Here is a 144,179-nt window from a genome sequence, read left to right as displayed (position 1 = left end):
TCTACAAATACCTGAAAAGGAGGTAGTTATAGAGAGTTGGTCTCTTATGCCATGTCTTAAGCAGAAGAATGAGAGTAAATGGCCTTAAATTGCATCAGGGCAGGTTTAGATTAGATATTTTAAAAAAAGTCAAAACCAAACAAAACCACCACCACCAACAACAAACCCCACTGAAAAAATGGTCAGGCATTGCAATAAATTGCCCTGGGAGGTTTGGAGTCACTGGAAGTGTTCCAAGCATGTCCAGATGTGGCACATGGGGATATGGTTTAGGGGTGATTATGGTGGTGCTGAATGGACGGTTGGACTTGTTGATCTTGAAGGTCTCTTGGAAACTTGATGATTTTGTGTTTCTGTGTCTGAATATTTCATCAATCATAACTTCAATGGAGAATCTTTTAAAGATACAAATCTACTTTAATAAAATACAGTAAATTCTTAAGTATTGATACATTTAAACAGGATTTTTTTTCTCACATAAACCTAAAGCACAAATCAAAACTAATCTATTTAAGTTCTTTGTTTAGCTTATAGCAGAATCTTCATCTAAATGGGATTCTCTATTCCTACAGCTATTTAACAAAGCTTTTGTCTAACTTTATGTTTCAAATATAGCTTAATTGGAGTGAGATTCACTAATTTGATCGAAGCAATCTTGCTATTATCAACAAAAGAAAAATCTTTTCTGAATGACCAGGTTAACGTTAATAAATCTGCTATAAATTTAATTTTAGGTACAGCATTTTGAAATATTGCAAACATGTAACTCAATAGGTTCATGATACCTAATGAAAACAGCTTTTCATGTAGATTATTTTGATGTCATAAATGCTTATTATTTTCTCTACTTTTTTGAATTTGAAAAAAAGTAATCTACTTTTAAAAACATTCTTTAAGAACTACTGCTTTACACTCATTCTTGATTTTAGCTGAATTGAACACACCTTAATGCATTCAAATAGCACAAAAGGATAGAAAGTCGTTGCACAATCTTAAAATATTACAGTTTTATTCACCTTTTTTTTTTTAAGTTAATATATCAGACAAATACCAGTTTTAATGCCCTGACATAAACCAGAAAGGTTTTTAAGGATTCTTTAATATTTATTTTTAAAATATAGATGAGACTTTTTTAAGCTAGAGAGAACATAAAATGCTTTACATTTCATCAGTGGTAAAGGAGGACAGTCAAAAAAGACATTCATATTTCCTGTTACTGCCTTAATCAATGGATTGTCTCTCTTTCATTTGTATGTCGAGAAATTAATTGATTACCAACTATAAAATAGAATCATGCATATCTATTATGCATAAGTATTCACAACATAATTAAAAATACTTGTGTCCTTATGTACTTTTATTTGTTCAAAAGTTATTTGGCTCAATTTTGTTCTTTGGCCTGGTGCGAAAACTAAATTAGAGCAGAATTACAACTGCATCTCTAAGACTGTAATTCTACATTAAAGAAAATCTGAATAGCTACTAATATGAATAGTTATTTTTTTCAGTTCTAAATTGAGGTATTAGAACAGCTAAGCATCAACGTTGTGATTTCTTTTTGGTGCATAGAGCCACCATTTGAAAAACAGTAAAATTGGATAAAATATGCTTTACAAATAAATTAATTGCTTTGCACTGGAAGAGGTCACTTACAATAACAGGAGCCAGCAGTCTTTGCACATTGGCACTAAGAAGTTAAATCATTCAGACATAATGATGGGATTGTACCCTTCAGAGGGAAAATGGAGGCATCACAATAGGCCATTGAAAAACCCTATTGAGCAAACAACATTGATTGAAAGCATGAACAGGATGCTGATACCATTAAAAAAGAGACAAATGTCATACTGTAATATAGAAAATGTTATATTTTCATTGTTAGTTCAATAATTCATCCATACATTAAATACTGCAAGTAACATTTTGAAGTGGTATTTCAGAACTAGGCAAAATTTAGATAATAAATCAAATTTTCATTGTTGGGGAGGATGAAGTAAAGGATTTTATTCAGTGAAATGATGGAATGGTTTAGATAACTTGATTTGAAGAAGGAAGGATGGAGATTAAATGTGATAGTATAACATTACAGTAAGGCTAATAGAACTGCACAATCAATTGTGTCAAATACCTTTATCTGATACTAACTTAATAATACCTTGTTACTTTTCAATAGTGGTTCATAGAACATTTATAGCACTGAGTGGTGGAAAAGAAAATCTGTGTTTCACATTGTGTAAAAAAAGAATGTATCAATGTACATGAGAAGGAATGAGAATTAACATATATCTTGACCGGATTCTTGTCAGCATAGAAAGTTACACAGAAAGAAGTGATGATCAACATAATTTCTATTTCTATTATTTTGTAAGAAATGCATACTAGTAAATTGATACAACCAAGAAGCCTCATGAAAAATTCCTCTTCTCATGTCAGCTAATGTAAAATCAGGTAAAGATTGAATAAAATCCCCTCCCTCTTAAATTAAAGATCAGCCAAACTGCTACCTTGGTTCTTCCCTTTCTTATTAATGAAACCTTTTCCACAAGAATAAGACCACTTGAAAGTGTTGTATTGCAAGAAATAAAAACAATTTATTGAACATTTTTCTTCTCCCGATATTTACTAAAGGAAGTCTCATGAAATATGGCTTCTACTAAATTTGCTTCTTTGATGATGAATCCAAGAGTAAACTCCAGATTATCCAATTTGAAGTACCTCAAGGTTGTGGGCTAATAGCAAATGTATTCAATCTTGATACATATTCCATATGTAATTTTTGCATGTGCTGAAACAACAGTAGTTTTTGTTTAATATACTTGCATCTATGAAAAATGTAATGAAATTGTCTTCATTTCTTAAACTAGGAGAGTTACATAATATAAATTTTATGTAGCTTGCCTGGTCTCCACTAGGTCTGAGGGAATAGATAAGCTACATAGTATCTACTCTACAGGCAAGCACCTGCATTCCGATATTCAGCTGCAATTTCATATGATGGATTTTGTACCTTGTTACTAATGTATGCCATAAGGGTGTGTAGAAGGACACTGGCTGGTCCTTTGAGTGTATCCAGTCAAAGACTTTCTAAGTGGGCAAGGGTGTTTTCAAAGGAAAAATGAATGGGGAAAACAATAAGCAAGACCATACAGAAGCACGAAACTAGTCAAGAGAGGGAAAGAGAGTGATCGGAACAAACCTGGTTAGATGCATTAACTGGTAGTGTGGAAATGTTTATTTTTTCAGTAATATTATCTTACTAAGAATCTCGTCAGTTTAGAAGGATGTGGTAAACAAGGGGAACAAACACGAAGAGACATAAAACTTGACCATGACAGTACTTGTGACATCACGAGTGTTTGTGCCTGAGAGCAGAGAGTGCATGCATGTGTGCACGTGTGCCTGCACTCGTGACCTGCTGTCTCTAACAGCCAAGGAAGAGATGGGAGATGGCTGGCTGCACTTGTGTCTGACGTGAGGCCTGTCCTGTGTCCACAGGGGTGGCTGAAGGTGGTGCTTTGTCTGGCAGTCTGAGTGACAAACCACGTCAGTGTCCTTGGTAAAGCTGTGTCTGGGTCTGTGCGTGTCGGTAATTGTGTCCCTGTTGCTGGGATACATGCTTAGCTTCGATACTGGTTGAAATTGCAAAGAAAGTGGCAGCCAAGTCTCCAGCCTGGGCAGAGATGCTGGGTCCCTGGCACCAGGCTGGGCCCCAGCAGCTGGGCAGATCCTGGGCTGCTGAAGAAGAAGACGTGACTTTGGAACTTCAGAAGATCATGAGCCACACCCTTCCATCTGCCTCAGCAGATACCATAGAGGCAAAGCTTCAGAAAATTAGTATTTCTGAACTTATATCAATTTGTTTTCTTTGTGCTTTTATATTTTAGACTTCTACTGTATTGCAATGAGATAAATGTTTCTTCTATAAGCATGAAAACACTGTGGTCTTCATTTGGATTTGGTCTCAACAGTGGGGAATTTAGTACCTGCAGAATACATGGTTGGTGACTTGTTTTGCAGTTCAGCACTTTTCCTATACACTTCACTACATTTTGTAGCTGTTTTCACCTATTTTCACCAGCTGATATACACAGTCAAAGGACTGACTCCACACTGGAAGTGACCATTAAATGCGTTTCACGTTTGCAGGGTGCCCTCTAAAGAAATTTGCAGACATCAATATACATGCTGTATCTAATTTAATAACATTTTTTAGTAGATTGAAGTTAGATTTGGTCTTTTTTGGTAGATTGCAATTTAGAAAGAGTATTGTTTTCTCTCCACTGAATAAGAAGTTACCAAAGCTTTACACTTCTTTTTGTTTATTTAATCATTTAGTTATTCCAATGCTTGTGTGAAGATTTAATTGCCAAGGGCTTTTTCCTTTGTAAGTGGTAAGGATGCCTGCATATTAATGCACCAAATAACTACCTAGCTTTATTTCAGATGAGACATTTCATTTTTTCCCCTCAGGTCTTATTTCCATTTCTGTATCAATAACATCTCATCATGACATTTTGAGGACCAAATTTATTAAACTGCTCCATCAAAGCTCACCTGATTGTGTCCTATGGAGGACAACACAGGATGTTGTAAAAAAAGGAAAAGTGAACTATAGGTTTCCTATGAAGGAAAAAAGCTACAGTTGCTTAGGTGGTTTGTCATGGACTAACTGTATATCAAGAACAGCTTTTTCCATCTAGATAAACATCTGGTTTTCTCCAATCAGACCAAGCATCTGGACATGACAGCCAACTGCAAATGAAAACAGTGTGCTAAAGTTTATCTCTTTGCTGTAAGACTGTTTTTACAAGCCTTTTGGGAGGCATTTTTCTACCTGGAATCCTAATTCTAATATGATTTCTTAGTCTGGAACATCAGCCTGGCTCATCTTTTTGCAGCATCCAACGAATTTGGTCACTAACCAAATTTCCTCTCAGGTCACATCCTTTCCTTTTAAGAGAAATAGGACTGTCATTCATCTCTTACCTGTTCTTTGTAGCAACATTCATTTATCCTGTTGGAATCATATTAGATTCTCTTGGCCACACTGCTATGCTCCAAAAAAAGGAGATGGACGGAACCACAAAGCTGTGAAGTGATAATCATTTGGCTCTTACACTCATAGCTTTCTCATGAAAGAGAAGAAGAATAGAAATAAAGGAGTAAATATTACTTGGCCATTCAGTTAATGTCATATTCCAGTCACTATATATATTTTTTTTAATTTTGTCTAAACACCTTTAGAAACCGTGTAATGTTTGTTTTCCTTTAACATATTCATAAACAATTCTTTTATAAACAAGAGCTAATTAGAGCCATTCTTTGAAAAGAAAACTCTCCATGAAAACAGCTCTAGGCATTGATTATCCCATTATACCCATTGAGTATGGGTAGGTCTTTAATTATTATTCCTAAAGTGCAAATATTCTTACTGGAAATTTCCAACTTACTGGCTACAGCAATAAATTAAAAATAAGCTCTTTTTTTAGAATGTGAGGAAAAAGAAAAAAAATGAGACCAATGTGAATGGCCAATATGAATGTGTCTCCAGTTGAAACCAGACTGAAATTACATTATCCAGGTTACATCCCAGGAGATCCTGCTTTGAATTGTTCCCTTTTTGCCTTTGTCATAATTTTTAAATTATCTAAGAAGAACCAGCTTTTGCAAATGTTTTATGTGAAATAAATCAATATAGGATGTCATATTTTCAGAAGGTGATTGGGTAATTAGAACTTTTGTTATCTTATGCTAAAGCATAAAATTTAAGAATTTATTTCACCAAGAGGATTTACTGTTCTGCACAGACAGATATATCTTTGAAGAAGATGAGGGCAAAGATTCCCTGAAGGAAATTTATGAGTCACTGAGTATCTTTCATAGAGACAGCTATACAATACAGGCTATATAATATAGGTAAACAACAAAAGATATAAATCCCAAGCTTATCTAAAACAAATTCTCTGGCTCTCCATGTTAGGATTTATTCTCAGGTTGGTCTTCAATTCAAGAGTATAGGAATTCCTACTAATACAGGAACCCAACTTATGTACTGTCAACCCTGTTGATGTCTTATATTAGCCCAAATTGAAAGGTTTAATACAATTTTTTTGTCTTCTTAACTGGTTCTGTGCACAAAAGTAAACTTCGTACATGGAAACAAATAAATTATTTTCTTTAGTCAATCCCTTGGAAGAAAAAAAAAAGGAAAAAAGTCAAACAGCTAATCAACCCATTCCAAAAGGGATAAAGTTGTCTATCCCTTGTGTTTGAGGTCACAACAACAGAAAAAAAGTAATCCAGCTATTTGGATCTTGGTTCAGTTTTTGTCTGTCAAGACTTTACCTTTCTATTAGAACTCACTCTATGAAATATTCAAAGCTTCTATAGGAGATAACCAATTATTTTTTATATGTAGACTGCATTTAACCTTACACGATCTAGACTGTGCTCTCCCTTATTTGGATTGCTCTGCTATGAGCTATTAATTTATGTTTAACAACACTGAGAAAACTTTCAGACCTGTGCAAAAATAGAAATATCAAGAGGTGATCTAAGCCACTGTGTAAAGACAACATAAAAATGTTGGGATTTTGTAAAGATGTTCAGAGCGTCATAAAGTCTGGTAATATAGGTGAAAATAATTTTCCTTTGTTTGAGTTCTGTGGCCCATGTAAGACATATTTTACAGTAAAGTAAAAGGCTAAACTTAATTTTCCTCAATCTCCTAATAATTTCTCAAGGTATTAAGTTAGCATAAAATATCAGCTGAAAAACTGTATGACACTGGACTCTAAATATGAGAATATGTGAAGGGATTGATTTTACTTTTGTGAAAGTGAAGTGAGTGTTAATAATTTTCTTCCTTCTTCTGAGTGGACCACCCATATTAAAGTAGTGCCAAGGCTTTTTTCCTATTCATAAACTCAGCTATATTCAGCTTCTCTTTATGGATACATTTGTAAAGATCGTTATTCAGCCACAGTCTTAACCATGCATTAAAGCATACAAATAATCCATTGAAGCATTCTTCTGTGACTCTCTGTTTTCATTCTGAAGTGTGTTTCCTCCACATACTTATCATATGCCCTCTCTAGAGGGCACAACCTCTCAATATGTCACACTGCTGCTAGATTTCATGAATTGACCCCACCAAATACTTCTGAACAATTTGGTAGGAAGCACTCTATTGCATTGAGAGCACTGCATTCCCTGGATCTGATCAGATTCCAGTTCAGCTTCTGTTCTTTCCTTGCACAAAACGGCTTTTCATGCCTCTCAAACAGAATCACTCCTTCCCACTAGAAGTGCTTTCAGTACTTGCCATTAACAAACTCTGTTCTTGCCACTGCAATGACTGTAGGAATGTAACGAGCTTCTGGCATTGTACGGTGCCACCAGGCACTCTGTTAAGGGAGTTACAGAGAGTTGCTCAAGAAGACAACATCATTATGTCAGAGATTTTGTTTGCCTGTTAAAAAAAAGTCTAACCAGGCTCATGAAGGAAACAAGTCTGCTTCGCAATGGAACGTCAGCTAAACGAATGTCTGAACAAAGAGATGTCCTTAATTACATGTCACAATCTTATAATCATAGAGTCATTCTTTAAACTGCTGGTGTGAGCCCTTCATGGGTGTTGGCACTTGCCAGCAGTAACATACTTGAATGAAGTGGAATAAGCAGGAAGACCTGCTGAAGGCTCATAAAGAAGGAAGGCCTGCTCATGGGTGTCCTTTATGCTGTTGGTGCGTCCCTGAAGTCAGTCAAATCACCATCCAGTGCAGCAGGACTGCTCAGTGAGGGCCCTAATGGGACACTGACAGACTGGTTGGGAACGGGGCCCTCGGCTCTCCTGGGACACCGACAGACAAATCGGCACTAAGGCTTGAGGAAATCTCCCACACTGAGAGTTAGGGAAATCCCCCCTTTTCACATGACAAAAAATCTTATTCAGTATTATTAAATAAATCCTTGACCAATCTGCTCTGAACAGAACGTCTTACATTCAAATAAAGCATATGTAGAAATTGTTAGTAATTCCCACATTTCTAATACTGAAAAACACCTAATGAATTAAAAATTACACAAATTCAGTATTAGTTTGTTGCCTGCTCTTAGCTCACCCAAAAAAAAAAAAAAAAAAAAAAAGGTCAATTTAATGGAAATCTTTGTTTGCTGTTGCAATGTTCTAGAAATTTTATTTTCTTCCTCTAGTGCAGATGAATTTTGCAAAGGAATATGCACATATTTAATATGTAAAAAAGTAAATTGAAAGTAATTCCTCACAAAAAATGGGGCCCAGACAGTTTTGATCAGTGAAGGTAAAACAATTAAACCACGAAAATATCAAGAAGCACTAGTAGTCAAAGTGTTTTTGAAAAAATATATGAAAATGTGATTTTTTTACAGCTGTAGAAATACATGAAGAAGAAGTAGAAAGAGCTTTGAAATATTTAATACTCCACTTTCTGTCATTCTATTATAAACTTGTCTTTTTCGCATTTTGCTACAGCTCTCTTTCAGATATCTGATATTTTCCTGACTCCTCACTATTCTACAGAAATCTTCCTCTGAGCCCTGAAATCCACTAAAGGTCAAGCATGTTGTCTTCTAATTCATACAGAGGGGGACAGAAATTTTGCTAAAACTCCATCTTTTGAAGATTTAGTCTGAAGTAAATAGATGTGAAATAAATATTCTTCCTCAACAGGAGAATGAAAAAATGTGTTTAAAATATTGGAAAGCTGATTCGATTCCTAACATCAGAGAATGAATCTTATTATAACCTGACATTATTTTGTGGAGTGTCTCATTAGGGAACACTTATGTCACATAAGAACATATACAAAGCAGCAAAATGTTAAACAGTCAAGATCAGAATCACTAATTAGGTAAGATATACATGTATTTCTCTAAAGTACAAAGGGATAGGAAACTGTAATTAAATTATCATCAGATAATCCCCTTTATATGAGACATTTCCCTCTGATTCCACACGTGGCAGATTGAGGCCATCCACCTGGTGTTCAGGAAAACATCCAAATGAAAAAAAAAAAGGATTTATGGTTGTCTCTCTTTGCTCTCTTTGTATTTCAGCAGCTAGGAACATTTCACCATTGCTAGAGTAAGATTTACATGAGGGCTAACTCTTTCCACTGAGATCTCAGGGATCACTCCAAAGAGCTCCTGGAGAAGCACAAAGGCATTCTCCTCTTGCTTATTAATTGAGAAGGAAGGAACCACTATCAAGGCAGTAGTATTTTATTTTAGGTATCATGTTCTACCTCTTTGTAGTTACTAAAACAATTAATATACTGAAATTACTATTATAATTACTAACACAATATACTGAAAAGAGAGGAAATAAGAATTCGATGCATGTTTTAAAAATTAGGCAACACTTCAAATTTTAATGTCTATGTTAAAAACTTTGTTTAATATCTTTAGACCAAATTATGAGAGAAAGGAGCAAAGACAGAAAATAACAGAGAAAATTAACCCTTACTACTCTGATCATAGTTGGATCTAAACTGAACTTGGAGGCTTTTATGCTTCGGTAGTGCTTAATTTTGGTATTATTACAACATTATCCTTAAAATTTTGCAATAAAATGAATAGTGCATGCTCATCTTTGATGAAAGCTTTTGCTAGAACTCTCAATACGATATACACTGTTTTGCATCAGCTATCACATATATCTCTGTTTATAGTTTCATAGTTACTTGGGAGAGAAAATATGTATTGTCTTATCCCTTTCATTTTTATCTTTTATTTACCGTTCAGTTTTCTTTTTATTTTTTCTAATCTAATTCAGTAATTATTTAAAAATAATTGACGGACTAGTGAGGGGAGACTAACTTTCTAGGGTTTCTCTTTGTGAAACCTAGTTACTATGCAGGCTGAAATAACATAGTCATAGAACAGCTATTTCACATCATACTGTACTAGTCAGTGTTCTCCATATAATCAAAAAGTAATTAGCTTGAAGCATGCAGCATGAGCACTGCTGATGCCACAGCTTTGTAATATGAATTTATTTTGTTTATTTTTGTAATTAAATTAAAGGTGATGGACACATCTATAAATACAAAACAGTAAATTAAAATTGTGCTGGACTACTGAATCAACTAAAAAGTATAATTTTTTCACTTAGTACAAAAATATTTACAAGACTTAAAATAACGACACTGATTAGTAATTTAAGACATTCAAAATGATCTTGCTTGATTTCTGAAGGTGTTTTTATGCTTATTTTTTTTTATTCCTTGATAATACTGCATCCAGAAACCTTTGGTTTCTCTTTTTTAAGTTCATTTGGAGCTTCCCCTGAGACCAAAGACATATTAAGAAATGAAAGGGCATACAGTGCTTCTCTTTCTATCTTTATCTGTGCAGGCCTGACTTCTTTAATGAATTTAGGCTGAGAAAATCTTTATTTCTTTCCAGGTGTGTTCCTCAGGTAAAGTTTTGTCCCTACCCATCATACTTACTTGCTCTTAGCCTTGGAATAATATCTTTGTTATCTGAGCTAACTCCTGCTGTTGCTTATGCTGTTAAATTTCATATCTTCACTGTATATGCACAGATGTGAAATGACTGCTTCCAAAGTATTAATTCTTCCCAAGGATCTTTCTCTGGGCATTTTGGTGACAAAACAAATGAGTAGTGAGATTCCAGCATTAAGAGTAGCACTCAGGCTGAATTTCCCAACCTGATTCTTATCAGGTCAGAATAAAGTTTAAGTTTTTCATCCCTTACTGAGTTATTTATTTTATTTTGAAATATCCAAATGCATATATTTCATTCATATTTTATTCAGAATCAGTTTTCTTTTCAAATGTTTGGAGTACTATTTCCCTCTCCCCTCCAAACGGTTTGGATTTTCTTTTGAATATCCTTTTATCTCTTACTTCATGTCTTACATGGAAAATCTTTTGATCTATTTTCAAGGGCATTCCAGGACAATAGCACTGCTCAGAGAGAGGCATGAGTTTTTAAGGAGCTCATTCAGTTTTGTGTAATGGAACCTATGAATATAATGTAAATATATTAAATGCATTTATATATAAAATATATACCCATGTGTAAAGTTAAAGGCATCTGGGTATATACCAGAATATAGATATGCATTTTCATGAATACAAAGTTATATGGTTTGTATTTTAGACATATTTAAAAACAAAGTGGAATTACTTTTAATAGTTTTTTGTATGCTCCTAGAGATAGAAGCAAGCATGGATATATGCATAAATAGAAAATAAATCCTGTTTGAAAACACTGCATATTATGCAAAATACAGTAATACATACCCATACATTTTCTTCTTCCACTTGAGATTTAAGTAGCTGTTTCTTAGAGTACAATTATTTTTCCTATGTTTCAAAGAAAAATACAGCTCATTAGTCTAATGCTATGTGGAAGCCCATTTCAACCCTCTATTTAAGCTGGCTGATAAAAGCTGAAGTAGAATCTGAACAGTTCACTACATAGTTCAGATAAGATATTTGGGTAACTTCACATTTATTGAAGAAATTATTAGAAGAAAATATGGTGACACAGGCTATAAATTCCTGAACCAAAAGAATATAGTTGATATTTGAGCTAAGATATGTACTGAAATCGATTCTAATAACAGAAGTCTTCATCCTTTACACATCAGTAAACAGGAAAAGGTCAAGTATGGCTTGGAGAAACACTTCAAACTTATTCAGTTATAAATTCTTCTTGTTTATCTTCTAAATCCAAATTCCTTTGTGAAATTACAAATAATAATTATTCTAGCTAAAATAATAATGATAATAACACCAGTCTATGCTGATGTTCAATATAAGAATATTTCTGCCACTTCCCTAAAAAGTTAAACTTCTCAGGGAAAAGTGAACATTTTTCTGTCTGTATTCTGTGCCGTCACCAAATATAAGAAGTATAATGGCTTAGCCATGGTTATTTGGAGAATACACTCATGAAGAAGCAGCCAGAAAAGTGTCTTTGAATGACCTGTGCCCACCCTTGAGGAGCTGGAAGTCCAAGATGACTGAATGCAACGTGCTGCACCAACATGCTGCACCCAGGTCAGGGAAATTGCCTGTCCTTATTTCAGCTGGGATAGAATTAATTTTCTGCTTAGTTGCTGGTACGCTGTTGTGTTTTTTGTATTTAGTATGAGAACAATATGAGAAACTGATATTTTGTCTGTTCCTAGAGAGTGCTTGTCCTAAATCAAGGACTTTTCAGTTTGCCTTGCTCTGCCCGTGAGGAATTGCACATAAAGGTGGGAGGGACCATGGTCAGTAGAGGAGACATGAACTGACCACAGAGATATTCAATACCACAGAATGTCATGTTCAGCAAATAAACTGGGGGAGTTGACTGGGAGGGGTGACTGCTGCTGGGGAATGATCTGGGAATTGGTTGGTTGGTGAGCAGTTGTATTATGCACCACTTGTTCCTCTTGGGTTCAGTTACTCTCTCTGCCTCTGCAACTGCAATTATTATTCTTATAAACACTATTATTAAAATATATATTATTATTATAAGTGTTTTGTTTCTCTTTTTTTGTTTTGCTTTGTTTTGTTTTCAAATAAATTCATAGGAAACTCAGGTCCTTGCTTTTTAATCACCTAAAGATGAATTTTACCCATATTTTCCACTTCCACGTAGAAGAGGTTTCACCAGTAAGATGTAAGCAAACTGAATACTTACTCTGCAGTCCTGGAAGATCTCTTACACTTAGGAGCCTTTGGAAATTCTTAGACCCCAAGCAAGTCTTTTAAAGCTAGAATTTGCCATCATAAAGAGTTCAAAAATCCCTGTAGCTGCCCTTCTTCCATTCAACAGTAATACTGAGTTAAAAAAATGCAAAATACATAGAATATTCTAAAAACAAAAGGGCAGTTATAAAAGAAAAAAACCCCTTATATGAAGGAATTGACAATTAGAAAATGAAGAAACATAATTAAATTTTTTCTTAATTTTATATCTGCATGTATCATGGTACATCAGAAATGTCAACAATAAAGAAAAAATTCCTTTCCTTGCAGCACTGCCATCAGAGTGGATTGGATTACGGTCTGTGTTTGGTAAAGTTATTAAGTGTACCATTTGATCTTTGTACTTTATAGGGTTAAGTAAAAAATCTTCAACAATGTAAAACCAAAAAGACTATTGCATAAGATATCCATTGGTCTCCCATAAAGAGAAGAGTTCCACAGTATTTTACCACAGATCCTTAACAGGTCTAATACAGAGATAAATACTGTTAGATTCCCATTATCTACTAGCTATATACCTATTAAATACAGTGAAGATAAAACACTTGTGTAGATCAGTGCTCTTCAAATATTGTTTAAAGATTTACCAGTTATAACATGCCTAGAGGCCTTCAGATGTTCACCATATAATCCATCATCTCCCATAGTACACACCTGAATTCAAAGTCAGAGTATGTTGCAATATTCTTTGTGACAACAGAGAAGAAGAGACAATGTCCACATTTTAGAAGGGTGTGTTCACTGATTCAACAACAAATACAGATCTACACACACACTGAATTTCACTTACTACTGATCTAATTATTATACCCCAGCTTTTGTTCGGTGTGGACAGCTGGCTGCCTCTTCTTCACCAAGACACTGCTGAGTATGTAACATATACTGGGTGGAACCTCTGTGGGAAACTGCCCTCAAACATAAAGGAGCAGAACAGAGCTGGCAGGTATTTTAAGTTCAATTTTTAAGGCCCTTGGAACTCTCTGATTACCCCATGTAAGAAATCAGGTAGGGAAGGCAGGAGACAAGCATGGTTGAACCCCTGGACAAAATAAAGTATAAGAAGAAAATGCACAGACAAGGAAAAATACTGGGACTAGGTGCAATTATGTAGATCAGCAAAGCTAAGAATAAGTTGGAGTGGAATTTGGCAAAAAATGTGAAGACTTATGCGTTTCTGTAAATATATTTCTCAGTAAAGGAAGATGTATTCTTCTCAAAAATTAAGACAGGAGAACTAGTGAAAACGAGCATGGGGAAGACTTTTTGCCTGTTTTCCCTGGCAATCTGTCTTCTCTTAAGTACTTTAACTTCAAGGCAGGGACTAGGGGAACTAAGACTTTTTCATTGAGGAAGATCAGGTTTGAGGCCACCTGAGGAACCTGGACATACAAAAGACCATGTGACACAATAAGATGCAATATTTAAAGCAGTCAGTTCTTCTAAACTGATGAACAAATTATTCAGCCACTTTATTGATTAATCTTTCTGCATTGTTTTGGTGGCAGAAGTTAGCTTCTGGCACTTTCAGAAGTCTCCATATAACAGCATATATTTTAATTCTCTGGCATTCAGTTTCCTAGCAATTTCAATGAATACCTCTTTAAAAGTTCACGGGTAATAATTCTGAATAAAATTAAAAGTTACGATTCACCACTGCCTGTGTTGTTTGTCCATTATTCTTCCTTGTAATAACAGGGATGAAACAAAGTCTTCTTTCAGCTCCCTCTAATGGAAAAAGTCCTTTAGAAGGAGATGTGCATGTAAGCTGACAATAATTTTGACAGAATAGGCCAAGAAATGATATATTACATATACTGAACCTAAAAGAATACAGGTGATGATATATTTTAAAGTTTATTACGTAAGTATAAACATACCTGTTAAAAAAAAAAAAAAAAACAAAAAAACAAAAAAACAAAAAAAAACACAACCCAACAGTATTGTTGACACTCTAAAATTCTCCTCCAGGACAGATTTTTCTCAGCTTCCATGGTATTAGCATATTTTTGATATTTTCAGAAGCTAACCTTATTCTATAGATCACATCACTGTTCTTTAAGAGTTTAAGAGTTCCTATTTGAGAATTTGCCATCACATCATCTGGTCACCCTGCCATGACTTGGGAGTCAGTGCTGGAAATCCTCTGCTGCAGTCAGGATCAGTGAAATAAGTGAGACAAAGCATATATGTATGGTCCTACCTGTCATTTGTTAGAGACACATCCTCTCTGTGACTTCAGTATCAGTGCTTGATGCAGTGATTTACCTAACTGCAAATTTTATTCTAGTCATACTAGGCCACTTGCTGACACCTCTGCATTAACTGAGTCTTTGATGTCTATTTTAAGTTATTAAGACTTGTTTGTAGAAAACAAGTCATGTTCTTGACAGTTGCTTCCCCTTTCCTTCCTTAATATAGCACCATCTGTATTTATGAATGTACTCTGGAGCAGTTACTCACTTCAAGTACAGAAAGCCACGGCATAATTATATTTGTAGATTAACTAGAGTAGATTCTGCTATGATTTCTTCTCTGTTCAGGTTGATATAATACAGAACAGGCAGAATATGCAGAATGTAGAATTAGACATTTTTCTGCAATAAAGTATTACTTGTTTTATTTTGTTTTTCAGTTCTTTTCAAGAGCATTTCCTTACTTGCTATTTTAAAGTTACCGGTTAATTATAATTACAAATGTATATTTATACACACACACACATATATATATATATTAGAAGAATTATCTCCTTTTGTTTCATTTATCATATAGATATCTATATAGATATACAGTTTTAATGCTACAAAATATTTTAAATTCAAGAAACATGTGTAGCAAATAAACTTTCAATGCACACAAAATGCACAATTGACAATGGACAAAATTTGACAAAGAGCACACCTTTTTAAAATGCCAACTGTGGTTTATAACATCATCATACTTACATCTGTTATTTTCAAATTACCATAGGATTTTAAAGACTTATTAATGAGAAGTAGGAAGTACTTTCACTGTTCATACTGCATGACCAGTGGGTGCCATAAGTCCTAATCAAAATGTGATTCTTTATTTGCAAAAATGGGGGGCCGGGGTGTTTGTGAGAATAAGATGGGAGATGTGTTTAAGACAAATACAGAAAGTGAAGTATAGAAACTTAATTTTAGAGAAAGTTTATCCACATTCAGCATTGCACCACTCTTCTCTAAATATTTGTTCACCTAAACCCCAAGTAATTCAGGCTAAAAATACTTGAGAGAATTCTTAATAGATGACACAAACAGAATAGAACTTCCCAGTTTTAAATACTTTTTGAAGAATGGAATAGAGAAAATGTTATGAAAAAGTATTCTGGGTAAATTATATGTATAAGTAGCAAAAGACATGCATTTATGTACTTCTTTTTTTCAGTAGGTTTCAAAAACAAATTCATCTCTGGACATAAGGTCCAATTAAAATGTCACAGAGTCATGGGGTGAAGCTTACCCTAAAGCACTTCCCTGACAAAGAAGACCTTGACTACATCTGACCAGCTCCAACTGACTAGATTAATGTAGATGATCTGGAAAACAAAGACACATCAGAAAAAATGTGCAATACATAACCTCACACTTTGGTAATAAATGTGAGAAGGAAAATGGCAGGATGACAAAAAGCCAGCTGACAACTGCTCTTTGGCTTTAGATACAGAGCAAGTAAAGAGATTGTCCTGAGGCTACATGACTAGAAAAGCCTTTTCAGGCTTAGGCCGTAAGTCTAATATAGAAAGTCAAAAAATATTTATAAAAAACAGTCCTTTGTGTGGGTGACAGAAATATGTCCCTGTATGTTGACAGTGCAGCTAGCAGAGTCTGTAGTGGACTCCCAGCAGGGCCAGGCACATCCAGTGATGGGAGTGAGGTCCCTGCTGCCCAGGGCCCATGTGGTGGGGAGGGAGAGAGGCCATCAGTGGTCTGTGTGGTGTAGAGGAGACATTCTGATCTGTGCAAATAGATATCTAAGAGAAATAATCCAGTGAGAAAGACAAGAACAGGGAATAACGACAGAAGGAGCAAGGAAATACTATGAGAAAATGGTTTCAAATTTTGAGATCCATCATTTTTGTGTGCAAGTACCTACAATTCAAAATTAATGTTTCTTACCTTCCTTGAATATCTTTTCGCTCCACTATGCCAGTTTATCTGAAACATTAACATCTTGATAATACTTACTGTGTTCCTAGTTTTAACCCAGAGAAATTGCATTGACTCCAGACAGTTTGATATATGTAAGGATGAGGAAGATGAAATTCTAGCTGTTTGATTTCCATTATAATAGAACAAAGAAAACTACGTTATAGCCTTTTGACATAGTCCATTCTGTTGCAGCTTCAGGAAATTAATGCTGTAAAAATATTCTCTCTTTTCCATTTTTTAATGTCTGGTTTAACATTTCCAGCTACATTAACCTTTGTATTGCTATACAGGGTTCAATTATTTATAAATTCCTTATTCCTAAAATAATTTGTGCCCTCCACAATTTGAATTTTCTTATTAATTTACTTTTTCAAATTCTTGACCCTAGTAGAAAAGGCTATTTTTATTAGTAGGACTATGCTTATGTGAAATGATTTTGACATGAAGAATGGCATTTTGTCTAATTGTTTGACAAAATTCAGTAAATGGATGACTAATTTGAAGCTCTTTATAGTAGTGATAGCTAAATCACATGATGGAAAAGAGCTTTGATTCAGTGCTCTGACTGGTGAGTTTCATTGTTTCTGCTGAGCAGTCAGCAAACCTTAGCTATTTCATGATCAGGGAGCAATGGCCCCCAAGGTAAGAGGAAAATATGTATGCTTCAAACACAGATAGCCAGATAGCTGTGGAGCCAGCTGGGATTGTTGGCAAGAACCCACTGGGGCAATGAACAGGATGTGGCTGGAGAAGGAGGCAGTGCAGAGGTAGGACAGCTCTTTCCTGTGACTCACGTCCTTTTCCCAGCTCCAGGGGCAAGCACAACAAGGTGCAATGCAACCACAGGAATGAGTCAAAAAGCCACCATGGACTGTCGGCCAAAGGAGCAAACAAATAGAGGGTAGGTCACAACCCCTGAAGCCTCCAACCCAAAAGGTCTACAAGAATTCACTGTGTGTGGTAGTTAATTTGCATAACGAGAATTTTACCTCCTGAGTACCCCTATGAAGTCTGGGCATACATTCCAGGACCCTGAAATCCACATCATCTGGATCAACATTTCTTGATCTTCCCTTTCTTCGTCTTCCCCTGTCCTTCTTGCTAATCTCTCTCCCTGACCTTTCACCCTCTTTCATCTTTCTTCAAAAACCATTGCTGTGTGTTTACACTATAAGAAAAGATAATCTTACCTCAATTTCCGTGTCAGATGTTTAATTTACTAATAAAACTCCGTAAGTTTTTGCAGACCCTGTGACCCTTTCTGTTCCTTCTAAACTACAAGTGTCTATGCACCTATGTATCCCTTTCCACTTTTACAGTGGGATGCCACAAGTAATAAATCAACAATTAAAGTAAAAACCTTTTTATAATAAGAGAAAAATAAAATAAAAATAAAACAAAAAACATAGAGAACAGCATGTGACTTTGACTATGGTATAAACCAAATGTAGTACTAAACATACTGCAGATTTGTGTGACTGACAAATGCTTTTTCATTATTTTTTCCTTATTAATTTCCCAGACTTACATGAAGTGGGACAGAGACAGGGGCAGTGGAGCCACTTGTTGTATGTACAGGGCACAATATACCACCCATAGTTTTATAGAAGAAGAGTGATGTCTTGTCCTATCACAGCACTATTGGAGGAAGAGAGGGTAGGACAACCTTTTTTCACGGTAACTTCTATTGTATTTATTATGGTAATTTCAGGTACTGTCAGTGAAGGACTATTGGTGTGGTTCTGACTGCAATCACTAATTTGATAGCCACTGTTACCTTGGGCAGGGTTATTAGGAGGAAGAAGAGATCATGGGATGGGAGGGTTCCACTTCTGCATTGTACTTATCGCTATTATTTTGCGCTGTATCCCATGAGTTGGGCAGATGAGAAAGTACTTGTAAGAGACTTTGAAATTTCAGGGCAGATGAAATGCAGCTGCTTTCCCCAACTATTCCTCTTACACAAAACCTGTTTTTCACTGGGATAATTTTATTCCTAGCAGCTAGCAAAGTGCTGTTTTAGTTGTATTATGAAAATAATGTTGACAACCCATTGATATTTTGGTTGTTGCTGAGAAATGCTTACCCTACATCAAGAACCCTACAAACTTTTCAGTTTCCCATGCTCTGCCATTGAGGAGCTGCACGAGGAGCCAGGAGAGACCACAGCTGAGACAGCCCTACCAAACTGGCTAAAGGGGAATTCCACACCACATAATGTCATGCCCAGTATATGAGACGTATGTATGTGTGTGATTGCTGCTCCAGGACAGACTGGGTGGTCTTCAGCAGGTGTTGAGCATAATTTGCCTTTCTTGGGTTTTAATCCTCCCTCCCTCACTGTCTCTCCTTGCTAGTCTCTTTCCATTGAAATTATTATTAATGGTAGTATAGTAGTACTAAGGATATATTTTATTTTGTTTCACTTATTAAACTGTTCTTATTTCAACCCACAAGTCTTATTCATTTCCCCATTCTCCTCCCCATGCCCCTAGGAGAGCCAGGGGGAAAAAGTGAGAGAGTAGCTGCATGGCACTCAGTTGATGAGTGGGACAGCTCTGGTTGTGAAAGCTTATAGTTTTATTGATCTGTGATTTCCTTAAGAAATGGCTTAAGATCAGCTTGTTGCTTTCTTTCCCCCATTCTGCTCTTTCACTCTCCAGCTCTTTCTAGCTATTGACATTTCATCTGTAGAAAAGATTGAAAAAAGTTTGTGAAATTGTTTGCACTGAAAGAAAGACATATAAGCTGGAGAATACGTATTGAAATATCTTTTTATCCAATACACAATAGTAAGAAATGCTTCAAAATAGGAAATTCAAAGTAGAAATAAATTCATTCATATAGCAGCATGATTAAACTCATTCCAACAAAAGTTTGACATGACTGAGAATTTATTCAGATTTTAAAGGTATTATATAAATATCAAGGAAATCTATGCAGAAATAAACTAAGACAATATTGTATATAAATACTATGAAAACCTCATGTCTCAAGGCTCTGAATCATCCTTCCTTTCAAGGTTATAGGGTAGACAAGGAGAAGACAGTTATGTAATAATTTCTACATCTTTCTTTAAAGCAAATATACACCTCAGTATTCAGAAACTAAAGTGGATCAGGTTGATGATACAGAGAAGCAGATCTGTTCTAATATTATCACACCATGAATACACAAAACTGAAATATGTCACCAGCCATATTGCAGGATTTTTTCGGGTTTTTTTTCAGAAGACAGCAAGTGTCTTCTGTGTCCCAACACCCAAGGGCAAGAGTCATTAGAACAGACATTGCAGGAATACAGAAACACTACCCTTAAAATTAATGCCATGCTTTTAGGAAGAAAGATTTCAAGGTTTTTAAACATTCTTGACAAAATTTTGAAGAGCAAAAAGCTATTCAATACGTTCTTTGAAGACTGAATATGCTAAATCTTTGGTTTAGTGTAAATTCCATGTCTAGTGTACATTCTTGATGTGATACAGTCATGATGTTTCTTCCCTAGAAATTAAAAACAAAACAAAACAAAACAAAACAAAACAAAAAAAACCCCACAAATAACCCCACAAACAAAACATTATCCTACACTAAGAACCTTTGTTATTTCATAGTTCCTTCTGAGTTTCTCCCATACAGATTAATTGGCATGGTGGTATTCAGTTACATTTCTTCATGTTGAAATTACGAACCAACAATGTATGTGAATGCTAAATGCCTATGATCTTCTAATTGTCAGTAGAAATTAAATAAGTACTACCAAACTTGTACCTAAACTCTGTTAGAGGAGCAATTAGAGCATCTCAGATGGTACCTCTCAGGTCCCATGCCACATCTGCCCATCCTGGGCCAATGCAGGTGACATTTTGTATCTGCAGAGCTGAATCCTATCCCTACTGACTGAAACATCTCATTGACCTCCATTGCCTTTCCTGGGGTGTCACTCCTTGCATGTCAGCACCTTTTCTTGAACATGAAAGTCCAGGCAGTGGCTTGTAGAGTACAATAGCAGGGCATTACAGCAGCAAATCTTCACTATGGGGAATGGATTTCTTGTGCTAAATGAAAAAAAAAAAAGAAAAAAAAAAGAAAAAAAAAAAAAAAGAAAAAAAGTAATATCCCATGTTGAGTCTGTTGAGTCTTAGGAATCATAAAGTTCTTGCAGATACAATAAACAAAAGTGAATTTTATCTGTTGTGCACCATATGAAAAATGCCTTATGTGATTATTTTTTTTACTACTCTTTTAGTCATATGAGATAAAATTTAGTCTTAGTTCACATCGCATATTTCAAAATACAGACATCTATAAACAAGTAATTCTACCTTCTTTCCATTTCTTATATAGTTTGCAGTTACTAGATATAGGTAAGAATAGATTCATCACTTTCAGACATACAAGGCACAAAAAATCATCCTGGGTTTAGGTTTGGGTGGGGTTTTTTTGTGGGTTTGGTTTTGGTTTTGTTTTTTGGTGTTTGTGTTTGTGTGTGTGCTGTGGTTTGGTTTGTTTATGAAACAGTTTGTTTTTTTTTAAAGAGGAGATTTTAAAATCTCCTTTATATCATTGATCTTCCCTTTATATGCAGAAAATTTACTAGTTAAAAGAGCAACTTCAACTACGAACACCTCTTGTGACAGTGCACTCAACATGTCAAAGTTAAAGATACATTTTCTGGCTATGAAAGAATAACCTTTTAATATAACAAAACAACTACTGAATTTTCTGCCCTATATGTCTTGAGACTTCATTTGAATCTTACAAATTACTCTGACTCTGACCTTTTCATGCAAGATAAGTCAAACGTGGTGACATTATCAAAATCTCTATTTTATTATTTTTATATTCATAATTTCTTAACACTGTAAAGAATATTTTGTCATATTTTTTTCTTCAATTGCAATAAAATTTCATTTTATGTGACTTTTCTAACATTTACTAAGACTCTATAAGGCATGTCTGTGAAGAAAATATGTTTTAAATATTTTTCAACTGTTTCATATTTCTCCTTCACTATACAAACACAGTTCCCAAGTAACAGAGGTTACTTTGGATTTTTTAATCTGAATTTTGCATATGGAATGATATAGAAACAGTGCAAATCTCACTAATTTAGTATCTTCCCACATAAACATTTTATTAGATGTGCTTTTAAAAAATGGAAGTTGATTTTTTGTAATTTTCTGACAGCTAACATTTTTAAGTGCTCTGATTTGTTAGAAAAAAGAATTTTTATTATAGAAAAATATGAAGCAATTCCTAGAGGGACAAGAGTGACTTGGGACTGAAAGCCTGAAAAAAATTAGAACAGAAATATTTCATTCAAGTACATATCACAGTGATTTTCAAGAGATTTCCAAGACTATATAAGAAATATATTAATTAAATTTGTTGGCTGTCATGGTATGATTATTTTTTTTTCTCTTCCTTGAACATGTGTATACTCTGTCCAATGTGAATGAAGGTCACAAACTAGTCGTTCATGTTTGTCAAAGAAGCAGAGTGAAAAAAAATACCCCTAACTGAATTATAAATTAACATCTTTTTATCAGTATTTTACTTTTTTGTCTGGTCTAGTCAGTTCTCCCCATTGTCTTGTATACAGAAACAAATAGCAAGAAGGAAATGAATGAATGGATTTTTTTGTTTAATATCAAGATTATTCAGTTTGTATGCCATAATCCAATTTTAGTTCAAATGCTAACCATGAATTTTTTTTATGAAAGAAAATGAATGAAAGGTCTTTGGAATACTTTACTGAAGTCAGAACAGAACATAAATACTACTTTGATCATTATAATGTTGATGTCCTTATTTTTACATTCTCTTACTCTGACTCTGTTTATTCAAATTCTAGTTTAACTCAAGTTTTGCAGAGTATTCTTCATGGATAAAAAAAATGTATGGGTTTTTTTTTCCTACATTCATGAGGCATTTTTCATCCCCACCTGCCTTGTTCCTGCCTAGGCCACCAGCTCTGCTTCTCCAATCCAACCCATCCCCGCGGTCCCTGCTGTGACCTGTCCAGGGTGTGCACTCCTGGCCCACTCACGCACCGTGTGTCTGCCTGCCCAGTGCCACCAGGGCTGTCCCTGTGCAGCCGAGCCTCCCCAGGGGCTGGGCAGGCTCCCCAGCATGCACACAGCCCCTCACAGCTGGGCATCCACAGCACTCCCCAACCTGCTGGGGGTAATGACTGCTTTTTCTCTCTGTCGCCCCTCTGTCTCCCCTCTCATTCTTTTTTTTTTCCCTTCCTCCTTTTCTGCCTTTCCTTTTCTTCTTTAGTTGGCAAAGCACTTTTCATTACCAATAAATGGTTCTCGGATATAATATTTGCCTTGTGTAGGCTTAATCCTGTCCCAGAGTATTCTTTTTTGCCACAGCTCCCCTCAGTGGAATATGACTTATCTTTTACACTTCTTGCCCTTTAAGAAATTTATTCTGGAGTGTGGTCCTTACTTTACTATACTACTATTACTATATTTGCTGTTGTCCTTACTATAGCTTAACTTGTGGAATATGTTGCGAAAATGCACACTTCAAGGTCTTTGATCATGCATTTTTTCTGATACCACATTTCTGACAATGTGTTTGACAACTCTTCTTCCATTCAGCAGGGTTATAGGCATTTTCCATTGTTGACAGTCCTTCACCTCAGGCTGATCTCCTACACTCAGCTTCTTCTCTCATATTGCAAGGTTACACTAAAGGCTAGTCACAGCACATGGAGAGACCCAGAGACACAAAAAGAACAGTAATGGGCAGAGGAAACTTTGTAATTTGGTGAGGGCCTGTGGCACCCAAATCAGCAACTCCTTAGTCTGTCAAGACTGAGCAGCTTCTTGCCTTGGTACAAAGCCCACTGAGGCGAGCAAACCTGATGTCTCCAGAAAGCCTTGCAATATGAAGAGTGCTACTGAAATAAGGGACACTGGGCATATTAATGATTACAGGGAAAAAACACTTGGTAATTGTGCAAATGTTACTATGGAACAGTCTAAGGTTATCGTGGTCATTTGTGTAATAATGTGGAGTACTTAGAGGAAAAGTCAAAAGGAAGGAAAAAGAGCCATTAAGATGGATCAGAGCAAGTCTGTATTCTTACCCTACAGATTCAGGTTATGTGTCAAAAGAAAATTTGATGCTACTGAGTGCTTCATAAATAATTTGTTGTTGTTGTTGTTGTTGTTGCTGTTGTTATCAATCAGGTTTTTTTAAAATTTTTTGTATATTTTCTGCATCTTAAAATTCTTTCACAGCTATCACTAGCAGAAAACTGTACTAAAAGAGAATGTCTCTTTAAAGTCACCAAGGCTCAAAGAGGATCATCAACTTGTCTATACATATATCTGCAAGTCTTGCTTTGAACTACTCTTCTTATGCCTGGTAAGTATGATAGAAGATAGAAACTATTTTCTAGATATTTATCTTAACTATTAGCCCCATGATGTGTAAAAAAACCACTATGAACCCTCATTTGAAGAACATATTCTTTGCTTCCCTGCCCTGAATTTACATGTTGCTGTGTATTTTTTTATGTTGTCTCCCTTCCTCTCCTTTCCTTGCCTAGCAATCCTGAGCTGTACCAGCACAAAATTTACTCGTACCATATTCTGTCATTCAGTAAAAAAAAAGTGTAAGAGATAACAATCATTGGAATTATTATCATATATTTATGTTTTATTGCATAAAAGGTACTGCTAGTACCTCAAACTTGTTACGGTTTACTGCTCTATCACAGAAAATATAGTTTACGCTCTCTGAAATACTTGGCAAAAGAAGAGATTAATGGACTCCAACACTTCTGACTATCTCCAGACTTCCAGATCCCCCTGGAAATCTTTGAGAAGCCAGAGGAAATCTCTGAAATGCTTCAGGATGTTTGTTCTCACCAGCAGTTTCTATTTCTACGCTGTTGCCTACTAAAAAGAAAACATGTAGTGTGCAGTGCTCTTCCATTAAATGTTCTCTACTGAAGCACAGAGGAAAAACATTCCCTTGCTGCTATTGTGTATAGGTGCATTCCTTGAACATAATTCTAGCAACAGTGTAATTGCTGACTCTCACAACTAAATACCTCCAGCTCATCCCCAAAGCAATAGAAAGCAGAATTGTTAATTTTCAATTGCAACTGTTCTTGTAATAGAAATAAAACCTGACAAAAATAAGGCCACATGATTTTAAAGAATGCTAAAGTATTGTTTTAGTGAGAAATTTTGACTAGTGCTAGGGAAAAAATATTAAGGTTGAGATATTATCAAGGTATTTCTTCACACTGGAAAGACAGATATTAGATTTCTTACCATATAAATTACTTGAGTAGCTTTATTTTTCTCCCTAGGTGTATGAAACACCCTGAACCCATGCCAAAACTAACATTAACAAAATACGAGCAGTGTGCTAAATTAGTGATAGAGTTGACTCCATCTGTAGTAGATCTAAAAGCTGAATGAACAGAATTTCTTATTTTGAGAGTGAAAGCTATAAATTAACTATGATGTTTCCTTCTAGGAATGAAAAGACACTCTATAATATTTTCCCAGGGGAGTTATCTTTTAGGTGATAAAACAAGCCTTTTTTTTTTTTTTTTTTTTTTTTTTAATAGTATAATAGTAGTAGTAATAGTGAAAATCAAATGCTTCATTATTATTTATATTTTGTAATAAAAAAGTAAAGAAATCTTTCCTTGAAATAAATGCTTTGGGTTTATTTTCTCAAAAAATATTTAGTCTGTTTAACTTAATCTTTGTTCATGTTTATTATGACCTCAATGATTGTACTTGTTATGAGGAAGATTAACAACTTAGACATTAGTCATATTTACTATCTATTGATCTAAGTAAATCTGGTGCAGCTTGTCAAAGTAGAACATATTTTTCCATGCATACAAAACTTGAATATGTTTGGAAGGTTCAGATAGGGAAGGAGAAAGGGTAAAATTTTTATTTTATTGTCTATTACCTATCAATTTAATTTTACTCAATAGAAAAAAAAAGGATTTCTAAAATGTTTTAAAAGATATGATTGATCTATTTAACAAGAAATTGTCAGCAACATGTTCATAAGGACAGATAAGATTAATGTCATCAACATATATTTAAAATACCTCTTATTTTGACTATCTTGTGTCATAAACTATTTTCTTTGTATGATGTTTTCTGTAGAAATCTCTTCAAATAAATATATTCCTTTTAAAATTTTAAACAGTTCCCATTATTAAATAAACTATAGCTAAAAATAAGTATTTATCACATCTACAAATGTCATAAAGTGATTTATACTTATCCTAAAGAAAAGGCTAATACTCAAGAACAAGTTCTTTGATCACTCAATCCATCAGCTTTTTTTTGTTTTTGTTTTTGTGGTGAACGGATAGCACTTTCTGGCCCTTGTGCACTGTCCTCTGTGGTAGGTATGTCCTCTTGGATCATCCACAGAGAACGATCCACTCCCTTGGAGAATGTGCAACCCCAACATTGCCTCAGTCAGCAATGACTCCCCTTTGGGAAGTCCCCTTGAGAGATCTCCTTCATTCAGGGTGAGCAAACATGCTTCAACCCATGAGCCTTTGCAGTTCTATGTTAATATTTCATACCCCACTGGTTATTCCCCTTGCTCCTGGTTTTTACCCCTTCTGATTGGTTCAGTTTTGGATCCTTTCCCTGACTGGTCCCCTTCCCAATTCCTTTCCCCACTGGCCAAGTCATGAAACCCCACCCTTGGCTACCCTATATAATCCCTCTCCCGGTGGCCTGCCTGCCTCTTTTCCCTTTGGACCTTGTAGAAGAAAGAAGATCTCCTGCAGGTTGGAAAGACCCCGTCCCACTGCTTTTACTCCTGCATTGCCCAGGGTGGCAAGCACGGCTCTGCCACTCAGGCAGCCTCACAAAAGAGCTGCTCACCCTGCACCTGAGAGTGCACAAAGAGCTGCTCACCCTGCACCTGAGAGTGCACAAAGAGCTGCTCACCCTGCACCTGAGAGTGCACAAAGAGCTGCTCACCCTGCACCTGAGAGTGCACAAAGAGCTGCTCACCCTGCACCTGAGAGTTCCTGTGCCTCCGTCGATCTGGGTGTCTTTTTAAAGACACTTCTGACAAGGAAGGTTGCAGCACTTTCACCACCAGATGAGACGACGACAGTCCTCAAACCAGGAGGTGCAACACAGAATCACAGGATGGCTGAAGCTGCAAGGGACCTATTAAGATAATTTAGTCCAGGACTCCACTCAAGCTAGAGTCAATGAGAGGAGGTTTCTCAGGATCATGCTCACTTGGATCTTGCATTCAAGAATGGAAACTCCACCACCTCTCTGGGTAACCTGTGCCAGTGCTCAATCACCCTCAGAGGATGAAAGAAGTGTTCCCTGATGTTCAAAGGAAATGTCCTGTGTTTCATTGTGTACCCATTGCCTCTGGTCCTTACACTAGGCACCACTGAAAAATTCTGGTTTCCTTTTCTTTACCTCCCTACTGGAAAATCACATACATCAATAAAGACATATCCTACCCACTGAAACTTTTTTCTCCAGACAAAAGTCTCAGTTGTCTCAGCCTCCCCTCATGTGAAAGATGCTCCGGTGCTTAGTCATCTTTGTGGCCCTAATTTCACTGACTTCCTATGGACTTGTTGCAAAATACTTCAATGGATTTTTTTACCCATTTCTTCTGTTCTTGTAGTGGGCCTTCAATTAAATTCCTCAGTGCTTAGTCCTTTCAGGTTTTTTTCAATGGTAGGTAATATATTTTGCTTTCTGATCTTACTTAGGTTACCCAGCTTGGAACAGAAAGGAATAATAATCTAACAAGATAAAGCAAAATATTTAGTTCATGCAGTTGAAATGTTTCACTGGACTGTCAATTGCAAAGTCATTTGGGGTGTTGCAGCCTTCCAGCTTCACTCTGGTAAGCAGGCAGCAGCTATACTTCAAATGCAACTGTGGAAAGACATACCAGTGATTTGTAACACGTAAGATTTTGTAATTTATGAATTTGTATCATGCTGAATTTTAGTCACTCATTGGTGTAGTTGGGAGAATTTAGTACTTAACCCAGTTACATATCTTAAGACAAGGCAGTAATTTTTATTTTTATCCCAGTATGTGCAAGTGACTGTTATGATAAGTAGTGCTGGGTTTGAAATCCTAATTGTATTTTTGCTTTCTTATAGGCATAACTGCATACAACCCGTTAAACTTTCCTTTGCATTTATTGCCTCAAAATCAAGCAGACAGCTTTTTAGCATTATGCATAATGGCACTTTCATACAGGACTATGATAAAACAGAAAATAGTAAAGCCTGCTGAACATAAGTTTCCTTTGATTTTTTTTTCCTCTCTTTTTCTAGTAGGAATATGGTCTCTGTTTTATTTCTATGCCTTCGACAATATTTCCGGCAATCCCATGTTGTCCTAAGGTCCTTATGAACGTCATGCAAATATCTACGTGGGCAGTTCTTGAAAGGCAAACTACTTAACAAAGTGAGCTTTTATCAAAGCATTAAGCTGTTAATAAATGAAGAATGTTTATCCTCAGAAGAGCTTCAAAGAGTGTTTTGATGAAGATGAGCTTTCTTTCTCTCTCGCAGCTGTCCTTGCTTGCGGATGGGAGCTGGCAGGCCAGATCAGGCCTGCTGCCAGTGAAGAATAAGTAGGAGGAGGTGGGCAAGGTTTCAGTGCAGGTGTTCCTTTAGAGCTTGCTGTTTGATTACATCCTAAACTGTGTCTGTGAAAGTGAGGCTGCTTTGTTCTTTTGTGTTTGCTCTGTGCTATTTTTAAACATGATAAAACCCCCCAAAAACATTTGCATTTTTTAAGTTACTAATTAGAAAAGAAAAATCCAAGTGAACATAGACACTGACCAGCAATAACATATCAAATGAATTTTCTATCTTTTCAGTTATGTTGCTAAAAAAATTCTTTAAGGTGAAAATAATAATACTGATTGAGGAGATTCATCTGCAAACATACCTAAATAAAGATGGACAGAAAGACATTAAGATAAAAAATATAGAAATGCAGCTTAATAATCTTAATAGTTCTATGTTGATAGTTTTTCAACACATGGGTGTTTACATCTCTAAAGAGAAACTGAATGGGTATTATTCTGCAGAGTCTGCTCTTTCAGATTTTGTTATGAATATAGCTCCTGAAATGAGATTCCCACTCTCTCTCTTTTTTTTTTTTTTTCTGTGGTGGTGGTATTATTTTGTTTGCTGGTGATTAATGTTTTTGCCCTTTGTCCCACCTACTTAACACATCTATTTCAATCTGGCTGAAATTCTAAGGCAAACCTTTGGAAAAACATTTTTCAAGCTTGAATAACAATCATTCTCCTTTGTTATTCATAGATTTGATAGGCAGACGAGAAAGATAGCATGGCCTGAATACACCACACATAATTGCTTAGATCTATAATAAATCCAGTTGCCAATAAAATCTTATTAACAACATAAACCATATTAAAAATCCACTTAAAATAATGTTTTATATTAGATATTTTAAATCTGAATTTTTGGAAATACTGAATAACATCACAAAATGTGCAAAAAAAAAAAAAAGCTGCATTTTGGTCTGCTATGATGAGATACCTGCATAGCATAAAAATAGCTACTGGAGTCTCTTTTTTCTTTTTTTTTTGTTTTGTTTTGTTTTGTTTTGTTTTGTTTTTTAGTGAGCAGGGATAGAAGAAACATACTTGTAATACAGATAAGGGGTAGTAGTTATTCTGCTTGATAGTAATGTGTTACTTAGTTTTTTGGCTGAGAATCATAAGAATCATAAGGCTGAGAAGAAAATTCATGTAAGATGACTTATAGCCCTTTCTTTTTATCTGGGAAATTTTTTTGTCCAATATGTTTCTTTCCATTCTTTCTGGCAATAAATATTAAATCTAAAATACTTGAAGTAAAACCAAAGGACATGAAAAATAAGATCCACAAAGTTGAAAGCAAAAGCTTTCAATTTTCAGGCAGTGGACAGACACAAGGGGAAAAAGTTCAGTACCTAATTCAGCATCATGAGACTCAATACTGCATTTCCCAGTGTCAGAATATATCCTAACTTTAGGCTATCTGGAACTAAATTAACTCTGTATAGACTCGCAAGTAGTCTGTAGGTAGAGACTTAAAGCCAGATGTCAGTATCCTGACAACTAAATCTCTAATTCTATACTCTGGAAGCTAGCAAAGGTACATACTAGAGTGCCTCACAAATTTCATTTTATGAATAGGTACTAGAGAACGAAAAAGAGCCTATTTGTTATACCTCATGTGACCTTTGCCTTACATTAAAGAACAGGCGTGGATCACTTAATCACTTAAGTACTACAAAATAAGTAAAGATGTCATGACAGAAGAGACTGAAAGAGGTCTTCCTTAAAATATTGTATCTTCTCCTAGAAAGTTCATAAGGTGAAACTTCATTTGTGGTATCTCTCCAATGAATCTTTATCTATAGGATAATGTCAATAGGGATGATTTCTTTAATTCACCTTCTTTCAGGAAGGCCTCTGACTGCTTATATATTTTGCCTTCACTGTAGACAGGCAGTCTTTCCAATGATGGGTTCATCTTCCCAAAACCACTTTCCATGCATATTTTTCACCATTTCTTTTTTAGGGAAGCTTTTTTTTTTTTTTTTTTTAATTATCACTAATTCTGTTATTAGATAATAGAAGTCAAATGATAGAATGAATATATTGTCACTGACACATGCATCTAAAACCAGTAAAGGCTAAAAGGACCTTCTCTTTGATGATATTTCTGCACCATTTTAGTTTGCATCTGTACAGACAACTCTGATCTCCATGTTATTATGTCAAAAAGATGACTCATCTTTAAGACATGCTTTTTAGCTTTGGTGTAAAAGGCTTTTTTAGCTCTTGGTGTAAAAGACAATAACAATAGTAAATAGAATGGCATTACAACAGTAATGATTTTCTGGCTTTTTCAGCAGAACAATTAAGAACAGAATGCTAAAAATGTTCTCTTCTGAGATGTGTTTGTTTGTCAGTATGGATATACTGCAAATCCTGTTTGTTATACTCTACATCACTTACATCTATGAGCTTTAGTGATAGAGCTAAACAAATTGATATTCTTTTTTGAGAACTGACAATAGTTGGAAGAGGTAGAAAGGTCAGGTAAAGACTGGGTTTTCTCAGTCAGAGCTATGCTGTTGAGTATTCTGAAATGGGTTTCTCATGGCCAAATCTCATTAATTAACAGATTGAAAAATTTCAGTGGAAATATAGTAAGGAAAATATTAGGCCAGCTTTTGTCCTGCCTTTACAGGGTTCAAGACTCTCTATCATGTTTTGTTCTCATAATGGAACAAAACATGAATCTGTCGAAAAAACATATAAACCCCATTGATTATTGTTTAAATTTACTGGAAGGAGAGGCTGAAGTGAGATGAAACAAGGAATGAAGTTGATAGCGCAAATAGTCTGACTACTCACCAGCTGGTTGGCAGACAGAACAGGGAAAAACAGGAAACAGAACAAAGATCTCTGTTCAGACTCCTTAAAATCCATGGGCTTGCCTATATTCTGTTAGCACCAAGAAGGAATAAATACATTAGAAAGTCCAGCCACCCAAGAATACATATGATTCCCAAGTTTCCTCTAACTCATAACACATAAAATGCCATTTATATTTTAATAACTGTTTGACGTGTAATGTATGTTTGTTCAAGCATCACAACAGCCTTTTAAGGGAAACAAATGAATAACAGCTTGGTTATACTTTCCAATCTTCCTGCTTTGACTGTCCACCTTAAACTGGGCCAATTAAAGAGCTCTGCAGGTAGCTTTTTAGAGAGGCTTCCAGCCTGCAAGCAATGTGTCTTAAGAAAAAGTTGTTTCATTCCTGGTGATACAGCACTTGGTGGGGGACCAACACATCCCCCGGGGTCCTGAGAGTCCCAAGCAGTGGGCACAGGATCACTGTGGGAAGGAGCAAAGTGGGCCTCATGTGCATTCCAAGATTTCTTTATTATCACGTCACATAACTCCAATATAGTGCAGAGGTGAAGACCAGGGAACAGAGGCATGACTTTGGGTCTTAAGGGACAGATTCAGGGTGGAATTTAGGGTCAAGGGGCCAATAGGGAGAAGACTGGGGAGGGACACAAGGTGGGGTTTACAGAACACAAACCAGTGGGGAGGCTAATGGGAGGAGATTAATATAAACAGACCAATGGAGCCTCCAAAAATAGGGGATTCCCCAAGGGGCAGTCCAGGCAGGGGCTGGTACAAGGAAGATTGACAGAAAACATTTGGGAATAAGGGGTATCTATCAGAGAAGATTGACAGCCCAATGGGCATATGCAACCCAGGCTAAACCACCACCCCAGTGGGGGGAAAGGAACAAACCAGAGGGTATTCAAACACAAAATTACACACCACCACAGGAAAAGTCAGCAGGAGGTGAGTAAGGTTCAGAAGCAACAGAGTGTCAGTAATAATGCAACCTTTAATAATAGGTCTTATCTAAATTTTTAAATTGGGTGTGTTATGTGTTGAAGAATTCATACTTTATGCCTATCTTTTTTGAAAGAATGCCTATCTAAGTTTTTTCTTCAAAAGTGTAGTAACTAAAGAAAGGAAGATTAGAAATACATAATTCCACTTCCAGGCTGTATAATCACAATAGACCACAGAGATATTTCTTCTCTCCTTATCTCATTTCTTTGGACACACAGATCTTTGAGATCCAAAAAAAATTATATAAAGATAAAAGGAATACCCATTAGTGCCTTGAGGAAGAAAATATAGCTAACTCTTCTTTAGCTCCTATAACCTGGCTGACAATTAACTCTGTTCATTTTGCTTTTGAGTACACCACAGTATAGTGGATGGTTTTTCGGTGTCTTCAGCAGTGCAGTGCAAAGATGGCAGTAAGACATCCATGTACTGAAATAAATCACCCTACTTTCAGGAAGTTTGCAAGTGTTCAAAGCCAAGTAATATCTTTTCTGTTTATCTGCTGAAAAACTGACATCAGTGATGAAAATGTTAATACTTTACAGAATGCATCTGAATTACAATTAACACGGCATTGAAAAAAGCCCCACAGGGTTCCAAACTGGAGTCATTAGCGTGTTCGGGCCTTGTGGACTGACATCCTGACTAATTTATCATTCCCTTGACCATTGCAAAATTTTCAAGACCCCTATAAAACATTGCAATACAACAGAAGACTGCATTGGATCTACATAAGATAAACACACTGTAGGAAACATATTGCTGCATTTTAAATTATTAGTTAAGACTATTTTATTTGTACAAACATCAGTTAAGAGAACAAATGCATAGAAGCAAACTGCACAGCTGGATGATCAGTGGCCAGCAGTAAAAGCCTCTAAATCTCAAAGTAATTAATTAGTAGGATACAATTCTAATCTTACAGAGTAAAATTGTCTTGCATTTCCCTCCCTCTGTGCAGAGGGACTGCGTAAGATCTGGAAATCAGTGTCATTTAAGCTCTAATTTAACAGTTTAAATAGCATCTCAGTGGGACTTAGACTTTATGTAAGTTTTATTGGGGAGGTAAGATGACATACTTAATACAGGTAAAGGAGATATAATAATACTATTTTTAAAAATATTTAGTGGGAAGAAGTAATGTTGCCCTGGTTTTTCTGAGTTTTTCTAAAGCCTTCTGCTTGTTCGTAAGATGGAGTCAGTCTTTTAGCTTCTGCACAATATTAGGAGTCAGTTTTTCAGTTTCTCACACCTTGGAACATAAACGAACCTTCTTGTTTCTGTTCACTGTCTTTTGTTTACGTATTTTCTAGACTGAAAATAATGTTGGTTGACAGCTGGTCTGGCCAGTGGGGCGAAGGGGCAGTAACCCCAGAAGCCAATCCACTACCAGACCCACAAATGTATAAAATGAAAGAAATAAACAGGCTCCCCCTCTTTTTGGGGAGCAGCTCTTGCACTGCAGACCTCCTGACTCCACGTCATTTCACGTGTTGGTTGACACAAGGTAACATCAATAAGAGAGAAAAATTCAAAAATGTCTCAGGAATTCTGATGTATTTTAATGAAGCTCTTCTTTCGCCATACACAATAAAGGAAAGCAAAAGCTTAAGTTCTATCAGAAGTCATTTGCTGTAGTATACTAATAAGTTTCTTCCTTTCATCTCTAAATCATGGGAAGAATTATTCACAATCTATTCTTAACAAAAAACCATGGGCAATAAGTTTCATTTGCTTCAGTTGCTAACTGCTCATGTACAGACTAAATTTTAATTAGCATGAACTAAAAATAGGAAACTTTATTTTGATAGTAATGTATGTTCCTGATTGCTTCCACACTTGATGCTCTTTCTGACTTCTGGTTAGAAGCCTGTATTCCAACTGAATTCGAGAGTTTGATTTTTTTCTAGAAGAAAATAAGAAATGGAGACAGAAATATGTGTTCCCTTCTCTTTGCCATTTGAATCCACCTCTCAGCAATGCAACCAGTTTAAGAAGTAAGAGAGAAACATTACGCGTCATTGGCAAAGTCAGGATGTTATCACTATTATAAACAGATATTATGAATATACTTCCCTGTAAAGAAGGCACAAAAACCTTCCACATCCTTTATTTATATGTTTTGGTACATATTTCTGAGTGTCTTAAATTTTGTAAAAAACATAAAAAATCATGCACATTTTATTTTTTATATTTCTTATTAAAACCAGGATTTAGTTTTTTCCAGTATTAAGGAAAAATCGTCTTCTATGCTTAGCTTCTGAATGTTCTGAATACATGTCCTGGCTTGGTCTGTGCAAATGTAATTTTAATTAGTTCCCGTAAATTTTTCACACCTGACACTCTTAAAACAAAAATGCATTGAAATATATATTTTGATTCTTCTATCTAGGTCAGCTGTGTTAGTGTCTAGGGTGATATCCCTCACTCCTGACTTGAAAACTAATGTAATGGGACAGAATTGATGGTTTCTTTTCTGACATTTCAGTGGTGCTCATACATAGCCTACTTTTACAGGGGGACATAGACAAGGAAGGAGATTTTTGTGGAAAAACAAAGCTGAGGCGCCTCACCTGGTTTCACCTCGATTCTGTAAGTCTTCACCTCAACTCACTGATACCCAGAGGTGAGCTCTGTGTTTTATACTGATTTCAGATAGTTTAGGGATGAGAAACTGTTTTGTTTTGTCCAGTGCCTTCACTGACTTCTGGCACTGAATGGCTCCTTATGTTCCTGGGATTATAATTATCCTGAGGACCAGTCCTTTGCTCACAGTACTATGCCAATGAAGAGAGTGAAGATTACTCTTGCTTCTCTCTGAAAATGCAATGTGTGCCACCTTTCTTCCTGTGGTTCAGGCACCCAAAGAGATGTTTTCGTATAGAGGTTGTCACCTCCCTGTTGCTGCTGATATGGAGGCAGCATGTCCAAGAAAGTTCTATTTCCTTCCTGTCTGTACTGCATCCCTGAGTGCAGGTACTGCTGAGGTCAGATTGCATTCAGCACCTCTGTCAGCTGTGGAGCAGTGAGGCGTCTAGGAGACGATCCCAGAAACCTAGGGAGAAAATCAGCAGGCATTGGAAGAGAAAATGTGAGTGACCCATCCCTTCCTACTCAGATTCACAGGGATGGAAGTGAAGACAGGTATTAAGGCAATGAAAATTTTATATAGCAAGGCAGAATAAGGTGAATTATTGTCAACATTAGGAAAGAATGACAGCCCAAAAGTTTAATCTTTCATTTAGTCATATCCTTTTTGATGTGATATAAAAGTGAACAATAGATGCTATTGAATAATTTACAAGTGGATATATCTGAGGCCTGTAGGTGAGGCAGTTCAGGATAGGTGAACTATTTTTGTAACCTGAAGATATGACCTAACAGCACAGTATGTATGAGAATATTTGAGCAGAAGGCAGTGAAAAGGAGATATAATACCTTGTATTGCACCAGATGTAAAGGGAAGACAAGTGAAGATTGATCGTGTGCAAACCATTATTTTGAGAAATGCTGCTGCATAAATAGTTGGGCAAGCAGGCTACATTTGACTGCCTCCACATAGGCTACAGAGCCACTTGGGAGACCTTAAATATCCAAAGTGCTTACATTGAACATGAATAAAATATTTACCACCTGTGGGACACCAAGGTTCTTCTGAAATGAAAGTGAATACATATATGTAAGGTAACTGAATCCTGTATTTTGAAGTGAAAACTATTCACCAGTTGAAACAGAAGTCAAATCCCTTCATTAGATTAGTTTGAAATTAAATTTACTTAACAACTCCTTATTTTGATGATTTGAGGGTTTCATTTTGTTGTTTAGTTTTTTTGTTTTGTAAACTCCTTCCAGAACACCCTCAAAATGAAACAGAAAGTTGTTTCCAGTGCTGGACCAAGAATGTTTGTTCAGGTTGTGCCATTCTTCAACACCAAGAACCATTTATGTAATGGACAAAAGGTCAACCTGAACATCCTTAGGGTTAATATCCTATCACAGAACAGGGAAGTCTTATCTATACAGGGGACTAGCCTCTGGTACATGCTGTCCCTCACTCACTCTGCCTTTCAGCCTGCATTTTGTGGGAGAGAGCTGTTGAATGGAGCCAGACAGCAAGAAACTTTCTGACAAATTGACATTAGGGCTAATTGCCAGTGCCTAAGACTGTGCCTCAGCCCCCTTCACAGTGCAAACACAGGCAGTCTGAAAGAACAATACTGCAGGTTTACCTCTGGTTTTCTCAACTCCTTCTGTTGGTTTTAGTCATGAAGTGTTTAGTCCTAAAATCTATTCTGGAGATAAAGTAGGTTGGTAAGGTTGTCCTTATACATGCCGTGTTTTGTGCTAAAATGTCTAACTTTTTCTAATGTAGATTTTTTTGGTCCATCTAAGATCAGCAGCTTGTTGATATGCAACCTGAAGTTAGGTTATTTTCTTATAAGTCAAAACATGAAGTTAATGCAGAAGTTAGAACAGACTGGTGTTTTCATAAGCTTTTCTTTGCACGCTGAGTCAAGAATAGTGTTGGTTAAACACATGATTTATAGTTTCTGCAGTGGCTACTGAAAATACTCCTACTTATACATATACATATATATATATATATCTTAGTGCTTGTTTTCAGGGGTAATTGTTATGCCTTTAGCTACCCAGGTAATTAGTGTCTATATTTAAATAACAGGCTGTGTATTTTGCATCTGACTCTTAGGAAATAATTGAGATTTTTTGATTTCTGAAATTAATAGGTACTAGAATCCTTAATCCTTCCCTTTTTTTTTGTGTTTAAACTTTCTGTTATTTTCAATTAAATAGTTTCATTATTTTTCACTTGTTAAAACTTGTGGAGCAAAAGAAGGGTCATAACTCAAAATACAGAGATCAAGAGAGATCAAAATCCAAAATAATCCAAAATATGCCACACAAGAAAGATGCAGGAGCATCACTGTTAATATGCAGAAAATCACTCTGGAAACCTGATTTTCACTTTTACTATCAGACAGATTGACCAGCCCAGGCACTGTCCTCCCAGCCACTCCCCTGAAATAGGTTCTGTTTCTAGAACAGTGCAGATTGCTGTTTGCCATAATTTTATTGGGATATTTTAATTTTCCTTTTCAGATCAGATTATATGCAAGAGAACTAGAAGTATGATACCTGATTTTACAAACATTTAACTTCTCCTAAGGAAAGAAATTCCCTGGGAGAAATTTGATGATGATGATGATGATTATTGTTATTTTTATTTCATCAGGCTACAGACAGTCTCTGGATTATTGGTTCGTTACCTCTGCACTAGGTATTAGAGTCAAATCTGCATGTATTCTTAAGAATTTAATTCTAAACTATAGAGTTCTACCTTATATACAAAGTAAGACTTCCAATCTCCCCCCAAACTTTTTCCATGTCCTGGACATTTTATCCCTGTTGCTATTCTCCACCCAAAGGCAGTGACATTTTAGAAAACAAATGCAGACTTAGCCTTATAGCTAAATCTACTGTATTTAACTTGAGCTCTACATATAAGGGATTATATTGCATGTCTCTGATGTATTTTCTGCTTTTTAAAATAATTAGCATTTCTTTTTCTAATAATGCTTTCCATGCTCAACTAGTTTGTTACTCAAGTAGGAGAGTCTTTCAGTATCTAAATGTAGCCTAAATAATTTCATGCCTTTCTGACTGGCACTTACCTTCCAACGTGCCAACCTTCCCTTGAAAAGCAATTGGACTGAAAGAGAAAATTCAGCCAGAAACCTTCAGAGTTATGGGTATGTTCTGGCTTTTTTCTGAACAAAGTTTTGAATTTCATGTTAAATTTTTTTGACCTTTCAAGACCAAACCAGTTGTTACTTCTGAAAAGTGGTACAGCAATTCAGAACAATCCCCAACAGACTGTGGCTCCAATTATGTAGAATTTTTAAGTGTGCAATAGTGCTACAGTCTTACATCGACAAGAGTGTGCTTTCACTCACCACTGAAAGAGCAGCTAAATGTCACAGTTGGGTTTTAAATAGATTTTCTTGACAGATTAGTCAACTATTTCCAGTTTCAGATTAGAGTACATTCATACAAAGTTTAAGTAACAAATCCACCTCCATCTCCCTGTCACAATACTTTGGATTAAGTATTAAATGTAAAAGCATTAGTTATGTTTGATTCAAATTTACAGACAATGTGCACAGCACATTCTCAGTGTACCATTTTCAGCAGAAATCATGAACACTTGTTTTTTCAAGCCTCCTGCTCTCACAATTATTGAGCATTTCTACCTACATTCAGGTTACTGCTTCTGAACAATCAATTAAGGTTTCATTTATTTTCCTTTTTTTATCTTCTGAAACCCCTATTAAAATTTTGAGATTTTAATCTGCTTGACAACTCAGATTTTTAAACAGTATTTTCTGAATCAAATTAGGTTCAGCATGCATGTGAATTTTTATTTGTAGCTTTGACCATGTTTTTCATTAAGCTGTATGACTTCATCTGTGAGAAGGTAGGACTAAATAAATTCAGACTCTTACACAATGTAGACGTATACAAAAAAAAGGTATTCTATAATTATCTAAAAATTAAGGCTTATTTTATTTGAAAATACTGCAATTTTCTTAGTAAAGTGTCTTAGGGGACACATTCTACAGTACTTGCAGCTATGCCATGTTAATCTTTCAATATGTTTTTAATACCTCTCTTTACGGGGAGCTACTCATAATGAGTTTGTGCAGAAAAAGAAAAATCATTTTATTTAGACATGTTTTTTGGCTTATCCATTTTATTTACTGCTTGAAGTTGGAAAAACAACCTTAAATGCCTTTTGGATTTTTATTTCCCCACTACGTCCTGCCTGTTACTTAATCCTTAAATCGTCAGTCACAATTCTCAGATTCTCACAAACTGAGGTCTAAAGGTAATCTCCCCAACACAGACTCATAAACAAACAAAAATACCTCTTTTTCAAACATCAGTAGTAATCATTTAGTTATACATAATAAGACTATAAAAATACAAACTATCAAGAAAATACAGGTTTTTATATGCAGACAGGCTGAGAATTTCAAACTAACTAAAAGAACACAACAAACCTTGTGATTTTTTATTAAAATCTTATTTAACTGATTTGGAGAATTAGTCTACAATACTGCATCTGCACAGAAAAAAGTTTATGAGGCTATATCTTTCTTCCTGAAATTTCTGGTAATTTGATTTTTCCTGGATATTATTTTGATGTCACAGAAAAAGGAATTTTACAGAAAGCACTGCCAGTGGTAACAGACAAACTCTTCCGTTTTCCTGCAAATTTTTCAGTCAACAAAGACTGAAAGGCACAAAAGAAACTAGTCAAAGTCTTTTATTTTCAACTATTAGAATATTTTTTTGTATTTATTTTTGTCCTTCCTCTGATTCCCAAACCGACTTCACTTTAGTTGGCCAAGAGGTGTTCCCTGAAGAACCGTTTGCAGAGTTGACTGATATTGTTGCTGTGAGCAGTGTGACAGTCTGTCAGGGAAGAAAGGCACCTGCTGATGTGGCACACCGGGAAATCCCCCGCGCCAGCTCTCAGTGCCCGGTCCGAGCCAGCCTGGCCTGGCCCGAGCGGCTGTGCAGGGCAGAGCAGGGCTGGCTGCTCTCAGGGGCAGCCGTGGTTCAGCGTCTGATCGGGGCCAAGAACAACGAGGAGCCTCTCCTGTGCTTCTCAAAAGAGTTTATTCCTCAAAACGGACAGAGACGAAGAAACAGAAAAGCCCGCCTCTTGCACAGTCTTTTAAAGAGGGGAGGAACAGTGGGAGGGCACAATTCTTCATCCAATCAAGGGTACAATGGGGAGGAGATTAGGGAGGGGCTCAAAATATGACAACTAATAGGGAATAAAACGGGAGTGGAAAGGGTTACATGGTCCAATTGGGCGTTGTAGAGTAGGGGAATCACAGGGAGGGGTTTAGGCAGGGGGCTGGAACAACAAGGACTGACAGGGAACCCTCTAGAAGAAGGGGTAGGAATTGACACTGTGTAAATGAGGTAACACATGGATCTAGGGAGTGAATGACAACAGGGCAAGGGAGGGGAAAACTTTGGGTAATACCAAACATATCAGGGCGGCAACAGGGATGATCCATTGGGAAAATAACTTCACAACAGCTTAACAAAAACACACCACCACAATTTGCCATCATGCTGACATCAGAGTGTGACTGGTTTGGTTGCACAAGGTTTTGCCTAATGAAATTTCAGCTATCTAAATTAAAAATAAACCCTCTCACAAAGTAGTGAAGAAATGCTGTGCTTCCCACAAAAAATATTTGGGGATAACTGTTTAATTTGCAAAACAAAATAACTTTTTCCTTAATCCATAAAGTGTGATTTTTTTTTTCCCTTAGAACTTAATTACTAGTTGCATTAAAAATCTGTTGTATTTTGACAAAGAAATGAGTTACAGTCTGATCAGCCAAATCAGTCTAGTTTGTGTGTTTGTTTGCTTGTCTTTAACTTAATAATTAACTGTGAAATATTGTCATTAGAAGAGGCTTGTTTCAAGAAAGAATAGAATTTTGGTACCTAATGTTAGTGAGTTTTCAATCAAGGAAAAATACAGGAACATCAAATTTTGAACTGTGCTGATTTTTTGTTGTTTTTTCTATAAGTCAATTCTTTTCTTAGAGTGATATCTACAGCAGCTTTATTACATTGCTGTCAACAGTAGACAATCTAGAAGACTTTAGTCTTATGGACATATTCAGGTAAGTTTAATTCCAAACAGCTTTTGAATATAGTATATATAAATCTAAGACTGTTTCAGAGTTAAATCCTTAAGCACAAGATCAATTAGGTAGGGCTAATGAAAAAGGAGGTTATTAAACACTTCTGTGATGTACTGATCATAGTGTTCTTAGACTGACTCAGAGTAGAGAACTTCAGTGTTGTCATGTAGTGACACTCTTCACGTGTACTAGCAGTTGCAGTATTTGAGGGATATAAGAAATTATTAGGAGAACCTTAATTGTTCTCTCTCAACAACAAAAGCCTGATATATTGAGAAGAAAAGTGTCTGTGTCTCTGTTAGGCACCTGCAGTTCTGTCTTCAACAATGACATGTTCCATGCACCTGCCACTGTCAAGGCCATCTGTGACCACAGCACCAGATGGGATCCACACCAACTGCCGAGTTTAAGATCTTCACAGTTTATGAAATTAATTTTTTTTAAAGATAAAATCTTGAAATGGCAATCTTATGCTTACTGATGGCTGGGGAACAAGACATTCCAAGACATTCATGGTTTATACATAGATGTATGAAGTAGTGTAACAAGGAATATGGCTTTGTATCATGGGGGAATATAAGGCCAACTCAGCTCACTGCAGTTTCATTGCAAGCAGTAAAAGATGGCACATTTTGTATGAACCTTTGCATTCATTTTTAAACATGTTTTGCAAAATACTTTATCATTTGAAACCGCTAGCTTAGCTTGGCATGGCTGGTGGCTATCTTGTCACATTACATTACTCCCAAATCAAAAGACGACTGTTCACGAAGATGTAGAAAAATGAAAGGGAGATACAGTTTGAAATACAAAATAATTCTCGTTATCTCTCATTGCTTGCTATTTTAAAGATTTTCAGGCAAATACTTACAGGTAAGCATGAACATATACTACTTGTTTTTTTGCTTTTTGCTTTGAATATGTAGTTCTTGTGCAGTACGGATAAAGTAAGGTGTAACATCATTTAAAATATAATCATTTGCCCCAGCAATAAAATCCATGTCAACTCAGATAAATGCCTAATCTTATCTGTGGTAAATGGAAAGAAACCCAAATCCTAGGCAACCAAAATGTCATATATGCATGTTTGTCTGAGTGCATATTTTGTCTCTGTACTTTCTGTCTGTCTTGGTGAGAAAATTAAATGTTTCTATCTACTGTAGATGTAAGCTTAGCTTTTTTTTTTTTTCCCCATATAAAATACATAAAATATATTTAAATCCGAATCACATAATTCCATCCTTAGGCAAGATTTAGAATTTTGTAACCCTGCACTACCTTGCTCCTACGACATTTACATTCTTGTTTGCATGTTAGCTGAACAACAGGAATGAGGAAGAATGTATTCCAGTTGTTTAATCCCAAATACAGACTGTTAATAAGCCAGTTTGAAGAAAGAGGTGGTAGACACATTAGTGGCCACTCCCTTGGAAGAGCCCCCAATGTGTCTAACTATTTAGGATTTGGTCAGGCTTAATCCCCATATGAGCTCTGTTATCACTACATACCTAGCTCTGGTCATGGGTCCTGTGGACCCTGCCTGGTCCCAGACCACAGAAATAGTTCTTGTCTGAACCTTGGCACTGCCCTGCCACCACAGTCCTGCCAAGAAATCACTGACCTCCAGACTGGCCGTGGTCAAAGGCCCCAGCCCAGTTCCAGCCCTGTTCCCTTGCCAGATGCTGTGGGATAGGTGTCCTGGTGTAAGGATCTACCCTAGCTGCCCTTACTGACTGCCCTGGAGGTGCCCTGACATGGATGTCTCCATCCATTTTCTTGTAACTTGATTAATCTCTGTATGGAGACATTTGGATGACTTCTTCTACTGGCTTTGAAATCATGTCCACTTTTAATGACTTTTTATGAGAGTAAAGGAGTAGCTTATGTAGTGTGTGACAGTAAGCTCCTATGCTGAGAGTCTTTTAACAATTTGAAATACTCAGTGTTGGCAATTACAGTTCTAAATCTTTAGTTACTGCAGAATTGCTGGTTTCCTTTACAGAAAACAACTCCAAGCCAAAGAGGCATAGGACTGCGATGTCAGTTTATTCCAATCAATAAAGTCTTGAGGTATATACTCTGGTAAGAGGAAAAACAAGTAAGCCCTGATTTTTAGCAAGAGAACTATACAACGAATCTAGATCTGTCTGTTAGGATCTGCCTATTAAGAGATGCCTCTAGGCAAGCTAAGGTGCAAATGAGACCACATGCCAAAGTCAATAGTAAAGATTTTATTTAACAGTAAATCTAAGTGAGGGGCGAGAGAGAGAGAAAGAGAGAGGAATAGAAAGGGGGAGCACGGAGGGGAGGAAGAGAAAGAGAGTAAAAGAGAGTAAGTACTAGAAAAACAGATATTAAATAAAATATATCACCACCAATTCTTGCAACATCCTGCTAGTCCATCACCCTGATCTGTTTAGTGGTAGAGGCTCTCAAATGTTCTTCAGGAAGTACTGCTTTTATACAGTCCAAGTCCTGGATATCCATGAGGCATAAGTGCCATTCCCATAACTTGGAATGGCATGTGTGTAAGCGGCTGCTTCCTTTGTCAGCATTTGCTGTGGCAGGGATTTTTGTCCAGATAGGTCACACAGATCTGCCTCCCTGGGCCTGGAATCTTCCTGTTGTTCCATCAGCTTTTTTCCCAGTCTGCACAGTGGAATCTTATCCAGTGTGCTAATTCCAAGCATTCACTTCCATTTAGGTCTGGAATTAACACCTTCCTGTTTGCCATCTCTGCTTATCTTAATTTCCTGTTATGGGTACTTGCTTCTTGGACAGTGTTTGAGACAGTTCATGGTTCTCTTTAAGTCCTCACACTACCTGCTTTGCAATGCGTTTAGCTTTGGGGATGCCTGAAGGTGTCTTACCTTTCACAGACTATACTTATCCCGTGGAAATACATAGAAATGAAATGAATTTACTGAAGAGGAAAAAAAAGGGCAGGAAATTGTGTCAAAGAAGGTTTGCTTAAAATGTATAAACACTGGAGTTTTCACACACTTGCTTTCATTTGAAGGATAGGATATCAATAAGTTAAGGCATAAGAATAATAAATTTTAGATAATTTAATCAAAGATATTTTAGAGTTTAAACTAACATATAAATTACCTCCTAAACATAGTTTTGTTCTAAAGATAATTGCAACTAAGTAATGCTGAACTCAACTAATTTTAATGCACGTGGGTATTTACCAGTAATACATATTTAGAACACAGAAAATAACTTTTTTTTGTATATATATATATGTAGTATATATACACATATATACATATATATACACATATACATATATATACATATATATACAAAATACTTTGTATATATGTACTAACAAAACTAAATATGTAAAGTTGATTGGACTGCAAATTATGTGGATTATGTACCAACTGCAACTTAATAAAAGCAGGAGGAATTTTAGCAGATATTTATTTACTGTATTCACAGTTTTTCTAGTCACTGTCAACCACATTGTGCAGAGGGTAGCTTACCACTGGAGTCAGAAATTAGTACTGTGATGCTAACCTATGCTAGTTTGTTCTGTATGGACTGCTGAAACCCTGACTATCCAAGATTTTCTTTTTCTATTCTGTTTTGCACTTTTGAAGCAAAATTATTCAGAATTTCATAAAAGTTCTCTGCATGAGTGTCCTAAAGTTGAGTGGGGCTTTTGAAGTCAGTGAAAGTAGAATTACTGATATTTTGAGTCCATATCTTTGTACGTAGAGTCTAAACAACCATTGTAAAATAGATATTTTTCAAATATTATCATCCTTTTTTAATATGTATCATTACTGAATTTACTTGCCCTGTGATGGGTTAGTTTTGGCCAATAAGCCAAACACTCACCCAGATGCTAGCTCACTCTCCCTCCTTGGTTGTAGATGGAGAGAAAGTAAGATGGGAAAACTAATGCACTGGGAAAAGACAGGGAGATAGCTTACAAATTATTATTGCAGGCAAACTGTATTTGACTTGAAGAAAAATAATTTAATTTAGCACTGACCAAAATAGATTTAGGTCATGAGAAATAAAGATGAACATTAAAACAACATTTTTCTAAATATCCTTCCACTTCTTCCAGGATCAACTTCTCTTCTTTATTCCACATGACTCTGCCTCCACCCAGAGGTGCAGGAGGACCTGGGGGACTACAGTCAACATACAGTAGTTTCTCTCTGTTTCTTTTTAGATGTCGTGGTTTAAACCCAGACCACAACTAATACACACAGAGCCTCTTGCTCAGTCTTCCAGCTGGTGGGATGAGAGAAAGAATCAGAAGCATAAAAGTGAGAAAACTCATGGGTTGAAATAAAGGCAGTTTAATAGGTGAAGCAAAAACTGTGCACGTAAGCTAAGCAAAACAAGACATTAATTTCCCACTTGCCATCATCAGGCAGGTTTTTAGCCATCTTTAGTAAAACCTGATTCCATCATGTGTAATAATGACTTAGGAAGAAAACACCATCAGTTTGAACATCCATCTGCACTCTTCTTTTCCTTCTTCCCCCAGCTTTACATGCTGATGTAGTGAGGGATATCCCAGGGGATCAGCTGTCCCCAACTATGTCATCTCTCAACTCTTTTTGCATTCTCCTTGCTGGTGGGGTGGGGTGAAAGGTTGAAAAAGCCTTAATGCTGTGAAAAAATGGTTCAGCAAGAACAAAAATATCTCAGATCATCAACACTGCTTTCAGGGCAAATTTCAAGCCCAGCCCCATACAAGCCACTGTGAACAAAATTAACTCTACCTCAGGCAAAACCATAACATTATCTCACACTTTTCCCCTTCTCTGGCATTGGTTTTCCACATTTTCTTTACGAGTACCCACCCACCTGCTCTGCTGTGGCATTCTCCGTGGACTGCAGTGTAGGTGTCTGCTTTGTCATGGTCCCCCGTGAGCTGCAGAGGGACAACCTACTCCACTGTACTCTTCTCCATGGTCTTCTCCAGTGCCTGAATCACCTCCTGCTATGATTTTGGTGTTTGCTCTGTTGTTTCTCACCCTATTTGTTCTTTCTGATGGCATTGTTTAAATGTATTTTCCCAGAGGTGCCACAGTTTGGCTGGAGTGCTCAGCTGTACCCTGCAAGCCATCTTTAAGCATCTGTGTCCAGCATGGGACAGTCCTGGCGTTTACTCAGAGAGCAGGCTGGGGATTCCCACTGTCAGCACCTGGTAACTTAAATTCAATACACATTAAATTCAATAAGTTGACATAGTCTGATAAATACTAGTGAATTTATAGAAGCTTTTGGGCTTCCAGTTCATGTAAAATACAAATATCGTGAACATTGTCAAGGAAGATGCAAATCAGTTGAATGAAAGTAAATAAAAAATATTGCCAGTATCTCTAACCACATAAGTATAAATTAGCACCTTTCTAAAACGTAGCTTGCATTTTACCTTCCTCCATAGGAACCTTCCAGCTTAGGAGCAGGACACAGAAGCTTATTATTATGTGATGTTTTGCCCAGTGTCCTTGTTACTGCTCCTATGAACTGGTTACAGTGACAAGTTGATGTTTTTTGGACTTCACATGAAGCCATATGATATATAATAAAACTGAATCTGAAAAAGTCTTTGATCTGGACAAACTGATGAAGTGTTCCAGAATCTATTACAAACCAGCCCCTATGACAGAACTGTGAATTGAAATTAGAGTTTAAAAGAATTTTCGTTGAATATTTTGGAACTCTTAGAGCACAACATAGGTGGAAGAAGTGCAGCTAATTCCCATAATCATAAATGGAAATAACAGAGGATGGGATACATAAATTAGAAACTCAGTTATGTGAATCAGACTTATTATCTACTTGCAAATCAATACTTCCCTAGAAAGGATACTTGGGAAAGCAACATTCCTGGTGCTAGAACGAGACCAGAATATTCATGAGGTTCCAGGGATTTTCGTGCTGCAGAGGAGGTCTGATTACGATAGATGCAATATTGACATGTGGGTTTTCAGATAAAATTTTTAAGCCCTTTTGCTGCTCGGGTATCTATCTTTCTGTCTATCTATTTATCTGTCTATCTATCTGTCTGTCTCTGACATTGGTTTACTGCAGTTGAGACCACATTGTTGTCTTGCATTCCATTTTGTGTGTGAGCGTAAGAGTAATCCCATCTTTGTAATTTCTTATGTCAAGCAGAATTCAGCTTCAGAAGCCAGGAGCAAATCTGACTCAGTAGTAATCACTGAAGATCAAAATTTCTAGTCTAGATTGGGAGCAAATAGACATCTCTGTATTTAGTTGAAGTGTAAAGTTCCTATTACTATATTCACTGGTATCCATGTATGTATTTAAGTATCATATACTTAACTACACTGACTACGAAATAGTCAACTAGACTATTTCCTTCAAACTAGAAATATTTCAATTCTTACCTACTTTGTTTTATCTTTTGTTTAACTTTGTACAGTGCAGTGTAACATAGAAGGAAAGATAAATTACCTTAGCCAAAAATAGTGAGACAAACAACAAATAGCTATTCTGTATAAAACTAATTATCCTTAAAAATAAAAAAAACATCTGAAATAAAAACCATTTGTTCAGTAAAATGTCTAAACAGTCTTTCTGATATTCAGAATGTTTTCTGGAAACAAAGGTGTTGTAGGAGTAACTGTTGACCTTGTCCTGTGTACACCAAGCAGCTCAGTCTGCAACATAATTCCTAAACTTGTATTTTATTTGAAAATTCAGCAGACTCTGAACTGGTCAAGTTTCGATAAATCCCTGTATTTCATCTTAGACAGTGCATACATCACAGGTGAGGAAATGAAACAACATCCCCCTGGTTAGCCTGGAGACATCTGGAGAGTAAACAACACTTGAAAAGTAATAAATAATTAAGTCTGCAATTCTCTTCCTATTTCTCTGTTTTGTACTTCATAGAAGAGTCTTTAATACTGTTTTACTATAATTTTCCCTGACTTACACACCAAAATATTATCTCTTGGGTCCACATGTTCTCCTATTGCAAACTGCATTCTCCAGTCCACAGCCAGTTAAAAACCTCCATCTTGAAAACCAACTGTGTTGCCAACTCCCTTTTGTGTATATGCAAATAGGAGTTGAATAAAACCATATTCATTTTTTTATGTTATTCTAAATTATCAGGGGCCTTGTTAAATGTGGGTTCAGGAGCTGGAGAAACAGGAAAGAAGCCAGTAACTGAAGGCTGGTGAGTTTGCTTTTGCGGCTTCACTACTGGTTCTGACTTCTCCTGTTTCCTTGGAAACAGATACTGGGCAAGTGAAAACAAGGTAAGGGTTTTAAAATATTGACTTTAAAATCTGCTGCCTATTCTGTTTCTGTTGGATCCTGCTGTATTGAACAAGAATGGAAATACTTAGCAAACCACCATTGTTTGGTAACATGCCTATCGCTACGGCAGCATGGGTACCAGAGAGATCTTGGTTGTGTCCTTTAGCTTTGTTTGCTTATATCTTTCTAAACCACAACTGCATTATTAAAAAGAGAGAAAAAAAGAACATGGGAAAATAGCCAATGCCAACATCAGAGTGCAAGACTTTTCTATCGGATTCAGCTGCTGTATGAGCAACACAATTGCCACTGTAGAAGAATTACCCACAGGCACTTGGAGGCGCCAGTTTCTGACACAATGAACTGAAAAACGTTTCAATTGTATCTTTACTGGAAACAGCAGAACAAAGCCAGAAACCCCCAAAACTTCTTTGTCTGTAACACAAGAAAACAGACTCTTAAAATAGGCTCTTTAAAAGATTAGGTACATTTCTTTCACCTGAGATCAATGTGGTTGTCTGGAAAAACATATAACCACACCAAGGCAATTATATGTCAGTGCTTTATGAACGTGCGGGAGCACAGGGGCCACAAAGCCCAAACCTTATCCCTGAAATTACAAAGTTGCTTGTGGTTTTTATACCCTTATGTTATACATATCACCTCCCCTTAACTACCAGTCCGGTTACTACCACAAAATCACACTTGTTCTCTTCCCTTTTGATTGATTGCTCCCAAGTTATACTTGATTTGATTAAAACAATTCTTCTAACTGCTACTCAAGCCTAAGTCACACTTGATTCAGTTAATACAATAGCATAGAACTGCCTAACACTCCATTCTCAGGCCCTGGCTGTCCTGCAGATCCAGGCTTGTCCCTTTTCTATCAAACAACACTCCTACCCCCAGCTGCTTGCTTGCAACTTTAGATAAAAATCATTTTAATCCTATATTATCAATTAGAGAATGATAAATGCCCTAGCATTTCAGTTCTGTTATTGAAATATATATGATTATCTGAAACTTATCTGAACCTTCATTCAACTTCAACTCTAACTGGAGAACGTGCAATAAACAAAATTTGTAGCATTTTTGGTTTTGATGCCCATCAGAAATACTGAGACAAGACTATTTTTGACAATAGTTTAAGTCCTGGCACATTCTACTAAAAGTGGGTAAATTTAGCTTAAATATATTAACATATTAAATATATTTGTATGATGAAAAATGAACAAGTTGGATGCTAGTGCTTGGGGAAGCTGATTTTATTTTTAGAGGTGCAGACTTGCATGGGCCAATTATAAGTTGACGGATATCCATCTTACTGGCCTTTTGTTTGAGATTATTTTTTCAGAGGGACATAAAGGACAATCACCTGGTGCTTTATAGCAAGTAAGGTTGGAATCTCAAGGGCAATGCTTGACAGTGGAGGACAGCCTTTCTTGTTTAAGGGGTGTTAGTGGAGAGTATAAACTCTGATAAGTACTGATTTTTACACACAGCATAAGTTGCTGCTACATAAGAGTACAGCATGTTTGCCTTCCAGAGAGAATTACTTAGGCTAGCCATAACAAATAACAGGAAGGAGAGCTCCTCCTCTGACTTCTGTACTTCAGATGTTTCTAGGTGATTTTTATCATGCTGTATCCATTTGTTGCTGTTGTTGTTGTTGGGGTTTTTTACATACAATTGTCCATACTGGTTTTTTTCAGGTTTAGGTTTTGATTTTGATTTTATCTTGCAATAATTTCACAGTGCTAAAAATCACCAGTTGCATAATAAATCAGCCTAATCTATCCATTTCAACGTTTCTTAGGAAGTGAGAGGAGTTCAGTGCTTTAGAGGGTCTTCTAGTTGAAAGAGGCAGCACAGTAGAAGATTTTTTATTAAAAGACATGACAGTTTAAGAGGTATATAAGACTGTGAAACAAAAATATGTTCATGGAAATGAAGTCAGAAAGCTTATCTGACTATCCTTTGGTCCTTTCCCATCTCACTGTGATACCAGCACTACTACTTAAGAAAATTCAACTCTCATGAGGGATTGAATATGATTCTTTAAACAAAGTGTGTAAACCATTACTAAAGTATTCTACATTCCTCAACTTTGACTATTTGCTTTATTTTGTTTTTCTTTTATGCAATATAGTAAAGTGCAGTAGTGTGAGATTTCTTTCATCTTTATCATTTCCCTCTTCCTCTGCTCTTCTGAGTATCTGTCTTAAATAGGAATAAGTGAGCCTGAGTTTTCTAGTCTCAAAATGGTCCTTTGATCATGAATATTATTCCTTTAGTCATCTGTGTCACCAATATCAGTTTCTGCTTTCATCAGAATACAGAGGGGAAAAAAAAAGAACCCCCATGAAAGGTAATATTGACAGAAAATCTTAGAAATCCTTCTGACAGTGGGATTTCAATTTTTTTAATATTATTATTAAAAATATTTTGGGAGAAAAACCCCAAGGTGCTTAGAACTGTGTGACAAAACTTAGATATATTTTCACTGTCTTCTGTTTCAGAAATAATTCTGCATTCTTAAGGACAATTTCTCTATATATTTCAGATGTTAACTTCTGTATCCAGAAGGAACATGAAAATAAAGTGCTGGATTGACCATAAAGTTCCTGAGGTTAACTTTACCCTGTCCATGAAGTCTTGTTGAATCCATGTGCTTGTTTCCATTGTTAATCTGCTCTGTTCCTCTTCTGAAAGAATGCCTCTTTATTCTTTAGGCCATAAAATTTCAATTACCTGGGCTTACCTTTCCTGTTCTCATTTGACTCTCAGTAGTTAAATACACTGTTGGTATTTTGATCTACAGAACCCTATTTAAGGACTATTAAAATAGATCTTGGTTCAGAAAAGAAGGATTTGGGTTTGAGCTCCTTTTTTTTTTCATTAGAAAGTAAATCAATGAGCTAGAAATCATATTTGTCCAATGATAAAAAAACATATTTTAAAATTCATACCAAACACTAATAGCACTAATAACAAGACCATAAACGCTTCAAATGGGAAAAATCAGCATTCAGAACTAATGGAGAGGCAATTACATAGTTCTCCTGCAACGCATGAAACAAAAGTCTTCCGTTTCTGTTATTCTTGTGGGTGTAAAAGCATTAATCAAGTGTTTGATAGCTTCGGGCACAACCACTGCAATAATGTTCTGGCCAAGACCTGAAACCTTTATTAATATCACACAAGCTGCAGATCTGGGCATGTTGATCTGATCTGGAATTAACTTCAGAAGTAAAAAAACTGATGAAATAGCACTGAGGCATAATAGTTAAAGTAAACTTGTCATATTCAATGCAAATTCTGAAAACAACAAATAGATACTTGTCAAAACTTGTCATTTGTATGCTATTGCATGATGATAAAATGCATGGTGTTTTAGGTGCCTCTTGTCAACAGGGTATAATTAACTGTGGTTACATTTAGGTAGTGTTTTTGCTGAGAAGATCAACAGCTCTGATTCTCTCTGCAGGGAGTGTGTTTATTTAGAAAGGTTCTTAGCTTTTCTGAAACTCTGTCATCTGCTTCTCTCCAGGGGTTTCAAAGCAATCAGCCCCCTATTCCAAGACCTAGTAACAAACCCCAAACATAACAAACCAAAAATTAACACCTACACAAACTCACTGAAACATGTTTGTGGTTTTCTACTTGTAAAAGCATCTTCTGTTTAATGCAGTTTAATCCCAGGCTTTGTTTACTGATGACCACTCTCTAGTTCATGCTGAAGCAAAATTAATAATCTCTTTGCAAGAATATTTTATGTTTAGGTGAAATCCAACCAGGGAGAAAAAGCTGAGTTTTTTTCTTTTTTCAGTCAGTACTGATATTTGTGTAGTGAATAATAAATTTCTCACATGCCTCAATACAGTATATTTCATGATTATTAAGAAATCTGATATCTCAAGGCATACCTAGATTTGAGGCTTTGCAGGTTTGTAAGGAGAAACCAAATCTTAGTGAGTATAATGCTGCTTTAGACCCTGCACCTCAAAATACATTAAGATCTGCTTTTCTTCTGGAACTCAAGGTGACACATTTTATCACATGTAACACATCCCACTGTTTACAACAGCCCAGAAGTCAGCCTCAAAGTGAAGTTAGTGTGTTCTGTAGCTCCACTGTTTAACTGATATAAAATACCCCTTTTTCCAGGTTTCTCATCACTGAATGAGAATTTCCCTTGGGAGAAGTGTAAAGGAGTTCAGTAGTTTAAAAGGCTAACTTTGAATACACAAGGTTTGGTTCCCATTGTTTCCATCATAGTTGTGAGCAACATAGGTTTCTCATTTAGGGCATTTATTTAATGTAAAGTAGTTTGAACAGACCCTTCAATTTTTGTATCTCTGCATTATCTCTGAAGCAGAATTTTTAAAGCTATGTGAAGCCATAATGATTACATCCCTAGCTTCCATTAATAATTTTACTTTATTAGCTTAAGGAAAAAAAAAACAAACAAAGGAAACACCTCATATTTTAGATGTTGAACATTATTTTCGTATTTTTAGTTAATGAACAAAATATTTGTACAATCCAAGTTGATACCATGTGCTCCTTTGATGTTTTTGTAAAAGGCTTGTGAACATATTTTACAAAACTATTTTGCACTTTTATTTCTTTAAGTCACTGGTTTGCATATATTTGTATTTTTTCTATTGCTATCATGAAGTAGCATTAGAATTCAAAGCACTTTTTTTCAATACTCAAAAAATAATTACCTTGGTTACTTCCCTAAGAGACTCTGTAAATGTCACAATCCTTCCTTCTCAGCATCTTCTCATCAAAAATCCTCAATAGAACAGACTTTCATTTAACCAGAGGAGCAAAAGATACATACAATAGGCTTTTGGAGAACTATTTTTGATTCTTGTAAGATTATAATAGCTTCCCAGCAGAAAATTTATTATTAACAGATAATGTAGTCAATTGCAATTTGCAAGTAACTGGCCCAGCAACTTGCTCTCAAGAGAATGTACCTTTCACCCAAAGCTGCAGAGAACAGATATGTGTTACCAGTTTATAATTTCATTGTACTCTATATGTATGCTAAGGAGCTACCAATGAGTTGGAATAGTTTTCAGCATTTTTCTATTGTTGCTTACTTTTTCTGAAGGAGTTGCATTTTTATCCTGCAGCTATCTTAATGGCATATAATAATACTTTTTTTAAAATCAAAGTGTTATATTCATATTAACAAACAGGGAAAAATGCATTTAATACTTTTGGAGTTATGATGAGAATGATTAAAGGAGTTTCTTTGCTTTTAGACTGATTTGCTTTCCTAAATCTGCGTCACAGTGATAATAAAATGGCAGAATTAAATTGTGCAATTTTTCCATCAGCATCTCATTTATTAGTTTAATACCTCAAAGCTCTTTCTTCTTCCAGTACATCATACTAACCTGCCTATTTTGTCTCTAAAATGTGAAGAAAGAAGCAAAAGGGAATTGGAGGACATTGACATTTAACAAGAGAAGGTGAAACTATATGACCTCAACAAGTTACTCTTGCTCACAATTTATTTCTGTAAGGCCATGAGTTTTTGTGTTAAAAGTATCACTTTGATCATCATACTTAAAACATCAACCTCCTGTGTGTGATCGTGGGTCCTATTTTAATACTTTGAAAGACTGCTTTTGTGGACTGATATGATTTTTCCATTTAAGTCTCATAATATGAAAATATGAATGCTGCTTGTTTTTGTTCTGTCAGGACAAAAGAATGACTCACCAAAGCAATACATAATTAAGGGAGAGATTTATTGGCAAACAGATGTTACTTGAAGGAATTGTGTACTTACTAAATGTAGCTCTATAGCATTTATCTAATTCCATATCTATTTTTTTCATGTTCTATATATACAGATACATAATCCACTTCATTTATCAATTTGTATATTGACAGAACCTTTCTCTTTTTCTGTAGATCCCAGTCTAGAACATTTACTAAAAATATGTTTAGTTGCAGAGCTAGTGCAATAAGGATTAAAAAATGTGAAAGGAAGAAATTTTGGCTTTTTCTTTCTTGTGGCTGAGAGAATACTTCTCAGTGACTGCTACTGATAAAAATAAGGCTTCAGCAAACTAGAAATCTTTCATTCAATATTAGTTTTCTCTCTGTAAGGGTTTTGCATGGAGTATTTCATATAAAACAAAACAAAATAAATAAACTCTAGTGGTGATAGGAAATTTCAGAACTGGTCATCTTTCCTTGAATGTATTTAAAAATATTAATTATAAAAAATCTAATATCTTTAAGCATTTTCTAGGTAACTGCACAGTCTTCCAACTACTCATTTTAATTTTATTTACTACACTATCACTGATACTTTTGATGTCAACAGAAAAATTACACTTGAAATTTAATTGCACTGTAGTTACAAATAGTTTTGGAATGGTTCTCGTAGTATTTTGTGGACTATTGCTCAGAAGAACAGGTTTTTCTCTCAAATATATTAAACTCTTCAAAAATCGATGTCAATATTAAACAGTAACAATAGAAAAAATCTAATAGAAATTTTCAAGAGAAGAACTGAACAGGTGCAAACATGACAGAATTTTGTCATAATTTAATTTTTGTTAACATCTTTGCAGATAAAATATAAGGATTGTTGATTGTTTTGTTGTTTGGCTCTTTGGGAGTTCTTGTGAAGTTCTCAGTCTCCACTCCCATGCTGAGGTAAGTTTAAAGCTGTCACAAGAACATAGAGAAGAAGAAATGAAAATAATGTTCTGTTCTTGAGCTTGATAGACAGTAACAGATACAGTGAGCTGGGTACTGTACTGCAGCTCAGACATGATCCCTGCTTTTTAAATTTCCTATCAGTAATGCTTTGAGACATTTTTCAAAGAGAAGTAGTCCTGCCACAACCATGCTCATTTCCTGTCAAGCACCTGCAGATCACAAGTGAGCACAAAAGACAGCATTTCACCCAGAGGAGTTTTCCACCCTGAAATGGACTTTCCCTAGTGTCATGTTACTAAAAGATCACAATTTCCTGTGTTTTCTGGGGAATGAACAAAAGTCAATGATCACAGAAACAAATCAGACTTAGGCCCATGAACAAAGCCAATTGAGATAATTTGGTCTGTGTGGGAGTATTTTTGATTTATTTCATTTTATTATCTTATTTTTTTTATTTCCTACTTTATTTATTTAGAAATTGGGTCATTTCACTAACTGGAAGAGGAGGTACCAGTTTTGCACCACTTAACATGACTACTTCTTTTTCTAGGCATACCAGAGGAAAACTGGTGCTGTATGTGTAGGCCTGAGTTGTAGTTTAGCCCTTTCATGGATTTTACGGTAGGGTTACTAATGCAATCGCACTTAAATTCATTTCTGTTGGAATCAGTCAGGGTAGCTACTGTCTAAATTATTTAAGCTAGCACATTTCTTTTTGACTAAAATAGATTAGAGGACAATAGCACACACACCTCATATAATATTTGAGGACATGAGTAACAATTTCTCATTTAGAAAAGCTAGAAACAGAGGAGAACTTGGGTACACTGTGATAAAAACTAAAAAAGAAGTGTGTTCTTCATCTCCGTAGTAATCTAAAGCAGCTGAGAAGTCTTATGGCTTGAGAAGAAATCTTTAAAAAGTGAGGCTAAAACTGTGCACAGAAGCAAAGCAAAATGCTTAATTCACTACTTCCCTTAAGCAGACAGGTGTCCAACTCTGGACAGCAGGACCTCAGCACATGAAATGGTTATTTTTGAAGACAAATACCATAATTAAAAACGTCTCCTTTTTCTCCTCTTTCCCTTTTATTGCTAAGGGAGAGGCCATATGGTGTGGCATATCCTGTTGTTCAGTTGGGCAGCTGTCCTGGCTGAGTGTCCTCCCAGTTTCTAGTGCACCCCCAGCCTCATTACCTGCTGCCTAGGAGAAGGGTGGAGGCAAAGCCATAATGCTGTGAAAGCAGGATTCAGTAACAGCCAAAATACTGGTACCTTGTTTTAGCCACACATTTAAAACACAGAACTGTGCATATGGCTGTGAAGACAATCCTTCCAAGTCAGACTCAGTAATGAAGTCTAAAGTAAATAAAGTCTAAAAGTGCTACTGGAGCTTTACTGAAGATGGGAATGATAAACAGTGCTACAGCGTAAAACCTGGTAGTCCTCCAAATCCAAATAAAACATAAATGAAATTCCATACAGAATAAAATTTACACTGGACACATTCTCTTTTCTTTTTTATTTAAATATGATATACAACTTGCTGACTAGACTTTCTATAAATACTTCCATTCATTAAAATAGACAATGTGATATTTTTCACATTGCTTTTAGGATGTATTGTTTCCAGAATTATTGAAAAGCAATCAGCAGAAAATTTACACTGAGAAATCAGGGAAAACACTATGAGTGCTGTATTTTCAGTGAGATACACTTGGCATATCCTCTGCAAGTTTTTCAGTTTGACTAATAAGCTCAGAATTTCACTAGTTACAGACCAACTAAATGGTATGCAAAAATTTATGCTTAGCTCTTATGCAGGTATCAAGGGAAGCTCTACAAAATACAAACAAGAGTTATGAGATTTAGATGTGGCCCAGTTTAACAAACTAATTTCCAAACATACTGATTTAAGCACTCTGAATAGAGTATGACAAACAGTTCCATATAATTTCTATTTGAAATTCATGCTTGAAAGAATTTCACTCCACCGATCATAACACATGACTGGAAGCAATAGTCTGGCTTCTTCCTCTCTGGAATTCTTAGGAGGAACTCAGTGATAAAAAGAGTGAAAGAAATCAAGAAAAAAACAGGAAAAAAGAGTAGTAGTCATCAAGGCAAAAAGTAATAATGAATGATTTCTGGCACTTGATCTTGTGTCAGCATTGTCTTTGACCTCAAACAGTTTTTGCCTCTGTGATATTATTCTAAATATCTTTTTAATACTGAACAGTCATATCCTATCAGAGTTTTCATTTTTCTGGACTGAACAAGCCAATGTTTAACATCTCCTCTTATACAAAAGGCTGTCCATGCTTTTGACCATTGTAGTAGCCTTTTTCCACATTTTTTTAAGTCTTCATTAATCTTCCTAGCAAAAACAATCAAAACTGCATGTAGTGTTCCAGATGAGGTCTTCCTAAGTCCTTATGAAATAATAGTAGTTTTTGACTATCTCTACTGAACATATTTTATGGCTTACATATCTGATCGACATTTGTTCCTTTTCCATTATCACACCAAACAGTCATAGTAGACACAGGATTTTCTTTTTGCTAATTATCTTTGTAATGATCAACCCCTTGAGTCAATTAGTTGAGTTTTAAGTTACTAAGAGAAAGGAAAAATTCAGAAAAAATGTTAACATGGTATAAAATCTTAGTAAAGAATCCAACAGTCCTACCACTTCACCAGCTTTCCCTTTTCTTTTCTTCCTTGTAAAATCTCAGCCTGTGTCTTAGGAATCTGTATATATATAGTAATAAGCCATATCAGGAAGTATCTACAGAAGGAGGTTGCAGGAATCTATTATTCTCCAAGGATAAACATAAGAATGTTAAGAATTTTTTATTTTAAAAATTGTAAATACATATTTTGTATTTATAACCTCATTATCATATATATGAATGGTATGCTATGCGTTTTATATATATGTCTAGGTATATAACTGTTTGTATTCATGTGAATCTTTATATCTAACTAATCCTTCATTTTACATTAAAAATACTTTTTTCTCCACACAAACACACAAACAAACAAACAAACAAACAAACAAACACAAAACCAAAAAGAAATCCCTTTACATACCTTGTCTCTAAAATACACTACAAAAGAGAAATGAATGATTGTAGGAAGTGTAGTAACATTTACCAGCTCAAAATTTAAGAGACTAAGGGCAACATGTACACAAACTTGAAGCTTAGAAGTAGGAAGAAACTTCCATGCTTTTGCTTTACCTTCTTCATCACCAGAGACAGGCAGTTACAAAACACAGGAACACAGGTATTGTACTGATCAGTCCTACAGCAGACATGTATGCAGTGATTTTATGGTTTCACCCCTTCACACTTAATCCTTTATAGTTTAAACCTAAAGCCTAAATGAGGGTGTTTGATTTTAAAGCAGAATATTGAGACACTAGGTTGAACAATATAACTTACTTTGTTGTATAACATATAATAATTTTTCAATATTAACCTGAATTACAAGCAGTTGCAATGAATTAACCTGAATGACAAGCAGTTCTGTTGAAAAGTGAATTCTTTTTAACCTGTATATTAGTCCTTCATGGCTATGGCAATGGACCAATTTCCATTTTCCAATTTCCAGTATTGCTAAGACCTGGTTGACCATTTGCAGCATAAGCACTTTTTCTGTACTCAGTGAAAAGAATAGTCAGAGGAGTTGGATGAGTTCCAAAACAGTAAGTTGAAAAGGATATAACTTTTTTATGGCTTTATCCAAAAGATCAGAGAGGCAATCTGCATTCCTGCTGTAGCTGTGCTGTAAGTAGGCCACAAAGCCAGCTGAGATTGGGTTATTTCTGCCTCATCAGTGAGCATCTTTGAATGAGGAGGCAGATATGATTTATGGTGGAACAGAGGCTGACAGAGCCCAGCTGGAAACGCTCATATTATGGTAGCTGAAATGCAAAAAATTGGGTTAGTGTTGAAATGCAAAATATAATCTAGGTCATATAAACGAAGATAAGTAAATCAGTCTCATAAAACTGACATGCAAGAGCCCTAAAACAATAATGCTTGCATCTTCTGTCTTTGATTACTGATGCCACTAATACATTTTTACTATATTCTCCCATACCTCTCTTATCTGCACAGACTAAACTCAACTGTAAAGAAGAATCTGTTGCTGCCTGAAGGTGATGATCTATGATAAACAAATTAGCAGTCTATCCCAGGTGAATGTGGGCTAGTGTCTGAACACATAATCTTCACTGCTGGTATTTATTGACAAGCTTGTTGGCAAAATCAGAAAACAGAGCACTTCTATCATTCTAACATTTAGTACACAACTTTTCTAAAAAAAACCCAATAGCATTCAGATCTAATGGTAAAAAATGATCTGAAAAAATCCTACTGCTTTTCCATAGACAGTAAAAATTAGTCATGGTGATTGTGTGGATTTGTTTCCTGTTTGGTTTGTTTGGGGGTTTTGGGAAGGATTTTGGGTGTGGTTTTTTTGGGTAATTTTTTACTGTTGTTCAGTTTCTTTTGAGAAAAATGAAACTACTAAACTTCTGGCTAAAAAGTAAAATGTCTCATATGCTCCCATCCAGAACTAGAATCGAATTTTGTTCACTGGCTACATTTGCAATGCATCTTTGAAGTCTGAGCACATTTTGGTCCCCAGTCTATTTACCCTGTTACTGTCTTGCATGTATGCTCTGGTGCCTTCTGTCTTGGTTGATCACCTCTTGTGTATGTCCTGGGTGTACAGAAGCTGTGGTGTGTTAGTCTCCCTGGTGAGACTATGTAAAGCTTCTCCCCTCCATTCTTAATAATACTGACAAAAAAAGACTTGAGTAGAAGACCAGATACTGACATTACTTGTCCATTGACTGTTTAAAACCAAGTTTCTGATCACAGCATAGATCAAGTAATTTGAACCAAGCAGAAATTATGAGAGCACATGTCCTAAAAGGCTTCAGAAGCTAAAAAGGTGTGATGGCAGCAATTGCAGTACCACTTACCCTGAGATGACAGAGACTGTTGCAGTCCTGAATATACCATAACCTATTTCCAGTGAGTGAGGAGATGGAGAACACTTAAAATACTCTCTTGCCTAGTGCCTCTGGATCTATGTTGGAAGATGGACTTGTGAATTTTCATTTCTTTCCCATCTGAAGAAAATGCGGGTCTTTGCTTTGCAAATGTGTGCTGTGTGGTAGAGGAAAGGTCTGTAAAAACATATTGAGGAAAAGTTACAGCCTTGAACAACTGAAGATGACTATAGTAAAAGTAGTACTGACTGAATAATAAAAAACTACGATTGAAGAGGGAGGTTTGATTAAAAAACATAGTTCTGTTTCATAAACCATAAGCTACATTGAATTTATCCTTTTTCTTGTAACACACTAGAAATCTGCATGGTTACAGTTTCAGAACTCTCATTTCAGGTTTAAAACTGAATTTTAAATGTGTATGCCAAAGTCTCCTGTAGATGTTGGGTGAAAACTCCACTAGCTCTTTTTGATCTCTTGTAGCACAGAAAGATGTCATCATATCCTTTGCATAGCATATTACCATATCACTAGCTTGCCTTCCTTAAATCTTGCTCCTTCCTGATATACTGATATCTTATTCTATTTGTGCTCCATTTCCAAATCTTGTATCAGTGTTTCATAGTGCCTATGTTAACTTACAAATGCTTTTTCTTTTTAAATTCATCATGAAATATCCTAATTTTAAAGGGTTTTGTCTGCTTTTTATTTATTTGTCTGCACTGTCACACTTGAATTTTACTTGCCCACTTTCCCTCATTTCTTCCTTACTATTCCTCTGTTCCCTCAATTGACTATTTTTTTCTGCTAATCATATCCTCATGAGCCTCTTTGCTATCTGATTTGTGCTCATTATTTTTATTACATTCTTCAGTTCCTATATTTGTTCCCATCCTTCTAATTTCTTAGTTAAAGGAAGATATGATGAGGATATTTCAATATGGAAAGGTTAATTAGTAAAATAAAAAAAAGAAACTGATGAAGCTTTTTTTTAATATCTTCAAAATTTATAAATCCCATCTTGAAAAATTTACCATATGGTAAAGACAACTTTCTTAAAAAAAGAAGTGGTGATTTACATAATGTAGCAATACAATCCAGATTTTTTTTATCAAAAATACCTGTGTACAGTATTTTGCTTATTCTGTGTTGGAGTTGTAATATAGCTACAATGTACAGATTTACCATCAATTGGATTTGTCACATTTATCCTACATATTAATTATACATATACTAAAATACTCAAGATATAACCTACTATTTTTGGGTTATTGAATGCTAATAATCTAGTTTAATTTCTTTTAACTCTGTTTAAGATACCATGTATTATTTTACAAATTTCTTATTAATTGTTCTCATTCATAATAAATACTTAAATTGAAAAAAAAGTATGTTAGATGACTTCCGTTTTTGTACATATTTTAGAAACATTTGAAAAAATCTTAGAATTATTCTAACTATTTATTAAATGAAGATCCACTAAAAATCCTCTTAAAATGTTGCTTTTGGTATTCTCTCAAAAATACATTGCTGAAATCAGTGAAAGATTTCCTGTTGCTGGAATACATTCAGAATCTCCTATGGCAGTTTCCAATTAGAGATTAGCTGTCAAGTCGTCAGAATCACCAGTGCCATGAAATCTCACTGATTATATGGGTAACCTTCCTCATTGATAACAGTTTTTGGGGCTCTTATTTGCTGTTTTTTAGGGAGAGAGACTGGTGAAGAACTTATATAAGAGTTAGAACTTGTAAAGTGTAACAGCAGTAAACATGGACCATGCCTCTTCTGAGACATGAAGGGATGACATGCTGTGCTTATTTTGAAGAACTGTAAAAATGGGAATTGCAAAGGGAAATAGAAGAGAGAAATGGGTAAAACATACTTCAACAACTACTTACTTTAGGCTGTCATTTCTTTATATACCAAAGCAGCAGTAGGTTAAGATTTAATCTGAAGGTTTACAGCAATAATTCATAAAGCAGACCTTTCTCTCCTCAAAGTGTATCACAGTATATTTCTGACTTTATTTCTGTGAAATCTTTGGGGTAACAAGCAGAGGAAACACAAGGATACCTACCAGGATTTGATTCTCTTGGAATAAATTTCATTAAACGTTTCCATGCTGCTCGTTGCCTACCTTTGAACCTGTGCTATTTAGTTCTAAATCTTGCCAGCATCAAGGATCCAGAACTCTTTTTTCACCCCATTAAACTGAAATTTTTTCAGGTCTGAGTACAAAATGAAGAGAAAAGAAAAGCAGAAATTGATGCAGCTTGTGTAACGCCAAACTTGATTTCAAAGCAAAATCTGACAAAATGTAAGAACTCGAGTAGGAGGGATGTATGGCACATAACCATAAGGGACAGACAGATGCCACTTTTGCAGTAGGGGAATTATCATCACACCAGAGATTGGATTAAGATAGCATGTGTGTTTAGAAGCTCTGCTCTTCCTTGACACCATTCCCAATCCTGCCACAGTGGATAGGGACCAATAAATGTAAAACTTAGCATACATAGTTAATTTTTTTGTCTTTTACAGATCTCCATATGTTTTGACTTTAAATCTGAATAATATGTTGATGAAACTATTTTGTTTTATAAACAAGCTTTTTAATGTCATTAATTTTCCTAAAGTACTTTGTGTATGTGTGTGACTTTCCATGTCCACTACTAGTTAAAGTAAATGATAAGCCTGAAGTCTGACAACTTTGGTGAATATGATCAGACATGTAACTGTAATCACACAGGCCTTTGAAATTTTAATTATATGACAGGGTCAATACTACGGAAAAGTTTTAAACTCTCTGGTTACAATGCAGGATGTATTTTCAGTCAATAGTTTTTGTACTTGTAATCCTGGGAACCTAAAACAGCTTTACAGCACTGGGAACTCTCTACAATCCTTTTTGGTTTTTTGGATTAAAAGTTTCTTCAAAAAAGGTTAGATACATTCTGCATAAATCCCTCCTTAAAAAGAACTTCATCTGACAAAAAACCCAGACAACTCACTTTCCTTCACTTACTGATCTGTATTTGTGCCAACTCACAAATTTTCCATCAAATATATATGTAATAAGATATCCTGGATAGATAGGCTTGCTTCCAACATTCTATCCCAACAACCTACAGCACTGCCTAAACCATTTCAAGACTTAGTATCTCTGACCATAAATAACATCACCTGCTTGCTGTTATGGCCCTACAGGAAATCTTTATGCAGTAGTCTTATAAGTCTTGCTCTGTGTTTTGAAAGCTTGAGTTTTATGTTCTCATTTTGAGAGTGAATGGTCACAGAACTCTAACTTGCAGAGTGCCTCAGTAACTAAGGTATTCATTTCAGGCAATATCATACTCATATCTTTTTGCGATGGAGTCATAAAAGGAAGGATTATGGTTTATCTGCCTCCCTGTCTGAGCTTTGATATGCTCAGTTTGAAAATGTAGAGTAACTAACCATGATCCACACTCATGTCCACTGTTTCTAGGAAAAAGTAAAACCTATTGACAGCACAAACCCATCTGCTGTTTAGTTGAAGTACTGCTTTGCAGGCAGACCTTGTTAGTCCATGTATGTTATTTACCACACCTCAGAAACTGGCAGGTTGGATTTCTGAGAACTGTACTTTCTATGAATTCTGTTCCATATCATCATAAAGATGTATTGAAAAACTATTTTAGCAATCCTTTAACATTTTTTAAATTCTGTTAAAAAAGAAACTAGATCCACAGGGTATGCAGTACATATATTCACTCAAAGATACCTCCTAGCAAGTCAGAATACTTTGCTTCTCATAAACACCATTTTTACTTCGAAACTAGTAATTTATTTCACATATACTCCATAATATTTTATCAGTATTCCCATATTCTCGCAAATGCCTATTTAAATAAATGATATAAATAAAAGACAATTATTTTCTTTATGTTTCAAGATCGACATTTCTTAGATTCCTTCCTTTTTCTTCCCATCTATCTAAAACTGTCCACCTTTGAAAAATCTGCTTGGGTTTCTATTCATAAAATTTGAAAGAGTATAAACCTGGATGTCTGACTTGTCAGTCCTGAGAAAGTCACCATCACTTTCTAATGCAGTCCTCTATCTTAAATTTTCTCTTCCTTAATTACCTTTTTGGATTACATAACAGGTAGCGTCAACAATGTACTATGTTCATCTGACTAGCACCAAGAGTCAGATATGGGAGCAATTTTTGGTGCCAGTTCTAAAGTTTGTTTAGCTTATGTACTACTTGATTATTTCTGCAGTCCCTAGAAATATTTGATAGTATGTTTATCTTAAAGTCTTTCTAAATACTTGTTTAGTACAGGTTTAGAATAGCCTAAGTTCAACAGAGTTGAATAACTCTTTTTCACACATGTATGTGCCTTCCTATATATATATATATATATATATATATATATATATATATATATATATATTTAATTGTCTAGTTTTCACACCTGGATTTTGGCACTGTCTAGTTCTACTTTTACAGAGCAACTGAACAAAGCACAACAATGCTGACTCTTTAATACTAAAAATTTATTAGAACATTTGGCTAAACATCTGCCTGCTAAAAGAATGTCCACTTAAACTGCAGCACCATATTTATTATAACTGTTTTTCTTTTTTGCCTAAAGTATGCTTAGTTCCTGAATAAAATGCCTGTCTTATCACCCAGTGAGCAAGAACAAAATGGGTATGGCCATAAGTGGCAAAGTGAATTGACTCACTCTCCCCTACTGGCCTACTGCCAAACAAGGGGGACACAAAAACATTTTATCTACCTTTATTTTAATAAAAAATGGCACTTACAAATATTTTTACTCCAGAACTCAGTCAGTGTATTCAGCATGTGCCTTAAGCAGAAGTACACTTTTGTGGAGGTAATTTTACTTAATGATAAAACTTGGATTTAGTTTATAGTTGAACTTCTCATCTTAAATGACTTTATAGTCAATGGAGGAAACCGAAATTTTGAGATGTAGTTTATCAGACCTGATGAACTTGATTTTTATCTGAGGATGAGTTGACTCATACCCTAAAATTACCTAGTTCCTTCAGTTGATTAAAAAAAAAAGCTTGACGTCCATCTAAATTTCTTATTGGAGGAATTGTGCTAAAGTTTCTCCACTCTTCGTATAGTATGCAACACAACTTCTAATATACTAAAAAAATTGCATTTGGGCTTCTTGAAGCCCAGTTCTTGAAGTCTACAGGAGTCATCAGAAGTTTTAAGTGAAACTACGTGGTTTAAATTCAGAAATTAAAGAATTTGGTTAAGGGTTTTAGTATATGTATTATTTACCGTGGAATTTTAAACAAAAGCCTCAAAATTCCAGATAACTTCTCTTTTAGCTATAACAGACCCTTACTGAGTAAAAGTCCTGAATTTCTACAACTGTAGAAAGTAACAACTGTAAATAGCTTTTCAGCATATCCTGAAACTCTGTGCTACTAATTTATCAGGAAAAAAAATAAAATTGGTAGAACACTACAGAAGAATTGTAACACATTTTGCTTCAGAATGGTTGTCAGCTTTGGTCTAGATACTGAGTTATAAGTGTGTCATTATGCCTGTACCTGCATCTTCATGGGATTAGGACAAACACAAGAATATTTTAATATTTCTAAATACCTTTGAATCTGAATGTTTATCTTGATTCCTACAGAGAGAAGAATTGTAATTTCCAGTGATTACTCAACATGTAGAGCACAGTGATAGTAGAAGCTGATCCTTTGTTTAATGCTATAAAAGACAAAATATATTGTAATACATTGAACTCAAGTGCATATATTTTTCATAGATTAAGAGTCATCAGGACTCTTCACAGATGCTATCGCATTACCTTCAACTGAAAAAATATTGATAATATTGATAGATTATTTTCCTCCTTTTTCATGTGTATGAATAATTTGTCACTTCATTGACTTCTTAGTAATACATTTTCAGTCAACCTTATAAATTGCCATCAAATTCTATCTAATTATTTTCTATTGAAGTAGTTTTACAAAATTGTTAAATAGATGGGTTTTGTTCAGTTATACACTCACACTTAGTTGTACATAAGGCTTCATGTATAGCTCTTAGCTGAAAAAAGCCCCAAGAGGAAACCAAACCCAACACCCAGTAGGTAGCGGTGGTAAAGAGATAAAAGACTACCACTAAAGAGTGTTTCTAGTATTTGAATTTTGTTGGTTTCTGGTTCTGAAAGGCAAAAGTATTTCCTAGAGAGGCCCAACAGCGGGTCCTCAGTATAAACCCTGTCCTGTGCAAAGCAGAGCCAGCAGAGCCAAACCCTGAGAGCAAATCTGAGAGGCCCCTTTTACCCAAGGCCATCCAAAATGGATGACAGGATTACTGGAGCAGACTTTGGGCTTCGCATGGGGCTGCCAGGCACAGGAAAACTTGTCTGCAAAAATTAAAAATTAGAACAAAATGCTAGCTTCAGAGGAATATGTGCATGGGGAGAATACGGAAAATACCTAAAGATGATCTCAAAAAATATCACAGGGACCAGAGGAATTGGACAATGGGTCCATGAGCTACAAACTTCATTTCAAGAGAAGTGTGTCACACAGAGCAGGAAGGTAATAGTTGCTAGGATCTCCCTCACCCCATGGAATAAATTCACTAAATAATAACCATTAATCTTGAATGCAGAAAAAAATCTTAGATTAAAATTATGTTTGTATAAGCATCACTGGAGCTCAAGCATTTGATAAATGCAATTATCTCTGCTTCTACAAGCTGTGTTCTAAGAAAAAATATGTATAAATTGATCCGAGTTATTTTTGAATTTTTAATTAAGAGCCTCAAGCTTTGTTGGTTTCTCTGAATCTCTGCATCATTTTCCCTTTGGGCTACAAGATAAACACCTTGTTAGTTTTTAATATTACTGGATGGCCTACTATAAAACATGAATTGACTGAGTTGTATTAAAATAAAGGTATTGGTTTCATCTTTGAAATGTTGACTGATCTGTTGGAAAATTTCTTCAAGGTGATGTTTTTGTTGCGATGAAATTTGTGAATAAGGTAGTTTTACATATCAGATGACCAGAAAATACTTTAGCACCACACTAATACTTTCTAAATTACCTGTATTCCCATTCTAGACTACATCTGTTAAAAGAATCCACAAATACTTTCCCTTGCAGTCTTTTTATATCAATTCAGAGTGGCATTTCCATATAATTTGAGATTTCCTTCACAGTGAGGCACCAACAGACACGAATTTTAATTATGCATTTTGATAAACAAAATATGGTCTTCAGCACTTCTTTAAAAGTGCTGAGATGCCATGTTACTTTCCACAATGTCAGGAAATAATTCTGCTGATCAGCATAAATGATTGCTAAGTCTCTGAAATTCATTTTTGCATAATCTTTCTAGAGACAATTCTAGGAAAAAGTTCCACAAATCTGTTCAAACATAGATCCATTCAAAGATTTAACTTTTTTTTTTTTTAAAGGTTCACATAAGAATTTTGTACCTATTCGCAAAAAAAAAAAAAAAAAAAAAACAAAAAAACAAACTTTCACAATTTTATTCTCTAGGTTTTTCACTATTTTCTAGGTGCTATTCTATCTAGAAGGGGATACATCATGACCACAAGGGCAGGTTGGCCTGGTATTGTGATCTGTTTGTGGTACTGAGTTTGGGGATCAGCAATGGTTACCAGAATAGAAAGGGGAGATAAATTCTCTTGATCCTACAAGAACTTGCAGCCAGCTTCAATATGTAATAAAATGACCAGGAAAGGAATACACAGACATGAAGAGTGAAATGAGCTTGAATGAATTAGCCACTGATTTGATCTAGAAATAAATACCGTATGTTTAGTTGTACACGGGGTTTAATGTTCAGCTCATAGCTGAAAAAAGCCACAGGAGCAAACCAAACTAACCCAACACATGGTAGGTAGTGGTGGCTGAGAGATAAAGGAAAAGGCCACCACTAAAAAGTGTTTCAAGTATACAAATTTTGTTGGCTTCAGGTTCTGAAAGGCAAATGTACTCCCTAGAGAGGCTCAACAGGGGCTCCTCAATACATGTCCTGGCAACAGTTTCTTGCTGTATCAGAATAAAAGAAGGATGGGAACACCGTATAATAATAAAGACTGTCTGTATGAACTAAGGGGTTGCTGAACTGAGCAAATTAAGCAGGCAAAGGCATGTTGCAGTACCTTTGGATTTCTCAGAAGCAGAAAAGCAGGGCCATGTGGGGTTGAATCTAAAACTGAATGCAGAGACTAGGGTCACATTTATGTATTCATGTGACTGGCTCTTTTAACCAAATACAGCTTTTGATTAGTCTGTCACATCATTCTGATCCATATCATGCTAACTATGACATGACATTATTTGCCTTTTCTGGTACATTATTCTTTCACAAGAAATTATAGTGATCTTTTGGTTTTTACTAAGTGATCTAAAATAGACAAATGTTCTAAAAAGAAGCATCCAGAATGTGAAGGAAACAAAACCAAACCAATGACCAAACAATGAACAAACAAACAAAATAACCACCAACCACAACCCTCAGATACTATTCAAATCATCAAAATTGCAGATAGTTCACAAATTTTAATGTTCAAAAATGGCCATTGAACTGTGGAAAAATTATTTTTGCACTGTAAGCTTTAGGAAAAGTGGGAAATTTTAAGAAAGAACATATTGGAAGCGAAGTTAAAAACCACTCTCTGGTTGTGTCTCTAACTCTTCCAAACCCAGGGGTAAAATACTATTTTACCAATTTCAAAGCTTACAAATATGTTCTGGCTCAGTTTTGAATAGTGTTGGTAAACTAGATTTTAGGTTTGAATCACCTTGCATTTTGTATTTTAACTCATGGAAATATCTTAAAACTGCAAATGTTATATCAACCTTTTCATTACTGTACATCTTGAGTTTTTCCATCTTGAAGTTAATGACAAATTTGATATTTTCTTGTCTAAAACCCAATCAGAATTAAAATGGGATTGGATTGAATGGAAAATAGGATAGAATGCAGGATAGAATGCTTGAAAACTTTTGAAATGGATGTTTATATATCTAAATTACACCAGGTCTTTCTCAATTTTCTTGACTTTTCCAATGTGCACAAAGACTCACACACTTCAGAGGGACAGGAAATTAAATTCAGTTAAACATACACTGTTAAAGAATTTAATGTTTTCATGCAGATACTATTTGAAAATCATCACCTTGCTTTTCTGAAGGAAGGCATTTTAAGAGGTGGAAAAATTGTATCAGCTTTCATTGCAGATTGTTAGTACATGTCATTGTTGTCACATATGTGTTTTACCGTCAATGTCTATTTCCAATGTTTAAGGGCACAAAAATAAAAAACTAGTCTTTCAGTTTAAAGCTCAACACACAAAGCAGTATTTCAGAGCTTCATAGAATCATTAATGCACTTGTGAAATATGAAAACTTCTGCTTTGTAGCAACTCAGATGTTTTGTCAACTGCAGCTTTTTCAGTCTGAATGGCAGCCACAGTTGCAAACTAACAATACATTTTAAACAGGGATGCACTCATATATAACGAAATTTTTGCTTAGCCTTTTTCATGTTTACAGGTTGTAGAGACTAATATTAACATGCATAAATATGTGATCATCTGAATTACTTTGAGAGATGGAAGGAACCTGCACATAAGGTCAAGATTTATTGCTAAGATAGCGGAATAGGTTCTAAAAATATGCCATTGGAAGGAATTCAGTATAAAATACAACTTTGTTCCTTAGTGTCTTGAGACTATATATCAAATGTATCTTTATTTTCTTGAGGCTAAAGCCTCTGAGTTTTGTAGAACAATTTGTATGGACAGTAACCACTCCAGTCTGTTGGGAATGACCTCCCATCTGTGAGATATTCAGTGTTTGAAATGTGTCAATACGATTCTGGCTGTGCATGAAATCAGTGTCCTTCTTTTACTCTCTCTTAGCTTGCTTTAGCAAGGTGTTGATTAAACTATGATGAGAACTGCTGTTGCAATTAACACTAAATGAGATTTGTTAATTGGCTTCTTTTGAAGCAAACTAGGGTTTTTCTTGTGCTACCCTGTGTGCTTCTTGTGAATTGATCTATGGAGTAAGGGTATTGAAAATTGACTGTGGAGGTAGTGACATTTCAAAGTTAAATCTAACAATGACAATTACAGCTGGAATTAAAATGTAAATAAATGAAAATTAAAAGAGGTAAAAAATGTAAAGAAAAACTAAATAAAATTAAAATTTAAATAAATGAAAATTAAAAAAAACTAAGCCAATGATTAGCCAAAACATCATTTGCATAGTATGTTTACTTTTTATTATTTAGATTTATTAAAATTAGCATATGGCTTAAAGAAAAACAGACAATCCAACAAGGGAAAAACAAAAAAACAAAAACCACAGCTGTTCTTGTGGGCCCACATCTCAAGCATGTCCAAATTTCTCTTGAGCTCTCAGTGGCATACGTTTCTTCTGTAGTGTAAACTGCACTACTCAGCTCCATGTTATCTGCAAACTTACTGAGGTGGCACTTGACCTCTTTATGTCATTGATAAAGATATTCAAGAGCAGAGTCCCTAGACAAAGCCCTGAGGGACACCACTTTTTATCAGTCTCCACCTGGACAGTCGCTGATCACCACTCCCTGGCTGCATCCATCCAGCCAATTCCTTCTTCAACAGCTGGCCCATACTTCAAATCTACATGTCTCCAATTTGGAGATAAGGGTGCAAGGTGGGACTGTGTTGAGGACCTTACAGAAATTGAGATAGGTGACATCAGTCAGTCTTACCTTGGCAACTGCTGCAGTCACTCCATCATGGAAGGCCACCACAGTGGTCAGAAACAACTTGCCCTCAGCAGAGCTTTGCTGACTGCCTCAGAACACCTCCTTGTCTTTTATGTGTCTTAGCAGATCTTCTGGGAGGATCTGTTCCGTGATCTTCCCAGGCAGAGGTGATGCTTACCTCTCTGTAGTTCCCAAGGTGTTCTCAGTGAAGGAAGGAAGACAAAGAAGCCAGAGCTAAACTTGGCAAGGGAAGCAAAGAGTAACAAGGGCTTCTGTAGGTATGTCAGCCAGAAGAGGAAGGTCAAAGAAAACCGACCTCTCTGATATATTTGCCAAGCCATTCTCCATGCTATTTGAAAGGTCAAGGCATTCAGGTGAAGTCCTCAATAACCAGATGATTAACATTATGCTGTCTATAAAAGGGAAGAAAGGAGAACCCTGGGAGTTAACAACCTGTCAGACTCCCGTCTGTGTTTTGATGATTAATGCCTTAACTTAATCAAGAGGTTTGGATTTTTCAAATTTAATTACACCTATTTCCAGTAATACTACAAGAAATAACTTTTAGGAAAATGTTACTTTGGAAGGATTGCACAAAAAATATTTATTGATTTCAAAGTTTCCAAGTTGTTACATAAAATGGCTAATTCTTAGTCTTTTCTTAACAGGCAATCTAATACCAAAAGAGAGAGGTAGAAATGAGAACATGCCAGCTTGAAAGGTACCTCGTATTAGTAGTGTAGTTAATAGTATGCTCCAATTATCAAATTCAATTGATTTTTCCTTACAATTCTCATATGGAAAAGCACAATTTCTCTATTCTTTCATAATCCATGCATGTAACGAGATATCTTTGTTTCTGAAACTGGAAATCACTACAGTAACTCATGTGTAAGTACTATAAGGAGAATTCCATTCTTTCACAGTCCCTATCTTACATGCACTTGTTTTGTAATTTTCCCAGTCTCGATCTTTTACTTGGATTGCTGTGCTGCTTTTGAGATTCCTATCCTGAGATCTGCACATACTTTGTGCATACAGTGTGGAAGATCTCTGCACAGCTTTTTGTGAGGATTTAGATGAAATTGATAAGTTTGTGAAAGCAGGATATATTGGGGCTGGTGTTAACATTACCAGAGAGATATTGGCAAAGATAGAGGAGAGAGGAATAGCAGTGTTTTTACATAACAATCTGGCAACCAAGGTTAAGATTTCTACTTTGAGCAGTGTAAAATTATAACATGTAACCACCATATTTTTGAAAGTTGGACTGTAATAGGTAGGATTCGGAAATGATAGATATTTTTGTTGTTCAATTAATTATTATGGACCTTAGCTTTTCCTGATAAGATAAATCTTCTCTAAGTGTAAAGAAAATGGAAAGTGGTCCTTTAAGATGTAGAAGACAATAGTTGGTGAGATGGATCCCACACAACATATTTCTGCTAAATATATTTGAATAATTAATATGGAAAAATAGGAATATGAAGTACAAAAAACCTAATCAGTATTTTTTTTACTAAAGGAAATAATACAAAAACTCACAACCAAACATTTTGACAAAAAATATTAGACAGTACAATTGAAGTTGCTTAAAATAAGAGATTTGATAAACAAATAAATTGAAATCTGTTACAGACTGAATCCAGGCTCTTTCTCTTAAAGAAATATAATTGAGATTGTAAAGATTTCGTTAGCATATATTGGTACATTCTCCTGTTTTCTCGTTTAGAACTTGAGTTTTATATGAAAGCAAAAGGGCTCATAATTTTTACTTATACTTTTTATATGCCTTATTACAAACCTAAAAAGGAGAAGAAAAGAAAATCCAATAACAGTATACAAATTACTTTAGATAACAGAAAAAAAATCAATTCTTTCATTACACAACTGCCTTCAATTCATATTAAAAGAGAAGCCCACTGTAATCCTCAAATAAGCAATAGTTCAAAAACTGTTAAAAATTCAAATGAAATATTCTCTAATCAAAGTATTCTTTAGATTTAAAGAATCTAAATAATGTAGTAAAGGTCAGCAAAAGAATAGCTTGTTATGAAATGAGGTAACTTGGAATAGGTTTCTCTGACCTAGACATGGTTCAGGGAAGGGACATTTAAAATTAGTTTTCAGATGAAATTATTTCTTTTATTGATTTGTATTCAGATGGAATAAAACTAAATAAACTGTCAGGAGAGAGTCCTCAGTTTACCACTGATTTTGAGAGCTGTGGTTCAGGTAGCTGCTAATCCTGCATAGGGAGGTAATTCTGTTTAACAGTTTCCTATGGTGGGAGCGGGAGGGCCTGGGAGGGAAATGTTGTAGACCTTCAGATTCTGCTCTGGCCATAAACACCCCCTGCTCCTAGGGCTGCTGAAGTGCCTTGCTCCTACCTTCCCTCTCCAACTCAGACTGAATGGCCCAGGCCCAGCAACATCTGCCTCTCCTATCCCAGCTTGAACGATGCTTGGATGGATTTCTTCAAGACTGTTGCTTCTGTTGATACAGGCTGAGTAAGAGAGAGGAAATGCCCTGTTAGTGATCTGTGAAGTCTTTTGGTCTAATTTTTCTCCAATTCTGGAGGGAACTGTTGTTATCAGGAAACCACCAAGTAAATTCAGATAAGATAACTTCCTATGTTTATCTCATTGTTCCTGGGAATAAACTGAGAGGACTAAGAAAAACGAAAAGTAAATATTATTAGCTAAAATGGGGATAATTGGAATTATGTCCATTTTTTTTATCCTTTAGCTTCCAACTTTTAAGGTAATAAAATAAGGATAAAGATAAAAAAGAGAAAAAAAGAGAGAAATGTAGATTTATGTTACTGTGAGAAACACAGGGTAGGTGAAGGAAATGCAGAAGATAAATTGAAATTATTTAATTTAATTTTCCCCAAATCTGATACTGTTATTTATTCTGTATCAGAGGTACAGAAAAGGAAAATACATAACTTTAAAATTAACAATTGCTTTACCCTGTAAATTTCAGATATTTTTATGGTGTGCATGTTTATCAAGGAAGTCAACTTCTTCCCAAAGTTTTTAAAAAACATTATATTCATTAAATATGTTCTATATTCTTTCCATATAAGCTTCTTGATTTGCAGGTATGTAGTATTTTTCTTATCCTCTGTGTTTTGCTACAGAGGTGGCTACCATGTGAGCTGGCTACCTCTTCTAATTCAGTGAGATCAGAAGAGATTTGAAGGAGAGTAGTAGAAGAGTACAGAATAAAATTTCATTGCTTTAGATAGGAAGATATATTATCAATTCAGCGTAATGTATGCTACTGTCAGTGATTAGGAAACTAAGCAGTCTTCTTACTTCAGTGAAACTGTGTTTTTTGCTTTTCTCCCTGATGAGATTTTTGCCTATTATGTTTACGGAAATTATCCAGGGAGTTGTATGTTAGATATAAAAAAGATCCATAACAATTACAGGTTGAAACAGGAAAAGCAGTTTCTCAGCACAGAACAAATCAGCAGTCATTAATTCAAGCCATTTTATATATATATAAACAAATAAAAATATTATTCTGTGTAATTCTAGGAGTCAGATATTTTTCAAATTTTCACTATAGAACAATACTTTGCAAGTAGGATGTATTATCAGAAGAAAATGACTGAACATAACAGTTTTATTTGAGACTGAGATTTCTGAGTACTGAAGTGATACCCTCTGTGATTATTTAAAAGAAGCAGTATTTTTGTTTTAGAAGAAACAAACACAAAAATTCTTCAATTAACTTGAAATACCTCTTGAGTTCTGTTTTAAATAGATTAATGGCAATTTCAATTTTTTGATATTAGATAATTATTTTATACATTTTATGAAGTTTAGGTTTAAATTTTAAAAGGTATGATTTTGAATTATGCAATGCAGTTGTTCCATCAAAGAAGCAAATAATGGCAATTGTTAAAACTGGTATAAAAGTAGTTATAACTATCTAGTTATGATTGCTTCAGTGAGTCTTCACTAATAGTGAGTTATAATGATTTATGCAATGCTGTAAAGCAAGTGTAAGATCAAATAGTCCGGCTGTATATATATATATATATATATAATAGCATCAGCCACACTGTACTGTGTCATTAATCTGCTTTGTTCAGTATTCTGTGTCAGACTAATCCCTCATATTGTCTGGGATGTTAAGAAATGTTTCCACAATGTGAGAATCCTGTGTCATTCTGTCTGTCCAAACTTTGTTTGGCTTATCCTGAAGTCTGAGAGTATCAGGCTGAATCCTCTCTACAGAACCATAACAATTGTCACTGCAAATGCCAATGCTTTCTACACTTTTAAAAAACTAATTTATTTTGTTTCTATATTCAGTGAATTATCAAAACAAGAATTTTCATAATGCTATAGTACATTTTTAAAAGATGCTGCTGTCTTCCTGTTCACAACTACTGTGCAGTGTTCTCTGTAATTGTATTTTTGTTGGTGATGTTTTTTCAGTGTTCTCTACACCTTTTTGCCAGTTTTTTTACCATTATTGTATTGCTTTTATTTTTAAGTGCAGCTGTTATTATCCCTGAGATTAAACTTGATGGAATCCTCAAAGAAGAAAGATTTCAAAACCTGTTTATACACATTGACAGAAGGAACTGTAGAAAAAAGGAAGCAGAATTTTTAAGGTCAACTACATGCACTTAATCGTGTCATTAATAGGGCTGTATAGAATTAAGTTAGCATATAGCATAATTGTTTGTCTTGAAATTCTAACAATCATAGCCCAGAGTGAAACTTACTATTTCAGAATAGATTTTTTCCTATTTTTATCTTTTCTCAGATTTACTCTTTTGTCTGTTTGCTTTGTTTTAATGAAGCTTAGAGGTCTTTTTGGTCTGAGCAAGGAGTACAGAGTCTGTACTCTTGTAACATCTATATCCCTCAAATGTTTTCTCCAATGCCTTGAAAATGGCCTCTCTTTTCTGTCCCAGAAAAATAACAGCTTCCATTTGTGTTCCAAAGAAAATAAGGGATGAAGACAAGATTTCTTCAGCTTTTAAATTTATGACTTTTGGGAACCCACTGAAACAACTCCTTTGAATGTCACCAAAGTGCCCTGTGATCTACTACATGTCTAAAATGCTATTCAGCCTCTGCATTGGATTGCCAGAAGTCCCATTTGGCAGAGCCATTTGATATAGTCCCATTCCCTACACTATAGCTGCATTTCCAATGTATAAAGAATATTGTTTAAAATATTGTTTTAAACCCATAAAGATAACATAAACCACATCTATAGATGGCCTCACAAGACTGCACTGAAAACTTATGTTTGAAATACATGTTAATATGTTGAAATCAACTTCATCTTTTTACAGTTTCATTCATTAGCTCATGTTTATTAAGCATAGACAGAAAAATTTTGCAACGTAATTGTAGTGAAGGAAATATTTCTTGAAGCTTTGTTATACTATGAAGTACTTTATAACAGTCTATGAAAGCTCACTGTGCTTAGAAGCTGTCATCAGAACCTGTCATTAGAAGAGCAACGAAGAGAGCCTTAAACACTAGAAAATGAGAAAGATTGAGTTAGAGTATGGCTTAGGTCTTTTTACTGATATGTAGGCTAAAGCATGGACATCACTCCATCATATTTTATCCACACACTTTGTGCATGTGTAGATAAAAAAATGGTTGTGGGAATGAATATGATTTAGCTTTACAAAATATCACATCTCATTTTTAATATGAAAAAGAAATGAGTGATTGTAAATGAGTTACAATCACTTCATTGTAACTTCCCTGCTGGTCAGTTGTTAATGTAATTAATGTTTTCAACATTACATTTAAGCTGAGAGAATTAAAGTGTTTGGAATATAAGGTGGATAATAATGTTACAATAAGTCCACATAAAGATGCATATTAACACATCTACACACATACGACTTCTTTTAACTATTTGCTGTGGCACTAATAATTGTTTAATCTAGAAAAGCCTTGAGAATCTCTCTGAGATGGATATAGACCAGATTTTTCAAGGACATACATACCTCTTAAGTGCCAGAAGAATATAATACAATTGACCTTAGTTTTAGTGCTACTTTTGAGCAGCATAAACAGGGATTATAAGCTTTTTGTAATGAGTGGATTCAATTAGTGTAAAATCCAGTTTAGTAAACATGATATAAGATCTATTTAATCTCAAAGAAGTTGGCATGCAAAGTTACCCTTTGTTATCAAATAAAACACAGAGTTCCACTTCAAAATAAATGAAATTTGTATTTTAAAAGCAGTCATTTTGGACACTGGTCTAACCAAAGAATTATTTTCCTCTGAAATAAAATAAAATAAACAATCTAATTTAATAGAAAAAAAACCCAGAATATTTCCTATTTCTTCCTATATTCTAAAATTGAAACAAAAAAATCACTTTTAGAAATTATCTTAAAGAAAATAGAAATAATATAAGCTTCTTATTAATTACTCAAAATTTAAATGTGGGCACTCCAGTTTGTTTATAAAGATTAATTTGGCTGGACTAGAAAAGTAGGTTGAAATCTCCCACCTAAAAATGGATTAACAAAAACTGTTAATACAGTGAATATTCCAAATGTTAGCTCCGCACAATGTTTTCTAACAAGTTTCTGAAGACTTTTTCATCTGGGTTGTGACTTTTGTTACACCCTTGAGAAAAAAATCAAAGAGAAAAGAATATGAATGCGTAGTATCTGCAGAAGCTGGACAATTTTCCATTATGATTGACATATTAGAGGGCTGCAATCAGCAATTGTAAGACATTTACTGTGTGCCAACCATATAAAGCCTAGCAAAGACAGGTGCCCTATTCTGCACCTGGGATGGTGCAACCCTGGATGTACAGACAGACTGGGGAAGGAGACCCTGGAAAGCAGTGCCATGGAAAGAGACCTGGGAGTCCTGGCTGATGGCAAGTTGAACATGAGCCAGCAGTGCCCTGCAGCCAAGAGAGCCAACCCTGTCCTGGGGGAATCAGGGACAGCAGGGCCAGCCAGGCAAGGGAGGGGATTGTCCCATCTGCTCTGAGCTGGGATGGCCTCACCTCCAGTGCTGGGGGGAGGTTTGGGTGCCACAATATAAGGAAGACATTAAACAATTAGAGAGTGTCCAAAGGAAGGCAACAAAGAATATGAAGAGCCTTGAGGGGAAGCCATGTGGGCAGAAGTCACTTGGTCTGTTCATCGTGGAGGAGACTGAGGGTAGATCTCACTGCAGTTACAGCTTCCTCAGGAGGAGAAAAGGAGAGGCAGGCACTCTTCTCTTCTCTGTGGTGACCAGTGACAGGACATGAGTGAATGGCCTGAATTGTGTCAGGGGAAATTTAGGTCAGATATTTAGAAAAAGGCTTTCACCCACTTGGCTTGGCACTGGAACAGGCTCCCCAGAGAACTGGACACAGTACCAAGACACACAGAGTTCAAGGAGTGGTTGGACAATGCTTTCAGAGATGTGCTGTAATTCTTGAGATTGTCCTGTAAAGGGTCAGAAGTTGGACTTCAATGATACTTATGAGTTCCTTCTAACTCGGGATATGCCATGGTTCTGTTTCATATTTCAAAAAAACCCCAAAACCTTTGCAGCACAGGACTGAGAGGTTACAAATATTTATCAGATAATTTTGAAATATTGTTAAAACTACTTATTTCTTTCAAAGTGACAGATTTGGGTTCTTTAATATACGTTTACCCCTTCCTAGATATATGATTTCAGGCACTCTCTTACTCAATTAGACCATATGGAAGACATAAGTGTTTTGCCAACAGGACAAAGCAGAGGATATACTCCCTCTTGTTGTTTTCCTCTTTGTTTCTAGTAATGGAAATAGGATATGCACGACCTGAAATTGAAGCAGTGTAACTTTCTATTTCTCTCCAGCCAACAATTCTTATAATCTGGCAGCTAAAATTCACAGGTATTATTCAGAGAAGTAGCAACAACTTTTTCATTGAAGTTCTATAAGATGTCTCTGGAGTGAAATAGCTTCACCTAAATAACCTAAATATGGTTGATTAGATGCAAATATTTTGTAAGTAATAGCCTCAAAAGACATGTGCATATTTTAGTCTGATGACTGTTGTCTGCAATCTCCTTAGCCTCTCCTAATCTCCTCTAAGAAACAAGAAATTTACCCAAGATCATTGTTTCTCCTAAAAAGAATAAAGGGAGGAATAAAACAGTTTTATTCAATTGTTTAAAAGTTAAAACCACAGTTCTGTGCCTGGGAAAGCAGGGCCTCTGCACCAGAAGAGGAACTGGGAAGCAGCTTTCTGGGAAAGGCCCTGGGGTGGTGGTGGCCAGCTTGCTGGGCATGAGCCATGTTTGAGCTAAAAGCAGAGGTGGCCAACAGCTCCCAGGGTGTGCTGAGAGTTCTGGGTACTTCCCAGTAAGGAAGCTGGGCTGGGTCAGCCTGGAGAGGGGATGGCTTTATGGGCCTAACACCTCCCCAGCCACTTTGAAAGGTTATCAAAGAGATGGATATAACTCCTCACAGTGGTGCAGGATGGGAGGGTACATGTCAACAGGTTCAAGTTGAAACAAGAGTGGTCCAGGCTGAATATAATGGAAAAAAAGCCTTTTTCCTACAAGGGTAATCAAGCATTAGATCAGATTGCCTTCATAGATCATAGAAACTCCAAAAGACAGATTTTTTTTAAATTTAAAATGTATATTTAACTCTGTAGACAATAAGTTCTGGGTAAATTACTTTTCTTTATAGTAGAACTGTTTATAAAACAAACAAAAATTACAGTATTTAAAATCCAGTGTATTACCAGCTCTGTTAAATTTCTGAAGAGAAATTTCAATTAGAACAAAAACTTAAGTCCACTCACTAAAAGATTAATTTGTCATTGTAGCCACTATCAAATTGTTTTTCAGTGTCATGGATTAGTGTTATCAAAATTAAATTAAGGTTTGTACAAACAGTACCATTTGTTCAAAGGTCCTAGATTTTATTTTATTTGTACCCTGTCAAAGTACTTTGTGAGACAATAGACTACAACTTTGTTGTAGCACTTGGAAAGATTTACTCACCTAAAGATTTGCTTCTTAAATCCAAAATGTTTAAAAGATGGTGATAAGTGTCAAAGGAGTATCAATTTTTTCCACAATAGAATTTCCTTGCAGTTTAATCTCATGATAACTTATGTAGCTTCCTACCCATAATGTGTAAAACTATCCACTGATTTACATATTTAAATTGTGAAGTCTTATTTCATATTCAAATGGAGACTAGTGGCTGAATTTCAGCTATAAGTGTAAAAGCATAACTATATTCTGAACTTTACGCTTTTCTGTATTTTATTAGGTGATGCATTACCTTTTACAGCTCTGACCTTTCTGAGGTCCTTGCAACTAATGCTTTGCCTTACAGGCATGTGTTTAAACATTAAGAATGGTTTTAAAATGATGAATTAGGGTGGCTGACTGGTAAGTACCTTTTTGCCATCTAATTCTAGGCATCACTAAGTCTCTTCTCATTCATTGTGCCAATCTCAGCACGTGAAGACCAGTGAACTTCTGGCAGTCATCCTGGACTCTGAAATGAACAGATGCTGGCACCTGAAGTCAATGTTAACACTTTGTTGACATGGGGTATTTCTTCCTTTATCCTATGGTAAATCATTCTAGTTGTGCTAATTTACATGAAAATACCTCACAAATAGTTCAGCACATAAAATAAATGTCCAGTGCAAGATGGTGACAGACAAATACTTGGACCTTAAAGAATCATCCCTGAAGGGAAAAGAATCCATTTGATCCATTAATAATGAGCATTCACTCTTTGATCCTTTCTGTTCCTGTTACATCAGAGAAAACCATGAAATAAGACATCTTGTGATATGTGTCAGGTGTTGCGAAAACAGCAAGCAAAGCACTTATAATCTTGAAAACAAAAATGTTAGACAAGATCTAAAATAGATTCAGTATCAAAACTCCAAAGCCCAAAACAATGTTTCTCAGTGTCTTCTCTCTCCCATGCTTTAGATCACATAAATTAAATGCTCATGAAAGACAAAAATACTCTCATAATAAAAAGAAAAAAAAAATTGTAAAGAAAGACATGGCTCTTTCATATTCATAATAAAAGTAATATTATATTTATTAGGAGAGGAAAATAATTCAGGATTCATCGAGCAATATGATATTTTCTAAGCTGTAGCCAACTTGACAATTGTGTGGCAGAATTGATAAAGACTTTTCATAAACATGTCTTGAGGCAGCAAGTGAAGACTTCACATCTGTTGGCATGTTTTGGTTTTTCTTAAGTCTGGCCAGACACGCACATCTGTCCACTGGACTAGGAAAATCTGAATATTGATTTTTCAACCATATGTCCTCAGACACTGAGCCAATACATTTGAATTACAGGTCCCAGGTCAGCCCCAAAGAAGGGCAGCTAAGGGAAACAGAACTGTAATTCCAGAGAGGGTTGTGATGCAGATTGTTTGGGTATAGCTAAGGAATAACATCCTTACTTAACCAGGAATTTTACCATAATGGTGTTCACGTATTACAATTTGATATGAAATGTCAAAATGACAATTTTATTTACATTTCTATAAGATGTTGGTTGCTTAAAAATAATGTATATTCTTTTTTTTTTTTACAAATGTGAAAAAAAGAAAATATCAAACTACTGCAGTTTTTTCATGGATGAAAAGCCTTGTTATTGGCCCTTTTTGCTCATATTATAACATTTGTCTCATTAGAAAGACATATGCAAAAATTATTTTGATTAAATATATATGGTTCTAGTGATATATATAGACAAGCTTATTTTTACATGGACCTTTTTTTATGTATATTTCATTGATCTTAAAATTCCCTAGAATGTGGCTATGTGACTGGGTACACCAGAATGCATCTTAGTGAGTAAAGCTTCCTGGAAAGATTTTGGAATAAGGAGCTATATGATTGAGTCAGCATTATAAGGGAAAATGGGGCTTTATAGAACACAATATTAGATCATATTGACCTGCCCTTTGTTGTGTATCTACATGGAGGCTGATGTATAAGAAAGATTGATATCAAAGAAAACCGAATATATTTTAAAAATAGTTAATACCATGACAATTTTACAACTGTAAATTGAACTTCTTCAGTTAATATGAACGAAGACTATGTGTTCTTACGTGGTCTGTTTTGTTCTACTGACTCAATTTTCCATGTCATGGACCCTCAGCCAAGGAGTTGCAATAAATGGCTATGGAAAAGGAGGAAGAGACTGGTAGCACCTTTAAACACCATCATGGTTCTGAACAAAATACCATAATCTTTCACCATTAACAAAATCTAGGACCAAAACTAGTTTCTGTTGGATTACAAGAGAGGTCAGTGTACTTCATGCGAGAAACATGCAAGTTTATGAACTGCCATCTCTTTTCCAGAGAATCTTACCAAGATCTGTTGCTTCTATTTCATTAAAGCTACAGTTTTGAAATGCCCAGTGGGTGTAAGATTAGTGTAACACAATTTTTCTCCACAACACCAATGTGCCTGTTTTCATGCTCCAATTGTCTGTCAGATTTCCCTTAAGACTGGTAGAAAAATGTCTGTCAAAACTTGGACATTCCTCAAAGCAAATGACTCACACAGAAAAAAAATGAATAATAATCAAAATAATAGGTAGTGTGAATAACAACACAGAAGGAATGAAAGCAAAATCTGTGTATACCTTAAAAGAAAACTGTAGGAAACTTAAAAATCACTTTAGGAGAATTAGCTCATCTGAAATTGCTAACTAACCCCACAAATCCTATGAGATATTCAGAAGCCATACATCCTTTATTGGAAGTTTTCAAGCTAGGGATATATAAATAATAATATCAATTCTTTCTATATATCTTTCAAGTACAATCTAATAAAAATTCAATTCACTGCATTGTATGCAACCTGTAAACAAGCATCTGTATGCTATGGAGGCGTAAAATAAGGACAAATAAGAGCTCAAGGCTTAAGGTGAATTATACATTAGAATGTAATTCTGCTGGAAATTTATTGGTTTATTTTTAGTAAGTTATCATTATACTTTGAACAAAGATCTATATTTCTTACTTTTAATGTTAAATACTACAGAAAGACAGAGACAGAAAATAGAGGACTGATGAGCTATCAGTGGGCATAAAGAGACACATGCCCGTCTCTTGCTGTAGAGATATATGCCTTCAATCTGCACTAATTGGGATTTCCTAGAAGTGAATTTTTCTTTCTTATAGACATTAATTTCCTGTAGAGGTCGAGGGACTTTTAGTTATCGTTATCAAATGTCAGAGTTACAAAGTTATTGAAGGCTCTAAGAAGAACTGACTGCAAGTTTGCCCTCATGACTCTAAATCTCTATTCAGCATCTTCAAATTATCTTGAATCAACAGTTTTCAAATTATAGATAGTCTCAGATTTGGTGTTCCATTCTTTCTTCAAAATTGTCATGGCTGAATCCTTCAATTTCTTGTTAGCAATACTAAGTCCTAACAGTAAAGATTAGGCTTTTTAAGGATTTTTGTTTGTTTGTTTTTGTTTCATTTTGTATGTTGTTTTGTTTGTTTTGTTTGTTTTCTGTTTGTATTTTAAGAATATTTTTAATAAAATATAGGAATGAGCCAATCTTTTGCTATATATTTGCCATATAACAACTGTTCAATAAAAATGATGCATTGAACTGCAATCAAAATGCTAAGTACATATCTGGTAATATAGTGACCCATCTAGTTTAAATGAACAATTTTCTTGCCACAATTAAAAGTAGACAATTTCCTTTAGTATGGTGTTAAACTCAGGACTAAGGGAGGATTCAGGAATTAGATCTTGGCAACAGCAGATTCTAAGAGCAAGACTTGAAGTTGAAAGCTTTTGAGCAAGGGTGCAACATTCTGCAGGGTTTAAACTATAATCTTAGATTTGGGGGAGAGTAAAAGTTTTTCGGAAGTGTGAGCAACATATTTTTTGGGCAATGAATTGCTTGCTGTTAATGAGTTTGCATTAGAGGTAGAAATGGGGAGACAACACTTAAAGAAGAACATTCATCCCTGGTATATTGATGAGCAGTGATACAAGCAAGGTAACTTCTGCTTTATTATCAATTAAACACAGGCTTTGGAAATAAAATTACATCTGGTGTCAACTGAGGATTAAAAAAATGAGTTTGTAAAGGTTTTCAGAATGCATGGAATACTGTGCACTGACGTGATATTGCTTTTAGTGTATCATCACCTCAATTACCACGAAGTTTCCACAGCCTCCTCTGAACTGGAGAAGCCTGTCTGACAGCTGAAGGGAGTTCTATGCTCCAGAACCATTAGTAGCCACTACTGAGTCTCTCAGGACCATCACACTTCACTAGACAGAATTTAGGCATTGGAATCCATGTTTGTAGAGATAAATTTTCACACAGGAAATATTGAGATGGAAGTCTCAGCTCAATAGGTAAAATCAGAAACTGAACAAGAGGTTATTTCTATGATACTTACTGTCAGATAGTTATGCTGAAAAAACCAAACCTATTAAGATGTTGATTTCTATGCATACAATAATGCACTATGTTCAGTTTCTAAACAAATTAATAAATAGATAGATGAAATGCTTCAACACAAACAGGCCGGTAGCTGTATAGGAAGCAAGCAAAGATATTCACAAGTGGTAAAGTCATTGCTTTAATTTTTCAGAAGACTTAGCCTGACAGCTATATTCCAAAGATCGTGTCACATTTTTAATCTTCCAAATCTGAATAGGACTGTAGATTGTGGTGACCTAAACACTTAGCTATTGATCAGCTTGTCTAGATTCACACTTTTAAATAAAATCAGCATGAACTGTTCTCTGGTCTTCAGTCCAACTGCCACATTATGGCCCATGTCTGCAATGCTAAATTTGCTTCTTACATTATAGCATGGTCTCATCTATACTGCTGACTGTGACCAGCTGTTGGCCTGTACTACCCTACAAATCATTTCTGGGAATTGTCTGGAAGAGGAAAAGTTTCTTGGGCTACAGAAATGTTAAGAAAAATGCTAAACATGAAAGAGAAGTTCTCATTTAGTTTAGTGCAAGAAGTCAGCTAATCTATGCTCTTTGTTCAGTTACATATGTTAAAATAAATCAGATTTTCCTTCTGAATTGAGTGGTAGACTTCAAAGCAAAATAAAAAAGGTGTAAAGTGTGCCTATAGTTTTCAATGAGATTCTTTCAAATATCCTGATTTCACCATTTTTCCACTAGTCATCTAAATTGTCTGCTTGTTCAGCACAGATCAGTATGATGAATTATGTCAAATGGAACAGCAATTCTGTCACAAGAAAGCAGCCACCAGTTGAATACTGTATGACATGTTTTATGGATGTGTTTGGCAAGCTCTGGAAATTCATACTGGATGGATACAGGAATGGTACAGAAAACAACTCCAGGAATCTGTGGAATAAATGTTCAAAACTGAAATACATGGCAACATGAAAGGCGACTCAAGAATCAAATGAGACCTAATTGCTTGAGGTGACTGTTCTGTTCCCTCTGTAATTATGGATTTTGTATTCCCACTGTTATCCTCACACTTCAAACTGCAGCCTTGAAGAGATTTGGAGTTCCTCTGTTCTCAGGCAGTGTCTGAATTGTATCACAAGGTTACATTTAGATGTGATTTACGCAAATAGGTTTTCAGGGAGTTGGCGAAGCATTCCTAATCTGCTCTCAGGGAAGATACACAGTGACTGCACAAGAAAACTAAAATTTATTCCTTCCTTGCAGCTGGTTCTTTTAGTATTTGAGAATGAGCAACTAGATGATTTTATGTATACTCTTGTTTGTATTTCACCTGTTCTACTGAGAGTTATGAGTTCCTAAGCAAAGTAAAACATGATATTCTTTACTAACAAGGTGCATTCAGGGAAAATAAATTAGAGGCATGGCTTGGCAATTGCTCAGCAAATAATTTGTTGTTCAGACTGGTCACTTAACTATCTGCCCAAATAGCTAGTCAAAATAAAATCTGTGTCTGGCTAGAATTAATGGTACTTGCCACTCCAGAGCCATTCTTCTCTTACACATATGAGCCATGACTTATGATTTAAGATAAAGAAAAAACACTGACTACTTAATGCTGATGATGTACCATGGCATAAATCCAAAAGACAGGATTTCTCCTCTGAGGTTATTATTCTGTAAAAACTCCAATCAATTCTTAATAAAATGCTTTCAAAAAGTGTGGCAACTATAACCATTACAGCATACAGATACTGTAACAGATTGTTTAAAACTTTTAAATTTTAATCCAGAAAAATTGAAAGAGACCAAAACGCTCTCTTCACTTCATAAGTAAAAGTAATATAAAAATAATCAGAAAATGTCTTCAAAGTAACTCTAAAAAGCAGCTGGCAGTTCTGACAGTTGTACCTGCACTCATCCCTTTCCTACTATCTAGTTTTTTGGCTTTAGCCTTCATTTATTAAATCGCTTCTATTCTTAACATATTTTGTGTCTGAACACACTGCTGCATTTACCTAATCTTTGTCATCATAAATCTATTCTCAATCAACTTTAGGCTATTAGCAAAACATCCTCCAGTTTAAAAGTAGGATGCATGCTGTCTGATATTTTTCTAGCATTTCCAATAGAACTGAAGAACAAAGATTAAATAGAGCTTTATTAGCCAGTAGTTTACATCCTCAGTTACTCTTTAGTTAACAAAAAGCGAGCAACTGTCTGAAGAATGAGAAAAAGTTGAGAGCATTATTTGGCTACACTTAAATAGATTAACTTAAACTATAAAGGTCTGAAATCATAGTTTTAGCTCTGTTCTTACTAGCAGCTATAAAAATATAAAGTGATTAAATGTGTAAATATTATTTATGTTTCCTAAGTCAATTCAGCCCACAACAATTTTCTATCAGCGAAAAATATTTAAATATAAAAAAAACACAAATGAAAACTTAGAGGTGTTATTTCTATTTATTTATACTACCTGTGGTTCCCACTTTCAGATCTGAGCTGTAATACAGTGAGTTCTATATAATTAAATAAAGGCAAAAAGTACATGTCTGAGAGACCTTTTCACTATAGTTTTCTGCCACCTCTGTGAGAAACCTCTTAAAAAATCAAGAATAAAAAATCTATAGAGATTTTACTTTATCACAGTAATTTAATCTACAACACATCATGTGTTTATTACTACTCCTAATCATATTTATTCAGCCTCTAAAATCTTAGACATCTCTTAATGCTGAGAAGGAACCATCTGTGCACATATGCAACCAGGATTGAATTACAGTCCAGCTTTGAAAATTACAGAGCCTGAAATCTTCATTTACACAGAAACACTCCAGGCATGTGGAGTCAGGAAGCTCTTCACATTATTCTCATGGAAGGATCAGGATCCTATTAAAGGCATGATTAGACATAATTGATTCTTTTATTTCCTCTCCTGTATGCCTGTACTTTAGCTGCTATTTCTTCACCAAAGAATTGAGAATTATCATTTTGGCAAACAGCTGGTGGGTCAATGTTAAGAGTATAATAAACAGTCATGGAAGTTTTATTCTTGTAAAAGAATAATTTTATTAAATAAGAATAAGAATAAGAATAAGAATAAGAATAAGAATAAGAATAAGAATAAGAATAAGAATAAGAATAAGAATAAGAATAAGAATAAGAATAAGAATAAGAATAAGAATAAGAATAAGAAATGGCTAAAATTGTTATTTAAATTTTCTCATTCTTAAAAGTCTGTAAAACTTGAGTTAAAGATAAATTTGTTTTTATAGTACTGGAGGTCTAAGGTTTGAGGTTTTAAATTTTAACTTAACTGGTATATTCAGAGTTCTGAATATAAACAATATATTTTGAAACTATATGTGGGATTAAAAAATTCAAAGAAATCCATGAAAACTTCTAGAAAAAATTATTTTAAACCCACCACCTTCAAAATTTTATAAAAAGCTGGAAAAATATGAACCGATCTGACTATATAATTAATCATTCCAGGCTACAGTTGAATTTATAAAGCTAGTGGATTTTATTTCAAATATATTAGTAAAAAATTCTTCCTGAGAGCCACTTATGCTGTAATAATACAGTTCAACCAAAAGCAGAAAGAAGAGTTTGTGTTTTCAAGTTCTAGATATAAAACATTCATAAATCAAAAGGAAATATTTTACTACTCTGAGTGAAATTTATATGTACTAAAGACATGTATTATTGACAAGCCTTCCACATTTTTTTCATGCCTTCTCTGTATATCAGAAGCAGAACAATCTAAATATTTAAGTATAAAAAGTGTGAAAAAACATATATATTTATTTTGAAATACTTTGGGAAAGGTCAGAACATTAAACTTTTATATAAAATTCACATGCTGCCCAAGAGCTGTTGAGGATCATCTAATGTTACAGCACCCAGAGTCTCATTTTCAATAGATATTGGCATTTAGTGCTGAACAAAATACTGTAATTATTTTCCAACTCCCCTAATGACAAATAACTTTCTCACTCCATCCCTTAAGACAAAAACCATCCAAGTCCCATGACACCAAGAAGTCCTTAAGATAGATTAACCACAGAATGAAGACATCTGGTATTTAAAAAACAAGGGACTTTCCAAACTCTAGATGTCAAAAAAGTAAAAAAAAAAACAAAATGAAACAAAACAAAAACAAAAACAAACAAACAAAACAAGTAAAATGGGTGTTTACAGAGATATGTTTAATCAGGTAAATCCCAGCATGACTTAGAGCTGACTACACTCAAACAAATTATACTCCCATACCACTCCAGTTACAAAAAAAAAAAAAAAAAAAAAAATACATTCATTACTTTAATACTGTATTGTTAAATTCCAGTCAGGAATTTCCTACAAAAACTTTATATATTAAATCATCCCAGAAGAGTTAAATGCCATCTGGCACATTATTTAAAACATTAACAGTGATTTTGATTTTCATAAAAGAGAGGAATATGTTTTCACAATCACTCCAAATTATACTGAGATTTTCTGAATAACAAGTTCAGGTTTTGAATGTATACAATATATTTTCTTAGCTATCCTTCATTACTTTTTATATCTGAACTATCTTTCAAGATCATTTCAAGACGGGCTGATGTTCAAGAAATTATAGTGATTGAACAGGCAGTTGACACCATATAATAAAGCCTGTATCCAAGCAGAAATATGTAACTATTATGCCAGGATGAACTGAAAAAAAATGCACCTACTACTGAAAAATGTTGAGGAAGCATTCTCAAAAAAAAGTACCCTGTCCCTGCATAGCTGCAGAATGGCCAACCCATTAAAATACAAAAAGAGAAAACATCAGCTGTCTCCTGCTTACTGTTTTAACAACTGCTTTACATACCAGTTAGAAAAGTAGAAAGCAGATTTCCTGGAAACCTGTGAAATGAAAAAATGGGTATGATTTCATGTATCTTTTCATATAAAATTTCTCTGTGGGGAACTAAATGGAAGAAATGACACAGTTCTGACAGTTTCAACATAGAACCTTCACAGCAAACAGTGAAACATCGTGATTGATGATTACAAAAGCTTCCAATGCATTTGAGAAAGTACCATAAATACCACAAGACAATTAAACCATTAAATCATTAACTATTAAATCTAGATTAATCTCTATATTTTGTCTAGCTTGCAAACCTAATTGGGTCCATAAAAACAGAAAGTTACCAGATAATAAATTATCTTTTTACTTCTTTCTTAATAATGGTGGGAGTGGAAAGAGAAGAGAGAATGAGACAAGGAAGTAAGAAATAAAATGTCACAGTAGTGAAATAACTCAGTATTGAGACATTTTCACATGCAAAAGCTTGACAGTGTGATGAGGTCTTTGCGCGAAGTTGGGATCTCTGGTCCATCAGTTAGGGAGACATCAATGATCAATCTCCAGGTTTAATTGTCCTCTTTTGGTTTTACTTGTCATTCTGGATTTACTTTACACAGCCATTTCAGAATTAACAGCCTGAAAAGATGATCTCAGCTCATCGCTCACAATTTAGCTTACAGTACAGTCCACTCAGAAACTAATAAGTGGATCAAGACTCACAACTTTAATATATAGAACATGCATGTCAGTGGGTATACTTCAACATCAATAATTGCAGAAGGCAAACACTACAACACAAAAGTTATTTACCTTTCTAAGGCAAGGTTGTTTGAATTCTTGTATTGATAGTTTCACCCAGGGGAAGTTTCCATCAGCTTCTCACAATAGACACCTCTGTAGCCACCCCACTCTCAAAAGCTTGCTGCACAAACAGAATAAACTGCTTGTACTCTGGGAAATGGGTTGGACTTTGCCATCTTAGAAGTGACTTCTAGTGTGAGTTCTAGCCACACACCATCCTGTGTGACTTTTGGAAAGTCATCCATCTGCCAGTGCACCACTGTTGCTAATGGCAAAGCAGAATCCTGGGATGGAAGCCACTTGGTAATGCCACTGAAAAAAAAAGGACTGCCAGATGAAGAAAGCTCTTTGCTAAAGGTGGGGATTGTAGGTGCTTATAGATGTTCATCTGCCTTAAGGATCTCACTGCCATCTTGCATCTTTGTAATTTTGCTCTTAAATACATACTTAAAGAAGGGTCCTTAATGTGAAGGAAAATCATATACTCAGTTCAAGAGTTTTGCACTACAAAATAATAGTTATTTTAAAAATAATAACAAAACAAACAAACAAACAAAAAATAAAAGAAAAAAAGCACCTTGAATCAACTGTAGTAGGTTTGGATTTTTTATATAGGTATATCATAATTTGTTCTTCTTCCTCTTCACAGATCTGCTACTATTTTTGTAGTGTGTTGGAGTTTTTATAAGATACTCTAGAAGAATAAATTTTTTCAGAGAAATTCCTCAAAGGAACAGTTCCAATTAGGTAGCTGTTAAATTGGGACAATTATATGGTTTATTACTTACTTGTTTGACTAATTAAAGATAGGTAATTTTTACACTGTGACTGAAAATACTAAATATCCAACCTCTTTCTGCTACTTCATTTAATAGTTATGAATTTTCAAAATCAGAATAATTTATTCTAATAAAATATCACTATTAGTCAAATATGTAGTTTTCAATGTCAGAACAAAGCAAATAACACAAATTATTGAAGACTACTGAGAAATAATAGAATCATGGAATTGTAGAACAACTTTGGTTGGAAGGGATCTTAAATATCATGTAGTTAGAACTCTCCCCTTCATAAGGAGGGTTAACACCCACTAGACTAGTTTGTCAGTCCCATCCAGCCTGGCCTTGAACACTGCCAGGGATGAGAATCCACAATTTCTCTGTGTGACTTGTCCAAATGTCTCCCCAACCCCATGGTAAAGAATTGTATGATTAGATCTAATCCAAGCCTACCTCCTTTCAGTTTAAAGCCATTATCTTGTCCTATCCCTACGTGCCCTTGTAAAAAATACCTCTCTAGCTCCTGTAGTCCCCTTCAGGTACTGGAAAGTGCTACAAGTTCTCAGTGTAGCTTTTCTTCTCCAAGCTCTCTCACAGAAGATGTGCTCCATCCTTATTATGTTTGTGGCCTTCCTCTGGACTCATTCCAACAGGTCTTTGTCTTATGCAGAAGGCCAAAGAGTCAGCTGCAGTTCCCCATGGTGGGATCTTATGAGAATTTAGTACTGGGGGAGCATCAACCAGCAGGCCATGCCTCTTTTGATGCATTCCAGGATATGGTTGGCCTTCTCGGATGAGAGTTCACATTGTCGAATTGGGTCAAATTTCTTATTCACCAAGAGCCCCAAGTCTCTCTTTTCAGTGCTGCTCTCAGTCCATTCTCTCTTCAGCCTGTATTTTTGCTTGAGATTGCACTGACCCATGTGCAGAACCTTGCACTCGGCCTCGCTGAACTTCGTGAGGTTCACATGGGCCCACTCCTCAAGCCTGTCAAAGTCCTTATGGATTCCATCTCTTCCCACCAGTGTGTGAACCCACCACACAAACTGACATTCTCAGCAGACCTGCTGAGGAGCAGATGATTTTCCTCTGCATGTCTCTGACTAAGATGTTAAACAGTGCTCGTCCCAATGCTGACTCCTGAGGAACACCACTTGTCACGAGTCTCCCCTTGGATGTCAAGCCATTGACCACAAGCCATTGAGTGTTGCCATCCAGCCATTTCCTTGCCCACCCAGTGATCTATCCATCAAATCCGTGTCTGTCCAGTACAGAAACAAGGATATGACGCAGGACAGTGTCAAATGCTCTGCAAAAATCCAGGCAGGATATGTCAGTTACTCCTCCCCTGCTCACCAATGCTGTTAACTGCATTGTAGAAGGCCCTTAGGGATGCCATGCTGCCTGCCACCCAACACCTCTTTATTTTTACATGTGCCTTAGCATATATCCAGAAGAATTTTCTCCATCATTTTGCCATGCACCAAGGTGATGCAAGATGACTGTAGTTCCCAAGTCTTCCTTTTCACCCTTTTTAAAAATGAGGATTACATTTTCCCTTTTCCAGTCAGTGGTACCTTCACTAGACTGCCAAAACATCTTAAATATGATGGATATTGACTTAGACACTTCACTCACTGGTTCCCTCTTTCCTTGATACATAGTGGGAATTACACACTAATATTTAATGCATGTACACACAGAGATAGTTTTTTATTTATTTGTCAGGGAAAAAATGAGAAGACATTTCACTAAAGGTGTTCCTGAGATTTGAGAGAATATTCTCTACATTTTTCTTACCTTTTCTCAAGATGAGTTATAGTTCTAATTTCTTTTTTTAGACTTAAATGATAGCTGGAGATTTTGGACATGGCAGTGCACTAGATCACAGAATGTTATGTATATACACTAGAGTCAAAATTCTGCTTGTTTCTTTTTGCACAAATGGCCATGCATCATTAAAACAAATATATAATTCTTAAGAACAGATTTTTTAACTTAGAAAGCATGATGGATAAAAGGAAAACCTATGTGTGTAGATATGTATATTAAGAAAACAAAAAGAAACATTTTTCCTATTGTCTATTTTAAATTTTAGAACTGTTCATATAATCAGATACTCACAAAAATATATGAGTAGATTTGAAGAAAGTCTTCTGTAAACAATAGCACAAACTCCATAAATTACAGGAAAAATAAATGTGTGCTGTCTTCAAGTCCTTATTAGCAGAAAGTTTTTAACTTGTAGAGTATTGAATTATTTTTGTGGTTTACAGCACAAAGTGCTCCATTCTTGATTGCTCCTTTCTGACTGCTAAAAAGTTTAATGTGTTTGTGAGTTTTTACAAAAAACACTAACTCCTTGTAACTTGGATGTCAATTTTTTTTTCTACCTCACTACTGCATTCAAAATACAAATACTATTTTCCTGCATAAAATTCCCAAGAAAATTATTTCTGTTTCTCACAGTGCATTGCATGAAGACCAATGTTTATACCAAAACAGAAAGGAGAGGTCATTTTAGTACTGTTGAAAGAAAGCTGGTCAGGCATTTGACAGTTCCTTATTTGAACAATTTCTTCATATCTTTCTTGAAAGAACTATGCAGATACCTCTTGCCAAGTCTGCAGTGTCATGTAAATATTTATTCAATTCATTACCCTTATATTATTTCAGAGACAAACTTTTCTCAGTAGTGCCCAGGAGCAGGATGAGAAGCAATAGGCACAAACTGAAATGAAGGAAATTTTAGTTGAACATAAAAATGTCCCTCTTTTATTGTGAGAGTGGTCAAACACAGGAACAGGTTTCCCAATGAGATTGTGGAGTCTCCACTGTGGAGATGTTCAGAACGAAACTGAATGAGGTCCTGAGAAATGTACTCTAGCTGACCCTGCTCTAAGTAGGAGTTTGGGTTTACCAGTCCTAGAGATGCCTTCCAGCCTTATTCATTCTGTGAGATTCTGATATAAAATATTTCTATTTTGGACAGCTTTGAGAAAAGTAGCTCTTCTACTATAATGGACTCATTTGATGTACCTGTTCCTTTATCAGTAATGTAGTTGAGAGGATCAGGTATCCTCTCAGTCAGATTCAGGGGGATCAAGTGCCCCCTCAGTCAGATGAAGTTAGGCAGGACTGTTGATCTGCTGGAGGGCAGAAGAGTCTGCAGAGGGATCTGGACAGGTAGGATTGATGGGCTGGGGCCAATGATATGAGGTTCTACAGAGTCAAGTGCCAGGTACTGCACTTAGGTCATAACAACTCCATGCAGTGTTCCAAGCAGGAGGAAGACGGGCTGGAAAGTGGCCCATTTGAAAAGGACCTGAAGAACCAGCAGCCAACTGAACATGAGCCAGGAGCATGACCAGGTGGCCAAGAAGGCCAGTGGCATCCAGGCCTGTACCAGCAATGGTGTGCCCAGCAGGACCAGGGCAGGGATTGTCCCTCTGTACTCAGCACTGGTGAGCCACAACTTGAAATCTGTGTTCAGTTTTGGGACCCCAGTACAAAAAAGACATTGAGGTGCTGGAGCATGTACAGAAAAGGCAGCAGAGCTGGTGAAGGGCCTGGAGTGAAGTCTTATGAGGAGAGGGTGAGGGAGGTGGTATGGTCTTGCCTGGACAAAAGAAGGCTCAGGGAAGACCTCATTGCTCTGTGTGATGGTGGAGATTGGCCCCTTCTCCCAGGTAACAATGGGAGGACATGAGCAAATGGCCTTAGGTTGCACCAGGTGGTGTTTAGATTGGATATTAGGAAAATTTTCTTCACTGAAAGAATTATCAAGCATTGGAACAAACTGCCCAGGGAAATGATGGATTCATCACTATCCCTAAAGGCATTTAAAAAACTTAAATGCAGCTGTGGCATTTAGAGTTTATTGGTGGACTTGGTAGTCTTGGTTGAGCTAGAAATTAGACTTGGTGATGTTAGAGATCTTTTCCAACCTAAACAATTTTGTGATTTTTGTTGTTGTTGTTGTTATTTTCCCTGGGTTCAGACGTCTAAAATTACGCTGAGTTTTAGATAGCTTCTCCCATTATTGATAGAAAGACACAGGCACCTCTGGGAGCATCTAAGACAGATTACATAAATTGTTCCATTTTAGGATTGTTCTCTAACAGGGACTCTCACTCCAGCTTTTAGTTATACCACTGAAATAGTTCAGAATATGAACCTGCACATTCTGTCAGTTTCTGTGAAAGCATTGAAACCACAAAAGGAATGTTTCTTTATTTTCTCAAACCACTAGGTACAGCAACCCTGTGTTGGAAATACCGGAAAGGAATATAAAAATACAATCAGGGTATTTTCATAGGTTTGTGTAACCCAAAATCCAACCTCCAGGTACACAAAATGACAGGGAGAAACATAGGACTAGGACAAGTTTGCACTACTTCCTCTTATCTATGTTTCAAATACTTTAATTTTTTTAACTTCTTGAGCTGACTTCTCAGTCAGTTATCTCACTTCATCATTAATTTTTATTCGTACTCTTTTCAGTCTCTCTTTTAAACTGTGTGGTTCAACAAACTTTGACAAGGGAACACAACTAAACTGTTCATTGTTTTTTTAAAAATAAATAATCTGGGCATATAAAATAAAAACCCACAATTTTTGAAGAATTTTACTCTCTCCTTTTTCACAGACAAAATTAGATGGATTTCCTACTTCAATTTTGTTGTTTTCTCAGAAGAGGCAACTAGTGGCACAAAAATGCTCTGGAATTCATTGATACTACAGATCCTGCTTTGCCTATCTTAATTTCACCACTTTAAATAGACATTTAAAGACATGTTAGTTATCTTTCTTCACTTGTTCATGTGTAAAGGTACAAAATAGCAAGGGATATGCTACCACTGCTACCCAGTTCAACATCTCATTTTCTTCTTGCATAAGCCTTTTTTCTTCTGAAAAGGGAAAACAAAACACAGTTCTTCATGTGCTCTGACAAGGAATTAATTTTGAGCAGGTAAAAACAATTTTTTAAAAGCCTGAAATAATCATATATTTTCTTGAAACATTAAGATTAGTTTAATCTCAATAAAAAAGAAATGAAGTAACACTTAAAACATGGTAAAAATTGAGGTTCAGTAACTTTTTTTCTGTAATAAGCTTATGCAAGATGTCTAAAAACTTATAAATGTTAATTTGACCTATGCATGCTGCGGTTGATTGAATTCTCAGTCCCAAATTATGTGCTCAAGATGCCCTTTGAAGTATGTGAGGGAATTAGAAGTCTAAGGAGATCTCAAAAAGGGTTTGGTATAGAAGTGTTTTTGCAAGTTTTTGCACAGCAAATATTGAGAGAGGCTTTTGTGCACAAATATTTCTTCATTGGATCCATAGATTATGGCATAAATTGATGGGAAATGTAAGTCTTACTTTATGGGAAAAATAAAAATACAAATTGGATAAAGAGAGAGAGATTAAAAAAAAAAGACATTAAAGAATAGACAAAATTCATAGGGGAAAATAATGTTCATCCCAGTGGCCAATGAAGGAGAGATGCAACAGGCAAGCCTCCCTGTCGGAGTACTCTACACTCTAACAAGTGGTCACTCGTAAAGCTTTTTCTGTAATAACTTTAAGGTTTTTTCAGGATTTGCCTTAAGTCCCTCACGATTGTTTCTGATCATTAGTGATGATTGGGGCAGGGCATGACACAGATTTGAAAGGTCAAGGTTTTTCTAGAAAAGCTAGGGTTGGAGGGGAGCTTAAAAACATCTGTCTCCAATCCCCCTGCTGTGGGCAAGGACACCTTCCATTATTCCAGGTTACTCAGAGTCCCATGATGCTCAGTCTTGAACACTTCCAGGGATGGGGAGTCCACAACCTCCCTGAGCAACCTGTTCCTGTGTCTCACCAACCTCACAGTTGTAGCAAGAGCAGGATATCTTATGGAATGAAGGTTGAGCTATCCCAAACTTGGCCTCAGATTTGGGCCTGCAAGGCCTCAGATTTGGGCCCATGTAGTAGTAGATAAACCTGCGGCGCAGTTAGAAATTCAATTAAGGTGTGTGCATGCTTTAGCTAGGACAGTTAGGATAGAAACATGGTCACTGCCTTAAACTGAAATAGTTTACATACTTGTTCACGCTGAAGAAGTGCACCTGCAACTGGAAACCATCTGGCACTGTATAAAACCAGCCATTTCGAGAATAAAGAGGAGAACGTATGTTATAATCACATTGGTTGGACCTACGTTTGCTCCATCTCCAATCCCAATTAGAGTCCCTGATATCACACAGTAAAGAATTTCTTCCTAGTATCTAATCTAACCTAACCTCCTTCAGTTTCAGGGCACTCTCCTTGTCCTATCGCATGCCCTTGTCAAATGTCCTTCCCCAGTCTTTTTTAAGGTCTCCTTTAGGTACCTGAAGGCTGATTTAAGCAGCCTTCCATTGAGCCTTCCTTGGAGCCTTCCATTCCCCAGGCTGAAAAAAACTCAGCTTTCTCAGATGCTCTTCATGGGAGAGGGGCTTCAGCCTTCTGATCACTTTCATGGTCTTCATCTGGACTCATTCTGACAGATCCATGTATTTCTTGTGTTGGTGGCCCCAGAGATGGATGCAGCACTTCAGATGGGTGCCACACGAGCAGAGCAGAGGGGCAGAATCATCTCCCTTTACCTCCTGGATGCACCTCTTTTGATGCAGCCAGGACGTGGCTGGCTTTGGGTGTGACTCAGCACACATTGCTGAGTCATACTTAGCTTGTCCCTCGGGTTAGTCTTGATCCATTCTTCTCCCAGTCTGTACCTGTGCTTTGGTTTGTCCCAATCCAGGTACAGGAGCTTGCAATTGGTCTAGTGGAAGTTCATAAAGTTTTTTCATGCTGAATGGTCAATAAATGTTGTTCCTGCATATTTTTTGATAAAACTGAAAAACAAGAGCTAGGAAAAAGTCAAGGTAAAATTGACGTAATACTCAAGCCTGTGGCAATCTTTTCACTAATGGCAAACACATAACAATATCAGTGTTTGCAGATCAGGCCAATAACAATATTGGCACAAGATCAACATCATGAAAATTACAGAGGCTTTGGAAAAGCTACACCAGCTTGTGTGAAAGGTTGAAAAGCTTGGAGGAAAGACAGATTACAGAACTACATATGGAAAAACCTAAGCATTACACAGTTTAAGATATTTAAGGCACCCTGTGAAGAAAAAAAGGATCACAGGTCCCTGAACTTGAAAACCTAGCCATGGAAACAAACTTTTTCCATCCTAAGATGTGTTGCTTAGGGTTTCATAAATTCAGTTTCATGAGCAGAAGTGCAACTGAGATTTTCCTGAGTTCATAGCAAATGCAGACCTTCTCTGCTCTTTGGTTTGGAGCAAAAAGAAACATGAAAGACATCTTATGAATAATAATGGTAATTTCCAGAGGGCTTTAGTTTTTCTGTATGCTGACTGCAAGGAACTTAGAAGCATGAGATTTATTTGCTTAATGGGCTAGGCAGCAGTTGAGCAGCATTTGTCAATAGCTCAGTGATATCTAAAATTTGAGATTAGATTTGTCCAGTAGTATATTTATCAATTGATATACATATAAATGTACACATGTGTTGACATAGGCCTTCAAAGGGACTGAAGGTGGTTTGTTCATTTTTTTTTTTTCGGGCAAATACTTAACATTCTAAAAAAGTTTTAAAACCATCATAAGAAACGTCTTTATGTAAAGAAAATGAATTAAAATATTTAATTAGACAAAGAAATAGAATACCAGCTATATGACAAGAACTTACTAGCTCCTTGAGTATGGATAAAAAAAGAAAAAAAGAAAACAATTATGGAAAATATACTGTGGAGTACGAAAACATTCCTTTTTTCCCCCTAAAATTAGTGAAAAAATTATTCATTATGTTAATCCTGAGCTATTGCTTAAATTTTTGAAAAAATTTTATTCATTATGTTAATCCTGAGCTTTTGCTCAACTTTTTGAATATAGATTTTTTTTGTCCCATTTACCTCAGACAAACTTTTGAAAAAGCAGGTTCAGTAATGAGTAGATTCAACAGTCAACATATAAATTCCAAGCTAAAAGAACTGACTGTTCCTATTTTTCATATGGAGATGAATAGAATATTTTCCACATTACTGCAGTGTACTACGAACATACCTTCTACAATTCTCCCCAGAAGGAAATGAACAGTCTCACACAGCTGATGTGTAATTGGGAAACGAGAAAGAGCTGAGAGTACATTACTAGATCGTACAATTCACGTGTAGAGACAAAATAACAGGAGGCAGGACTTCTTCCAGTTTCAGCTAGACATGTATAGTATACTATGATAGCTTCTTGAAGCATCTGTAAGTCTTATGTTCCCCTTTTCCACCTCAATCAGGTGGTGATCAGATTCTGGTGCCAGTACCTGTGATGACTTTCATAGTCTAGTCAGCGGCTTAAAATGATGACAAATAATAGCAGCTAAGAAGGCTGCAAGAAAAGTACAAAGCAGTTTTACTTTTGAAGAAAACTAGCAGGGCAGTTGGATGACATAATTTTGCATAGAAAGTAAAAATCCAATACAATCAACTACTGAGTTAAACAGCATCGTCAGTTTAGTATCTTTGTTGACTCAAAACTATGGCTTTTATCAGATATGAGGAATTTGGCAACAGAATTACACAAAGGGACACAGCTATTCTTATCATAATTCTGAAAAAAATTTCATTACGCACACACACCAAAAAACATTGAAAACTTGAATATGTATTTGCTAGATCACCACTTACCACACTTTGTGAAGAACAGATTCAGTTCATTACTATGAATTCCTATAAAGCAAGCAGAAAATTAAAGAGCTGGGGAAAAAAGCTGTTGGTGTGTCACCAAGGACATAAAGTTACTTTTAGAAGCATCAAAATATCAGGGAGATATAAATCATTATTATGTCTAGATACAAGATGTATGGGTTTCTTTGTCTTTGGACAGATTACAAGGACCATCCTCTTGGAAGGAAAGGAGAACTAAAAATATTTCATGCTAGCTGTGTCTTCTCTTAATAAATGGTGGCCTATTTCTGTATATAGAATCTCAAAAAGGACTGCATTGTTCATCAGAAATTATAATTTGCTTATGACATGAAAGTATCAACATTGTAGTTTAATTATAGATCATTATATTTTTAAAAACAGTTCAGGTGTGCTGATTTACACTTCAAAATTTGACATTCTGTCTCTGGAACAGAGGTGACAAAAAGTATAACTCCTGAAGAGGTGTAATATGATTTTCTGATAAAATAATTTTCTGATAACATTTAGACTGAAAAAGAAATATGCTGTAGTCCTCCCCCTGTTACAAAATCAAGTCACTTAATCTGCGTGGTTGAGATTCACTTCTATTCTGCAACAGATTTATGCACCCTCTGAGACTGAACTTGAGGAAGTTAGTGATGCACAGACCTGAGTGAATTTACCCTCTTACTCAGCTCCTTGTCTGGAAATCTGGAATAACAGCTTTTCTACCTGCAATATTATTTTAGTAATACTCTTCATCCTTCACACATTGCAGATGTTGAAGAACACTCTTTGTGTAAGGTTTATGTTCTGCCACAAAAACATGTGAATAATATGATATAATTGATTCATTTATTTTAATGCAAATTGTAACAAAATATACTGCTTAATTAAAGTAGTTTGATTTTGAGGCTGAACATCTCTAATTTTTGACTGTGGATACAAGCATACTTAGTCAAAGCATTTTTAGTAGTATGTTTTGTTAGTGAAATCTGCAGTATTGCGCAGCTAACTCACATGCACACTTTCCAGGCTGAATTGATATAATTTGTGTTTTTCTCTTCATGCTGAAGCATTGCTTGAACTGTTGTGACTTGCTGAACTTTAAATATTCTTTGTCTTCTCTGAGAACAATTCAAGGCCATCAGATAGTGTGGCAGCCATTCATTCTGCAACAAAGCACGCGGCTTAGTTGCAGAGATGGAAGATTTAGCACAAGAAACACACCTCACATTCTTGAGGAGTAATAACAGCCCACTGCTGATATTACCCTGAAATGAATGTGCTGTCTTTCTTTATTCATTATTCACTCCTTTTCCTTTCAACTAAAGTCAGTTTAGGGTGGAGTGTGTGTGGGGAATAGTAACAAGAAAAGACCTTGATAGGTCTTACTTCATCACTGACAGACTTTGATTCAAACCTTTGTGTTACGAAATCTGTTATTTTCCATTTGACTTAAATGGGATTTTTGCTGTAACCTTATTAAGAATCCTTCTGAATTCTAAACTCTTGACTTAATGCTTCCCATGGAAATGAATTCTGTAATCTGATTTTTCATATGAGAAACAATTTTTTACGTATTTGGTAATTTTTAGTGTATTCAAGGATTCCTTTGCTTTTAATATTTCAGAATATTACCCCATCTACTAAATCTATATATCCCCATACCCAATCTTTACTGCATTATTTTACTAACTTAGGTTCAAATGTTGCTATCTCTGGGAAACTCCTGTCCTCATCTACTCCTGCCTTGAAGAATTTTCTTCCTATATCCAATCAAAATATTCCTTTGTGTCCATTGCCATCTGTATTTTTTTAGAGCAAACTATTAGGTAAACAAAAACTACAGTAAGATTTCCTTCTCTTCCACACTCTAAACAAATTTATTTTCTTCAGTCTCTCACTGCGTCTCTCTTGCATTCTTAACAGAATCAATAAAATTTAGGAAAATAACTTTGATCTCAAAATACTATCACTACCATGGATGGATGCAGAGAATTGAAAAGTATTTGCAAAATTTTAATCCATTATGCATTCATGCACACAAATGCACACACAAACGCTTCTAGTGAATCACTGCTCTGTAGAATGAATTTTCAATGACTATAAAACAAGAATGTATGCATGGTCTGATCATTGAAGACGAAGATACTGGAATACTCTGGAGCTACTTGAAAGCCAATCCTTTCAATTAGGGATAGCAAGATAAAGTATCTTAAAAAGAAATATTAAGACACATTTGAGAAATTTGAATGTGCTATCAAGGAATTAAATCCTCCTGGATGCAAAAGTAAAGCAGACATATACAGAAATAATATCAAAGAACCATATCTTGAAGAGTGCAGAATAAAACCAGAAACCTATTTTGGGAAAATCTCTCCACCATTGTATTGGCATTCCTCAGCAAGATCAAGTATATAATAAATATTAGACAAGTCATAATAATTAAAAATATTTATTATACAACATACTGATAATAATAAATAAAACATATTATTATAAGTATATAAAATTTTGATTTTTCCAAAACTGATAGCATAGATCAAATTGTCTTTAGATTGCTTATATGAGATTGCAACATGAACTAGTAATTGTCTGGGCTTTGCTGCTTCAAGACTGAGTAAGCAGAACTGATTGTTATGGTTTCCTGCAATTTTACCTGTGTCAGTGCTGTCTCAGAGGAAGTTCATGTTTATTACTTGTTTTTCATCTGTTACCTTAACACTGTCACTTGATTGTACTTTTTTACAACTCTTACATAGTCCGGTTTCCTTTACTTCATGTTTACCCCCTGCAAAGTCTCCAGTCTGTCAATCCTTCTCTTTCAATCTAAGGTCCAAAAGTGAATAGAGCATCCAAGATGTGGTCTAAGAAGTGTTAAGTAGAGATAAATAATCATTTCTCTTGACCCATGTTCTTACTAACACAGCTAATGCAGCACACAGCTAGCCATCACTGAGAGGCTCTTGCCTGGATGATACAGATGCATGGTATTTTCTGGGAACTCCCTGTTCATCTATGAAGGCCTCCTGGCATTTTCACCTGACTTCCTCTTTCTTGCAATTTATTGTTCCTAAGCTTTGTATAGTAACTAGCTATTCGTGTCTTTATGCCAAGCAACTATGAAGCAGATCCCTAAAGAGGCCAAAATCTGCTCTCCTGAAGTCCAGGTCAGCGAGCTTGCTCTGTGCCCTCCTAGCTTCCCTAAGGTGCTCGAACGGCACCATTTTATGGTCACTGCAGTCAAGGCTGCCCTTGATCTTCATATTCCTCATCATTCCTCATGACACTGATGGTGAGAACAAGGTCTGCCATAGCACCTCTCCTCATTGGTTCCTTTATCTCTTGGAGAAGCAAGTTACCATCAACACGTTCCAGGAACCTCCTGGATTACTTGCGTCCTGCTGTGTTGTTCCCCCAAGAGATATTCAGGTGGTTGAAGTCCCCCATGAGCAAGAGGGCTTAAAAATGTGAGGCTATTCCTATCTTTCTACAGAGGGCCTCATCTAATCAGTTTCCTGGGCTGTGGGGCCTGTAGCAGACCCCTGGTATAATCTCACCTGATTCTGCCTTCCCTTTAATCCTGACCCCTAATCTCTCAGTCAGTACCTTTTTCATTCTCTCATGGAACTCACTGTTTTCCTCAACAATAAAATGACTTACAATCAAAACCAGTATTTTGTTCAAATCCTCTCTCTATTAAAACAAACAAAGAAAGAAACAAACAAACAACCCACAAAAAAAAAAAAAAAAAAAAAAAAAAAACAAAAAAACGAACAAAAAAACCCTCTAGAATTAAAATCCAAAGGAAATTAAGATTTATCTGTTTTATTTACACAAGAGCCAAATATTCCTATTCCATTGACAATAAGTTCCACAGCTTTTGTGTGAAAGGTAAGTGGCCTCAATTTTTCCTTCTTTTGTGTCAGAGTAAGTACATTTAGTCAAACCTTTTTTAAGTGTGACTACCCCTTACCAAGATAAAGGAATTTCCTTCAAAAATTTCTTTTGATGAAAAGAAATCTAAGAAAGGTCAAACTACTAGGCTGTCACTCTGCAAGAGGATAACTAGATCACTTACTGATTTGCATTCACGTGCCAACTGAAATCTGATGCTTCAGAGCAGAGTACAAACTGCCTCTGATTTAGAACAGCTATACACACTCTTTCCCAGTAGGAAAATTGTTTAGTAACTCAAAGAAGTATGATATACAAGTTTTCCTAGTGTGACTCCAGAAGGGTAGTGAACACTTTTCCAAATAAGTCATCCTTTCTACAAGGACTTTTTTAGGATTTGTATTTTGCATGGGAATAAGCAGTTGAACTTTGCATAATCTGTATGCCTTCAAGAGTAAGTGTGAGCAAATGCTTATTAGCAGTAATAAAAAGCTACATACATTTCCTATACTTCCAGCTCAATCTTTCCTTGCCTGTCAAGAGGGATCAATTTACATTTCAAATAGTAAGCTTTCCTTGTTTCCAGCAGCTCCTGGCAGAGGAAGAAAATTTTCAGTCTCAATTAATGGAAGTGACAAAGAAACAAATGCCATTTTATCACTTTATAATCCAGTGAGTCAAGGATGGTCTCTACAATGGGAAACTTTTGGAGAGATCTTTGTTGCTAAGGTATGCTCTACTACAAAATAAATTATATTGAAAAGATACAACTAATTTTATATACCAGATACTGAAGTCTCCTCTAATTCCTGCCATTTTTGTGCAACAGTTTTAATTCAAAAGGCAAGAAATCAGTTACCAGGAAATGGCTGAACCTGTCTGTTTAAAATGAAGTTGGCACCTTCCTTAAGATACACAGAGCGTTTAGAGCTTTACACCAGGCTTAGTACTTGGACAGATTGATTCCCCAAACTCTTATCCTTTCTAACATTTGTTCAGCTTTATTGACATCAGTGACCTTGGATGGATTCTTAATTAGGCATTAATTAGATCTTCTCTCAGCAGAAGAAAATGACACCATATTAAAATTGTAAGCAACAGCCTCATTATGCTAAGGCTCCAAAGGCTGGCAACACCAGTTAACGGGAACAGATGTTTGGAGCAGAAGAATCTGAGAAAAGAAAATGACAGAAAAAGCATCCAGTGAAATTGGGCCACAGGTTTGTTTCATTTTTAAAAATATTTTGTCACCTTGTGTGTCACTGAAATATTGTGTTTCTAAAAGAAGATCTTTCAAACACTGTTGTTTTTTTGAAGGCAGGTATTCACTTTCTTGTGACCCTAATGTATGTTAGTTTCAATAAGGAGCTACATTCTGCAACTGGAGCACAAGAGGATGAGACAACAGTATTGAGAGACAACTTTACCATCACTGAATTCAAGGTGTCTCAACCTTGTTTTCACTGTACCACAAATGACACAAGTCAGTGTCACTATGGTACTTACTTTTATCTCTGATTTTACATGGATACAACAACTCTTAGATAATTCAAAAGTAAACAAGGAAAATGATGACCCTGTGATTAGCTCAGTTAGAGCATGGTGTTAATAATGTGAGTTTGATGCTCTTATGGGCCAAATTCATATGCTCTGATCAAGGAGCTGGATTTTGTTATGCTTCCGTGTCCCTTTCAACTCAGATGATTCTGTGATAATTGATGGAGAAGTGTTGATTTTATGTAGTCAGAATAATCTTTTCTGTCACTGTGTTTTATGAAAGCAGAGGAGTGACAGGAATATATGTAGAAGATTCAACACAGCATACAAATTATGTAACATATATGTGATTCCTAACATGAAATGTATAATATATAATAGTCACTGGATAATATAATTTGAATATAATGTATACTTTATTATTTTGTATCATATTTTAAATCATAACCTCACAATTCTGTTTAACATTTTTCAGAGAGTTCCGTCTTTATTTCATGTGTTTATATTGCTTTTAATGAAGGAGAATAAAATGTTAAATAAAATTTCCTGAGTACCAGTCAGTCTTATTTTCATCAATGAGCTAACTGTATTGTGCAGTGTCGTGGTTGGGGGGGGGAGGTGAATTTTTCCAGGGGGATGTGCGCAGTCCAATCAGTAATCAGCTTTTCTGCTGGCACCTGGATTGGTCACTCAGAGGTTTGGACACGCCTCTGAGGACACAAAGAGTTAAAAGCAGGAGTCTGAGGGGCTCGGCCTCTTTTCGGATCCGGGTATCAGCAGAGAGATGTCTCAGGTCTCCTTCCCCCGCCTGGCCACGAGGCTGGGTGGGGGAGGGGAAACACGTGGTCGGCTCAGGTAAGCCGGAGCCCCCCCGGGGGTGGGGAGAAGAGAAGGGACAGAACTGGAACTGAGCTGCCCCGTCCAGGATGGAGGGGTGGAAAACTGTGGAAGTGCCTTCTGTGTGTGCTCACCCCCCTCCTCCCCCCCAAACTCCGGGAGAAGGTGCTCAGCCACGTAGGGGGTTGCCGAGCCCGAGAGTGCCTCGCCTGCAGCACCCTGCCGAGAAGAAAATGTTAACCCTTGCTTGGCAGAAAGAAACTTTTCTTAGACATTGATTCTCATGACTGGTGGTTTTCGGAGAGAGGGAAGCGGCCTGGGACCGAGATGATAAAGCATGATTGGAAGGAACTCGATGGAAGAATGAGAAGAGTAGCCTTGGAGCTGGACTTTTCTTGCATAATGTCAGCCATGGACTGAACTTGAGTCTCTTTTGAACATAAACTGCATTTTTGGGTGGATGCAGCTGCCCCTTGCTTTTGCTACAGTGACTGGCACTTGAAGAATTGGAGCGAGCAGAGAAAAGAGGGGGAGGGTGAGGTGGTGCCCTCTGCCCTCAGGGCAGACCTGCTCCTGGAACCCCGGCCCCTGGGTGAAAAGGGGGAGAGCTCGGCTTGCAGCATCCTTAAAAAGCCCTGTATGTAGTTTTGGCCTATGAGACAGCGGTGAGAGCGCTGGACATAGGAAAAAGAGAGTGTCACCTTAACAGACTTCTCCAGGCGGTGCTATGGGTGACATGGAAACACATAAGGGGTGGACCCGTGTTTTCTGAGGAACAGTCTGTGGTGCGAGAGAGACTCCTCTCTCCCTTGCTGAATTGAAGATTAGTTTGTTTTTGAGTGGTGATTGTTTGATCTAAAACCCAGGGGTTGGTCTGTGAAGAGTGATGGGTGGGGAGGTAGAAACTGGGAGAAGAAATGTTCTAAGAAGTTTTTATTTCTGTCTCTGTGTGTGTTTAAGAGTATTTCTGTCCCTGTTCTTATGTAATTAATAAAGTTTTGGTGGGTTTTTTTTTGTTTTCAAGATTTAAGCCTGCTCTGCTCTGTTCCTGATCACATCCCACAGGAGTTGTTAGAGAAAAAACATATATTCATGGGTGCACTAACATCTGGCCAGTGCTGACCCATGACATGCAGTTAACAGTACAAGAAAAATATTTTTGTATTTTTTGCTGACTCAGACTCTCACAAATTTCATTCCAACTTATTCATCTCTCGCTCAAACAGGACTTATTCTATCCACTGAAGGCAGAGAAGAAGGGAACACAGTACTATGGACAAAAAGTAATTTGGACCACTGGAACTTTAATAATGCCACTGGTATCTGAATTAGAGGTTTTTTATAACATAAGAGGATGATATCTTTTATTATAAAATTCTTTTAAATTTAAATATTGCTTGCATTCAGCCTCCAGTGATTTGGTCTTAAATGCATTTTCTGGAAGACTTTCTTAAGAACGAAGAAAATGCTATATTTGACTAGATGTCTGTCTAAAGCCACATCTTAAAGAAGAGAACTCTTTCAATTGTAATCAGTATGATGTGAACCACATCAAGTTTGGAAAGCCCATTTAGAGGCAAGTAAGATGTAATTTACCCTCATAAGTCAGATGTCTGGTTTGTGCTTTAAAGAACAGCTTCAGATTTCTTAAAAACCTTTATAAAATATTACTTTATTTTACAAAAATATTTAAATATCTTTAAATTCTACTAGTTTCCTTACCTTACTGCAACCTTCTGGCAATAGAAACTGCTGATTAATTACACATTTAGAAAAAAATATGCACTTCTTTTATCTATTTTTGAGCAAGTAAATCACACCACAAGAGTCAAGATCTGAGTCTCCTTTCTCTTCTAACTTCTTCATATTGAAGAACTGAACACAAAAGATGTAATGCAATGGGAAAGGAAGCCCCAGTCTAAAAATGATAGAAGCACAAATTACAGCCTCATTCAGAAATGGTGACAAAGACAAAAGGATTCTTTGTGGGCCAAAATCCAACAACAGAAACACTGTCTATTATTATCTCTAACAACCTAAATGCAGCAGAGAATCCTTTGGGTGTGTTACACTAGTCACCTAACTAATAAGGATCCCTTTTGATATCAATACTGCTTTCTCCTGTATTTCCTCTGGCCAGCAATATCTTTGCTTCATATGAAAGTGATATCACTGTCCTCATTTTGCTCAGCAGAAGTGTAGGAATGTAGGACACCCTGGTATCTTCCAATGAAGACTGGTTTCTTCAACATTAAAGAGGACTGAGAGAGACCAGCCTCCTGTATAGATGCACTGTAGCTCCTGAGGCAGAGAGACTGCAGAAGGGTAGTTCTATATTGCCTTCCAGGTCTCCCCACATAGGAAGGAGAGAGAGAGAGAGAGAGAAAAAAGAGACAAAGAAAGAAAAAGAAAGGAAAGAAAGGAAGAAAGAAAGCAAGAAAGTAAGCAAGAAAGCAAGAAAGGAAGAAAGCAAGAAAACAAGCAAGAAAGAAAAGATTACTCTTCCATATAAATCTTTTCAATTGAGCTTCTGATAGGACAGCCGTGTAATAAAACCACAAGATATATGCAAAGGAAAACTTTTGTTTAAGTGGTTCAGAAATAAACTGAGTTAATCATTACAAAATGCAACACTGTTTGAACATGCACGAATACTTCAAACGTCACAAAGTGTGAGGAAAGAATATGAAGATTTGAAGCAGACTGAAAAAAAATGCCATCCCAGCAAGGCATAACTGTTTATATTACATTTTTCTTATTCTTCTCCAAGCCCAGAAGAGTTTAATTAACACCCCATGCAAAAGACACTGTTTGAAGTCATAGCACTAATAAAATCAATGGAAAAGCTGTCAGCAACTTTGTAAGAGACAGGGTTTCACTAGCTGCTCCTCCAGAAGTTCTGAATTACTTTTTTTTCTTCAATTTCCTAGTTTTTGTTGTTATTTTTTATTGTTGCTAGTATTATTATTATTATTAATTTTTAATTCCTTTTTATGAACAGTACTTAAAAGGATATCTCTATCTTTCATTATTCATGAAAGAAAAGAAATTTAGCAGGGCAGACTGTAAGCATATGAGGAATCTGAGATCATCTGCTTCATGGAAGTGATCCCATCAAGGACCTCTTCAGTGCAAAGGGGAAAATAAATTGAGGTGGAAGTGGTAAATAAGAAGACACAGACACACAAAGCCAACAGACAAGAGACAGCAGAGTCATTATCAAGGACAAAAAGTCTTCAGTTACAAGCCAAAGGCCCATTAAGAAATGTAGGCACAGCTTTGGAGGGGAACAGCCTGGGCTTTTTCAGTCATACAAAAGAAACAAGCACATGGAGATCTGTGATATTCAAGGGCTGTATCAGTGGGACCACACACAACTTAGGAGGGAGCATGTGGGGGAAGGAGATGGAAGGGAGAAATGGGGTAAGGGACAGACAAGGCTGTGTATAGAATGGTCCAGCTGCATGCATGCCATGGCCCACCAGCAGGTTTATCTCCCAGCCCTGCAGCTGTGTTCTCCTTAAATCCTGTGGTAGATCTCCCCACGCCACCACATCTCTTATCCTGTACAAGTGTAAGAAGCAGAGGGCTTAGGTGATTTTATCCATGTATGTAAACATCTGAAGGGAGGGTGTCAAGACGATGGAATAATGAGGATACTCTCATTACTGCCAAGTAATGAGATAAGAGGCAATGAACAGAAACTGGAACTCAGGAAATTTCACCTGAATATGCTAAATAACTTTACTGTGCAGATGATGAGCACTGGAATAGGTTGTCCAGAGTCTCCTTCTTTGGAGATATTCTAAAGCTGTCTGGATACAATCCTGAGCAATGTGCTCCAGGAGACCCTACTGCAGCAGGGAGGTTGGACCAGATAGGCTCTAGCAGTGTCTTCCAAACCTACCCATTATGTGACTTTATGAGAAGCTGGTTGCTGTGGGTGTGAGTGGGCTGGGACCAGACATTACTGTGAGATGGATGTACAGTGGGATTCCTGGGATGGTGATGCCAGCAGCTGGAGCCAGCGGAGTCTCATTGACATCAGCTGGAGGCAGGTGGGGGACTTGGCCTCAGCTGTGTTGTTACATGGTGTGTTTTAGGAAAATCAACTACAGGTGGGCCAGGTGAGTGAGGTGAGTGAGGGGCTGTCTGCCAGGTGTCTGCTTCTGGCTGCTGGAATTGCAGGCAAGTATCTCCCCTAACCTTGGTACTAAGTAGGGGCACCAGTCAGACAGCAGGGCTGAGCACCTGCATGTGAATCAGGGACCTCTGGGGCAGGTAAGCGGTCCCAGGATCCATGAACATATACCAGGTGGACAGAGATGCAATATCAGTACTGAAGGGAACCACAAATGTGCATGTGCTTGTGACTGGAGAGTGGCATATGTGCACTTACATGCACTAGTGACCTTTCAATCCTAACCAAGACACAGCTGGCTGCCTGCACTTGTGTTTGTGTGAGCACTACACCTGGGTGCCGCTCACAGCAGTGCCTTGTCTGAGGCAGCATGTGCAATCGAACCTGCGTGTCTGTGGGTGTGCATATGTGTCTGTGTGTGTGTCCTTGGGATACATGCTCAGCTTTTTTACTGACTGAACCTGCAAACACCTCCCAGCCTAGGCAGAAACCCTGGCTCCCTGGGCATGATGAAATCCCAGCCTTGGAGTTACTGGAGGCAGTGTCAGCTTACAACATTCCTTAGAATAAAGAAAAGGAAAACAAAGAAGATACTTGTTAAACTTAGGGGGTTTTTCTATTCTTTGAAGAATTTCAGCAAGAAAAATGTACAAATCATCCGATAAGTGAAGGAGTTAATAAATCTTAATGTGAACACCAATGTGTAACTCTCATTTACCCCTCATTTAATACCTGTCTCAGAGACATAACCATCATAGAATCAGTGTGGTTTTTGTTGAAAGGTGCCTTAAAGATTATCTAGTTCCAATCCCTCTGCAATAAGCAGGGATACCTTCTGCTATATCAGATTGCTTAGGGCCTTATCTGACCTGATTTTTAACACTTCCAGGGATGGGACATCCACAGCTTCTCTGGGCAACCTCTTTCAGTGCCTCACCACCCTCACAACAGAGAATTTCTTCCTAATATCTACTCTGAACCTACCCTCTTTCAATTTCAAACCATCACACCTTGTTCTATTACTGCACAGCTGTCATAGGTTAACACAGCTTGGTTTTTAGTTAGAGAGGAAACAGTTCCCTGTAAGGACCTTGGAATTTCCTTTGGAAAGGACAGAGACCTATCAGAGTCCAACTTTCAGATGCTGGCATATTGTATACGTACTCCACTAAGGAAGCTGGACATGCCTTTGTGAATATGCACATAAGTTGAGGAATCCCGGGAAACTTCCCTTTTTCCTTCCTGCCTTGGAGCAGGGCCGGTCCGCTCTGCCGCATGGCCACCTCCCCTCACAGCCTGGCGGGCCCCGGCAGCGGCCGGCGGGGCCAGGGGAGGCCACAGCTGCTGATCTCCAGCTGACCCTGAGGCCTGCCCCGCTGCTGGCCAGGATGAGGGAGATGCTTCCCCGGGAGCAGCCCCGAGCCTGGGCTGGGCCAGGCCCACCCCGGATGAGACTGAGGGCTGAGGGGGAAGCATCCTTCAGCCTACCTAACTAGTGAGATCCTGGCTGCCATTCCTGAGCCTCCTCCCATCGGCAGGGCTTTGAAATCCAACAGCCGTGCAGCCAGAGCCACTGCCGGCAGAGATCACACGACCATCTACAGGCCCAGGCAAGATGCTAACTCTTTCCCTGACACAGGAAACTTCCACAGTACTAATCCTCCTTCTGAGTAAGAGGGAAAGGACAGAGTGAAATGTGGAGAAACACAGCATGGGACTAAAGTCAGTAAAGATAGAATAAAAATCCTAACTGAGATGAGACAGAGAAGATGCCTCAGGTTTTAGGCTGAAAGTCTTTTATTTATGAGCCATGATAATGAACTGTAATATATTAGAATATCCCTTTAAGTCATGGAAAATATGGATTGGGGAGATAATTGTTCATATTGTAGATTTGGAACAAAGGTATTTGTGATGGACTAAGTGAATATTGATCTTTTGAAAAGCTATGATCTCATAAGAAGTCTGAACAGAGAGAGAGAGACAAGATAACAAGCCCTCTGCCCCAGGGAAGAAGAGAAAAGAGATCTCTGTTCCATGAGATGAAGAAAATTGTTTGCCTTTGAATGGTCTGTCTTTAAAACAACACCCCTGTTGTGTCCATGACCCATATGCAGCTGGCGGGAAATCTGCCAATGGGAGGGACTTTACAAAGCAGGTTCCTGGGTGGATGCTTTTTGTGATAATTAAAACCCTCAAGGGAGCTGTTCTATGTTGTCAGTGGCGAAATTCCATGGCAGACTAAAAGAGACTTCTCTCCCCAAATGAAATGATGAAAGACTATTTTATGGGTGTTAAACTGACTAAGAGTTCCAGATTTTGTCTCTTCATGTTGTTAGTGAAAAAGTGAACTGTTTGTAGGGAGGGAGAAGTATTTTGAAGGTTTCATTTTGATTCTCATTTTCTTCTTTTAGTGTGTGTTAATAAACCTATCTTTATGTCTTTTAACTTTGAGCCTGCTTTACCTTTTCTCTCAATCCTATCTCACAGCAGGAAAAAGAGTAGATTATTCAAACACTGAAACTGCTACAAATGGAGCATTGGCCAGTAAACTAAATTGGCAAGCGTGAAACCATTACAACAGCCTAGTAAAAAGCCACTCTTCAGCTTTTTTGCAGGCCCCTTTAGATAATGAAAGACCCCAAGAAAGTCACCTTGGAGCCTTCTCCAGTCTGAACAGCCCAACTCTCTCAGCCTTTCCTTTTAGTAGAGGTGCTCCATCCCTCTAATCATCTACTTGGCTCTTCATAAGTGCCTTGAATCCATAGATTTGCTTTGATTATTTTCTACCTTAAATTTCCCCCAGAAATACTACACTTTTCTACAGTGCTTGCCTTTACCTGTCATGGCTTATGTGGTCTCTGCAGTACTTCAGTAAATTTTACTTTTTTTTTTTTTTTTTTTTTTTTTTTTTTTTTTTTTTTTTTGCCAGCTGGCGACATAACAAGGAACACATAATATCTTTCTTAGAAAGTAAAAAAGTGAAGGGGGCCCTCATACTTTTTCTTTCACTTTCAATTTTTTTATGTATTCCAATTTGGATTGTGTTGAAATGACAAAAATATTGGTAGAACTCCAGCACAAATTCACATGCCATGTGCTTTTCTGTATCTTGACTAAAATGTACACAATTGAAGTCTTTTTGTAGCTAGTTGAAAAACCACTGTGTTATGTCATTTCCAAACCATGTAGGTAGACTTAAAATACATAGTAGAAATGTGACTCTTCTGAGGGATACAACTATAAACAAATAGAGAATATACATGGAGGTCATGATACAAGATGTACCCGTTACGGTTTTATCTATGTGATATTTTAAAAAGCTGTTTATTCACAGGCATGGCCTTGTCTTGATTGAACAACAGAAAAAACCCAGGTATTTTACATCAAGAGTACTTCAATCAAGAAACATGACAGGTTTGACATTTAATAAGTGAATGATGTGACAGTCACAACAAGATACATCTTACAGCTACATCAGTAGATTTATACATTTGCAAGAAGTCTGAATTATGTCTTCATGAGCAGGTGGTGTTTTCAACCTGAAACTCTTCCAAAGCTATCACTCACATGACAAAAAATGTATAATTTCATAGCTGACAGGTTTTGTAACAAGTGCTGCTTGAGAGCAGGCAAAAATCTGATAAAACATCACGCAACAGATCTTAGCTAGGTAAACATATCTCCAGATGTTTACCATAGTAAACCAGCAAGACAGTTTTATAGGCAGACAAAGTAAAGGGTTTTTTTCAGTGTATGTGTCTCTTGATTTCAGATGGGATAGATTAAATTTCTTCTCAGTAGCCAGTACATTGTTGTGTTTTGGATTCATAATGATAATAATGCTGACAACACAATGAAGTTTATGGTTTTTGCTAAAATGAGTTTATCTTAAGTCATGGACTTTTTTTGTGTCTCATGCTCTGCCAGATAAGAAGTACACAAAAGAAAAGTGGGAGAGAGCATAGCTGGGACAAGTAATCCAATTGGTCAGAGAGATATTCTACAATTGTAGAACATCTTGCCCAGTATATAAACTGGAGGAGTTACCCAGAAGGGAGGCCCACCTGGGTTCAAGAATGGGGTCTGGCATAGGTCAGCAGCTGGTAAGCAACTGTGTTGTGAATCACTTGTTTGGGTTTTTTCCTTTCCATTATTACTATTATTATTATTATATTTTTCTATAATTATTGTATATTACTTTATTTTAAATCAATAAACTGTTCAAAAGTAAACCCTACAAGTTTTACTTTTGATTCCCCTCCTCATTCCACCAGTGTGAGGGGCAGAAAAGGGGGTTGAGTGTGTGCCTCTGTGGTGCTCAGTTTCTAGCTGGAAAAACATGACAATGTGTTGCTGTTTTTATGTTAACAACATATTTTTCTTTTAAGGCAGGAAGAAACAAGATAACAAAGACTTATTTTTCAGGAGGTTTTTAATATGTCACCAATGGGATACATATTCCATTGTTTTTATAAATTTTAACCAAATAAAAATCAGCATTTTCTCATCATCAACATGAAAGGAGTAATGATGTAAGAACAGCCAGTATGAGATGTGTGATTCCAGTAATGCAGTAACACCTAAATTGGAACTTGGACATGAATTGAAAATCTAAATAGCAAATTTTCACCCCAAAACATTCTCAATCATTGACTAAATCCAAAAGTATTTACACACTATATGCACACTGTACCACCAATGTGTAGTGAAGTATACTTAATTCTGTTGAAATTATTCCATCTTCCTGCCAGCTCAGTGCATAACTATTCAGCAAAAAAACATTGTATTCTGTCGCGGTGCCCACTAGAGTCGACCGACTCTGTCCCCGGCAAGCCCAGGCGCGGCGACAGGCGTTCAGTGGGGTCAGCCTGCAAGCAGCGCAGGCAGGGCTGACTCCCTTGGGTTCTTTTCCCTGAGGGACTCTTGCGAGCGATGTTAAAGCGGCAGGCAGTGGAAAGAAAGGAGGAGACAGTCCTGAGTGAACAGAGGGTTTATTTAAAACACCTCCTCAGCCCAGAACTGGCTGAGGAGGGGAGGGTGCAGTGGGTTTTTGTCAAGGCTAGCTGGGAGGAGCAAGGGGAGTGGTTGGCTGTCACTAGCCAACCAGGACCAGTTGCTGAGGGACCCAGGGGTGAGGAAACATAACGTGGACTAATCAGGAGAGGGTAGGAGGGGATTTACAAAGGCGGGAAGGGTGACAGACACATAACTGAAAGTTACATAACAGGTACAGGTGCAGGCTAAAAATAACTCATGTGAGGGAGACAAAGGAATATTAATTAGGGGGGTAGGGTACATGGAACTGAACTAGTACAAAGAACATATCCAATATAACTAATTAAATTAAAACACTGTCACATCTCCCCCTTTTCTTTTTTTTTAAATGAACAAAACTGAGGGGGGTCCCCAGATGCTCGGAGTCCGGATAACATTCGGCGAACCAGGTCTGCTGTGTTGGCCACTGATTGTACGGTAGGTTTTCGCCATTGTCTTCATCAAACTCCTCTTCAAACTCCTCCGAGTCCTCGTCAGGAGCCGTGGCCATGGTGACCCGAGCAGCAGCCGGAGTGGGAAGAGATGTGGAATTTAAAACTAACTTAAACAACATTCTTCTGATTAGTCTGAACGCAATACAAATAATTAAAATAATAAATAGGATCAACAAACAAGTTCTCAGAATGGACCCGACCCATCCGGAAAGCCCCCAACCTTTAAAAATGTTGCCCATCCAGTCATCAGTCTCTTTCTTTATATCACCAATCATGCTTCGCATCTGCTCAATTAGCTTCCATGTGCTCTCAGCCCGTGTCGACAAATTGAAGCAACACAGACCCTCCAACTCCTCACACGTGTGACCGTGGGGGAGTAAGAGGTAATCTATGGCCGCCCGATTTTGGAGGGTGGCTTGCCTCGTTATGTCCTCGTCTTGCAAGAGGTTGAATAGGGTTCTGGAGGTTAAATTTGCTTGTTTCGCCACCCAACACTCCAAATGTCCCAATTCCCCCATGGCCTTTGCAATCGAGACCCATGGGGCAAAAATTGTGATTGCAACCCCTTTGGCTCTGCTCCAATGGATAATTTCTGAGTCGCAATCCGGATCCAATTTCTTAAGGTCTCTTTTAGAGATAGCCAAATCATGTGCACCACTTTGTTTCTTTTGCTTTTCCTTCCAACCCATAATTTGAGTTTTGTTGGGTGTGAACAGCCCCACCTTTCCTAGGGTGCACGGACCTCTGGAAAGACGAGAGGGGATGCCTGCCCAAGCCCGATCGCCGCAGATCAGAAAAACCCCTTTAGGTAATTTCTTGGGGTAATCATATATTTGAGGGGGAAGTACTCCTTTAGTTATTCCTCTGCACCATGATCTAGCATGATACAACGAATTAGACTGGACCAGATGCTTTTTTTGGGGATCAAGGGCATTTGCCGAATTAGTGAAATGGATGCAGTAAGGGGCTTTGGCTGAACCAAGGAGTTCCAGCTCCTGAGGTTCATCTTTCAAGTTCTCTAATCCGAAAAAGAAATTTCTCCAACTGATAAAGGCCCTACCTTTGGGGGGCTATCTTACTTATACGGCGTGCGTAACACAACAATCTCTCGGGCAATTCGTTTTTCTGAAAAGGGATCCCCACGAGGCACGTAGACATCGGGTCTGAGGCGGAGGCTTCATTAAGACAGATGTGGTCCTGTCCCATTGACTTGGCGAGCAAAGCCCACACGTTGGCTCGTGGCTGTGGGACAATCCAGGCTTGATTCATTGCCAGCAGATTGGTGAAGAGGAGAATGGTCGGGAGGCTCAGCATTTTGGGTCCGGGCCTGAAAAACAAAACTTGGGAACAAAAGATTAATGATTTTGGTAACTGAAGTAAGTAAAGGGCAGGTCATGGTCCCATTCCCACAGAGTGGGGAGAGGGGGTCGGGAGGAGACTCTCCTTCGACGGCGGAATGCCGCCGAGGCTACCTGCGGCACACCATCCTCACGCTCCCTCTTCCTTCTAACAAATGGTTTTACCCATTTTTGCGGGTACCCATTTGATCCCGGTAGGCGTGAGGACACAGGCGTACCCACGCCCCCACGTCACCAGGTCAAACGGGCCTTCCACTTTCCCTGACTCAGGCGATCTCACCAGTACCGGAGGTTTAGGGTTGTATTGCCATTCCTTGTTGCACCCAAAGTGTGTCGTTATTGGTGGGTTGGGACTTTCAAAGGAACAGTTTAAAAAGTTAATAACATAAAGGGCTCTGGACAATCTAATTGCAGGCGGCTCCATCTTTAATACTCACTGTTGTTGTTTGAGCACCCTCTTAATCTCCTGGTGGGTTCGTTCCACGATGGCTTGGCCTGTGGGGGAGTGGGGGATGCCTGTCTTGTGCTCCACTCCCCATTGCTGCAGGAAGCTGGCAAATTCCCTGGATGTGTACGCAGGGCCGTTGTCTGTTTTGATCCCCTTGGGGATGCCCATGAATGAGAAGGCATATCCAATATAACTAATTAAATTAAAGCACTGCCACAGTATTCTAAGGAAAAACATATATTAATGGAATATTTTGGTAATAGGTAGGTAAAATCTAAGATGTGTGAGGCCTCAAAAGAGCTTTAAAGTGAACAAGATTGACAAAGTGAATGGGAAAAATAGTAATGGAATTTAGATGGGAGTTACAATATCAGAACATCAAAACAGAAAAGGTAGTTCTGTTGTGGAAGATGTAATCAGATTACATCTTTTCTGAAAGATGTGACACATGACTCATCAGATCTATAATGACTAATCTCAATAAGTCTGTCAAACTAAAGATGACATTATAACAGGATTAATTGAAGAATATTAAAAAATATTCGAGAACTTGCATGGGTCTTGAAAAATGTATGAGCAAAGAAGGGTGGGTGCAGATAGAAGGAGTCATATAAACAAAGGTCTATTAGTCCAGATGAAATATTCCAATGTACTTTGAAACTAATTTTGAAAGAAAATTAAGCAGGCAAAGCTAAGTGGGGAAAAGAACCTCCAAATCCCGTAAAATTCTATGTGGGTTTCAAAGAGAAAGGTCATGCTAAATTTTAAAAGTCAGTTCATTTTGTAGAGAATAATGAATAGTATTAGTCAAATATTTAATCTCTTCATGGGAAATTTTAAATGAAGTCTGTAAATATGGATATTGGCACCAAAATGTATAATACTACCTAAACTGAGGAACTGGAAATGACTGTGATTTCTGTTGGAACAGGACTAGACTAGGAGTAAATATCTACTGGAAGTCTTCATGTATCTATTTTGGGACACATCTTGCTTAATGTTTTCTCTCTGATTTAAGATTAACAACAAGAGTTCTTCACGGCATAAGTTTAGGAGATCTTATTAAAACAGAGGAAGACTCAGATGTTAGACAGAAACATCACAATGAACTTAAAAAACTGGTATCACATACTATGTTTTATATGTATAAAGAACTATTTGAAAGCATGCAGATGGGGACTTAGAAGAATTACTTGGAAATTGTTACCCTGAATAATATTTTTGGTGCAGATTCTCTCAAAATGGCCTTCAGAGAAAAAGAATTAACTGGGCCACATATCAACCTAACATCATAAAGATTTTTTTTTTCCTACCTAAGGCATCTCTTAACTGATAAGTTCTCAGGAGGGCAAAATTTCACGTGTCTGATCTGTACATACCTGCCAATATCAAGGGTTCATGTCTTTAATATTTACATAAATGTCTAAAACCCTTTGAATTATAATCAAATGAAGCTGGTTATGTCCCAGAACTGGTACGAATGCTGCAGTTTGTAACAGCATTCTAGGGCATGCAAATTGGAGGGGAAAATAGAAAGAGAGCAGGTTCACGCATCTGTCTCTGTGAATGTTATGATGTTTGTTGGAGAGCAAGCTATCAGCACACCTCCCTCACATTCGAGGTTGCAGTGGATGAGCAGGCTTTGCTTTTTCCCTGTTCCAAAAGCATCAGTGGCAGATGAGAAAGCTGCTGAAATGACATAGTCCTTAATCACTGATTATTTCCAAAATACATTTGCTTCCCCTCTAATATTACCTTTGGAATACACTGCTACTGAGGGTTGTTAAGAAAATATAAAATGATTTTATAGTAGACAAACATCTCTACTACTGTTTTTCTTGACACTTTCCCAGGCAATAGGCTAAAGTTTATTAACTCTATCAGTAAAGCATTTTTACTGATCATGACAGTCAATTGGGTGTTACTTTGCATAATTTGGCACATCTTTAGTATGCTGTGGAATGGATCTGCAAAGTTAGCACTAGTTTTTCAGAATTAAGATTCTAAATTCAGATCTCCAAATGTATCATGAACATATTATTTATGTAAAAATTATATCTAAATATCCAGATTAATTTTATCTAAAATAGGTGATACAATGGTATCTATTTTTTTCCATTTGCTATGATAAAATCAAGTCTATTGATTTTATTAAAGGAAGAATATGAATTTTAGAATAGTGCCCTGACCTAATGTTAGTTCTAAAAGGTTTTGAGAATTGTATACATGATTAAATTGCTTGAGCAGCCAGTGTTGGTAATTGGGGGGAAATACTTATCCAGAGAAATTTAACATGCTGTTTTAAGAGAGAGAATGATGAAACTTTGGTCTGTCTCATTCCTGTGTTTTTATATTCTCACTAAGTAAGTTTTCTTTTGAATTTAACTATATCATTTCAGAAAACTTCACTTGTGCTTTACTATAAGCTTTGCATATCTTTGTACACAATAGCAATTTTCTCTTAAGTACAGACCACTGTGCCCCAAAATCCACTACCTACTGAAAAGACAATCAAGTAATGGTAGCGTTCCATTTGAAGTACATGGGCTTCCACATTACCCATTCAAGCAAAACCAAGAAAATTAAATAACAGTTTTACTTTCACACAGTTTAATTTATTTTAAATCTTGCATTTATTTTTTTTACTAGGTCCATTGCAGTGCACCTGTCTCTTAAAAGTTTCCTTTACTCACAAAAAATAAAATTAAATAAAGATTATATATACAATTTTTTAAAAATATATAAGCAATCTTTGTATAATTGTCTTATCTCAAGGGAGGAAGATATTTCATATTGTTCATTTTTTCCCCTGGCCTTGACAAAACCTAAATAAAAAAAAAAAAAAAATAGAAGAATTGAACAGGTGTAATTCTTACCAACCTCACAAATAATTTTGAAATCTTAAACAAATCACTCAGTATCAGTTTTCATTACCAACTAGAGGTCTACTGCATTTTTCAAAATGCTAGGTTGAGGTTCATAACCATTTTGAAATCCTTGACTCTACCCTAGAGAATGCTTTTATTTTTTTTTGCTAGGAAATGTGTTTGCTTAATAAATATTAAAGAAAGAAGGCCTACCAACCCCTACTTCTGAACACTTTAAATGATTTCAGTCTTCCATTTTTTTCTTTCCTTTGGGAATGGGAAAATGCACAGCATTTAACATCCTACCAACACTGACTACTGCTGTAAAGCACTAGAAGGGTTCACTGCAAGTCACTGGGGACATGCAGCATTTCAAGCTTACATAACATGCTAAGAAGTACACCAAAATAAAGTGCAGGTATGGGTTTCATGGATATTTACTTTAACATATGTGTGTGTGTTTAGGCTTGAGAGAGATCAGAGGACAATTTTTTTTTACTCTGGAAATATTTTATTAATTGGGAAATTTTTATCAGTACTGAGGAAATAACTTCATATATAAATGCACCTTTTTCTATGGCCTAGTTATTTGTATCTTCTAAATAACTATTAATAGCAATTATCATTGATAATAGAGAAGCATTTTTTTCCTTCCTTTACTTTCTAATAATCCTAGAACATTCATCAATCCAATATTTCCAGCTGACCATTAATGATTTTTAAAAAACAGATAGCAATAAAACAGTGATTACATAGCAAAATGATTAATCTCTGGAACCCAAAAGACATGCTTTTTAGTGACTGAGGAGTTCCCTGATTTCTGTTTGAGGAATCCAGGTAAAAATCTGATTGAAAAGAAAATCGCCAACTGAGGGAAATGCATAAACTTATTTACTAAATTAAATTAACCAAAAAAGAGAGAATTGCAACTTCAAAAGAAAATATTTTTCCATATATGTGGTATCAGATGTTTTAAGTAAGAAAAGTGGGCTATAGTAGATAGTATGTAAAAAACAGCCTAAAGCCTAAAACAACATTATTGTATTGCTGTCTTTGACACCATCTACTTTCACCCATCATCTTCATGAATCTGGCAGCAGGCCAGCTAACCTATTACAGCTGCTGCGAAGACTTTGTAGTGTCCCATGTAATGAATTGCACCTCTCCCTTTTTCTTTCATCCTCATGACAAAAACACTAATGATGTCCTGTTTTTACAGAGGTATCATGTAGAGTTTTGTCAGTTATAGATTACATGTAAGTGCTGTTGTCAAATAGCACAGAAATTAATAACCAGTTAATTGCATAGATACCATATGCAAAAGCTAAGCATTTGTTTAAAAGGTGGAGTAAATATGTCTTTTGAGACCTGATTCACTAATTAAAAAAAGACCCAAATAAACAAAAGGGACAAATCTGTATTAGTTATTCTGATAAGAATGAAAGTTTGGAAACACAGTGAGCAAAGATTAATTTTTCACACCACAGAGCTAATATGAGGATCAAAATTTCATTTAATGTAGAGATTTTCATTATTGAAGTGCTAGTCTCTAATAAAAGCAAATTCTTCAGACTTTCCATTCTTAGGGATGTGCAAATTGCTTGTTTAAAATAACAAGCTAAAAGGTGTTGCTTAAAGTCTCACTTGAATCTGGTTTTTTGCCTGTTTTTATTTTTTTAGACTTTTTTGCTATGCTCCTAGAAGTTTCCTGGTATTTTCATTTCCCACAGGCTCGCCTTGAATAGATAGTGGTAGGTCTTATGTTTTTGTGAGAGAGACATAAATAAATCTCGCTCTCATTTTCTAGCAAAACCATTCCTTGTATTTGGTAGGAAGCTAGGACAGGAAAGAAAGCAGATTCTTTTGTCTTTAATTAGATTGCTATTACAACAGTAGGTAGTGAATACATCCATTGACATGTTTTTAAATATTGGTCTTAGAAGTTTTCCTGGACTCTTAAAGAAGAATTATCCTCATTTTTCAGTATTACCCACACTGTCTTTGACATTGAAGTGGAATATTGTAATATTGATATGAATATGAGAAACGTTTAAATCAGAATTTAGCCAAGTGTTACAAAATCACTAGTGTTATTAGCATGAGAAATGGTTAACACTATGGAATTTGACACTTGTGGTAGACTCACTTTAATATCATAATCTTTAATTCAAATTACTTTCATTAATTTTTTCTAAACACTTTTTTTGATTAAAAACATACAAGATTTGTATGGAAAATAATTAAATTATATTTAAGTTGTTTTTAAATTATTTTTTTAAATTAAATTGTTTTAATGCCTCTGTAGTTTAAACTGAAACAAATAATTATGAGAAGTTGGAAAAGGGATCCTAGTTTGCTGCATAATATTTTAAAAATTAAAGGATGGTAAATGAGATGGATGCCAGCTGAGGTCCATCTTAGTATTTCAAATGTTCTTTAGACTTGCTACATTGTGGCTACACATGGCTACTAGAAATTATAGAAATATAACACATTATAGTGTGCATTAACATTGCACACTTGCAGGATTTCTGGTGGTGTAGGCCAAAGGACTCACCCATAACAGCAAAACCATCTTTTGTCATGACATTCTACCTATTTAAAAGATGATTCTTACTACCATTCTCCCACATTTTTCTACCTTTTTCTACCTTTCATTTAGTTTACCTTAGACTATGAATGTTAGGATCTAGAAAGTGTGCTTCTCATTTTAGTTGTACATCATACTTCTGTCACTGCTAAAGAGGTCTTTTCTGTTGCGGTGTTTCAACTACACTTATTTTTCTTCCCTCCTCCTCCTCCAAATGTGTAGGGACCTTTACATGAATCTCACAGCTGGCACAATTCACAGTTGTTACTTTTTTCACATATTTAGTATGTTAAAACTTACCACAACCTTTGCACATTTTCCAAGATTCCAAAGACTGTTCCAACATTTCTTCTACATCTCAATTGTCTGCAAGGTGTTACTTTAATGATTTTCAATTTATAAACACCAGTGAATAAAACTAGAGAAATATCTCTAGTGTTTGAATTCTTTTAAAAATATATTGAAGAGAGAAAAGTCTAGGATTTAACTTTCTCACTGATTATTTCAAACCTAGCTTTTCTTATGTACTTACACTATCATGGCAACTACAATATTATCAATCTACTGAAAAATATATTCAGAAAAATTATTCACATTTATCAAAAAATTGAGTCAATTTCATCAATTTATATTTCAAATATTTATATAAAAAATGAAAATATTATCTTATAGTCCTCTTTTTAGAAGGTGCTATGTTGGAATACCACAGTGATCTGAAAATCTTCACAGCCAGAGTAGGTCATAGTGATCTCTTCACAGTATAGGATAAATCCTGACAATTAAGTTTAGTTGCCTTAGAGAACAGATGGAAGTTGTCATAATCCTCATATAACATGATTTATTGTACCAGTAAATAATCATACAAAGCCACTGAGAAATCCTTTAATTTTTAGATGAGAATTTTTTTTGTTTCTATCATAAAGACTTTTAACTATAAAATATTTTACAAACACCTCCTTAATAAAATAAAGCAGGTGTTTGTAAAATTTATTTTCTAAACAAAAAATCATAGGAATTTTTGTTTTCTCCTTTTTCAGTAGGTAACAGAAAAAAATTCTTTACTTCATTTAATTATTTAGAAACAAGCAATTCTGTTACATATTTTTATAACCACTAAAAGAAGGAAAAAGTAAATTTTACCAAGGCCATGTCTGGAAAATTGTTCTTTTTTCTCCTTAGTACCTGAGTTTCTACACATGAGTTCCACAAGCTGAATATGGCTATACAGGTTTGCTAAGTGAGACCAGCTACATTAGTAAAGTATGTGGTAGGCACCACTAAATACCATAGCATGGTAACAAAAAACAGTCTGACAAAGTCTGACACTTGCTTTAGTGCAACTACTCAATAAGCCTTTCTTTTGTTGCACCAGTTGCCATTATTATGTTCATTCTTTTTGGTCACACAGTTAAGGCTCTCCATTTCAAACAAGGAGAGAGAAAAACATATTTAGTTCTTTCATATCCCTATGTATGTATTGCATATAAATTACAATTTTGCAGCAATATTAAATCTAGAACTCAAAATTATTGTTTTTTCCCATTATAAACTGTTCTTTCCTCATTTTTGTGATTCTTGCAGGTTTTCCTTCTCTCACATCCTTTGTGGTACTGACTACACAATACCTCTTTGTGGACCCAGGATGAAATTCTGGATTATGACAAATCTTCTCAGTGTTATGAAAATTTTACATTTTATTCCAGCTTTTAGCAAAAGCCACCTAGCAGTTTGGATGGACAAAGTATTGTCACCATTTAGAGTATGTGCAATGGCTAAATTCATAAAGAAAGTATCTTGTCACACTATTTTCTTATAGCTAATAAAATAAATTACAATGAAAACCAAGGAGAAAGGACATAAAATTGACACCACAATTATCCAATCTCTGCCTGTTTATTTATGATGACCAGACCATATATAGTTTTGACATTAGGATGTTCAGGTAATTTCAGATATGTTGAACTACCATGGCAATACTTGAGCCACCTTAGGACATCAGAGGTGAAACTCCTGAAAGCAGCAATAATACAGGTAAAAGGCAATGATAGCTAAAGTGTAGCTTGATGATTACCCACTGTGGGATTGCATTTTATGGAAATGGTTTGCTCTGGCTCACCCTTGGAAAATGTATGGTTTATCCCAAGTCTGTACCCTCCCTGCAGTATCCTGTATCTGTAACCTCATTGGCTGGAGAATGTTACCGCGCCCCTTTGAACCTCTGTGATAAGAATGCAAAGGCAGAAAGCTCTGCCCCTCTTGCCCCTCTACCCCTGGAGGCCTGCTGATGCTCCCTTTTTCCCTCTCCTCCCTTCCCCCCACCTTTCCTTCCCCTCTCCCTCAGTGAATAAACCCTCACCTCATCAGCATCCCACCGGCATCTGAGTCTCCTTGCCTGCCAGCACGGGAACACCACGACCCCAAAAGACCCCGGGGGTCTCTGGGGGGCACTCCCCGGGGACCCCCCATAAATTTAAACAACAACAGATGACGCACCAACGTCGGGCAACAGCACCAGCGACCCTGAGACAAGATGGACCATGGTAACTCCGTTTCGGTGCCATCTCCGATGGAGCGGCCGTTCTGGGCCATCGCGGCCCGGGGCGGCCCCTCCCCCACCGCGCAGAGACCTCGTGAGCCACCACGCGGCCGTCCCACCACCGCCGACCAGCCCGGCGCGGGCCCGGGTCCCGGCCCCTTGGGGCCCTGGCCCACCTCGGCGCTGCGCAGGCTGCGCAGCCCCGCCGGGCGGCGCGGCCCGGGCGGCGCGGCTCCGCCACGGCGAGGCTCCGACGTGAGCCCCGGCACGGCGGGACCGCGCCGCAGCGGCGCGTGGCTGCGGCGCGTGGCTGCGGCGCGGCCCCAGCCCGCCTCGGCTCGGTGGCGCGGGCCGCGCGGCAGCAGCGCCGCACCCTCCGGCCCGCGGCAGCCACGGCGCAGGCGGCGAACCGGCGGTGGAGCGGCCCTGGCCCGGCACGGCCCCGGCGGCAGAGCGGCCCCGGCGGAGGAGCGGCCGCGGCGCGGGGCAGTCCCGGCGTGAGCCAACACGTGGTCCCGGCCCCGCCGCAGCGCGCGCGGGCCCCAGCACCGGGAGAAGCCGCGCGAACAGGCGCCCCTCCCCCCGCCCGGCAACAGCGGCGAAGCAGCCCTGGACAGCAGCGAAAGGAACTCAGCCAGACAGCCATCAGAGAAGGAAAAAGCAGTCTTCAGTTGTGCCCAAGCCCCGCACCTTCCAAAACTCGGTTTTGTAAATTGTGTAACCTCCTTCCTTACCCTTACCCCCTCTTCCCCTCGCTGCTCCTTCTCCCTAACCCCCTTTCCCTTAACAAACCCCCGAGAGTTAACCCCTTCCTGATAAACCCGGCACGGCATGGCTGACACCACGTGCTGCGCTGTGACCGCATGGCCACCATGGCCACGTGCCCTCAGTCTCATCTTCCGCTTTCCAAGTGCCACAAGGTAAACGCTAAGAAACCAAACCCAAAGCTAAAGTGAATTTGTAATACCAGTTTTACAGCCTTGTATAATTGTTAATGCTACTTTGATTCCCTTTCCCTGTTTTTCTGCCCCTGTCCCTTGCTGTTCTGGCCAAACAGCAGGGTGTCCCAAACCCCTCCATTTCCTTCCCATCCCCATGAAGTAGTTTTTACAATCATGCCTTTCTAGCTTTTGTGTGTGTTCATATTGCAGATTCCCCTGTTTTCTGTTTTAGAAAGCAGAGGCCTTTTCAGGTCACAAGTGTGGATCCAAGGGAAGCAGTTTTTAGATTGTCTTCTTGTAAAGCACGATTCACTGGTAGATTACTGAATCGATAACGCTTTTTGGGTTTATACTGTCCTCAGTTAGTTCTGAGGGTGATTGATAACCTGATAGAGTGTCTGAGAAAGTATTTGACGGTTTTTGTAGTTTTTTTTCTTTTGTTTTTCTTTTGATGACCTAAAAATGGGGGTCTTTTGTTAGGTCTCTGACACTTCTGGTGCAAGTATGGACGAAAAAATCCCCGATGGGTACATATGGACGAATGTAAACAATTGCATGCAGAGTGTGGGTCCTTTTGGTTGAACCAGTTGGAAAGTGAAAGGAGTGATTTGGCTCAGATCCGTGGGTGAGAATCTGAGGCCGTGTGTGGAGCCCGGGGAACTCCACGTGTTTTCCTGTCCCTAGAGTGGGAGCAGAGGTCAGCGCCTCAGCCTAAACTGGGGGCTGTGGTGGTCTGAAAAGCCAGTTGGAAAAGACTAGACACTATTAGGCCAGTCACGCTGGAAAGGCTCAAACAAATTTGTTAACTTGTTTCAAATCTTGCAATATAAACTCACATAACCTGTCTACTGCAATTACAAGGTCAGATCAAAAGTTCGCAGTATAACATAATCCTTACTGCAATTGTATTTGGTTTCATGCTGCAAAACTGTAATTACTGTTTCATTTTTTAAATTGTTAATTGTCATATATCATATTTCTCTTCTCACATTTTAAAGAAAAAAAGGGTGACTTGTGGGATTGCATTTTATGGAAATGGTTTGCTCTGGCTCACCCTTGGAAAATGTATGGTTTATCCCAAGTCTATACCCTCCCTGCAGTATCCTGTATCTGTAACCTCATTGGCTGGAGAATGTTACCGCGCCCCTTTGAACCTCTGTGATAAGAATGCTAAGGCAGAAAGCTCTGCCCCTCTTGCCCCTCTACCCCTGGAGGCCTGCTGATGCTCCCTTTTTCCCTCTCCTCCCTTCCCCCCCCTTCCCTTCCCCTCTCCCTCAGTGAATAAACCCTCACCTCATCAGCATCCCACTGGCATCTGAGTCTCTTTGCTTGCCAGCGCGGGAACACCACGACCCCATAAAGACCCCGGGGGTCTCCGGGGGGCACTCCCCGGGGACCCCCCATAAATTTAAACAACAACAACCCACTTCAATTTTCTGATGTCAAGGCCACCACCTTAGGGACATTTATGATTGCCAACGAAGTTAACATGAAAGTCAGTAAATTCTTTTGTGTTTGACAAAATAAATGTTTAAAGACAGCTGGAAATCTAAATTATAAGTGGTAGAATTTCTTTTTATTTGTATCTGTGTATAAAAGTGACAAAAATTTAAAACGAGAAATCTGAGTAAATTACTTCATAGTCATTTTTGTTAAATAGTAATTACCTAAGGGAAGAAAATTAAAAATAATTTAGGGAAGAATAATCCTTAGTCTGTCATCAGCAACAATCAGCCCTTACTACAGACTCATATCTTCCCCTCCCCCCATTCAACACCTACTTCAGCAATTAATCATTTTCACAGCTTCTTTCACATTCAGCCAGCTTCTTTCAGTCAGTGTCCCAGAAGTAAGATCTTACACTGTATCCATCTGTTTTCTCACTTATATTCTCAATAATATTGAGGATAAGAGTGCAGCAATGTCCTCTATTTCAACTCTGGTAACCATCCTGGTGATCTCTTGCTTGTCAGATATACATACTTCATACAAAGTCTCCTTCACCTTGTTCATCTCTATACTGAAACATTGATTATGAAGTTTGTGTAAATAATTAATCCCCTAGAATGTACTGAAATTTCTTCTGCAGTTCTGAATATTGAGATTTTATTAAGTTTCATGCCTTGGTTAAATGAGTGTAGAATTTCTGAAGAACAGTAAAATTATGTCAGGCTATCTTGACCATCTGTAAAACAATTAATAACAATAAGTTTTTCTGTTGAAATTGGAAATTTTTTCAAATGTACTACCATTTATTTTCCATAATTTGAGGCTGTATTTTTGTAATAAAAAGGATGTTGTAGAATAGTGTAGTGGGTTGAACCTGGATGAATGCCAGATACCCACCAAACCACTCTATCACACCCCTCCACAACTGAACAGGGAAGAGGAAGAATTACAAAGGGTTCATGAGTTGACTGGGAAAGATCACTCATCAGATACCAACATATTATCAAAAAAAAAAAAAAAAAAAAGAAAAAAAGAAAAAAAAAAAAAAAAAGAAAAAAAAAAAAAGACTGAAGTTAAGGAAATCAACTGAACTTATTACCAACAAAATCAGAGCAGGATAACAAGAAGTAAAATAAATCTTAAGAATACCTTTTGCCCATCCCTCCCTCCTTCTGAGGCTTTATCTTCTCCCCTCACAGTGGTGCAGGGAGATAGAGAACAGGGTTTATGGTCAGCTCATCCCACATTATTCCTGTATCTGCTCAGGAAGAAAAATCCTTTCCCTGCTCCAGCATGGGGTACCTCTCACAGAGGACTACTCCATCAATCTTCTTTGCCTTCCTATGTGTGTTATCACAGAGGCCTAGCTGCTATCTCTGACTGGTTTGGCCTTGGCATGTCCATCCTGGAGCCAGCTGCCGTAGGCTCTGCCAGACATGGAGGAAGCTTCTGGCAGCTTCTTACAAAAGCCACCCCTGTATCCGCCCTGCTACCAAAACCTGCCCGCAGGAACCCAAAGGAAAACTTACAAGACAAAGTGCACATTGTAGCAGTTCAACTTAAGACTGATTCCTAATGCTAAAAATTATTCAAATTTTTAAAGATAACTACATTATAAAGAATGAAAATTTGAGCTTTTAATAGGAACTCAAGAGAATCATTAATAGCAAGTAGTATTATAGGCAGTGTTATTTAGGTAGTACCTAAAATGTATATTTCAGCAGTTAAATTACAAAAACATAGACTTTTGTTTATTTTTACACCTGGTGTCCTGTGTTGGATTCACTCATTTCTAATGAAAAGAGACAGGATGGCAAATGAGTATGAAAATTGTGTGTGTGGATTACTGAAAAGAATGGTAATATAAGAAACATTAGAAAAGAAGGAAAATAAGACAAATAAGGAAGAAATATAATGATGCTACAACAAAGTGGTGAAACAAAGTGGGAACTGAAAAGGTTGACATTTGCAGAAATAAAATTATGTAGGATGTGATTTCATTATCTAACTTTTTTTCTCAGTTGACAAAAAGCCCTGTCAGATTAGAAGACCTGCTCCAGAAATAAATAAGCCTCAGGGTATGATAGAAAATCAAAATCAAGATGAACAAGAGATGAAATATCATAGGTATTTGTCCACAATTATGATGCAGTAATATCTGCTCTGTCTTCCAGATTTGTCTCTAATGACAGTTCTGTTTCCACATTATACATCCAGCTTTTGCTCCAGGCATAAAATTTTTACTTGTTGGCATTTATTTGTTGAATTTACCTTTCTTTTATGCGTATGATGTTTTCAGAATCTCTGAAACGAAATTATATTTTACTAATAGTTTGAATGACATGTATTGATAAAATAATACCATATGGATTTTAATTTTCTCCAGAGATCTCATTGTGAGCCAGCAAGAATATTCCATATTTACTGCAGATATCATTTGCAGATATACTGCAAATTTACTTTGATGTTTGGTTTGTTAATCCTAAAATGGGTAATACCTGAGTTGCATTAGCTAGCATTAACTGAGAACTGTCACCAGAAGAATTAAAGAAAATTTTTAGAAGAGCACTTCTTTCCAACTACATGCAGTCTGGCTTACTGAATATGAGACATAAGAATGTTGTTAACTGTAGTGCAATTACCAATGAATTGAAGAATGTTATCTCTCTGCTGCACTGTAGAGCACAACTGTCCCTTCGGTACATGCACATTTAGAAGGGAAGAAAAAATATCTGTTCAATATTGGAGATGGTGTGGTTTAAATACATTTATAATGCAAAGGCTTATACACTTGTATTTGTACTTATATCTCCCCCTTCAAAATAAAGAGCTATGCTTCTATGACCTATGAAACAGGAGAAAGGCAAAGGACAGGACATATCATAATCCCAGTTTCTGTTAAATCAGACTTCCCAGCTAACAAAGGCTCAACAGAAGTACTGCTTGAACTATAATAATTACATTGTTATGCATGCAATTTTTTCATTAACTTCATATTTTTAATAGTCTGAGATGACTACAAATTGTCCATGTCAGTAGCTTAAAAATGTAAGCTCCAAAATTGATGCCATACAAGTATTTTTAAAGGTATTGATATTTTCCAGTGTGGACTCACATCAAGAAAATCCAGATGACTTGGACTGAGGCAAGGTTATCTTATTGAGGCAACCTTATCAAATGCTTTATAAAGGCAAACTACAGAAGGAAAATATATTTCTTTGGTAGGATACAGCTAGCAACCTATTTGCAAGGACATTAAGTTATCAGAGGAATTTTTTTTAGCATGTGTACCAGTGAGACATCACATTTCTGTGAAAGTTTTCACTCCTTGTGTTTGTTACTTCATCATCTAGACCTTTATCTACACCAAATGAGTTTAATTTCTAGTACTCCAAATCCTGAACAGGAAAATAAGATGGAAATGGGTCATAATTAAGCAGCAAGTAGATTGACTTTTCTTCTGGGACAACTATCACAATCACTAGGATGGAAGAGACCTTTAAGATAACTAAGTCCAACCAATGCCCTAACACCTCAACTAAACCATGGCACCGAGTGCCAGAACCAGGCTTTTTTTAAACACATCCAGAGATGGTGACTCCACCACCTCCTCAGGCAGACAATTCTAGTATTTCATCATTTTCTGTAAAAATCTTTTCCTAAATTATATATATTTTTCAGGCAGAAAAGAAGGAATTTCAGTTGCTGCTAGATGCATGAAGTACTTTTTTGAACTTCCAAATTGTTCTTTTTTTTAGTATTTTTGTTCTTGGAGCACAAAGAGGAGTTAGTACCAGTCAAAAAATAAGGAGAGTTTATATACTATGTTTATGTGTGGAGAGTCCTCAATAGCTAGATAAAATCTTGTTCTGTTAGGTCCTGCAAGAACACAGAAACAAGTGCATTTCTGACATTTTTCAAATCTTATTTGTTTACATATGAAAGGATTTAAATTGTTACTCTCTCATTTTATGTTTGCAATATTTTGTTCCTTTATAAGAAACAGAATACAAATCAATACTAGAAATAGAACGGAAACAGTCCAAATGGAAAGTTTTATGAAGTGAAAGGGAAACCAAATGTTCTCTGATCTAGATCTTAATCACAGCTATTTCGCAAATATTAAAGTCATAGTTAGCAAAATGCACAATGTAAAAGCCTGGAAATAATCAATCTAAACACAGTTGCTAAGTCTCTGAACTATGCACCCTTTATATGTAGTCATACATGATGATACACTTACAAAAATGTGTTACTTTTAAACACTTAGCATATAAATACATTTTCAATGCTCCAATTCAAGTTCTTAAAAAAAAAAACCAACCTTTCAAAAAGGGTTTCTAACTAGGGTACACAGTCTTGAACTTAAAATTTAAGCACCACATTTTATGGGGATTGGATTTTATGATATCTCTTCCTCCCTTTATAATAATGCTGCTGTCAGAAAATTTTCTTATTTTACTTTTTAACAGACATTCGTTTCAATGTGATAGAGGTTTTAACTGCAACGGTAAATCCTACAATAAATATGAATAGGTATGTGTTTTACTCTCTCTTAATCTGTTAAATTTTTGTCAGGTTGGATTTAGAATTTTTCTTTTCTGTATATTAAATAAATAAAAAATTTTCTTAGTTATTGACTCGCTAATTTTCTGAACTCTAGACCTTTTCTGAAACGTATTTCTATGCTGTTGTAAATAATTTTCCATGTATCCAAGTACACTAAAAATACTTACTGTGAACAAAACATCATAATTCAGTAAGTAAATTATAGAAGCCTTATCTGGTTAGTTGCTCTACTAAATCCCTGGGTAATCAGTAGCAGAAATTGGAGATGATTCTTTTAATTTGTTTAATTTGTTTCAAAATCCAAGTTTCCCAGTGCTTTGAAATAAACTAGCAGAAATTCTTCATGGCTTGCACTCCTCAAAACCAGCCAATAGGTTTTAACCCTCCTCTCCAAGCAAATAGTTTTTAAGAGAAAATGAATTGAACTAGATGTTTTAAATTACATCTCTCTAAGATATTAAGTCAGTTTAGAAATAAAGATTTCATTTATGAAAGCTTTCTTCCTGCTTATTCTGTACTTCAGAACAAGCTAACTCTTTCATGTTCCATTTCATTAAACTCTGCAGTATTCTGAATGGCAGCAAACCCCTTAGGGTTCCTAACTCCTAAGAATTTCTTAGAAAGGGACATCCTTCAACAGCATCCAAGATGCAGCTATTTGTTTTTTACAGATTTCAGCAATTTCTTAATCTATGAGGAAGAATTTTCAGCTCTTGCCTCTGATTTTCTCTCTTCTTTTTTGCTTTTTGAAGGGAAACCAAATTGCTGCATTGGCCTTCACCAAGGACCATCTTTCAAAACCAAAGATTTACTTGGCATACAGATTGCCACTTGAATGTAAATTCACATAAACTGAAACTTGCAAATGTATTGGTCTAAAACCTAGAAGATTTATTTCCCAGGATTTTTTTTCTCACTGTTTATTTTGAAATTGTGTCCTGCTTTGGGGCAAATTTGTAAGGAAACCTCTGAATAGGGTCCCTCTGGAAAGCAAACCCAAACGGTCCCCCTCCCCAGCCAGTCCAGGAAAAAGAACTTCCTTGGAGAAAAGTGGAAAAAACTATTTATTTAACAAACAAAATGCCCACAAGTATAAAGAATGAATAATATGAAACAATAAAACCTCTCAGTGCTGCAAAGAGAGATGGTAAACCTGAGAAAATCCTTGCCATGGGCAGCTCAGGTCACTCAGTTCTTTATTATTCCCAGTCCCACTGGAGGCCCAGGCCCGGTGGGCCGCAGGTGCCAGCCCTCGGTGCTGCTCTGGGGTTTTCAGTCTGGAGGAGATTCAAAGAGCCCCAAGGAAAAGGAAAAAAAACCAGTCCAGGGAACTTCTCTGCCCTAACTAGCTAAAACTAACTAAAAGCATAAAAAGATCTCTGTCCCAGCCACCGGTCTGTGCTTCAGCTGAACACAGCCTGGAGAGGAATGTGTAGGAGGAGAGCTCTTTTCAAAACAAACTTAGCGCTTCTTTCCTTGCTTTGCTCTCAGAGCCAGTCTCAAAGGCACAGAACTCAACACACAGCACAGACAGAACAGACGATTGGGGATACAGGCATCATAAAGTCACCCTAGGAAAAATTGGTAAAAGAACTCCTGGTTTACTTAAATTTTACAGGATATCAATTGATAAAAGTCAATAATGAATTACAATAATTAAAACCAGTAATCAAATGTCTTCTCTCTTCATGTTTCTATAATAAGGAAAGCATTTGACTCCAAGGTCTAAGTACCACATGCTTATGGCCTAAATGGCTTCATATAAAACTGAAACATATTATCTTTCCTAAACTGAAGGATTTAGATCCACTGTGGTATAAGAGAATGAACTAAAAAAGTTTTGTTTACGTCCTAGAATATTTTTATGGTGAAGTATTGCCACCACATGTAAAGTGTAAGACTCTTAATAGATGCATCTTAAAAGATGCACGTCTCTCAAAGCCAAAAAAAACCCCAACCCCTAGTGCTTGTGGAAAATAATCCATCATTATTATAACTGTCACTGAAGTTATGTTAATGTCCACTGAATTTATAACAAATGAATAAAGGTTAGCTGCTGATACAAATTTAAATAATATCTAGAAAATATATTACACAAACTGTCTTTTAAAGTATCTACCTGCAGCTAGACTATATGTCATATAAGACCCACAAAAATATCTTCCCTTTTCAAAGTAATTCCCCATAAATGTAAAAAATTACATATTCCATTATAAGCATTATTCATTAATGACAAGAGAATAATGTATTCTTTTTTCATATTTCATTTCTTGCTGTAAACCATGAGAATAATTTATTGTGAAACAATCAATACCAAAGTTTCATTTAATACATGATAATAAAAATATTATTTTCTTTGCTGTCTTTTCCCCACAATATTCTAAGATATTCAGTGAGCCTGAAAATTTCCTTTTTTCATGCCAGATAAGGAAAATACCTTTTCTTTCCCTTTTCAAAAATTATTTTACAGTGAGAGTATGTATAATGATGTATATTCCACATGCTGGTGTTTGTCACAGACACTCTACAACAATAATTTAGTGCAAATCTTTAAACCTGGTCTCCATCTTACACCAAACATTCATGTATAGAACAAAAAAAAACAAAAAACAAAACAAAACAAAACAACCCAACAAAAACAACAACAACAAAAAACAACACACAAAAACACCACCCAAACAAAACAAAAAACCCCACAAAAAACCACCGAAAAACCCCATTAAAAAGCCAAAAATCTTTTCTCAGTGTAAAAGCTGATTTCCCACTTCTAATAAAGAAATGGGATACTGTATAACTTAAGGCATTAATGAAAATACATAAAAGAAACAAACAAAATATGAATATGCGTATCTTCCTAAGAAATGTTCAGACAAATATTTTTCAAGACAGTTAAGACATTCACATTGTTGAAACTAGTATTCAAGCAATAATGCAAAGAGTTGAAGAGTCTGATGTTTGTAAATTACACCAAGCACAAATAAACTTGAGGTCAGACTGTTTCCCCATTATATTCAGCCTCTTGAAGAGGTTCCTGACTAATACTTGCCAAAAGGCACAGAAGTCTGTAAATAAGCAGCTTGTGACAAAGGTTGGGCAGAATCACAGTAATTTCTTAAACCTTCAGGTAGAAATACTGGAAATAGATCAATATTTTTTGGAGGAAAACCAAACAATGAGAAACCTAATATCCTTGGAAAGTGCAAGGATTGTTCAGTACCTCAGAGTCAGCTTTATTTAAAAAAAAAAGCCAAACAGAAATTTCTTAGCTGGGAAATGTTAACTTTAATGAGGCAATGGGACAACGTTCGAAAATGACAAAACAAAACCTCTTTAATATTCTGTATAACTGATTTTTTAAATTTATCCTATTTTTTGTGCATTTCAGATGGTTTATAAGTTTCCCTAGTTAACAAGTTTGAGGTGAGGGGGTTGAGAGGTTTCAGGAGTTTGCTTAATGAAAAAAAACATTGTATAATTTGTATAATTAACCATTCTATGGCTTCAGAATTATAGCATTTTAATTGCAGATCTTCCTCCATGGCACATGTGAGCTTTAAGAACAAAAATATCTCTGACCATGGGAGTTCAAAGAGTACACATTTTTATTAGAACAGGGTAAGCATCCTTGCAGCACTGCAAATAAAAGTGAAAGCACAGAAATCAACAGTTAAACGTTGTTTTCCTTGTTTGAACATGTTCAAATATTTAACTAGAATAGAGAAGTTCACCTGCCAAAATGGGCATTTTCCTTTGCAATTATAGATGAAGTCTGTGACAATACACAGAACACCCTAAAACTTCATTTCACGAGTGTCATGGGTTAGCACTGGCTAGATGTTAATGCATCTATGAGTGTATGTTTTTCTTAATGAGCTACTGTGAGATGTGGTCAAGAACAGAGCAGAGCAGGCCTAAAACTTGAAAACAGAGAACAAAACTTTATTACATTACATAAGAACAGAAATAGAAAGGAAAACTCTAAACACACACAAAAACCAGAAATGAAACCTTCCCAGAGCATTTCTTCTCCTCCCCCAGTTTCCACCCCCTACATGTTACCCTCCATAGACCAAAACCTTGGGTTTTAAATCAATCACCACTCAAAAAAACCTAATCTTCAATTCAGCAAGGGAGAGAGGAGCCTCTCTCGCACCACAGACTGTTCCTCAGAAAACACGGGTCCACCCCTTATGTGTTTCTATGTCACTCGTGGCACCGCCCGGAGAAGTTGCCATGGTGACACTCTCTTTTCTATGTCCAGTGCTCTCACCACTGTCCATGGGCTAAAGCTGCATACAGGGCTCTTTTTAAGGATGCTTGCATGTCAGGCTCTCCCCATTTTTCCCCTGGGGCTGAGGGTTTCTTCTCTGAGGGTAGAGGGCACTACTACACCCTCTTCCTGTCTTCTCTGTTCACTCCACTGCAGCAAGTCGAGCTGGCCACATCTACCCCAAAATGCAGTTTATGTTCAAAAGACACTCAAGTTCAGTCTATGGCTAACATTATGCAAGAAAAGTCCAGCTCAGAAAGCTACTCCTCTCATTCTTTGCCCATCCAGGATTCTTTTCATCTTCTGACTTTATCATCTCGGTCCCAGGCTGTTTCTCTTTCTTTTTTGAAACCACTAGCCATGAGAATCAATGTCTGGGAAAAGTTTCTTTCTGCCTTAGAAAGGGTTAACAGTTCTTGGCTCCAGACAGGGCTGCAGGCTCAGGCACTCCCAGGCTCGGCAACTCCCACACAGCTGGGCACTTTCTCTGGGGGAGGGGGGAAGAAGGAAGGCACCTCCACAGTTTTCCACCCCTCCATCCTGGATGGGGCCAGCTCAGCTCAAAGCTTGTCCCCTCTCTTCCCCCTGGGGCTCCAGCTTACCTCAGCCCAGCTGCATGATTCTCTTCTAGCTCGGCCACGTGGTTCCCCCACCCAGCCTTGAAAGCCGGGCAGGGGAGGTGTTGCCCTATGAAGCCAGAATCCAAAAAGAAGCAGACCCTCTGAGAGTCCTTGCTTTTAACTCCTTGTGTCCTCGGAATGTTGGCACTGAAAAGTGCCAACATTCAAACCTGACCATTGATTGGTTTGCCCACAACTCCCTGAAAAATTCACCTCCCCCTCAAACCGAGACAACAAGTTAACAGAAAAGGAGTAATGTGTTTTAGGAAGGTCAAAATATATTATGTCATTAAAAAACCCAGAAAATATTTATCACATACTTTGTTTAGTGTACTCATAAAAAAATAAAACCAACAGTTGGCTGCATTAAGAAAAAAATTATTCTGTTTTGCCACTGTAGAGTGAAGTAAATAGGTAAGACAGATGACTAACACTGACAGAGTTAGTCTTAGTGCCAGAAACTTCTATCCCATGGAAATGAATGAAGAGAATTATAGATGACTGTGGTGGGAATAAAATGCATCAGGACTGCTGCCTACAGGTAGTCATACCATAGTCCTCCAGACTGCAGTAATGCACACATTGCTCCAGACTACATCCTTTAGTTTGGGCTTGTGACCGGATCCTGAGATGCTCAGAGCTTTGAGGTGTCTTTGCTGGGGCCCCACAGGGGCACCAAAAGAGATTTTAAATAAGGACAGCCAAATTTTATTGGGATAAGAGTGAGAAACATGACTTTTTATATAGAAAAATCTGAAGGCCATTAGGCCAAGAAAACCAGAAAATAATCAGAATGGAAAATGCCCTATGCACAGCTGTGTCCTGCATTGTCCTGTAATTTCTCCCACCTCAATTTCCCCCTTGCCTACTCTGCCAGCCCTACCTGCACCAACATGTCTCAGCCTCTGTAGCAGTGCCTGTGACAGCTCCCTCAGGGAAAGGGCAGTCTCCCTTTTCATCCACCACGTCCTTTTAAGCTTCCTGGTCCTTTCAATGAGCAGAGAAATGTGGGGAACTGTGGGAGAATGGATTGTAAGCGAATAGAGGTGGTGCTTGCAAGCAACTTCACCCCTTATGAGTTGCAGCCACACTAATTACCAAAGAATGGAAGCAGCCTTGCCCTTGATAGGTTTATTTTATGGCCAATAAGGATGTGTGTTAAAAAAGAGTGAGTTGGCCAGTAGAAGAAGAAAAAGAGAAGATGAAGTCTGTTGTGTGGTGCTGCCTGTGGGTATTTACAGAGAAAAGGTATGAAAGTTTACTGTAGAGGACAATAAAGGGCTGATGCTTGCCACCATCTTCAGCATCAGTCATTAGAGCCCACCATCAATGGGGGAAAGGTATGAAGATTTTACTGTAGGACAATAAAGGTCTGATGCTTTGGTGTCAGTCTTGAGTCCACCGTCAATGGGGAAAGTCAGTTGAGTCCATTGTCAATTGGTGCCCCATGTGAGGAGTGAAGACTGACATGAACCAACAGGGAATAAGGAAGTGGATAGCAAAATATGATCTATGACCACAGGAAATTACTAATACACAACTAAAGAATAACAACTAACATCAACTTCAACATAAGTAAAGAACATTAAGAAATTTAATATACTCTATCACCCTTTATGCAAAATAAACAGTTTAATGCTTTTCAAGTTAACACCTTTCTGTACTAAGATAGTCAATCTGGCTTCATATATTTCAAGCTATATAATTCTTATAAAATATTTTTTCTATGAAGGGTTTGTTTTCTGGTTTTGCTTGCTTGTGTGTATAAAATTCATATTAGGAAAAGAAATTTCATGATGCATATAAACAAGTTTACTTGCAGAAAAAAAATGTTCCTCATCCTCTGTATTGGTATTGATTTGAACTTGCTGCTTGTATAATCCATTAAATGCAAGCAAAGTAAGCAAAATATGTGCCATAAATAACTTGTCATATAAAATACTGTATTACCAAGCATTTCCAAGCAATCTGGATAGAAACTGATGAGTCAACAAAAATTGTAGAAGGAAAACTAGGTTCTATTTACTTATGGCAAAGAAATTACTGGATGAAATATAAAATAAAAGATAAACACCCAAGTGAATACTTTTCCTTGCACAACAATTAGATTTGATTAGCTCTAACTTTAAGAGATGCAAAAACTAGAAAGCTGGGTGGGTTTTTTTAACTCAAAAATATATTTAAACTGTACCACTTTTTATAGTAATAGAAATTATAGAAAACATCAAATATATAGAAAATATTAAAACCTCTGAATATATTTTATTAAATATTTCTCTTTTTCTGCCAGAACTGAATGTGCTAGATGAAGTTTTTTAATACAAGAAAATGAATGAGTGAATACATTATTGAAAAAAAAAAACCAAAAAGAGAAAATTATAAATTTTTTTGGCTGTACTCCATCTAAAACCAGTAATCTGGGAACATGCTAAGATCTCTAGGATTGATGTTTCTGTACCTTATAATTTTGGTTTACAATAAAAATGATTCTGCTCTGATCTGAAACTGTGTGAAGTTAACTTACCTCCACATTTTGTTTATTATCTATTGTATTACACATTTTAAGGAATATTTGAAAACAAATACAAATAAGCTTTGTCATAGCATTTTATACTCCAGCAGAATAGCAGTAGTAACTGATAGCTGAAGGAAAGCCGAATGGAAGAAATAAAGTGAGACAATTCAGATTTAATTACTGTCCATGTTTTCTGTGTGTTTTGGGCAAAGTTTTTCTAATGGAAAATCACTCTAGATAAGGTTGTTGGCCTTTTAATGTGAATCAGGAGGTTATTTCTGTTAATCAAAACAAAAAGTCATAGCCAGAGACACCATGTAGTCTGGAGCAAATCCTTAAGGCATTTCTTTTTAACTGACTTTTAGCACTGAAGCATTTTCTGGGCAATTGTGCTAATGTGGCAGATATTTTAGGGCTGTCAGGACTCAAGCATGCTCCCTGATATTCCAGTACACACCAAAACCTGTGTGTAGCTGTACACCATCAGAGGGCCACAGACATGCTATGCCACCACCATCCACCCACTTGTGGTTGGAGCTTTCTTCTTGACTCATGTAGGTAAAATGAGAGCCTGCTGTGTTAAACTTTGTGAGACCAAGAAAGGTGTGATGGGACTAACACAGACTGTAAGGTACCCTGTACTCATGGATTTACTACCCCATTTGGCAGCATCCATCTGTTACTTAGTTGCATAAAAAACTGCACTTAATTCAAAACTACTCTCTTCACTTTTCTTTGATTTAGGTGTGTTTTGTGAATACTCACTGGAAATTTCTCTGACAGTCCAGATACTGCGGGATGCATTTGTCTGCATACCTAACATCTCCTGGTAACAAAATCACAAAATCACTCCTAATTGATCTGACTATACTGGGATTAAGACCTTTTTTTTTTTTTTAAATTTGTTTATCTATATTTTGCCCTAGAAGTACAATATAGGTGAGGAACACTTTTTATTTTTGACTAACCTAGTGAAACTGCTGTAGATTTCAACATGTAACATACAGCCACACACCCCATCAAAAACACGCTGATTTATCAACAGAAACTTCCTTTAGCTGTCATAAAGAAATATTATGGTGTAATCAATCACCAAAATCCTATACTGAAAGAAGGATCAGAGAAGGTGATCACAGACAATGTGCCTGTGATACTCAGGGGAAAGTACAAGGAGTGACAAGAGCTCTTTTAAGGAAAGCTGAACTTAAAAAAGAACAGATGGTGACCTTTGTTTTAGTCAAATGTTTGAGCTGGTCAACTCACTGAGTAAACAACCTTAATGGTTTTAATGTCTTTCTGAGGCAGCCAGACCAGCATGCGGGAAGTGTATCTGTGGCTCAGTCCAACATAGACTGTAAAAGCTGAGCAACCAGCAGGATAAACTTTGAACAGAGCAACACAATTGAGCTCCCACAGACTCTTTCCAGTGACTGAGGATGCTCAGCACTGTCACAGCACATGTATAGGGGTTGACAATGGGAGTTATGTTTGTAACGTGATCCAGGTGAATATTGCAATTGTTATATTGTGCTTGTGTTAGAACCTCGGTATGCTGCTGCATACCCTGCTAAATTGAAGTTCCATGTAATGTCCAGTATCTTCAAATAAGTAAATTTGGTATTAAAACTTTAAACCTTCCTTGCACATAGTATCTGCAAGAGACTGGTCAGAGACTATTGGTTTGATCCCTTGGGAAGGCTGACCTGAAACAGAGACTGGACAGAGCTAGAGAATAAAGTAGATATTTATTGAAAGGCTTTTAGGGTACACCTTGGGAAGGACAAGAGCCTGACCAGGGCTACACCCAAGGTGGACTTAGAATGGTCACAAAATGCACCACCGGTCACGAGGTCTCACACTTTTATAAGTTTTGGGCCATTTGCATATTGGGGTTTAAATGTCCAATTACAGCTTCAGGTTGTGAGGTCTCATCATTCTTGTTTCTCTCTTCAGTCCGCTTTGATTATGTTTTTGGGCCTGGAAGTTGTCCTTGGTTCTCACTAGGAAATGGTTTGTTTTGTCTACTGGCAATGTGAAGAGATCTTCCTAGCACTTAATATGAGGCTCAGAACTATACCCCTAGGCAGCACAGAATCTGAAAAACATGAAAGCTAAAAATTAAGGAATCATTTCCTGACACAAGAGTGAAACCATTGACATCTTTGTCAGCTGTAGTGTAGAAGGTCTACTTACAGAAATGATCATATGAGGTTGCTGGGAATTATGTCTACTTTGATAGGTCAGAAGATTTTTTGGTTGGCATAGAGAGCATGATATTTTCAGTGACTGTCTCATGAAATTCCCTCTATGAATTTGTTAAAGTTCTGGATTTTGTTTTGCCCCATCAGACTGGATTACACTGTATCTGTATTTCCATTTCTCATTTTCAGTTTCTTAAAAGCTACTGGCCTGATCTTACTCATCTTTTTGACAGCATTCACATCTACATGCTTGTATTTATTTCTGATGTTTAGAATAATTGGATGGGGTGGGGGCAGGGGGGAAAGCAGGTTATCCTCTTTGGATAAAAGTTTTATTTTAAAAAATATTGCAGATGTGATTTTTTTACATTTTCAGAATAGCAGTTCTCCTACCTGAGACTCACTTTCTGAATGGACAGAAGCAATAATGATTTCATTGACTTTGTTGGTGCAGAATGCAGCTTAATTTCCTGTTCACAAGGAGTATTAATGTCTTGGCACCAATGACTTGGTCAGCTCTGCAACTCAGAGCCAATACATTAATACTCAGAGTGATGCTGTGCCAGTTAGAAAATGCAGTAAAGGATCTGAGCCCAGGTGGACAGTGCCCAAAAATGCCACCTGTTGATGTCTCTAATTCTTGGCTATTCACAAACTGGAACACACTGCTGGTTCCTTCAATGCCAATATTCTACCTCAACATGTTCCCACTACTGAGAATAGGACAGGAGTCTAGGTTGTCTGCATCAGCTTAGTTCTGTCTTTCAGTGAGGCAAAGTCTGTGGAGAGTTGCCCTGAAGATAAAAGAATAGAGCAGACTACACGCATTACAAAATTGATTTATATGATATAAAAATTTTGAGTTTTGTCAAGGTTTGATTTGATCCAATTAATTTTATTTTTTGTTGCCACCCATCCCCAGCTCTGAAAACCTCCAAATAGTAGAAGCCTTGTCTTGTACTGTAAGGGCTATTTATGTTACAATATCCTTAATTTTAACTAAAGGTTTGACTTTTTTTCCTAAGAAAATTCTTCATCGTTGTCATTTGTTTGCACCTCACGTCGTATGTACTACACAGAGATATTACTAATATGACCTAGTTCCATACCTTTAAATTTGTTGATATCCATTAATGTTTTGGGGGGTAGGAGGGTAGGAATATTCATAAGTTGGTCAAAAAAAAAAAAAAAAAAGGGAAATAAGTAAAAAAAAAAGTGATTAAAACAAAGTCACTTAAAGTAAAGCAAGACCTAAATTATCTGTGTCTAGAATACAAACAGTTTACCCCAATATAGCTAGCTAGTCTATCAAAGAAAACTAATTTTACACAAAAATTTCTCTAGCCATATTACATGATCTAATCTGAAATATGTAGGAAGCAAAAAAAAATACAGTTCACAGTAATGATTAGTAATGATTATTCTTCCAAATCTGAAACAGAAATAGACCATAACAGATTTAAAAGAATCAGGCTACATGGAGAATTTTGTTAATGATGAAATTTAAAAATCATTTTAATTCTCTTCTAAAAGAACTCATTTTCTTTTACAGACACTTCTGTGAAGAAAGTAACCTGCATAAATTAGCTCTTCATGCAGATATAGGTTTGTGGGCATCAGAATGCATGAAAATTCATAAATTATAGACTGACAGATATTCTGTGTTCTGGGATACAGGTGCAAAACAAGATACTTATACAAGTTTAATTGCCCAGAGACACCTGAAAGTGTGGTTTTCAAAGTAGGAGGAAGAAGATGCAACTGGAGCTGTATTACCGGATGTAGAGTCATAAGTTACCAGAAAAAGTCCTCCACCACAACTGTTTGGGAACTACTGCTGATCCAGACATAATGTTGGGCAGCAGTACTATATATTACATACTTCTAATGTCTCTCTTGGAAAACAGGCAGTTCCCACACAACTGCAGTTTGAATATTAAACTAGTTTGGATAGGGCTAAACCATGATTATACACACAGAGAAGCATTCTGAAACATTCTTCAAAATTCTGAAGTTTTTTCCCTATCCAGTACTAGATTTTTCACATACACCATGAGGTCCATGCCCTTCATTCTGCCAATTTTGATCAGATTTCCTGTTATCTGGAAGCTGAAGAGGTGATTACTTGGCCCTGGCTCTAGAGCTGTTGTTGATAACTGGTGTTTTCAGCATCCACTCTTTGCTTTGTGTGGCATATATGATGCACACGCAGTCCCAATGTGACTTTTCAGAACCCCACAGTTTATTGTGAAATTGTAATGCACTCGTATAGTTATGAATTTGTCATAAAGGAAAAATTTTTTGAAGTAAGAGACTGCTAGAATAGTCAAGTAATAAATAATTAAAGATCCATCTTGATATTCTACTAAA

This window comes from Prinia subflava, chromosome 3 (assembly GCF_021018805.1).
Source record: "Prinia subflava isolate CZ2003 ecotype Zambia chromosome 3, Cam_Psub_1.2, whole genome shotgun sequence".
NCBI lineage: Eukaryota > Metazoa > Chordata > Aves > Passeriformes > Cisticolidae > Prinia > Prinia subflava.
This window is presented reverse-complemented; position numbering follows the sequence as displayed.